General features: G+C 38.3%; 1 protein-coding gene across 1 annotated transcript; it reads right to left on the bottom strand.

Annotated features, from left to right (window-relative positions):
• Window positions 1-49,227: 49,227 nt before the first annotated feature.
• LOC131033659 (neutral ceramidase 2) lies at window positions 49,228-143,601 on the bottom strand. The gene is made up of 9 exons (XM_057964924.2): window positions 142,784-143,601; window positions 125,717-125,925; window positions 75,383-75,748; window positions 74,929-75,193; window positions 74,556-74,832; window positions 74,300-74,425; window positions 55,172-55,235; window positions 50,051-50,220; window positions 49,228-49,947 (listed from the first exon to the last, which is right to left on the bottom strand). The coding sequence occupies exons 1-9, from the start codon at window positions 143,110-143,112 to the stop codon at window positions 49,399-49,401; spliced, it is 2,355 nt and encodes a 784-aa protein (XP_057820907.2). The 5' UTR covers window positions 143,113-143,601; the 3' UTR covers window positions 49,228-49,398.
• Window positions 143,602-144,179: the final 578 nt, after the last annotated feature.

Below are 144,179 nucleotides of genomic sequence, written 5' to 3'. Positions count from 1 at the left end.
TCAATCCAAAGAAAAGGCCAATACAATCAAAGGGGTAAAGCCTATTCCTCGAAAGGATCCATAAACCAACTACCACTAGCCACCAAGGCAAAGAGGAATAGCCTCTACAAACCTCAACCAAAATATCCATCATCCAGGCAAATACTCTCCAACCAACTCTTCTAATCTTTGAGAGCAATTTGGAGGAAGATGCTCCCAATTGCTTATATTCCAACCAATAACCTACTTAGAGGCCCATTTAGCTAGACAATCAACCATACCATTCTATTCTTTTGAAATTTGGGTGAAGGAAACAAAATCCAATTAATTTTTCAACCTAAGAATCTGTAGGGCCATCGATGCCAATTGCCAATTAACATCCTCAACATTTTGCCCATTCAATAAAATGATCAAAATCTAGAAGTCAGACTCACAAATAACCTTAGGTCACCCCAAAGAGAATCATTTTTCAAAACCATGAAGAAGTGCAAGGGCCTCCATAAGATTGCTGGTATGCTCCTCTTTGTAGATGGAGAAGAAGAAAAACACAAATCCCAAGCAATCTCTTTGGATTCCTCTGATTCTCGCATGCCCAAGATTCCCTCTAGATGATCCAACAAAATTAATCTTGAAAATACTTTTAGGAGGTAGATTCCACCTTCTCTCTCTCTAGGTTATCTTACTGAGATCGCTCTTTTTTTTAATAGATTAAGGGCTCGAAGCATTGTCACCAAGGCCCAAAATCTTCATCATCTCTCATTGTCTTGGATATAAAGGAATCAACACCTCACATCTAGCTAGAACTATTTCTTAAATCATAATAGAAATCCTTATCAATAATTGCTAGTTTCCCATACTTCTTCCTTGAAAGATTTTACAATTTCTTTCAAGCCAAATTTGCTAGATTATGCAAGAGGATCCAATAGACCAAGCCACTTGCACAAATAAATCTTTAGCAAGAGTCCTTCCCAAACTTCTCTAGAAGTCACTAAGAGAAGAGGCATGGATATAAGATTGCTTCCACACACCTCGCCAAAAATGCCAAATAACCCTAAAATAGGAGCATTGAAAAAAAAATATGGGAAGAACATTCCTCATTGTTGCCATAGAGAAAACATCTTGATGGCCTCTAGAATCCCCACTTTTGAAGATTGCCCCAATGAGAAATCTATTGAAAGTAGATAACCACAAGAAGAAATTACATTTAGGCCAAGCAAAGTTATTCCAAACTTTTTTCCACCAAAGAACCTCAACTCCCTCATGCCTTTGATAGTTCAATTCTTGATATCCAAAGCACACTAAAAATATACCTCTCATATTAATGCTCCAAGAAAGGATATACTTATCCCTCAGAGAATTGCACACCCTGCCAAATAAGATCTAAGATAATTCCTTGTGATCCTCAACTGAACCACCCTACGACCATTCCTTAGCCTCCTTCCACATGTACACCTCATTTGGACTCAATCTTTGAACCACTTTAAAATCCTCCACTTTGGTCCATCCAACCTCTAATAAGCTAGAATAAAGATCTTGCAAATGTGGATAAGAATCCAAAATAGGGGGAAGCACATCCCAAGAGTCATTCCAAAAAAGAGCCTCAAAACCCCTATTGCAGACCCTAAACAAATCATATTTAATCAAATTGGCACTTTTCTCAAGAGTTCCCTACATCATAGAACCTTTACCCACCAGGCACAACCTTGGAACATCATCACTCCTCTCTCCTTTTAAATATTTGAGGTGAGGATCTTGGCCCATACTTGATCTTGATTAGTACACCAACACCAATAAAGTCTTGGTCAAGGGCAATTATGAGTCTAGTTAAGTGGGAGACTATATGTATGCCAAAGCAAGAGGGTGGTCTTAGTTTGCATCAAACATGACTTCTTCTCTTTTGTGTGATAGGTTTTTTGCTTGTAGATGATTCTTGGCTCCTATAGTTGTATCATCAACTTCTACATGGTATCAGACTGAAATGTTTGCTCCTACATGGTATCAGAGCTTCAGATCTATTAAGTTTATGTCCATATTCTTGAGGGATCAAACCTTGAGTGATTTTTTTGTGCACATTGGACTCAAATGAAGGTTGATTTCCTTTTTAAAAAAAAATTCTATTTTTTGGAGAGTTTCTATTTTAAGAAAGTTACAATTTTTGGAAAGTTTCCATTTGTAGAAACCTTTCAAGCCTTCCAAACCCTAATTGACATGTAGTTGGTTTTTTGGTCATACAAGGTTGAAATTGTGCAAATCATATATCGTTGGAAAACTAGTTTTGGTGTCAATTTGAATTTGCAGGTGTTTTTCTTAAATTCTGCACCAAATTTTCATACCAGGCTTCCAAAGTTTGCCCTTAGTTTTGCACTTCTATGGCCATATCTTGCACATTCAAACTCCATTTTTTAAAAACCATATATCATCATAATTATCTCAGAGTCCTCTATCCATATCTACTAGTATTTTTTCTAGATTGTGCTCTAGGTGCATTTTTATTTTATTTTTGTTTTTTCACTATTTGAGCAATTACTTAGATGTTTTGGCACTTGGGATGGATCTATTTGTTGGAGAGGGTTGTATTTGATGTAATTTATATGTTTTGAGATTATTGGGGTGTAATCATTTTATTTGAGGAGGTATCATGGGTTTTTCTATTCATCCTTTAGTTGTCCACTTGACAAAGGACAATTATGAGTCTTGGGGACATGTCATCTAGACACATCTCAAGTGGTTATATATGTTGCCTTATTTGTATGGACTCATACTTGAACCAATGACTTCAAGAGGTAAATCATCTTGGGGTAATATCATAGACCATTTTGTAGGTGTGATTTTTTCAGTGTTGAATATGACATTTTGTGCTATATCAAACCTCAAGTGTCCTTGGGCACTTTGGACCCAACATTGGGAGTGTAGCGTCCTAAAATTGCGACACTTGCAATTTCGACCGCATTTGGGTCTTCACGATGGCGACGCAACACTGAACCTGAATGGAGACCCCGACACTTGCTCATGACATCAAAAACTGCATTTTTCCAGCACCCTGGCCTGATCCTCCTTGCACCCTGCTGTCCCGGGAGGTGGGACCAGAGCGCCTAGCGCCCTGGTCCTTCAGGACCAGGGCGCCCAGCGCCCTGGTCCCCCAGGACCATGGCGCCCAGCGCCCTGGTCCCCCAGGACCATGGCGCCCAGCGCCCTGGTCCCTGGCCCTATTTTGGGCTCGGTCTCCTATGGGACTTTGGGCCTTTTTGTTTGCAAATTGGAAAATAATATTTCCTGGTCGGCCTAAGGTCGGGAAAATCAGTCTTTTAACCCTAATTGGCAAGTATATAAACTACTTTTCCTCTCTCATTTTGGAGGAGGATGGAAAAAGGTTAAAACGATATTCAAACATTCAAGCATTCAAGCATTCAAGCATTCCTTCAAGCAATTGATCATTCTAAGTCTCCATTCAAGGCTAAGTGTTGCATTCAAGACAAGGATTCAACCATTGAAGAGGAGATCACTTACAACACATTACATGCTACAACATACAACATACAACAAACAACAACATCTATACCTTCGCATATAAGGATACAAACATCCTTACAACAAGGTATTAGTACTTGTTTTACATTACATTTACAACATTTCTCATTTCTTGGTTAATTCCAGAAACCGGGGTTTGACCTAAGGGCAAACCCCTAATCCCTAACCCCCCAATCGTCTTCGCTTTTCTGTGTGTAGGTTGCAGGTACGCGGCTGAAATTGAAGATCTGGAATCCTTGTGCAGAGACGAACAGATCCCCCTTCGTTTCGCGGATTTTTCGGAGGACCGTGTGCACGCCGGGCGCCATCGTCCCGTCAACTTTTGCTCAAATTTGCAGGACAGCGCCGTCTCAACATTTTACTGCTAATTCCAGGTCCGCAGCTTCATCCTATATCCCTAACTCAGTTTATAAGCGAATCTTTCTCACTTTCTATGCATTCCTAGTTCAATCTTTCTATCTACATTCTTTACAAAAGAGGGTATCCTTGCTATCACAACCCTTGAAACTCATTTAGCATCCAATCTTGCATTGTGTGGGATTGGATCTTGTGGGTTTCAACCCCTCTTTTGAATGTAAAGTCTCCCAAGTGAAAACCATCAACCCTAGTGACTCTCCCTTCTCTCTCCTCGGAGTTGGGGAGGGGAGAACGACTAGGGTTCGATTATTTTCCGCTTTACAGGGAGATGCATGGAGACCCTCATATCTCCCCATTCCTAGAGGATCCTACAACATATTGTCTTCTTCCCCTTGCAAATGTAGATTTAAAACCCCTTGATGATGATACTATAGAGGAGCTTGAGTATATAACAGGTCTTGCATGTTCTAATGGATCAGAGGCCTATCTTCATATTCCTACTCCTTGCATTGGGATCCCATATCAATCATTTTCATCTTCTATTGTTCTTGATCAGATTGGCATTGGCTCATGCATAACCCCCATTGATTTAGTGCAACAAGACATTGTTCTTCCATAAACAACTACTTGGGATTCATATCTTACATATATATCATCCTTGTTTGTGGAGTCTCATATTACATGTTTGGAGAACTATTTTGAGGACATACATCTCATCTTTGTTAATAGCCACATCGAAATTGTTAGTTATCTTCATTGCCCATGGAGCTTTCTCTTCATCAGGTTTTGCAGAGTCCTATTTTTTCACCTTCTACATTGATTAGGCATGTACTTGATTGGTTTGTGGCATCATCATCTATCATCGACATAGCAACATTTGAGCAATTTCCAGAGGCACACAATTTGGATTTGATTCCTACATCTTATTGTTTATGGGAGTGGTTTTTCATATCTCCAATGGATTGGTTTCTTCGGAAAGGGAGAAATTTTGTTTGTAGGCAGTGGATCGTGTTCTATCTTTAGGAGTTCATCATTGGCACATGAACTAATTCTTCATTGGGGGGATTCCTATCCTCTTTTTCTCTTTGTTATGGGGGGATATCGATTATATTATTGTTACAAAAGAATTCCTTGGGGGGTCACCTTGAGTCCTCCTTTCCTTCTTTCTATAGTATAATTATTGTATTTTTCTCTCTTTTGGAGAGGAGTTTTGTCCCACTGGGTTTTATCCCTTTCTCTAGATGTAAGAGTTGCATCGGTTTTTACAATAGTACCTAATTAGACCCTAGTTGTTGGGACTCATTCATGCATGCATTTATCTTTATCTCTTTATATTATCCCTAAGTTAATCTTAAGGGGGGGGGGGGTTGGAGTATTTAGGACAATTATCAAATTATTTATTAATTAGGTCCTTTAATTATTTTATTCACTTAAGCCAAACTTAGGTTCTTTTTCCTTTTATTTAATAAGGCTAATAATAGACTAAGTTGTCTCATTCATTAAGATTGTGACACTTGGTGCATGCTAATTTAATCTAGCCTTTAGGGTTTTGCATCTAGAGTTTTCTTTTCTAGCTTTAGTTCAAGCTATAGTTGAGTTTAATTTAGCTCCTCATGCTTTTTCTTTAGTTCTCTTAATTTTAGGATCATGGTATCTCTTGCTCTCTATAAAAGCAAGTCATTTATTCATTATTTTTTTTTGATTTCATAGCAAGCTGATCTAATTATCATATTCCTCTTTGGATCAATTCTCTTTCAACATTGCATAGCATCAATCATGACTTCTTCTCTTTTGTGTAACATGCTTTTTTCTTGCAGATGATTCTTGGCTCTTGTGGTTGTATCATCATCTTCTACATCCATATCCCTAAAGAATCTTAAAGGAATGCTCCGTACCATACTCTTGTATATCTGCATCGCTTGAATCATAGACTTCAAAAGCAACACTCTACCAGCAACAGAAAGCCATTTGAGGGACCAGTGGTTGAATTTTCCTTGGAATTTATATAACACATTATGTTAGGTCTCTCTGGGAAAAGTGCCCACACAGAGAGGAATGCTCAAATAGACAAAAGAGAGAGATCTAACTTGAAACTAAAGGATTTGAACAATCATAGCTTGAATATGAGGACTATTGAAGAATAAAATAGAAGACTTGCCTTCGTTAATTTTTTTACCCAAAATGTCAAGGTAAATATCCAAGGTTCTTTTGAAATTAGTATCTTCACCAATCCTTTCCAAACCCAGCAAAATAGTGCCATCGACAAATTACAAATGAGATTGTAGGGGTAACATTGCATCCCATTTTCGCCCATGGATATGTCCTTTCCACACATGGGATCTCAAGAGCCTCCACAGACCCTCAACCATAATAATAAAGAGGTTTGGGGATAGGGGATCCCCTTGTCAAAGTCCTCTAGATGCAAAAAATAAGTCAGAAGGGTCACTATTAATTAATACAAAATAAGAAATAGTTGAAGCATAACTCATTACCCATTCAATCAATTCAACACCAAAGCCAAAGACCATGAGAACCTTGTGAATAAAAGACCACTTGGCCTTGTCATAAGCCTTGGCCATATCCGATTTTATGAATATTGCCTTCTCTCTAGAAATTTTTGTGGAATGAATAGCCTTAGAAGTGATGGCCACACCATCCAAAATCTACCTGCTAGACATAAAGCCTCCTTGCTCATAAAAAATTAAAGTATTGAGACACGGCTTAAGTCTCTCCACAATTATCTTGGAGATGATCTTGTAGATCACATTGTAGAGTGAAATTGGTCTAAAAGATACCATGAATTAGCCCCTTCCCTTTCGAGAATGAGCACAAGAAGAATATATTTCATTGCTCTCAACATCTGCCTAATCCTTTGGGATTCTTGCACCACCTCCAACAAATCATAATTGATAGTTTATGAGAATTTCTGAAAGAATTTTATCCAAAAGACATTGGGGCTAGGGGATTTCCCTATCTTCACCTGAAACACAATCCTTTCCAATTCAACAAATGATATGGGGCGAATAAGAACCTTGTTCATTTCATTAGAGACAATATCTGGAATACAATCCAAAATCTGATTCTCCTCATCCTTGGCAGGGGGTGCATCCTCCTTCAAAAAGGAAGAAAAATAGTTGATAGCCTCCTTAGAGATATCATGAAGGGAATAAAGTTGAACTCCCTCTTGAAGCCATATTTTTGTCCCCCTCTTAAAGCCAATCAATCTAAGACTTTTGTTTCCAAAATAATTCATCTCGGAATGCCCATTCAACTAGCTCTTTCGAAGCTTTTGATTCCTCTCTAAGGGACTCCTCTATGAAGCCGAAATATCTATTCTACCTTGAGATAGCATCAAACAAATTTTGAGCAATGGAGTTTTCTTGTAGAGGAATTTACAAAACATTGGCTATTCCACTTCTTAAGTTGAAATTTCACAAATTGAAGTCTCTTCACAAATGAATACATTGCAATTCCATAACTAGTACTTTCATTGCTCCACCAATCAATCATAAGGTCTTTCAGTGTAGGATCTCACAACCACATAAGTTGAAACTTAAAGGAATGATTCTTAGATGCACCAAACAAGTTAGCTATCAATTTGATAGGCTGGTGATCAAAGCCCCTCCAATCCAGAATCTCAGAGTTGGTGTTCCAATTGCTACCAATCCAAAATCTAGAGACTAAGAACCTATCTAATATCTCAGAGATCAAACCCTTTCCACATATCCTATTTGATCCAAGTGAACTATGACCATTGCAATGTAACATCAGTCAAGTTCAAGAGGGAAATATTATCCATAAAGACCTAAGAGGAGTCAAGCTTATGTACACTAATCCCTTCCTTTCATCTAGACTAGTAATGGGATTAAACTCCCCAACCATGATCCAAGGGCGTAAGGGAACTTGGGACAAAACATACCTAATATGATATCAAAGGAAATATTTTCCTAGAGGATTTGTCAGAGCATACACATTAGTGAAAAAACACAATTCTCCATAAACAATACTAGAGGCCACAATAGACATAGAATAGTTTCTAGAATTCCACTAGATACAACAAATCTTCCACGAGTCCCAATAATAGGCCAAACCGCTAGCACTAACTTGATCACCAATGCATTAACATTGCCTTCTCCACCACACTTTGGGGAAAATATTAAATAAACCTTCAACAAAGAACTTTATCTCTTGAATGAACCAAATATTGGGAGAATCCCCTTCAATCAAATCATGAGTAACCTTTTGTCTAGGGATGTTGTTGAACTCCCTTGCATTACATGAGAACTATCATTTTTGCACATTGGAGAAATGAGAATCAATCGACTTAATTGATCTCGACTCCACCAGATTCTCCCTTGTAAATTTTATTTTATCACAATCTTTCTTTGATCCCCTTTAGAAGGCTTCTCCAACCCTCCCTTTTTTAATTTCCTTTGTTGAAGCCCCAAATTGGGTCTAATTCAACTACTTTTAGCTAGGTTTCGACCCTCCATCTTCGACAAGGGATTGATACAAACCAAGGATAAGTGTCCTCTCAATTGTACAATCTCTGTTGTGTCCAAATCACTAGGAGCCTCCTATGCTTGATCAATATCCATTTGAGTAAAATGCAAAGCAACTTGAGAATCATCCTATATGGAGACCTCCTTAGGGGCCTCTTCAATCTTCTCCAAGAATTATTTTGTAGTTTGCATCTCAACAACTATCCCAACTAGTTGGTCTAAGTCCTCTAAGGCCTTGAAATGATTAAACAACCTCTCTTCTTGTTTTCCCTTCAAGGTAAACTTTTAGCCCCTACCCTTGTTGTGAGGCTTCACAGGAATAAAACCCTCCTTATGTATGCTCCCATCCACCATTGAGGCTTTCCCTTTATCTATCTGTTGATTGAAAATTTTGTACACTTGGGGAAATATACAAAATTGTGGTTTCAACCACAACACACGAGTAAAAACTCTCCTAATTAAGGGAAGGCTCCCCCTATCTAACTAAAACTGAAATAAAAACAGGATGGTACAACAGTCTTCCTTCTTTCTTCAAGGAAGACAATATCCTTTTCTCTTCACAGAAAAGGATAGCGATTGAATATGAACAACAATAACTACTTTCAAGTGAAATGAGAGAAAGGAAATGAAGTTTCCTGAAAGCGCAAAGACTTCCGTCACTTCCTTCGGGACGAGACAACAATATCAAGCTCAAAGACTTGACTATTGGAAGTCTATCTACCCTTTGCTATACTAAATTTTACAACGAATAAAAGATATCAGCTCAAAGGCTGAAATAATATATTCTTTCAACACAAAGACAAGAACTAATGCAAGTTCAAAGACTTGCTGCTATTTCTTATCAAACAGTAATTTTTCCTCAAAAATAGACGCAAGCTCAAAGACTTGCTGCTCCTTCTAGAGATTTTCCTATTTTAATTAATCTTCTCTACTTCCAGCTCAAAGACTTCAAATCAGATTAGACTAAGCTCCTTTAGAAACACTTTGCATGGAAGAAATAAAAAGATTCAAACTCAAACATGTAGCTCAAAGACTCAAAACTTGAGTAATCCTTCTTTATTATTCTTCAAAACTTTCAATTCACATACATAAGCTCAAAGGCTTCTTGCTGTAAATTTGGCAGAGTTTTTGCTTGCTTTCCAAAAGATGATAATTACAATGGACACCTCAAGTATTTATAGAAGAGGAGCCTTGAGAAAATTTGGGAGGATCCTAAGTAACTTGAGAGATTCTCTCAACCACCAAGACTCATTCAATAACTAACTGAGACTTCATTAACTAACTAAGAGTTACTCCAACTAACTAAGACTTATTCCAACTACAGTCCTAATCGGACACAACTTGTAGTTGCCTTACATGTAATTACAAAAGTGCAAGTAATGTGTAACTTGCATTTAAATAAAAATACTTTTACATGTAACTTGTAAAAAGTAAATTACAACTAAAGATTACAAAAGAGGGAAAATTCAACTAAGTATTGAAAAACACTTAAGTTGAATTTTGTGAAGACACAAATCCTTGAAATTTTCGGATGCTCCCTTGTAGTTCCTCGAGATTTGGTTCATGGGTGTTCTTGGCAACAACCATAGTCTTCACAATAGTGTCGTGACAACGGAGGAGCACAGAATTGTTTTTATCTAGGATAGACTGGATTTCATGCAGAAAGGCTTGGTGTTTCATCAATGCTTGAATCGAAGCTGTTGAGAATTGTTCACTCCTCCATTCATTATGAATCCTCATCTATAAATCAACAAGAACTTCTTCTTCTGGAATCAACTCACCATCCTGACTTACTATGTTGCAAGAGGCTCTTTCACAATGTGAGACAATATCTCGGTAAATATCGCCCCAAAATCTCTTTGCATCACCAATTTCCTTAATGAGAGATTTAAGAAAAAGAGTCTTGTTTTCCAGGAGTTCTTCAAATTCCAAGTACATGACCCTGGAAGAGATGATGGTGTGCTCCTGTAGAACACTCAGCTGTTATTGGGGCATGGTATGCCAATTTGTCAAACTTTCTTCAACACTTTCCAAATTCTTTTTGAAAGTATTAGAAGTTTGATCTAGTTTCTCCTCAACAGTTTCCAACTTAGACATTATTTGAAAAATGTCTTTCATTACCTGTACACATTGATCATGAAGTTGATCAACCCAGGAATCCAGTGCTTGTACTTTCTGAGCAGCCTTTTCTACTCCACGAATTGATTCTTGGGAACCAGAGGAACCTATGGAGTTACTCCCTTCAGCAGCAGGTTTTGTAATTTTATGAACAACCGCCATAAGTTGTTGGTTTTCCTCTTCTAGATTGTCTTTCTTTGCTAGAAGATCATCACACCTTTGCACCAGTGAAGCTACAGAAAACTAAGCATCATGTTTAATGATCTCATGCATTTGCTTGCCCAAATTTATCCTTGTAACTTTATAATCAGCAGCTGACATTTCTTCAAGTGGCTTATTTGCAATAGGTTCCACAATTTCAGACCTTCATCTTGTTGCTATCAACAGTTACCCTAGAGATAGTCTTGGCCTTCTTAGCAACTTTGGATCTAGACTGTTTTAGTTGCTAATAATCAAAGGCGTCAGGTGAGATTTATTGCTTCTTCCTTTTCAGGGTGAAAGATCTGAGCCATGGAGGCAAAGTCATCAACTCCCCTCCAGTCACAGCCGTAGGCAAAGGAGAAGCAGTTTCTGTTTGAATCACCATGGTCATCCTGGGAGGAATATCTGTTTGGACAGCGACCACAGTTTGCTTAGTTACCAATGGGCATGAAGATTGCCTCATGAATTCTTCAAAACCAGAAGTGGAAGTATCAATTTATGATAACTGAATGCAAGTAGGAATATTCTCAGGAACTTTCAACACACTCTTGTTGATGATTAGGAGATGGCTCATATGTTGAAATGGGAATTGCATTCTGAGGAGACTCATCCACAAGCAACTCAGGAGGAGAAAGAGGCATCTCAATGGAAACTGGAGGAATGACCTCATGAGGCGAGTCTGAAACTGGAGACTTAGGAGCATCATCAGATTGCTGCCCCTCTTCTGGATTATCCAGATCGATCACCTGAACATGAAATCATGATTTTTCCTTCCCACGAACAGTCGTCTCATTAGGAGGTAGCACCACTACATGACTGACTCGTAAATTGATCCTTGTGCCTGAAGATGAAGCACCCTCCTTGTTGTCAATCTGAATCTCAAATTTTCGTCCAAGAGGCCCCGTAGAATCATCTTCTTTACCAACCTTGATTTTTATAAGTCTAACATCATTACTTTTCAACCATGCGTTAGTGTTGGACAAGATAGGCTGAAATCTGTCAAGGATGGAGATGCACTCTTTGTGCGACCATTGGATCAAAGGAAGTGAAGCTTCCTCAACCTTCCGTGAAGTGTATTCAAGATCAAGTATACGCCCGCCATCAATCATCCCTTGTGGGATATCCACTAAGTTCAAATCAACAATTTGCTCAACAATGAGCCTGCAGTAATCCATCTTGAGGACTTCGGCTTCTGTGCGGAGATCTACCCAGATGTCTTCAATGCGATGAACATGCACAAAAGATTTCTTGATCTTCTCCTTCATACCTCTATAATCAAAATCAGCTCTAGGTTTAAACCTTTTGAGCTTGATTTCCTGCAATTCAGCCTCCATGGCCTTAGCCTTCACAGATGTGACAAGGGAGTACGGGCCAATTTTCAATTGGTTAGTGGTAGAGATCCCCATTCCAACCTTGTGCTTAGCAGATTGAAAAGTGTGAACAACCATGATCTATCTTCCCAACTCCATAAGAAGTATCTTATTGGTTGGGTATATCAGAAGCATGTATGGCTGACCATCATAGCATCCTATCCTCATATAGGTGAAGGTGGGAAATTGTAGAAACAAACACCCATATTCAGACACCTTGACCCATGCCTCATCTGATACTCTTTTGTTCCTGAGATTTATGTCAAACTAACACATGAAATATCCGAAGAATGCATCTTGGACCCTTCTGAAATGTAGTATGCTGCGTCTCAATGACAACTGGTCATAATATTCCGAAACTGGTATAAGCGAGCAATCACCCTTGGTAGAAAGACCTGGAAAGTGTCTAAGTGATGCTGCTAAATATACCAAATAAGAATTCATGAAGAAGGTCATGGTGGTAGGAATTGCTGCAAGTTGTTCGCACAAGGCATCGCTGATGACTTCCCCCCATGAAATGTGATGAGACTGCCGTATGAACATAATGAACTGATAAATTCATGGCTCAAAGACATTGGAATGCTCAAGGCCCATCATCTTGCTGAGAAGAGTGATGGCATCTCCTATCTCCCATTTGAAATCGCAGCGGTACAACTTCTCCCACCTTGAGAAGGAAGCTTGTGGCTCTTGGATCCACCTATTGATGTGTCGCTTACAATCTTTTTCCCTCTTCACATAATATTCTGCTGCACTTTCTTTGGTGATTTCCACATAAACAGGTGCAGGAGGTATTCTGAAGACCTTCTCGATCATATCTACATCGAGATGAATTATAGCTTCACCATCATCATTTTTTATGACTCTTGATTCCTTGTCAAAATGATGGGCGCATGCAAGAACGAACTCAGGTTCTAGGGCAGCCACCGGGAAGGAAGATGCATGATGGATATGGCTGTCCAACAATTGCTGCAAGTTATTATCTTGTGGATCTTCTACCTTGTTGATGAATTCTGCCATATCAGCGTGCCCTATCTCTGTGTCTCTGATGCGATCCAAAGGAGAAGAAACCTGGGAAGGTGCAACCTCATTCTGATATTTGTCATATTTGTATTTCATTTTCTTTGGAGTTGGAGATGCCGACAAATCTGACATTGATTGTGAACCTGGAATACTGTGATGAAGACTTAAAAGAGTTAAGGCAACATCATAGTCAACTGCAAATATCATTCTTCCTTCTCCAAATGGGTAAAACTTTGATTCTTGAATTTCACGATTTTGTGAGAGGAAGAGGGGAAATATGGGAAAATCTTGACTTTGACCAATTTCGGATCTTGGGAGAATTTTCGCAAGTATACAAGTTGGAAAGGACATACATGCAATCAAGGTTTTAAAACCCGAACACAAGTACACTTGTAAATTCGAAAATGAAGAAATAGACAAAAAATAAGATTTTGACTTGCGGAAAATGACGGAGATGGGAAGTACGAATATGGGGAACACGAATGGATAGAAATTGGAAAATCCGGGAAAGTCATTTGTGTGAAAATGGGAAGAACTCTTTGTAGCATCCTAAAATTGTGACACTTGCAATTTCGACTGCATTTGGGTCTTCACGATGGCGACGCAACGTTGAACCTGAATGGAGACCCCGAAACCTGTTTGCGACATCAAAAACTGCACCTTTCTGCACCTTGGCCTGATCCTCCTTGCACCCTGCTGTCCCGGGAGGTGGGACCATGGGGCCCAGCGCCCTGGTCCCTGGCCCTATTTTGGGCCCGGTCTCTTGTTGGGCATCGGGTCTTTAAGTTTGCAATTTGGAAAATAATGTTCCTAGGTCGGCCTAAGGTCGGAAAAATCAGTCTCCTAACCCTAATTGACAAGTATATAAACTACTTTTCCCCTCCTAGAAAGGGTGGTAAGTAAGTAAGCAAGGGCAAGACGTGGAAGCGATATTCAAACATTCAAACATTCAAGCATTCAAGCATTCCTTCAAGCAATTGAGCATTCTAAGTCTCCATTCAAGGCTAGGTGTTGCATTCAAGACAAGGATTCAACCATTTAAGAGGAGATCACTTATAACATACAACATACAACATCATTACACCTTTGCATGTAAGAATACAAACATTCTTACAACAAGGTATCAGTACTTGATTACATTACAAACACTTACATTTACAACATTCTCATTTTTTGGTTAATTCCAAAATCGGGGTTTGACCTAAAGGCAAACCCCTAATCCCTAACCCCCCAATCGTCCTCTCTTTTCTGTGTGTAGGTTGCAGGTACGCGGCTGTAATTGAAGATCTGGAATCCTTGTGCAGAGACGAACATATCCCCCTTCGTTTCGCAGATTTTTCGAAGGACCGTGTGCACTCTGGGCGCCATCGTCTTGTCAACTTTCGCTCAAATTTGCAGGACAGCGTCGTCTCGACATTTTACTGCTAATTTTAGGTCCGCAGCTTCATCCCGTGTCCCTATCTCCGTCTACAAGCGGATCTTTCTTACTTTACATGCATTCCTAGTTCAACCCTTCTATCTACATTCTTTACAAAAGAGGGTATCCTTGATGTCTTAACCCTTGAAACTCATTTAGAATCCAGTCTTGCATTGTGTGAGATTGGATCTTGTGGGTTTCAACCCCTCTTTTGAATGTAAAGTCTCTCCTAAGTGAAAACCGTCAATCCTAGTGACCTCCTTTCTCTCTCCTTGGAGTGGGGGGAACACCTAGGGTTCGATTTTCTTCTTTACACTCTTCAACATGTAATCCGGTTTTAAAAACCCGAATTTGCAAGGGAGGGATATTTCACACTTTTCAACTTGGAATTTCAACCAAAAATGATTAAATTCCTTAACCGTAGGGGAAGAACAAGAGTTTTCAGCGAACTTGTAATCGATATTAAAAATCCTGAATACAAGTAAAGAGGGAATTTTGGGAAGAACAATGCAATTCAAAAATTGCATACCAAGGCAAAAATTTCTCTCACAAAAACCAATTTTTGGGGGAAGAACAACACATGCCAAAAATGCAACTAAGAAAGAAAAATAAGAAAACAAGAAAATAATAAAATAAAGGAAAGAAAGGAAAGAAGCCATACCTTTCTTGAAAATGCAAAATGCTTCTCCAATAATGCAAGAATCCTTGGAATGAAGAAGCAAAATCAATCAATAAACCCAAACCGTAATGCACAAACCCTTGCCACGGTTTTGAAAAACGTCTTTAGTAGAAAATCGTGACACAAAATGCAAACTTGGAGGCACAAGAAGAGGTCAAATCTTCCTCAAACCCCAATGCCTTGGCATGGAAAGCAAAAATGATTCATCTTGTTAAAGATTCGTGGCATTAAAACCCTTCCAATTTGCAGCCAAAGGAATCACGTGAAAAAAAAACAAAAACGTGGCCATCATTTGCATCTCCAATGGCATCATTAAATAGCTCAACACTCCTCCTAAAATCCATGCCTAGATGAGAAAGGGCAAAACGATTTAGGAGAGTGAAGTTTGTTGAAGATTTAATCCCTCAAAAAGTGGCATTTATGAAAAGCGTGGTTGCTGATTTAGGGCAAAAAACTAGTCAATGCAACCTCCAAATGTCATGAAAGGTGTCCAAGAATGCATGAAAATAGGATGCAAACCAAAACACCTCCTTCCTCCAACAATCTCTCCACAAAATTTGCCTTGAAATGGTCAAAAACCATTTTTCCTTGCATTTCGGGTTTTTTGGAATGAAAGACAAGTTCAATTTTGCACAAGGGAATGAAAATCAGGTTTTTGGGAGAGAATAACAAGTTTTAATTTCACTTTTTCCACTTACAAGCCAAAAATGGGATTTTTAAGACAAATAGCAAGTTAAATATTTTACTTTTTCACTTACTAGGCCAAAATCGGGTTTTTTGGAGCAAACTGCAAGTTTAAAATTGTCAAAAATGCACTTGCAAGGCAAAATCGGGTTTTTTGGAGAGGAATACAAGTTTTAATTACTTGTAAAAGGGAAATAAAATCCCTACAACAAGTTAGAAATACTTGCATATATGTAATGGGGATTTAAAATCCCTATTACATGCAAAAACCATTATAGTAGGGGGTTTTTGACCAAACTGCAAGTTTACTTGTAATTGGGCGAAAAAATCCCTATTTTAACTAAACAAGACCAAAAAACAATAAAAAAGACAAAAACAAGAAAGGGAAATTTAAAACAAATTGCAAGTGACATTTTTTAATAAAAGTGCACATGTAATAAGCTAAAAATTTCCCTACAACAACGAAAACAATGAATATCATTAAAACTTGCAGTTTGAAGAAAATTCTCCACCTGCAGTCGAAATTTTAAAACCAGAAATTGAAGGAAAGACATAGCAAACGAACCCAGAATTTGATGAAATTTGAAACGCAGTTCGAGAATGGACTGAGGATTAAGCCAGTCCAAGTATTAGTTGAAATTCTGCCTCGGGAAGTGTGCCATAGAGTAAATTTTTTCATTTTTTCACAAAAATTTCATGTAGTGGTCCTTCATTTTTGGAAAAAAAAATGAGGACAACACTACCTTAATTGGATGGCGAGTGGGAACATGGATGAATGCCCTGCAAAGATAAATTTAGAGCACTTCTTTTGAATAATCCAACTTGACTATAAAAATAGGTCCCTCCCTCGAAGGCTTTGTTATGGTCTACCATTCATGAGAACACCACCATAAAAAAATTATTTGTTGCCATCGTAACTTCCATATCCCCTTCTTGGTTTCATGTCTTTTGAGCCCAAGCTTCCAAGGCCAAGAGAGGGACCCGAATGTCCATCAACTTACAAATCAGAACATGATTTGACAAATAGGAGATATCATATGTGACCGAGTCTAGATGAATAACTAGAATTGGTCTAACTTGAGCCCACACTAGACATCCATTGATCTTCAAAACTCAAGGCCCACTCAAAGGAGAAGAAGACACACCATTCAAGGCATCATGGAAAAAATCAACGACACTTGCATGCAAGGAGGACAGTTACAAGCTAGTAACTACATCCCAGAAAGAAACCCTTGGGTTACCTTCCAAGCTCCCTCCATAAGCCATCACAATCACCATAAAAAGAGATCTTGCAAAAAGTAAAAATAACATGCACCCTACACACCACAAGAAACTTGCAGAAAACCCCCAACACCACCGCTTCAAACACAACCCCCACACAAACACTTAGCACCCCACAAACACCCCCTAATGTAACTCAAATCGCATGCACTAAAGGAAATAGGCATGAAGAGTCCTAGTGCACTCAAGAAAAAGTTTGAATGCCACTCCACCATCCACAACTCCCCATACAAGCTCTATCCAATCAATAATCCTATATGTGTCATCATTAGTATCAAAATATAAGTTATTCTTGGAATGAAAAATTATATTCCCAAGGATAAACCTAAGTTTATTCTAGGATTAATTATTTTTTAATTTGATTATAGTTCAATATCTTTTGGGAAGGCCAGAATGAACAATCAAATTGCTCTGGAACTTGTGCAATGTGCTAGCAACTTTGTTTGGATAGGTAGTTAGGACTTAAGGGGGAAGATCCATTTGCCACAAAAGTTCAATGCTTAGGGAATTGTGGTCATTTAAGCAAATAAATCCTAGTTGTGGTTGCAATTGGTATTTTGTTTTTGTGCCTAGGCAATAAGGATGTGCAAAGCTATTTTGAAGCTACACTATCTATAAATAAGCTACAAAATTTATAAATAGGTAGTTCTTTCTTTGAAAAAGGGCTGGAAACCTATTGATAGAAATACAATACAATTTTGCTACTCCAATTTTGAGCTACTTCTCTTTTGTATGGTTTTCAATTCTAAGATATTTTATTTTGTTTCACACATTGATTTCATGAATACTTGATAAATCTTATGATTGTAAGTTGTGAATTTCATTGCTAATGGTTGCACGTATATGCTTAAATCTAAAAATACCTAACTTCAATTTTTTTTTTAGCAAAGGCACAAACCAACATAGGCCCCTTGATTTGAAACAATACTGCAAGCATGGCTAAGACCTAGTTTTATAAACATTACGGATAGTTAGTTCCTTTTGAAGATTGGTTTATTTTCAAGAGGTGAGGTGCACTCAACATTTCATTTAAGTGAATAGTGTGTCAAAACACCCATCAAGAAGTGGTCTCTTAAATCTCCCAATTTTACTTTGGCTAATTATTTTAAATAGAATGTAATTGTGAAGCCTAAAGTTGCCCATTTTGTGTGGTGTTTACATTACTCAAGCCTCCTTGTTGGCACTTGTTTGATACATCTTGACATCTCTAATCCAAGGTGTTTTTTCTTTGGGCAACTAGAAATTCTTCTACATCACTTATTGTTCAATTTTTGTGCCTAAAATGCTTGTCAATAGATCCATCCTTCTTTTGACCTTTCAAGCCTAGATCCTTCACTTGGCTAATATCCTTGTAAGTGATGGGGCCAATTTTTCCAAAGTCCTCTCCCAACTATAGCATGCTTTCAAACTAGAAATAAACTGGTGCGGCTCAAAACCAAAAGTTGTGGATTGATCCGCAAAAAATAAAAACAACCAGGAATAGAGTAAACAAGAGCAAACTCAGCTGCAACTATTCTCAAATTAAAAATAGATCTGTCATTTTATTTCTTCAATGATGAACGAAAAATACAACTCAACAAAAATAGGTCACACTCTAGACATCAATGTGAACCTGTGTTCTTTTATTTCTTTCCTTCCACTCCCATCCCTGATTTCCTCTAAACCTAGACCCCAACTTAAATATAAAGACACCTACCAAAAAAGGTAATTAGCCAACATTGCCTCTGCCAACCTGACCACTACACCAAACCAAAAATTTGATAAAGACAAAATAACGCTTACAAAATCATCATGCAACAGACAAAACTGAAACAATCAGTGAAAATATAGAAGCCAAAAAATAACACATTCCTGAACTCCATCTCAAAATGTGGCAAGAGAATCTAAGGGAGATGCACCGCATCATTCTCCCCTCCTTTGAAAGATTCGAAACCTGAATAGATTACTATTATCAAAAACTATTCTTTTGACTTCAAGAATCACACCACGATTTACCTTTCCACCAAATTAGATATTTTTGCAAATTATCACTTTTTTTTTCTTCCACCTCCAACCTCTCTTTAGAACAAAGATCCTCTATCAATTTTTTCCTTTTCTTGATTTCTAGCCCCTTGAAGACTTAGCAATCCCCCACTGAAAAACATCATTGCTATTTACATCATTCCTACTATCACCCATTACACTACACATAAATAATTAAAGACAAAAATAAAAAGGGAATAAATTTTTCCCATAAATGCTTTCTCCTTACCTGCATGATGCCATTTAGGCATGCTTTCCATTTCATATTTTGAGAGGTGAACTTCATTTCTTCGCTCAGTGTGAAGTGGTTCACAAGTCGAATCCTTTTGGACATTATCCTTTATGCCATAACTGAACATATCTCTACTCTCTTCCTCAATCATCCTTGTTCCCTCCTTACAGAAGTACTAATCTTCTACTCCATTTTCATCGCTAATGGGATTTTCTAAACATTCTTCTAGTTGTTTTTGACAGCTTGTGTTCTCTAAAAACATTAAATCTTCTCAGACATAGAGCTCCCAAAGACCTTTATCTCTGTTGCAGCTTCTTCTCCAACATGAACTGCTTCAACTACTACAACATTTTGGGCCGCCTCTTGTGATTGGTTGCATTCCTTCTCATTGTAGTCTTTCAACTCTTCTCTTTTTGCATTGTAATCTTCAATGCCTTCCCCTTCTCTGGGGAAACACAACTCAATAGCTCCATCAAAATCATCTATCTCATCATCTATATCTCATTCATCTATTTGTGCTCTTTGTAACTCTTAGAAGACCACATTTAAGGGTCTTCTATCCACTAATATTTTTGCCAACTCTTCAATAGATTTAATTTTTCCTCGTTCTAACAATTTTGTCCATTGGTTAATTCTTAATGACTTCTCTTTAAAAATGGCTCTTGGTCATCCTCACTACTCTTTTTCACCTTCTTATAACCCTTCAACACCTTTGTTGTAGATTTATTTTTCTTTACTTATTATTGCATAACTCATATTACTTCAACACACACACCATAACTATTCCAACTTAATCTCTAATTTTTGCAACTCTTTTCATTGGTCCTTTGTTAGCTTCTGCTTCTACCTTTGTCTTATCTTTTCTTCCACCTTGCTAATCCTTTTTCTTAGATTATAATTTAACTCCATATTTGACTTCACAACTAAGCTCAAACAAACAACTACCCCTCCTGTTTTAATAATGCTTCCATAGTGTAGGTTGCCCTAACCATTTGCAAGATAATAGAACTAAGTAAACCAAAATAGAGCTCTCATAGTTGTATCTTGTACACAAACTTCATGCCAAAATCCTCTCATGTGGATATATTTGCTATGATACCAAAACTGATGCAGCTTAAAACCAGAAGCGATGGATTGATCTGCGAAAAACTAAAAAAACCAAGAATGGAGTAAACAAGAGCAAACTCAGTTGTAGCTATTCTCAAATTGAAAATATATTTGTCATTTTATTTCTTTAGTGATGAACAAAAAATGCAACTTAGCAAAAATAGGGCATTGTTCTTTTATTTCTTTCCTTCTACACTCATCCCTAACTTTAAACCTAGACCCCAACTTAAATAAAAAGACACCTACCAAAAAAGAACCCAATCAAAGTGGCCTTTGCAACCTAATCACTACACCAAACCTAAAAACTAATCAAGACAAAAAAGTGGTTACAAAATCATCATGCAGAAGACAAATCATAAACAACAAGCCAAAACATAGAAGCCCAAAATAGCACATTCCTTAACTCCACCTCAAAACGCGCAAGAGAATCTAAGAGAGATGCTCCACATCATTTTTTGTACTTGGAAAGATAGAAAATCATATTTTTTCTCATTCCATTGATACTAATTTTTATATTCACTCCAAATTGTTGATAATTGTAATGTGCTGGTTTACATTCAAGTCCAAGCCCACAAAGTGACATTGGAGGTGTAGCATTTACAAAACCTATTAGGTTATTGGGGGAAATCCCCTTGCATTGAGGCTAAGGTTTTGCCTTTGGTAACTCATGTCATATAGCTTTGCCAAGGCTACAATGAGGCCATGGAGTCCTCTTAGTGCCCTCTCATAATTGTCAAAGAGGCTCCACTTCACCTCTACCACCACCAACTAAGCAATCTTCAAGTTAAAATCCACCTCTCAATTGCTACAGTAGGTGATCACCTCCTTATCACTCTCTTGCACCCTCTCAATGTCATGGATGACCCCTCGCCCTCCCCAAATAGGAGAAATTCCCTCATTTGTCTCTTCCATTGAGGATTGCACAAAATTAACTATAAGACAATCTTGAGGAGGGAAAATAAATTGCTCTCATTGATTGGGAGCCCATGGATGATGGAAAGGATTTGCCGTGTTTAGGGTGGGAGAATTGTGATGGGCAAGAACCCTCATTACCCTTATCATCCCTTGCCTCCCCTTCCCCACTTTCCCCCTCCATCTCCGTGCTATTGTGACCTAATCACACATCACCCCATCCCAGATGTGGACCCCCTACTTTTTAGGCCCTCCTGGTCATTTTTTTTTTTGGTAGTTTTTTGGTGGCAATCTTGTTAGTCTCTCTGCTTTTCAAATGTTCGGGAGTCAAATTGGTGAAGTCTAGGGCCTGTTTTGTATATTTTAGGGTTTTGCCTTTAGTCCTAGATTTTAGGGGTTTTGTTAGGGTTTTGGGAAAAATGAACATATAACTAGAATCATGACCCTTCAAGGAACCTCCCAGTAAAATTTGAGCCAAAATGGAGCAACTTTCTAGTTTTAGAAAGTTCCTATTTTTTAGGGATTTTACTGAGTCTGAGAATGTCGTCATTTTGCCAAAAATCAAACTTACTATTTTTAGTAAGTCATTCATGTGTCCTATTTAGGGGTCTAACATTGACGTTCTAAAAGTTTGTATTTTGGGAAGTTTATTTTTGACAGGACCATTAAGGCAAAATGATGAAGGCCAAACATTCATGGCTACTTCTAATTCCTGAAAGTTAGAAAGCAGACAGAGAGAGTAAAAAATGACTAAGTGTTTGAAATCTATTTTTGAAAGGGAAAGTTCAAAATTTCATCTAAGTCCATGAAGAATCCAAGACAAGTGAAATTCCTTCACCCATGCCAAATTGCGCCCATGAAGAATCCAAGGCGCCAATCTCAGATGGAGATGGAAAGGTGAGAAAAGAGTGAATTCCACGCCCAGTAGAGAATAGCGTCCAACATGGAAGAAGGGTGCCAGAACTCAAGAGTCATGGAAGGAGAAAAAAAATGTTGAATTCCCTCCTCAGTGAAATATAGCGCCCAAAAGTGAAGGAGGGCGCCAAAATGGTATGCTCATGAAAAATAGACAAAATGATGAATTCCTTCCTTAGGTGAAATTTTCGCCCTAAGACTTGGAAGGGCGTCAAAATGAAGTGGTCGAGGAAGGATACAAAAGTTATGAATTCCTTGGCTTAGGTGGATTTGCACCCTAGCACTGTGGAGGGCGCCAAATCGGGGGGTACTTGGAATACATGGAAATTTAAATGAATCCTTGACAATGATAGAAATCTGCCCAAGGCATGGTGAAGGCGCCAAATCCAAGGGATGATGGAAAATCCGAACGAAGTATGAATTCCTTCCACAGGGAGAATAGACATGAGGGAGGGAGCCAAAATGGAATGCTCAGGGAAGATGGACAAGGAATGGAATTCCTTCCATAAGTAGAAATAGCGCCTAGACATGAGGGAGGGTGCTAAAATGGATAACTCATGGAAAACTTTAAAAATCATGAATTCCTTGACTATGGTCAAATTCCACCCTAAGCCTAGGAAGGGCGCCAAAGTGGGGTAGTCAGGGAGAGAGAGAGAGAGAGAGAGAGAGAGAGAGAGAGAGAGAGAGAGAGAGAGAGAGAGAGAGAGAGAGAGAGAGAGAGAGAGAGAGATTGTGAATTCCTTCTCTTAGGTAAAATTCCGCCCTAGCTCTATGGAGGGTACCCAAAGTCAAGTAGAAAGGAAAATTTGGAGGTCATTGAATTCCTTGACCAAAGGAAAATTGCGCCCAAGGGAAGAATGTTGAAATGGCTAAGTCAAGGAGAATCGAGGAAATGATGATGAAATTCCAAGACATGGTGAATTCCATTCTTAAGCTTGAAAATTCGGAAAATTGTCTAAGGCATGAAAATCCAAGGGTCAAGGAGGAATGAAAGTAAAATCCCCTCGGGAATTTTTTTGAATTTTCCATTTTCAAACACCGGATCTTATCACAATCTAGAAATTTTTATAGATTTAGAATCATGAGAGATTTTAATCTCTAATGGACCCGGGTCCTAAATTTTAGGGAGATCCCTAAAAAATAGGAGAAGATGGCGAAGCATGAAAATTCCCTCTAGAGCATAAAAAGTCAAGCTAAGTCGACGAATTGGGCAAATCTTAAGGAATACTCCAATTTCCCTCCAAAATTTGAAAGAATGGAAAGTTAATGAGTTGGCATAGGGAATATTCTAAGTATGACACGTGACTTAGTGCATTAAGTGAAATTTCCAAATTTGAACTCAATTACAAGGGAAGTTCCATTGACGCAGTGATTGGGAAAGTATGATGCATATTAAATTCAATTGCTAAATTAATGCCTCCCAACTTAGCAGTACAATTTGAAGAATTCTATATAATCGTGGAGAAGCATTTCATTTCTCATGTGCAAGATTTAAGAAAGAAGAATTGGAGAAGTGAAGAAAGGTCATACTTAGTCGATTTTTCATCATTTCCATGGTGCTTTTCAGGATGGCAGAATCAAACAAGGCAGCTACTATCACTAGGCAAGCATTGATCAAGGCAGAGATGAAGGGTTTCCTTCCTATTTCTGAGATGAATTCTAGGTGGAAGGAAATCAACGATACAAATTTGGGCACATTCAACCTGGCTGCCTTCAAGATGAGAATGTTCGGAACAATAGGATATAATTCATCACCAATGACTGTCAAGTTTGTCAAGAGCAGAATTGTTGCAGTAGCTAGTTTTCCTCCTGCTATTCAGCATCCAAATTTGATTTTGGAATGTGCAAAGCATTATAATCTAGAGCGAAAGAAAATTTCAACGTCAGTTGGCATCCTATTGGCGACATTGATTCTAGAGTCAATTGGTGAAGCTTTCGGAATTCCTTCACATCATTCCATGATGTACAGGACTATCAGCGGAGCTCAAGCAGTGTATGACGTGGGTGCTGTGAGGTGTGCTGACATGATCAACAAACAATGGTTGCTGAAGCCTAGGCCACATATTTCCAAAATGCCAAAGACTCTCACTATCTTTAAGTTCAAACATGAATATGTGGACCTAATAAAGATGTTGAGTAGGGTAATGGGATGTTCACATACTGTGAATTTTGAAACATGGATGTTCTTCTACATTGGTGAGATCATGAATGCAAACGGGCTAATCGATTGGGCTAGATTGATTAATCATTACTTGCATGAACAATTGAGGAACTTGAAAGAAAGAAAGTCTCAATCCTTCTTCATGAGCTCCTACGTAATTTATATGCTTGCACGAAGGGGAGAATTCAATGGTCTACCAGCAAGTGGAATCATGGGTTGCGGACCAACACAACACAGCTGAAAGTGCATGAGTGTTATCTTCAGTTGCATCTTCACAATGTTAGTTCTTACAAGTAGGCGAACGACACCTTCACTATGTACTTGATGCAGCTTATGCAGAAATAGTTGCACGTAAGAGTGTCGCCACAAGCAAGGGCCCTAGTTCAGAAGTATGGTGCCACGTTCTTATAGTTTCCAAAATTCACCTACATCAGGATGTAGGGATAAGTCATATAAGTTGCCAAGGTATCCATCCAACAAATTTGTACTGCTGGAACTCATGAGGAAGTTAACAACCTATGATGAACTACATAAGAAGAAGAAGAAGAAGAAGAAGAAGCAGTCAATTGAATTCCCAATTTTCCTAGGTGATTTCATGGAAATATGCCCAAGTTTGGAGGTAGCTGAGAGTACAACGGAGGAGTTCGCATTCTATCGCTTGCCATTTTACACATCTGGAGCTCAGTATGATCCTTACCGCTAAATCAGAAAGGTTGTTGGTATGAAATTCATACACAAATTTCACTTAGAAAATTATTGGGCAAGTGCTGAGGACGACCTTGAGGTATGGAGGAAAATGTATTCTAGACTCCCCCTTGACACCATCAAGATAAGTGAAATTTACAAAGTGCTGGATTAGGTGAAAGAGGATTCAGACCTAACGCAACCTGAATTTAGAAAGTGAAAGATCAACCCATTTAGTTGCCAGACTGGTCGGAGCTCGAAATTGATGATTTGAATATCCTGGCTAGACCAATACTAAAATTCACTAAGCACTGGGTTGATCGACAGATAAGGAAGTTGACGGAAGGAAATTTTCATTTGACATATCAGTTGATGGGAAGTCTAGATTCCCATAGTGAAACAACTGAAGGATCTTCGCAGGCCTAGGCAGAAGAAGTCCAGATTGATAAAGGGAAAAGTGCTCCGAAGAGGCCAACGACGGCAAACAAGAAAGATATCCAACAAGAAGTTCATCATGAAGCCCAACATGAAATCCATCAAGAAGTTCCTCAGGAAGTTCAACAAGAAATGCAATAGGAAGAACCTCTGCAAAAGAGAGCAAGGGTAGAAAGGGTGTAGTCACCGACAAGTTCTTCCAGTGTATAGGAGGTAGGGATGTTCACACAGGAAAATCCAGTGGATCCACTTATAGGTAATACTCCAGCACCAGATATACTTAGCATTAGTGCTTCACATAGACCCAATCAGCCAAGAGGTCAAAGACAAGAAAGTCCTCCACAACAGGAAGAGGCTCATTAGGATAGTTTTGTGGAAGCCATCCTTGGCGAAATGGAGGAAGAATCACATGAGCAAGAGCACATGGAAATCCATAGTCACTCCATTCCCGCTCCCAATTGGCTGATAGAGATGCTGAGAAGGGAACCAGAAAAAGATATTGATCTAGCTCGGGAATTAGAAGAGTTGTTGAAAAGGATGGATCAGGCAGCAGAAAAGAAGGCTCCCCAAAAATTTTCCAAAATCATGAGGGATGAATCCGAATCCTGGACCCTGCACATAGCGGAGCCTGCAGTGGATAAGGACAGGGATGAAATTAGGCAAGAAGATTATGTTATCAGACAAGGTTGATCTTGGTCTCGCTTCCATGGGACAAGTAATTGGAGAGTTCGAAGGATCTTCCTTAGCCATGAAGGAAAAGATGTTGAAGACGAAGGCAAAATGTTAAAGGTTGAGGGAAGAAAATAGAGCTTTATACGAGTACATCAGAAGTTTTAAATGACCACTCAAGGAAGCAAGTCCTTCGTTCATTCCTTCCCTTCCTAAAGAAGTTGTTGATGATGTAGAGGTAATTAGAGCAATGACACAAAATTCCAGGGAGTGGATATAGGATGTCTACACTGAAGCAGGAAAATTCATCAAGGACTTGGCTCAGCTTCATTCAAGGTCTGTGGCCCTTCTGAACAGATTGGAGGTAGCGAAAGGATTGTGGGAGGATGTTCACATATATCAAGACTTAACCATTCCGCCACCTAGGGCTTTAACAGAGATTTCCAGGCAAACACTGATTGATGGGAAAGTAATTCAGGAGAACGAGTTTTATGACTTTCCCCAGTGGTTCTACGTTGTTTGCTCAAGAAAGAACACCTTTGACAAATTTAGTATGGAGTCTTTAACCTTGAAAGACTCAATTAGAATGGTGCAGTAAGAAGTCTTGAATGCAATTGAAGCATTGTTCGCAAAGAAGCTCAATGAGAATGGAGTAACAGTGAACTCCCTGAAATCTCAATTGCACGAGTTCTTCTTCATAGGTTCATTCACTAAGGAATATTTTGCAAATGTTTCTTCATTTTCTAGTACAATGAGGAGGACATAGGAAATCATGATGGAATGGGAAAGCTTCTGTTCCAAGAGCGAGGAAGAAATTACCTTGATGGAGTTTGATATTGAAAATGTGCCAAGTATCTCCATCAGAGAGCTAGAAGCCGTCATCAGTAAATTCATTGCATATGCAATAAATGAACGGGATAATGGTCGTCCATTCTTGGACGAGAATCTTTTGGCTGAATAGTGGTGACACATTTACTATTGGAATATTTTTGACTTAGTGGCGACGCATTTACTGTTCGAATATTTTTGACTTAGTGGCCGCCTGGTCAATGTATGAGGAATATTCTTGCATGCAGTCATCTTATTAATGGTTTTATGAAAGATTCTCTACACATATAGCCGTCGCATGGGGAATGATGGGCATTTATTTCTTGCATGGGAATATTTGTTATATTTTGGGCAAGTTTGATGTAATGGAGTGCATTTAATGATAACTCAATGATGAACCACTAGTACCGAACCGGTACTGAGAGGGGGGGAGTGAATCAGTGCAAACACAAATACAGTCCAAAACTGATTTGACAACAAATACTCCACACGACTAGCAAACGGGAATACCTATTCAACACAGACTGCAACCGGTAAAGCCAAGAGTGTTTAAAACAAGCATTGATCGATAGAACACTTAGCTTTTCATTTAACTCAAAACAACACTACCATTTCACCCTCATGCATGAACAGGTAGACTATCCTCTGATCGTCACAACAGTTAGTTCAGTATGCTTTATAGACAGGCATAAAACACAGAACCATCATATGCTCAACAGGTAGTAACAAAGCATCACAAGATAAAAGCATCACACATAAAACACATATTTTTCACGTAGAAACCCAACTGGGAAAAACCACGGTGGGGATGAATACCCACAAGTTGCTTTTGAACTCTTTTGAAGTCCGCTCTGTTAGGAGCCTTGTCCGGTTAAAGACATTACAATAGGTTCTGCTAGGAACCAATCCTGTTAGGGATCACCCGGTTAAGGGATAGCAATAATACCCGGTTAAGGGTTAAACCCGGTAGGGTCACCTTGTTAGAGGATAGCTAAAGGATCTCCAGATCTCTATAGCTTCTCAGAACTCATTAACCTCGAGTTACTCGGTTAAGGGATTTGAATCAAGCTTGTTAAGACCACCCTGTTAGGGGATTTTGCAACAAGCCAGTTAAGGCTACCCTGTTAGGGGATTTTACAACTGTTGAAGTGGTTAGAGATCAACAGGAATTACAATGATATGATAACAACACTTAATGCCAATGCAGATCCATTTAGGCTCCTCTTCTCCTTCTGCACATTTACTTTGCAGGTATCTCTTCTCTCCTTTGGTCTGGCAAGAATCACGTATCACTTCCCTTGGATACACATTCACAACTTTTGCCAACAACCCTAGAAAGAAATACAACATCAACCTTATAGGAAATAGACAGGTCAATAGCAAAAACCCTAAACCCTAAACCTGTAAGGTTAAGAAATTCAAGCGGTTCAATCCTAACCGTTGAATCATACTGCATTAAATGCAACAGTCTTGAATCGATCTCAAGACATTCTCCATCATCCATTATCCACCGATTTCATGGCAGTTGATAACCCATCACGCGTTATCACCGTTTGACAGACTTCGCACATTCCCGAGGTAGATAGGAATAGTCTTCTTTATGCAAGATCCTTCACGTGCACAGAGCTTACGTGGCAACACGATCTGTCCTCCATTATACTGCTAACTCATCACACGAAGATCACCGATTGAGTCACATAGACTTGAGGTACTCCAACCGAAAATCCTGAAGTGGAAGCTACCTACCAACCGGTAGTCATACAATGCTTCCATGTGTCAGTTCCCATAACTACATGCCGGTTCACCTTGAATAAATATACCGCTTCACTTTGGCATATAAACCGGTTCATACATATGCCGGTTCCTCTCTCTTTTCACCTATCACATGTGTCGGTTCACACCATGTCTCATATTGACATCAATGACAACATACAATATCATTATGTCTTCATGCCGGTTCACATAATGCCAACAATCTCCCCCTTTGACATTGATGGCAATATACAAAGATATCTTCTCCGCTTCACATCTTCTCCCATTTGCTGCAGATATCTTTTCGCTTCACTCCTTCTCCCCCTTTGACAACAATGCCAAAGTGGAGGTACAAGCATCTCTGTTTCATCAAGCTGCTCCCTCTGAGGAGTAGCATCCTTCAACACATCAATCAACCAAAAATTTGTCTTTCCAGTACCTGACTGATGTGGAACAATTACTTTTAGTTCACCTCCTGAAGGGGCAATACCCCTAATTCACCTCTCAAATGCACAAATGTTGTCTTTGGGAGAGGCTTGGTGAATATGTCTGCTAACTGCTCCTTACTGGACACATGCTCCAGTGCAATCTCTTTATTCTGAACCTTTTCCCTAAAGAAATGATACTTAAGCTCAAAATGTTTGGTTCTAGAATGTAAAACCGGATTCTTTGATATATTGATAGCACTTGTGTTATCACAGAATATACTTACCAGTTCAGACACAAGGATCTTGAAGCCTTCCAATACATGCTTCATCCGGATTGTCTGAGTGCAGTTCATGAAAGCTGCAACATACTCCGCTTCCGCTGTAGACTGAGAGATACAACTCTGCTTTTTACTCATCCATGAGCAACGATTACTTTAGTGGTGAATATTCGCCAATGGTGAATTTTTCACGTCGGCCCTGTCGGAAATGGCGAATATTTTGTACCGTATGGGGGTGGCCATGTCACCAGAACATTATCAATTTCTGTCAACGTCATGGCCCGATCGCCATATGTTTTATGCAATTAAATGTTCTATGCGATGATTTCGCCAATACAATATATGGTGGACACATGGTAAATTTAATTATTTCGCCTACACTCTCCGAGGTTGCTTTAATAGATGACCTTAATTCGCCTATAGGCATGTGAAGATTTGTTATCCGGGGGGACCCAATTCGCCTGACATCTTACCGACATGTGTCTCTAGTCACCCCAACTTTCACCAACTATATTGTATTCGCTATTCGCCTATTATTTGGACGACCTATAATCGCCTCGAAAATTACGTAAGTCGTATTTGGACGACCTATAATCACCTCGAAAATTACATAAGTCATATTATAATTACACGGGATTCGCCAAATATTTGCATACTGGTAAATTCCCGCGGAATTCGCCATATAAGGATTGGTATAAATACATGCAACGATAAGATCTATCTCAACACAATCTAGTGGGTTCTAGGCTCTAAATTCTGATCAATAGCGAAGTTTTAGACCAAGGAAAATCATTGTTGTTGACTGTATTGCCGATTGCTAGTTACCTAAAGCTTAAAGGTGAGCGATCATATTTTTGAACTGGTATATTATACATTATAGTCTATTATTGCTTCTTCAGCAAATTGATATTTTTTTGGCAGCCTTTATTTCGTTGGAGATGTCGAACAGGAAGAGGGGTAGGAAACCTGAATGTGGGGAAGGCCAGGAGAGGCCAACAAAAAGCAGAACATTGTCTTCGTACTTTGGCATTGGAAAAGATTGTGGTACTGGTGAAAATTAGGAAGGTACATCATCACAAGTACAAGTACAAAATTCGCCACCTGCACCACATGTTGAAGATGGCGGCGAACCTGATATCTCAGATCAGGATGATCTTGAAGAAGATTATCTGGTAGATACCCAAGTTAGCCGGAATGATATAATCGACTTGGGTGATAATTCCATTGATGATAATGCACGGAAGGGGAAAAGAAAAGCCATATCAAAAAACGATGAACCACAATCAAAAAAGGATTGGGAGTGGGATATGTCAGTCAAGAATTTTCAAATTAATTGGGCATTGAAGTATCCATTCATTGAACCAGTGGAGAATCCAATTGAAGGCGAGCCTCCAATAGAATGCAGGTGTAAGATTTGCACTTGGAAAAATAAAAAGGAAATTAGGTTGCAGCTAAAATTTGACACCATAGAAAAGCATATGGGTAAAGTTTATGAAAAACAAATGATAAACGGGGTTGAAAAATCAGTGATAAGATGGAAAAAAAAGAATGAATGTAAGCATGTGAGGAATGCCGAAGAGTATTATTTTCATGAGAAATTATAGACGAATCCTGCTGAAGTTAAAGGTTCTATTGAAGCTGTTTTTGGAAAAGCAATGCAAATAGAACAACTGGGAAAAGTTGTTCAGTTAAGCGTTGTTTTTCATATTTTGAGCAGAGGGCGTGCTATGACAGATTTCCCATCAACTAGTAGTTTGTTACACTTTTTGAAAGTTCCTAACTATCCTAATAAACATTGGTCAGTAAACAGTGGATGGGAATGGGCAAGTTGTCTTGCTGAGGTTGAAATAGAAGATGTACAGGAAAAAATAAGAGAGTCAAACTTCATTGCATTTTCTTTATACGAAGTTATGGTAGTAGACAATACTTCATGGGTATGCATGCATGTTTATACTGTAGAGAATAATACCCGCCAACCTCATCTACTATCTATTGCTAAAATGAAGGAGAGTGTGACAACGAAAAATTTATTTCAACTAGTAAAGAGAAGTTTAATTGAATATGGAGGTATGGATGACATGATGGTAGCCAAAAAATTGGTTTGTGTTGGAGCAGATGGAGCTTCAGTAATGCAAGGTCACAGGAATGGTCTTTGTACAAAGATTGAAACTTCATTTGCATTGTACATTACTGCAATTCACTGCATGGCTCACAGAATGAATCTAGCTTTTGGAATTGTGAGCAAGTTTGCTTCAGTTAAAAAAATTGAAATTTTAATCAGAGAGCTCTACTCACACTTCTGTCGAAGTCCCAAGCGATTTATGGAATTTCAACACTTTGCTGATGGATTAACTGATGGGAACAAGCTTCTCAAGGATAATGATACCAGATGGATCTCTTTGGATGGTCCAGTGCATCGAGTGTTTTCAGAATATCCATCCTTGATTGGACTATTTCACACAACTCGCGACGAATTAGATCAACCGAAATTTCCTGAACTTCTTGGCAGGTTAAGTAATTTAAAGACACTCTTAACTTTAGCAGCTCTTCTGCCCATGCTAGAGGAAATGAGGAATATTATGAAGGCTGCCCAAAAAAGAGCTCTATATATTGCAGAATATGCTACGCTGCGTAAGATGACATGCATGACCCTCGACAATCTCTATCAAAATGAACCAACACTATCTGATAAAAAAATTTGTTAAGTGGCGGACACTCACAGATTTGAACAATCCTGATAACTTTTTACAAATGGGTGCAGATGGGGAGGTATGTGCCAATGTATGGGGAGTTGAGATACCAATGCACTTCTATGCCACGGTTGACCTCGAGGAACCGGGAAAGTGCCCCAGGAAGAAACTAGCAATAGTTACAAAGGAAGATTTCGACAAGATTGTTGAGACTGTAACTACTTCTGTGAAGAAAATTGCATATGATCTTTCCTCAGAAATTAGAAGTAGATTCCCTCCTGACAACCTACTCGAAGCCATGTCTATTGTGTTTCCTCATTATTGGAGCCTCAACAGTGCATCTGATTTTCGAAGTAAGCTACTGACTTTGATAAAACAATTTTGCATATCCAGAGAATTGAATGGAGTAACTATAAATGGAGTATTAGACGAAACTCATATTCGAGAGCAATCATCTCGTTTTGCATACACTATGAAACAACAATATGCCAAAATGGAGAACCCCCGCGAAGAGGGATTAGTAACAAGGGTTTGGAAATATATAGCTGAGAACGCATCCTTGCGTGATTCAATGCCAGAATATGTGAAGCTTGTTGCTTTATGTCTTACCATGATATTGGGTTCGGTGGAAGATGAGAGAGTTTTCAGTGCTTTGGGGTTCCTAAAATCAAAGCTATGAAACAAACTAGACAAAAATTTGGAAAATTGTTTGAGGCTCTATACATCTAGGTATGATGTCCACACTTTTCCTTACGATAGGGCACTACAAATCTGGAGGTCCAAATGTGAAAGAAGAGGTTTGGGCAACACTTCAAACCAAAGTGCCAGTGGGACTAGTGGACCTACTGGTAGCATTGAGATGTAGTTCGACAAAGATATGCAGACTCAGTCTCAGAGTAAAGAAACCACAGACGAGAATCAAGAAAACACTGAATTTGATGAGGATGAATGGCAACTGTAAGAGATTGGTATTTATTAATCTTATTATTGTATCTCATCATTCATATTACAAAAGCATATTACTTTTTGCAATTAGAATTTAATATTGATTTGTAATTTTATTTTTCAACTTTCTATTTCCAGATTTAAAATAGTGTAATAAAAAAAAACCATAATGTGTTTATTGATACAAAGATGTTTATTGTTTATTTATACATGTTTGAGTCTCAAATCTGTGTGATATATTTCAGAACCATATGATAAATTTCATTCAATAGTAATACACATGTCGAGAACTTTGATTTTCATTAATTCTTTCAAAATATAGCCATATGATACATTTCATTCAATAGTAATACACCAATCTGTGTGATTCTACATGCCAATTGCAAAAGTGAATACAAAGTTTCAAAACCCTTTGCAAATGACCTTGAATTCCCTTTTATAGAAACAAGAGAGCAACAACAACTCCTGTGTGATTCTCCAATGTCCATGCAAAAGTGAATATAAAGTTTCAGAACCCTTTGCAAAATTGCAAATGACCCTGAATTCCCTTTTATAGAAACAAGGGAGCAACAACAGCTTCAGGTCGAATTGCAAGTTTGCAACATGTGAACACTGAACATCAAAATCACAAACTCAGCACATATTTATATGGCCATCACATGCCGTATTAGCAATTTAACATCTGCTACATGTTTGATGTCTCCTGTTCAAAAAATAGAGTTCAAAATTAAATATTAATTCACGCCATGAGTCATGACAAATTAAACATAGATAATAGCTATAGGAGTGCCTAAAACCTACTAATCAGAAATAGAGAAATGCATAAATGTTAAAGCAAGGGAGAATTTGAGAATACAAATTTACTGGCTGAAGTTTTGCAGTGTGCATCATAGATTCATAGGCTGGATTAGCAAAATAGCAATAGCGAGTGCTATTTTTTTCCTATTCATAAATTAGATTCATAGGCTGGATTAGCAAAATAGCAAACAGGAAAAAGAAAAACCTTGAAATTAAGAATAAAAGAAGAAAATTGTGCAATACATACTATGATTCTTAAGAATTCTGTGCCAGTTTTTGTAGGGTGCTCCACTCTTTGTCTGATGGAAGGTCAATATTATGTAAACTATGGAAAGTCAACTCCAACTTCGTCAACATTCCATATTTAGAAGATTTACTTGACATCACTGTTTCATCCAATAGCGAATTTAGAGTTGTAAATGGTTGGATGAATTCCAGAAAGCTTTTGGGAGTTGTGTCCTTTGGAAGCAAGTCTAAATCAGACTTATTTTTTTCTCCATGATTTCTTTGTAAGCTTCTTCTCCAATGAATTTATTTTCTGTGTCAACAGGCTTAGGCAAACCAAGTTTAATCAAATTATTTTTCTTTTTTTGCAGCTTTATTATCTTTTTTCTACAACTGTCCATAACTTCTGATGTTTCTTTTAGCTTCTGGCATTTTTGAATGATAGATGATGTCTTAACTGTGGCATCAATGTGGCTCTTAATTCCCTTAGATGCCAAGTAGCTGTCATTGGAACTGTAGACTACTTTCAGAATCTTTTTTGCCATTTCCTCTTTTGAATAAACATGTGTGCTCTTCTCATAGTGCCGTTTGATTTTAAAAAAAAATTGTCTCATACTTTCAGTCAATTGAAACCATTCACACAACTTCTCACTCCTCTGCATTATTTCCCGCCAAATGTTTTCTTGTATATACTTCGTTGTATTTTTCATATTATCTTTGAATCTATCATCCAAAGTTTTTATTTTATCATTTGCATTATGTAGGTCTTCTTTCATTTGTGCACATTTTTTTCTTTCTTCCTCTACTTCCTCTTGCAAATGTTTTTCTTTTTTCTTCCCATGATCCAATAGGTCCTGTAATTTTTTCATTTCGGCGGCAGTAGACTCATAACTTCTATATAATTTTTGAAAACTGGCTTTTTCCTCAACAATTTTTTTACTGCTTTTAGTCAGTTTTTCTGTCAGGTCCTTCAATTCTACATCCTTCTTGTCCTGCTCTGCAATTTCTACTGCAGAGCCTGAATTTTTTATCCTTTTATGTAATTCATTGCACTTGCTATTTGCTGCTTTCCTCCTTGATTTCTCGTTTTCCAGGTTTGCCTGTAACTTTTCTATTTGTTTCTCCAATTTATTTTTTTCTCTCTCCACCTTTAGCAGCGAAGTGTAGACCACTTCGTTAGTCCTTTTTGACACACTAATTTTGTCCACATTATGTACTTTGGAGAAATCCATTTGGAGGGTGATAACTTGAAATTGAGAGGGATCTATCTGACTGTGTGGTGGATTTTTATCTTTAGATGGGCCCGGGGGCATAACAACCATGAACTCCATCATATCTTTCTGTGGGTCATATGTTGAAATTACCCTATTCCTTGCAGGTTGTTCGTTTACAGCTTTAGACACGGAATTCCTATGAAATGCTTTCTTTTTTTCTTTATTTGCTTTTGTCGTGTGTTCAAATTTTTCATAGTAATCACGAAATTGGAAATCTGGGGTTGTTGAAACAATTGAATGTTTGAAAGGTGACATAGGAATACTATAGGCTCCAGTTCCACTTATTCCTGTGGTTTTAACTAATGCTTGACCAGGATTAGGATTACCAACAACAGTTCCTGATGTTGTCCCACTCCCACTGACACTTTCATGTGTAGTTTTCATAGTCTTTTGAGGTGTGTGATCTAAAGCTGCAAATGATTGATTTGTAGTGTCAGTGGCACTTGATATAGGATTCTCAATAGTATGAGATTGAGTATCTACCTCTAGTGGCCTCTTGCGAGAGATATTTTGTTGTTGCCCTTGTCCAACGCCAATCACAACGACACTTGACTGAACAATAATAGAAATACTATCCCCAGATTCCCCACCAGTGGCAGTGGCACTTAATTCACCACCAATGGGAATACCATGATGTGGTGGTGGTTGTGGATTTGAACCAGAAACAAATGTAGGTGGACCCTATATTTAATGAGTAGTACCTATCCCCGATGAATCTGAAGAATCAAGTCCAATGACTGGTTTATAAGGACTTTTTGATTTTGACTATGATGGAAGTTGTACCTGAAGTGGATACCAAATGCCCTCTCCTCTGGGACCTAGACCACCACCTTCAAAACCCATTTTTTCCACAAGGTTTGCCCCTTTGCTATATTTGTCTTTCATGGACTCACTGACTCCACCTAATATTTTAGGCACTGTAGTAGTTGTTGGAGGGGGCTCAACGACAACCCCATGCTCATCATCATCACCTTCAGTCCCACCATGCTCCATATCCCACAATTTGCTAAACTTTGCATCCTCGTCGATGCTCTCAAATTCTGCACTTGTTTTTGGTTCACCGAGATTCCTCCTCATAGTCCAAAAATCATTTATTTTGGTTTGAGTCCAGCAATTCTCTTTACATTCATGCAAAATTGATTTGGGAATAGTTTCTTAGATGGATTAGCAGATTTTATGTAGAAATTGTAGGACCTATTTTGGATGCCCTCATTGCCCTGACCCTCCATAATTTGTGATGAAATTTCTTTTGTTGAAATGTTATTGTCAGCTGCAATTTTCTCCATCTCTTTTTTAACCTCATCCTAGGAGTCCTTGTTTCTAAGCTTTTCTAGCAATGGTTTACTTTCATGTTGACATAACGCTGAAGAGTTCCCATTTTTCTTAAGCCTTGCTTGAACTACATCGATTGGATCATACTGCCAGAGACCCTCGTCACCAAAGTTAAAAACTGTCAAGAAATCATGTGCCACAATGAATGCTTTTCTCTCAAATGTGAACCCTCCACATGAGAAAGGCAAGGAAGGAAATATGCTCTTCTTTTGCTGACCATGAAAGTGCCTATCTGTGCTCTCCAACTGCCGTACATACTCTAATGCAAATACCCTCTTTGTCACATGTATTGGAAGTCTGTATGGTTTTACTGCCGATCCGTAAAACCTTAACACAGTGAATTCTTCCATGAAGAACCAGTCAGCCAATTCTATTTGACTTCCGAGTTGAATGCAATCTCTATAAGACATAGGCAACCTAGGCATTTGAGTGCTTGTAATTTCATTATACATTGGTGCCAAAAAGAAGTCTACAAAATGGTTGTAGTTCTTTCTGTTATCATGCATCCTTATCTTTGGGCTCCAATCATATATTGGACAGTCTGTTCTCTTCCTAGTCTTCTCATCAATCTTATAGCTCCCAATTTGAAGCTTGTTGGTCTCAAATATTGCACAATACTTGGATAGAAGGAGATAGTACAAGTAGGATGAGAACCTAAATGTCTTACAGGAACCTTTTTTGATCATAAGTAATTGTTTTTGCATGGATTTTACAATGTGATCAATAAAATTATATCTTACTGGCTGACTTGCACAATGGATATTATAAATCATTTCAAGAAGGCTTGCACCCACTTCCCTATCATTTTCCAATCCCAGGAGAAATGACAGCAAGGAAATAGTGTCCTCAACCCATGGAACAAAAAATTTAGAATCATAAGGAGGCTTATGATTCTGATCCAACACAATACCAGTACCAATCTTTATTAGACCTTTGATAAATGAATCTTTGCGACTTGGATCGAGACTCTCATAATTCCCTGCTAGCTTTTCAAGGTCAATTTGGACGTTTGAATTTTGGGCTTCAAATTCTAGGTTCAACAAACGAGCAAATTCTCCCTCGTTTATGGATAGAATTTCCTCTTTTGTATTTTTATTGACAATTGCTTTTTTATCTTGATCATAATTTTCGGCACAGACCATGACAAAATCAGGGCAAGGGAATACTTCAGGTAACACCATGCTTCCCAATCCAACATCCCATGATGCGATTTTATTTGTTATATTTTGTAACATTGGGTTGAAAACAATAAATTTTGCCGTGGATGCATCTGTCGCCTTACTAGACAATGTATATCTAATATCTATGATACGCTTTTCACCATGAATAGCAAGGTCATAAATATCATGGTATTCATCAGTGAAACCTAGTGTTTTAACCAGTTCGGTTAGGTTAAGGTACATTTTGTTTTTCACTTGACTTCTTGTTGAACTACTGCTTCCCGTTTTCCCCATCACTATTATTGTTAATAATTCAAAATAATGCTAGGCAGCTAGATAAAAACCTGAAAATGCTAACCCTCAAATTGGACCACGAGATTACCAAAAGCAAAAAAGGTGGGATGTAGGTGTTTTAGATTTTACCTGGAAATTGGAATTTCTATTTCACTAGATTGGCGCAGACAGTCTCTGTTGCAACTTGCATTCCTCAATCTAGTAGTTGTTTCTGAATCTCCCTCGATTTACAGGTTTATCCAAGAAATGAAAGACGATTATGATTTATAAGTCTCTTATTTTGAAAACTCTAAAAAGTAGAAAAGTAAAACCTAAAGGGCAAAATATCAAGAATCATGTTGTAATTTTATTAATTACTATTAATAACTATTCGATGCCGAAGGACAAAACATTCATTACTTCAGTATAAATTCCGAGGACATTAAGAATCATGTTGTAATTTTATTAATTATTATTAATTATTCGATGCCAAAGGACAAAACATTCAATACTTCAGTATAAATTCTGAATTTCTGAGGACATTAAATGTAATACGTTCAATTCCGGGCGAAGTTCTCCCAAATGTGTTCACTTTCCACATTCGGGCCGAAATCCACCCTAAGCCGTTGATCTTTGCTCATCCAACGGACGAGGGACCAAGGTACCTGTTGTGACTTTATGAGTGCGTTTTTTAAGTTTGTTTAATAATTTTAAACTTCTGTTCGAAAAAGTGCTTTACAGACCTACTTATATTTAATTAAATTTAAAACGTTTCAATTCCGGGCGACGTTCTCCCAAATGTGTTCACTTCCTACATTCGGGCCGAAATCCACCTTAAGCCGTTGATCTTTGCTCATCCAACGGACGATGGTACCTGTTGTCAGTTGTCATGGGTCCCATCACTTCTACCAGTTTTCAGGCACGTCACCATACTTGTGTCACTTTTCCGGTTTCATTTTTAGTCTATTTAATCATTTTAAACCTCCGCCCGAAAAAAAACTTTATAGACTTAATTGTATTTAATTACATTTAAAATGTCCAATTTTGGGCGAAGTTCTCCCAAATGTGTTCACTTCCCACATTCGGGCCGAAATCCACCCTAGCCGTTGATTTTTGTTCATCCAATGGTCACGGGCTGATGTTACCTGTTTTAAGATGTAGTGGGTCCCACGACTTCTGCCATTTTTCTGGCACGTCACCATACTCATGTCACTTTTCCGGTTTGATTTTTAGTCTATTTAATCATTTTAAAATTCCGCCTGAAAAATAGATTTTTAGATTTAATTATATTTAATTAAATTTAAAATGTCCAATTCCGGGCGAAGTTCTCAGTTTGCTTCCCACATTCAGGCCGAAATCCACCCTAGCCGTTGATCTTTGTTCGTCCAACTATCGATGGTACCTATTTTTTGATGAAGTGGGCTCCACGACTTCTGCCATTTTTTCTAGCACGTCACCATACTCGTGTTACTTTTCTGGTCTGTTTTTAAAGTCTACTAAATCATTTTAAAATTCCGCCCGAAAAAGAGATTTATAGTCTCTATAGTCATAGACTATAAGTATTAAATATAGACTTTCACTTAATTCTATTTAATTAAATTTAAAATGTTCAATTCCGGGTATTGGGCAATAGTTTGAGATAACCATTAAAAATAATGTTAATATTATTTGTAAAAATTTTAAATTCAAAAATAGTATTAAACATGAAACTTAGTTTCTAGAATAAAACAAATAACTAAATAAAAATATAAATTTTGATATACAATTTGAAAGGTAAAAGTTTAATATTAAAAAGAAAACATTTAATATTAAATCTAAAATATTAATTTAACGTTTAACAAAATTCTTTGAAAATATGTTTACGATATATCATTTTCAAAAAAGTTTAAAAATATATATAAAATTTCAATATAAATTTAGCGGCAAAAGGGAAAGCCAAAGCATCGACCTCTGAGGAGGGAAGGGACTGGGAGGACCAGGGGGATAGTGAGACTGAGTGAGCGGCCTATCGACAATGAACTAGTTTTTTTGTCTGCTTGCTATAAGCTGTGGACAAATTTTGTATCTTGAAACGTTTCAATTAATTGAATGAAAAAACCTTGACCGATAAACTTTTGTATCTTGCAACTTTTGAAATTTTGCATTTTGAATGACTATATAGTAATAGTATATATTTATAAAATTATAATCAACCATAATCAATATACAAATAATTAATGGAACGAATTGAATTTTTTTTTTTTATAGCATTACATAAAAAGATCACGGTATTAAATTTATTTCCATTGTTTAACAAATAATTGAAATAACGTAGCTCATATACAAAAAGCATTTGAAAGAAATTAATTAATAAAAATGAAATAGAATTATAGAAAGCATTTTTATATCCATAAGAATGTAAGAGGCAAAGTGAAACAAACTGGAATTTGAAAAATTATTATTAAATTATTTATGCTTTTGAAATTTACAATTTTTTCGTCAGAGACTTGAGTCCCCCCAAAACTTAAAAGCCAAAATGAGTGAGCCTCTGGCATTCAGCCTGTTAGGGTTCAAGGACATAGGAAAAAAAACTATAGGTAGTGAAATTGTTTACAATTTTTCCCTATGAATCTGACCCTCCTTCCATGTAGAATTCTTCAGACAGCATAAGCTGAGAGAATTCTTCAAGCTACATGTAGTTTGGAAAGTCGTCCAGGAGGAACCATTTCCGGAGGAAGTCCCTGCCAATCCGTGCCCATTTTCTGTGACGCGTCAGCTGCTCCACATTCAGGTTTAGGAGAAACGGTTGCCTGGCCACTGGCAGTGTTTGGTCAGGGAGGAGAAGCTTGGATAAATCATTCGCCCAAGGGATGCCCACCCCTACTTCTGCAAGAACGACAAGAGTAATGTCGTCTCTGAGGAAGTCTTCCTTAAAAACCTTCCTCAACAGCATCAACATATCCACCTTGTCTCCTCCCAAGTCCAGAAGAGACGCTAAGAAGCGGGATGTAAGGTTCGTGTTAACACGGTACCTATTTTCGTTTCGCAGAAATTCTCTGCCCAACACCATCCGCACAGCTTCATTGGTGAACGACCCAACCTCCTTGCAGACTGATTGGAGGGTTGGGTCTCTAACGGAGCCTAAAAAGGCCCTCTGGTCCTCTGCAGAAATGCTTCTCAAGCGGATGGGAGTGTCCATCTTGAGAAAACAGATTAACAAATTAAACAACCTGAGCAGTGAGCCTATAAACCTAGAATACCGTGAGCTCTGACGATTTATCTACTAAATGGCAAAGGCTAATTGAAGATGAAAGAAGCAGGGATCGTATATAAATTGTTGAAGCTCTTGATTGTAATAATTACTTCTTTAACAGTATTAACTGCTATAAATTTTTTTAAATCTTTCGTATCTCTGCAAATCTTTCCCATAAATGCACGAGTGTGCGAAATTGGAAACAGCTATGAACTAGTACCAAATTGGCAAGTATCACATTGGAAGTCATGGGGACAGAGTGGATTGCCGTAAGTGAAAAGATATATATTAAATGAACGAAATTATCGATCGTGATTCGTGACATTTGATACGTGTCTATTGAATCCAATTCCATTCCGGGCACTTTCTGGTGAGCTATGTTCTCTTTAGAAAATTGGGCCGAAATAAAACTTCAGCCATTGATATATGATCATCGAACGGTTTAAAATCATTGATAGATTTTAGGTATATGTCACCCTTTACGTGTCAAAGAGGCCGCGCTTATTGATACATCGTGCAGAGTCCCAACTCAATGTATTATGTGATGTGATGTGATGTGATGTACTGATGTGATGTGATGTGCCTTGTCTATTAATGGCAATGAATTTATGAAATCACCAATGAATTATATATTATACCATAAATAACAAAATATTCGCCAAAACATTTAAATAATTTTCAAGCCGTGGATAAAAATCGCCAATACATTTAAATAATTTTCAAGCGGTGAATAAAAATGGCCAATACAATTAAATAATTTTTCCTTCAGAGTAAAAATTTTCGCTCATACAATTATATATTTGTTCCTTTTAACAATAATTATTCGCCTCCCACAATAAATATTTTCCCCATAGAACAAGGTATTATTCGCCAGAAATTTATGGCATTTTCGCACACTAGAAAAAAATTCGCCAATACAAAATAATTTTTTCGTCATTTAAATTTTTTTTTTCGCCATTGATATGAAAATTTCCCCCCGAAAATAATGTCTGATTCGCTAGGATTTTACACAGTTGCCTGGGGTGGGGGGGGGTTTCTTAAAGTTATCCCTGTCCATGAGACCAGTCTACCACCGAGAAAGAATGCACCACCGGTTGTGCTTTTCCGGTCATCCACATTACCTACCCAATCAGCATCTGTGAACACTTTCAGATTGAAATCATTGTTGTATGGGTACCACAATCCATAGTCAACTGTTCCCTTCAGATACCTAAGAATCCGCTTGACTGCAATCAAGTGGGATTCTCTTGGACTCTTCTGGAACCTTGCAGTAATGCCAACTGCATGTGCAATATCCGGTCTGCTATGCACTACATAATGCAACTTGTCAATCATTGATCGGTATTCCTTCTCATCAACCAATGCGAAATCATTCTCTTTTGTCAATTTGCAACTGGTCACCATCGGTGTACCAACCAGTTTGCTATCTTCCATGCCAAAGGTCTTCAGTACCTCTTTGACATATTTGGACTGAGTGATAAAGATTTCATCTTCCATCTGCTGGATCTATAGTTCAATGAAGAACTTAATCTCCCCTATGAGTGACATCTCAAACTCTTTCTTCATCTCATCAGCAAACTCATGACTCATCTTGTCATCTCCTCCAAAGATAATGTCATCAACAAAAACCTCACAGATCAAGATCTGATCTCCTTCAGACTTCAAGTAGATATTGCTATCTTCACTTGTTCTCTCAAATCCAATCTTCATAAGATGGGAATGTAGGCACTCATACCATGCCCTAGGTGCTTGCTTTAAGACCATATAATGCTTTATGTAACCTGCACACCATAGCACTGTCTTCAGATAGGGAAAACCCATCTGGTTGCTCTATATATACCTCCTCTTCAAGTACACCATTTAGGAATACGGATTTTATATCCATATGATATACTTTGAACCTTTTAAAAGCTGCATATGCAAAAAGCATACGAACTCCTTCCAATCTGGCTACAGGAGCAAAGGTTTCTCCATAGTCTTCTCCTTCTTTTTGAGCATATCCTTTGCATACCAATCTGGCTTTATTCCTAATCACTGTGCCATCCTCATTCAACTTATTTCTGAACACCCATTTCGTGACAATGACATTTTTATGCTCACGTCTGGGTACCAAGGACCATGTACCATTTTTCTCTATCTGATCAAGATCCTCTTCCATTGCCTTGATCCATTCTTCATCTTTATGAGCCTCTTTAAATGATTTAGGCTCAAATTCAGAGATCATAAATGAGTTTTCTCTGATCTTTCTTCTTGTAAGGATTCCTGCATCCTTATCACCTATGATCTGCTTAGGATCATCATTCAACTTGACATACCGAGGAATGGTCTTAACTGGTTCTTCTTGCTTTTCTTCTTTATCCTCATCTTCATCAGTATCAACATTCATCGGTTCAGGGACACTGTTATTGGTACTTGGTTGGCTAACAACCGGTTCCCAGAAGGTTGCAACCGGTTCATTTACAGCTTGCTCACTGCCGGTTTCCTCAGTCTTCTCATAGGATTCATCAACTCTTACATTGATGATTTCCATAATTCTCCGAGTCCTATTGTTGTAGCACTTGAAAGCTTTACTCTTGGTGGAATATCCTAGAAATATTCCCTCATCACATTTAGCTTCAAATTTGCCCTAATGTTCACTCCTCTTGATGTAACATTTGCTACCAAATACCTTAAAGTAGCTAACCACGGGTGTCTTATCGATCCAATACTCATAAAGAGTTTTGTCCTTACCCTTTTTGATGAGTACCCGGTTCATAGTGTAGACTGTAGTGCTCACCGCTTCTCTCCAAAAGTTGTGAGCTACCTTTCCTTGAATCAACATGGTTCTAGCTGCTTCAACCACAGTCCGGTTATTCCTCTCTGCTAGGCCATTTTGTTGTGGGGTCCGGGGGGCAGACAGCTGTCTCTTGATGCCAAATTCTTCACAATACTTGTTGAATTCACTGGAAGTGAATTCCCCTCCTTGATCAGTTCTGAGACATTTGATCCTTTTACCGCTTTCCTTCTCCACTAATGCTCTGAAAGCTTTGAATTTCCCAAAAGCTTCAGACTTGTCTTTCAAGAATGTGACCCACATCATTCTTGAGCAGTCATCAGTGAGGATCATGAAGTACCTATCACCCTGCACACTTCTAGTTTTCATAGGACCACACAAATCAGTATGTACAAGATCAAGCAAGTTGTCAGCAGTGAAAGATTTACCTTTAAAAGTTGAGGAAGACATTTTCCCCAATTGACATTCTCTACACAAGGTATTATCCGATTTGTTTAGCACCGGCAACCCTCTAACTACCTTGATCTTACTAGCCTTTACAATGTTATCAAAGTTTATGTGACAGAGTCTCCTATGACATATCCAACTATCATCAAGATTAGCCATAAGACATGTACTTACATTTGCATTCAACTGAAATAAGTTACGTTTGGTCAGCATGTCGGTGGCCACCAATTTACCATCTTTTCCTTTGATTCTGCAAACTCCATTCTTGAATTGCAGAGTGAGGCCACTATCATTTAGCTGGGCAACACTTAGAAGGTTGTGTCTGAGACCATCAACCCTGTACACATTGTCAGCACTACTCTTTCCATTCAAAGAGATGGACCCTCTGCCTTTGACCATGCATGGTGCATCATTGCCAAAGAAAACCACACCACCATCATACTCCTCTAAGGATAGAAACTTGCTCCGGTCACCAGTCATATGGTGAGAATAGCCACTGTCAATGATCCACTCATTTGAATTATCAAACCGGGAGACAAGAGCCTTCTTGTTTGCCACATCTTCCTTTACAGCAACAAACATAATGTCTTCATTCTCTTCATCTTCTGATTCCTCATTTGTGACACCTTCATCAACTGCCACAAAACAGTTTCTCCGGTTTCCTCCTTTGAATTTCTTGAACCTTTCCGGTTTATCCTTGTTGTCGCTATTAAGACAGTTCATAGCAATATGTCCTATCTAGTTACAGGAAAAACATTTCAAAGGGAGCTTACCTTTGTATTTACCAGTTCTTTTTGGAAATTTCCTGGCAAGAAGAGCTTCAAATTCCATCAGAAACTCTTCCTCATTCATTTCTCTGTTTTGATTAGGTTCCCCACTAGTGCTAGCCTCTTTTCCTTTTCTGGATGGTATAGCAGAGGCTCTAAATGTTGATTCTGTTTTTTGAACACTGCCATCAAAACTATTCAGCTCATAGGCTGTCAACTTGGCTATGATGGAGTCCAAGGACACCTTAGACTTGTCTATTGATCTTAGCTCCTGAATAGCAGCGACCCTTATTGCTTAGACCGGCAACAGGGATTTGAGGACTTTACTTACCACAGTGGAATCTTCTATTTTGCCACTTGCACTCTTGATTTCTCCAACAACCGTTTTGATTCTTATTCCATACTATTGAATGGTCTCTCCTTCAACCATCCGCATGTCTTCAAACTTCCCTCTCAGGCTTTCTTCCTTAGCCTATTTAACATGCTCATCACCACCATAGATATTTTCAAGAGCATCCCATACCTGTTTGGGATTTGCCTTGTCCTGAACATCAATAAATTCAATGTCAGATAAACTACTGATGAGGGCTTCCATGACTTGCCCATTTTCTTGTATCTCTCTCTTTTGGTCATCGGTGAGAGTACCGGTAGGAACAACATATACATTTTCAACATAACTCCAGTGTTGAACACCCATGCTTTTGATGAATATCTTCATCCTATCTTTCCATATACCGAAGTTTTCCCTGTTAAACTTTGGACCTTCCCTCTTCATCATTTGACTAGGATCTTTTCCTCAAGCGGTTAAGCTTACAACACAGAGGACCTGGAGGAGCTCTGATACCAATTGATAACTCAATGATGCACCACTAGTACCAAACCGGTACTAAGAGGGGGGGTGAATCAGTACAAGCACAAATACAATCCAAAACCAGTTTGACAACAAATACTCCATACGACTTGCAAACGGGAATACCTATTTAACACAGACTGCAACCGGTAAAGCCAAGAGTGTCTAAAACAAGCATTGATCGGTTGAACACTTAGCTTTTCATTTAACTCAAAACAACACTACCATTTCGTCCTCATGCATGAATAGGTAGACTATCCTCTGATCGTCACAACAATTAGTTCAGTATGCTTTATAGACAGGCATAAAACACAGAACCATCATATGCTCAACAGGTAGTAACAAAGCATCACAAGATAAAAGCATTACACATAACACACATTTTTCACGTGGAAACCCAGCTGGGAAAAACCACGGCGAGGATGAATACCCACAAGTTGCTTTTGAACTCTTTTGAAGTCCGCTTTGTTAGGAGACTTGTCCGGTTAAAGACATTACAATAGGTTCTGCTAGGAACCGATCTTGTTAGGGATCACCCGGTTAAGGGATAGCAATAATACCCGGTTAAGGGTTAAACTTGGTAGGGTCACCTTGTTAGAGGATTTCAAGAACTCAATAGCTAAAGGATCTCCAAAGCTCTATAGCTTCTCAGAATTCATTAACCTCGAGTTACCCGATTAAGGGATTTGAATCAAGCCTGTTAAGACCACCCTGTTAGGGGATTTTGCAACAAGCCAGTTAAGGCTACCCTGTTAGGGGATTTTACAACTGTTGAAGTGGTTAGAGATCAACAGGAATTACAATGATCTGATAACAACACTTAATGCCAATGCAGATCCGTTTAGGCTCGTCTTCTCCTTCTACACATTTACTTTGCAGGTATCTCTTCTCTCCTTTGGTTTGGCAAGAATCACGTATCACTTCCCTTGGATACACATTCACAACTTTTGCCAACAACCCTAGAAAGAAACACAACATCGACCTTATAGGAAACAGACAGGTCGATAGCAAAAACCCTAAACCCTAAACTTGTAAGGTTAAGCAATTCAAGTGGTTCAATCCTGACCGTTGAATCATACTGCATTAAATGCAACAGTCTTCAATCGATCTCGAGACATTCTCCATCGTCCATTATCCACCGATTTCATGGCGGCTGATAACCCATCACATGCTATCACCGTTTGACAGACTTCGCACATTCCCGAGGTAGATAGGAATAGTCTTGCTTATGTAAGATCCTTCACGCGCACAGAGCTTACGTGTCAACACGATCTGTCCTCCATTATACTGCTAACTCATCACACGAAGATCACCGATTGAGTCACATAGACTTGAGGTACTCCAACTGGAAATCTTGAAGTGGAAGCTACCTACCAACCGGTAGTCATACAATGCTTCCCTGTGCCGGTTCCCATAACTACATGCCGGTTCACCTTGAATAAATATACCGCTTCACTTTGGCATATAAACCGGTTCATACATATACTGGTTCCTCTCTCTTTTCACCTATCACATGTGCCGGTTCACACCATGTCTCATATTGACATCAATGACAACATACAATATCATTATGTCTTCATGCCGATTCACATAATGCCAACATTTAATGCACAAATGGACGTCATTTTTGGGTTTTTTGAATTAATTGTATATGGGCTTAGTGGGCATTAATAGTTGATTCCCACCTTGTTGCATCTTGAGTGGAGAATATTTTGGGGGTAAAACCCTAATTAAGGTTTGCATGTGGTCAACGCTAGAGGCCTTTATAAAGGGGTGACCCCCCTCATTTGTAAGAGGAGAGATTATTATCTAAGATTGTTGCTAAGAGTTTTTGAAGCACACACTTAATACATTGTTCTATTGTTGGTGTGTTCTTGTGTTGTTTTGGAGCTCGCGTGGTCTCACTCTCTTCATAGATTAGATTTGCTTTCATGTTGTTAGATGAACTGAATTTGATAGGATTACTTGTTGTAAAGTTTGTGCTCATACTTTTGGTGCGTAGCTAATTGTTGCATACTGTGCAAAGTTAGCCCGAGCCTCCGTTATTTGTGTATGTTTAAATTTGATTATCAATAGAGATTGTTCGATTTGATGGTTTCTATTGGTGATTTGAAAATGTTTAACACGCTCTTTGAAGATTGCACCGCCTTCGTGTAGTTGTGCATTGCTGGCGAAGCGAAGCGTGGTTGGATTTTGCATAAAAAATCTCGTCTCCTTGCTTGTAGGATTAGTTTAGTTTTAGTCTATTTTTTGAAACCCTTTCCTCATTTACTTTTCCGCACATTTTAAATCCAAAAATCCAAAAAATAGAGCTTTCATTACAAATCATTCACCTAGAAATCTTTGAACTTGCATAAATTTGTTATTCTCTTCAAGTGAATACGTAAGGCCCCTTGGGTTAACAACAAACTCATCAACTGATTGAGTCACATCTGGAATTAAAAGAATCTTGGAGTTAGCCGTTTGAACTTTCTTGCAATCTTAACATACAGTATAACTTTGATCAAGAGAGAATAGAGTGACCGTTGGTAAACTTAATTTTGTGTTCGACGTAGTCCTAAAAAACACATCAACACGTGAAACATTAGAATTGGTTTTCTACTCAAATAGTTATGTTTACTTGTTTTTATTATTTGTTAAATCTTGACTTCACGGTTGTTTTTCTTGTGAAGAAGTGTTCTCATCATTGTTGTCATTGTTTCTATTTTTGGGGGCTGCAAGTGAAAAAAGGAGACTGTAAAAAAACATTAAAATCTTAAAAATACGTATACATTTTATTTCTCAAAAAAACCAAATGGAAAAAGGATCACATACAACTCTAATGGATCAACTTAAGTGTAAATGCAAATCAGGTCTTCTTGTGTGCCTCCATAATAAGCATTAGAAAGAAATAGCGTCAATCTTGAAATAAAAGGAGTGATAATTATAGTGAAATGGATTACGTATAGTTGAAACCAATCAATACAATGATCCAGCAAATCGAGAAGAATGCAAAAAAAACTTTAAAATGACTCAATTCATATGCTTAATGAATAATCGCATGTACAAGAGCTTAACTATTGATCGCCATCATCTAAATTACTACAAATGCACTGGATATACCAGTGAAATGCTCAAGGGAACCTGACAGAGTTTTGGCTGCATTAAAATGGCGAATCCGGTATACACCAGCAGTAGCTGCTTGTGGGATCTCCCACTGAATTGTTGCATAGCTATAAGGACTTAGAGAAGCAGGCCGAGACCACTTAAAACGAAGACAAAAATCATCATCATCATATGCAGGGCTCCAATCCCCATTGGGCTGTAAAAATTCTATAAGAGAGAAAGTTCCCTCTGTCATCAAATCATTGCGTGGGCAAGAAGACCAAAAGGTTACTTCCACAATTTCTTCCTTCTTATATGAAGCATTTTTAGGAACATCCTCTTTAATATCACCAAAATTTACACCAAGAGGTGTCATGTCAACCACTACTGGCGGAAGGAGGCCAATTTGTTGATCTAAAAGATCGGGTGGTGTGGGTCCTTCATCTACATTGTCTCCATTCACCATGGCAAGAGCAAGTTTTTTGAATTCCTGAATGTATGCACTTAATGTATGTGGCCCATACAAAGTTGAAGCTCCCTGAAGTGTTATGACAAAAATTATAGCCAATAATGAAGAAAAATGCTGTGAATGATGTCTGTCTAATTAAAAGGGAATTGGACTTGAGAGTAAGCATGGATACCTCATATCGTTGTATTTCATACTCCTCAAATGTGGTTATATACTGAGAATAAGTGTTGGTAAGTCCTGCAATTACTACATGAATGTTGCTTCCAGATCCTCCATTTTCACCTGTAAGAAATGTCTTCTTAACAGCTTCCCTGAGGCGTCTACCAGCCATTGTTGTGAATTCTGTAAAAGAAGAGATAACAAAGGCATGTGACAAATGAAAGTAACTCTGTAAAAGAATAGATAACAAAGGCATGTGACAAATGGAAGTCGTTACATCTCTATTGAAGCTTGAAAACCATGTTTCATCCCTACATTCTTATGTGAGGATAAAGCAACAAAGAAATTACAGCAAACTGTTAAAGAAAACCCATCCTTGTGGCATTTAGACAAGACGAAAAGGTAAGATGGTAAAATATTGCATGCCCGTGTCAAGCAAACTGAATTACTAGTTCAGTCTGCCTTCATATCCAAGTCAATCTACTAAATTACAGTAACAATACTCCAGGCAGGTCTGCAGATAAAGAATTAGAATTGTCGAGTTAGAACATCTTCATGGTTTTCTATACCATTCTAACTTCATCCTTAACCAGCCTCGCCGTGAAGTGCATACCCAAGCAACCTTGTCCAAAAGCTGATGTAATATCTTGCAAAATAAATTCTGCTATCAAGCTGCTCCATGTAAATGATAAATTTAAGTTGATTTCTGTGGGAAATTTGGTAACGATTTTCAGAATAATGAATATGGTTGGAAAAAACAAATGATGGTGAAAGAAGAGGATATGTTTTATAGTCTATGAACAATGCATTTCTTCTACGATTATTGGTAACAAATTCACAAATTTGATTCTGATAAGCATGTAATATGGTAAGAAAGTCTGCTCATCCTGTCTGGAGGAATAGTCAAATTCAGCAATATGATGGAGATACAAGCAAGAAAGAGAAAACACAAAGAAGTGTGTGTGTGTGTTCAATGATAAATTTAAGTTGATTGATGTGGGAAATTTGCTAATGATTTTCAGACTAATGAATATGGTTAGAAAAAACACATGATGGTGAAAGGTTCGGGATATGTTTTCACAGTTTATGAAAAAAGCATTTCTTCTATGATCATTGGTAACAAATTCACAAATTTGATTCTGATAAGCATGTAACATGGTAAGAAAGTCTACTCATCCTATCTGAAGGAATTGTCAAATTCAGCAATATGATGAAGATACAAGCAAGAGAAAAGTGAAAACACAAAGATGTGTGTTTGTGTGTAAATTTTATAAAGAATAATAAGCAATATTATTACATCATTATCCTAATACTCTTGTCAAAGTTTGATCCATCTTGCCAGGAAAACAGAGTTAACTTACATAGTAAATACTAGGTTAAAAATTTTGAGCTTTGGAAAAATTCAGCAATTACTAAACAAGTTCGGGAAACTGACACATTCGTCAAGTTTCTCAAAACTATACAAAATACCTGGAAAAAGTCTCATTTCACTAACCGTTTGAAGCAGAAGAACTTACAAGCATACAATTTGCTCAAAGAGACCAGTTTGATGCCAAAAGCACAAACGTTTGGAGCAATTTATTTTATCAAATTGAATTAATTATTAGACATCGTTTGATTTGAAGAGTTGAAATTCAAAAATTAATTAAGAAGGAAACTTTTGTGAGCTTTTATTGGAAGTAGAGCTTGAGACAGTGAACATGCACTTGCTCACAAGTTTTTTAAGGAGATTTAACGAAGGGCATTGTTTGGGAAAATATTCTTCTTTTTTCATAAAATCATATATCATTAAAACCCAAAGTAAAAGAAATGGTCAAGAGCAAGGCTGTATATAAAGTGTTTTCACAACCTTCAATGCACAAAGGGTTTCTTTTCTCTGATCAAATTGAAATTATTATTATTAATTAATATAATAATTACCAATGCATGATTATTTAAAATTCATTAATTAAATATTATTTATGAACATGACTAATCACAGAAGAGAGTGGAAGTTAATATAATTGACATCATTTTATATGATAAACACCGTGACACCTTGTATCATGTTGGAATTTATAAATCCATCTTATGGATTAAGCATCGATTAATGGTAAAAGAAGATAATCAAGTTTATCAAAGACATAAGTTCTGCCTACATTGGGGAAGGAATGTGAACTGCTAATATATCAACATAGATTTCAAAGGGATCGAGATTATTATCAAATAGCAATCCCTCAACGTAAAACATTACAATAGTGAAGTGGTCAAAAGGCCACGACAATGATAAACATATACAATTAGAGATTATCGTAATACGATATGTTGTGGTGGGAGAGTAATTAAGGTAAAATCCAATGTTTTGGTCAAAGACTATCAATTTAGGAAAGATCAATCACATTAGTCATAAAGAGAAAAACAAATGAAATATAAAATGTTTATCGATTGGTCAAAGGAACTGTATTAATCATTAAGGCAGTGATAAAAAAGAATTACAGAATGATGCAAGTATGAGAAGACATCGGACGTGTCCTTCACAAAGTGTCTTGTCATTCCACGGATAAAATATAAAAAGCATTTACTATTTCTCAAACATTCGGGATGGAATGGGCAAAAACTTCAGATTCTTCTAAAATCGAGCTATGGTAATATTATTGGGTTTCCTTATCACTGCGATCACTATTGAATATCAATACAAAGTCAAACAGATCATTAAAATCAATATTGAAGAGGCAGAATAATTACATGGCGAATGTATAATCTATCTGTATAAATCATGAAGTAATGCGATTAAGGGGATATATCTTAGCATAATGATCATCAGAATGATGAGTCGACAAGACTTAAAGAACAGCGAATTCATAAGTAGCAGCATGTGTAACAAATAACATTAATTGATAGTAAATTGAATCTCAGCAACTAGTTTGCAAAAGGACATGTCTCCTTTAAAGAGAGATGTCTATTTGCATAAGGATGTGGCTCTTCAATAAATATGAAGATATGAAAGGAAAAGAAGAAGGGAAGGAGAAGGGAGGAGGGACTGCCACGTGGTTGGAGATAAGTTCTGGGAACTACGGTAGCAGGTTACGCACAGGTAAGTAAAGAGTGAATATGGTATCATATACGGTAGCAGGTTACGCACAGGTAAGTAAAGAGTGAATATGGTATCATATACGGTAGCAGGTTACGCACAGGTAAGTAAAGAGTGAATATGGTATCATATATGTTAATGAATATGAATGATGAACATGTTATTACTTATATTAATGAATATAAAATAAATACTTTAATAAATATGATAGTGAATATAGTAATAAACAGTTTAACACATATGTTAATAAATATAGTAATGAACAGTTTAATACATATGTTAATGAATATAGAATAAATACTTTAATACATATGTTAGTGAATATAATAATGGACAGCTTAATACATATGTTAAGGAATGTAGTAATGAAGTGTGTTTATTTAATACATATGTAATGAATGATTTTTAGATGTTAACGAATATGTACAAACATATGTTAATAATTGTGAATGTTTTATAATGGACATTTTCTGAATATATGTTATGGAATATATGTGAAGTTAGGAATATGTAAATGTGGATTATGGGGTAGAAAGTAGTAATAAATTATAAAATGTAATATAAATGTGATTATATGATGGAGGCTATTGGGAGGAAACTCCCTTAGCTTCATGGAGGGATTACGATAATCCCTGGTAGGCAGTATATACTGAATATCTATATGCATATATATGGCTTGGTTGACAAAATTCATCCAAGAAGAGACGGATCTGGCCGGTCCCCTCTGATGGGCTTGTATGATGAGATCATCATCCAAGGTAAGGAATTGACATATGGTCTTCCTTGAATGGCTTGGGTGTAATAAATTACACCCAAGACAGGAATCGAATTAACCTTCGATTTCCTGGATGGCTTGGGTGAAAGAAGTTACATCCAAGACAGGAATCAAATTAACCTTTTGATTTCCTGGATGGCTTGGGTGTAAGAAATTACATCCAAGACATGAATTGAATTCACCTTCAATTTCTTGGAAGGCTTGGAACCAAGATGGGTTCCAAGAAGGCGAGCTTCATAGCCGCCTAAGGACATATCTCCGCATGGCATTCGTATCCTTTTTATTAGATAAGAATTGTGATTAGTGTTAATTAAGTATTTTAAAGTTTAATTGCAAGTTAGATTAGTTTTATATATATATGTTGTGTTCTAACAATATGTTTTGCAGAATAATGATCTCTAACTAGTAGGGACATTATACAAACCCACAAGGGCAACAATAAGGCTGTGGTAGTAAGGACATGAACTAAATCTCCTGTTAATTGAATACTGGAATTCTACTTTGATTCCCATTTGATATGATGAGCTTCTTTTTTTTTTAACTCTCCCCATACCTACGTAAGAGTTTCTCTCCTGCATCCTGCCTAGTCCGTACTAACCGCCGTAACAGCAGACCCGCTCGCCATAAGAAACTATAGGCCCTCCTACCCTCCCACCTGGAACAACTATAAGGGTGGTTCCCTCTCACTCACTAAAGGGATAAAGGTGAGTGTCGAACTACCCATAGACTCGGTCGGGGCCCACCCACCCTGCCTTGATAGGGATGGGGGGTTTATGTCTGAACTGTGCTAAAGGAAGTGAGACCCAAGATTACTGACCAATAGAGAGCAGATTCCAAAGAGATTTGAGCCAGCCACATAGAATACCCTACAGTCATAATCTCTAGCATGATAATACTAGAAAATTTAATGCTTCTCAATGTCTTTAGTATTTTTGGAGGGTGTCTGTGTATGCTAACACTTTAACCTATTTCTGTCCACTGCTACCTATGCCGAAAGGGTAAGGGCAGTCCACAATTAATGGAACTTGTAAATAATATTTGAATTAATATCAAGTAATACAATTACAGAATCAACTGATTTTATCATTGGAAGAAAATGAATGTGAATCAAGTAGTTTGAAGATGACCAAGTTACCCATCTTAGATTTTATTGACTAACAAGGACAAATATAACACATATATCCAAAACCTTTCAAAAACATAGATCTTTAATTTTTTTTGATATATCTTGATCAGAAATGGTTAGTTGCTTCCACACATATAATAAATATTCATGTCTTTATGGATACCTCCAGGTACGGACAAGATTGCAAGTTGCCCGATCCTTAGAATTTGGATTGGAAGAATAGCGGGCTGCATAAATCACAAAGAAAGTAAACATTATGTTTTGCCCTCATGGACATGCTTTATGCAAAGAAAACCAATGCCAATGCATATCAAAAATATTAAAAGAATTTCTAAAATCTACTATTTTTCATCCAATTCAAGTATATATCTTAAATAGAATTTGGATCGGAAGAACAACTAGCTGAATAAGTTACATGAAAGTGAACATTTAGTTTATATTTTGTAGATATGCTTTAAGTAAAAAATACCAATGCAATCGCATGTCAAAATAAATAATTTACAAAATCTACATTCTTTCAGTGTCTATTTTGTTATATTATTTACCTCGTCTGCAGGATCTCTTCCATTGTTTTATCCACAATTTTACTAGATATGTTTCATGTCACAGAAATCTAATCAAGGTTACTATGGCAAGGTCTTTACATTTAGCATGTAGATTGGCACATACATATTAAAAACCCTCATTCCAAGGTGTTTATTTATCACTCTTGATTTTAGCATACAATTATCTATATATTTTGTATGTCAAAAGGATGCTTGTTTTTAATCTCATGTGCAACTATGTCTAATCTTAACCAGGCAAAGAGTATCTGTAGCAAAGACATGAGTCTCAAGCCAAGCACTCAAAATCATTTAACCAAAAAGACTGGAGAGAAGGTTGCGTGCCATTATCTCTTTATAGATTTAATTTGTGGATTGTGAATCATGACAAGAAGCGACTGAAAATATTGTGCAATTATCAGCTTTGGCTGACATGGAGAGAGTCATAGCAGCTGATTTTTAATCTAGTTTTATATAAAGAAGTACCAAAGTGGTGTCAAAATCTTGCAATGCAATTGGGGTCCAATGAAAAAGTTGCAATAATTTGAAGTTTTGAAAATGGGTCATGTACACAAGCAATAAAGCTTTGACACACAAGCACTGTAACAGATCAATTTCTGGCTGGAAAACACAGCCACATGACTTCCTACAGATTTGTAAATTGATACCATAATAGCACTGATCAGAAGCAAATCTGAAACAGTGGAAAAATATTTTTATATTTTTTTTAGTTTTTCTATACGTTAGTAATTGTCATTTTTGAAGGCCTTCAGGGCATTTTTAGCCCTTGAAAGTTTGGCCTGTCCTTTAGAACGTTGCCCTAGGCAGGTTCTTGCAAGACTTTGCTCCTAACTCTTGGAGACCTTTCCAACAAGTTAAACGGCTCGTAATTTCGAGTCCCGAGCAAAAAGTTATGCCTAGTTAAAGTTAGGATAAAATTTCATATAGTTTTTTTGAAATTTTCGTAGTTTTTAGATTTTATTATGTAATAAACAAATGTGACTGTTGGGCTTCGATTCTCAAGGGGTTTGTGTGACCCTTGGAATCTCATAACTACTATATATTGGATTTTTGAATGGAATAGATCACTTTTTGGCTTGCTTCAATTCTATGCTTTCTTGTTCTTATAAACAAAATTTACAATACAGCAGGTTCTCACTCAGGTGTTGTCATCCAAATCCATAATTCAGATCAGTGGTATCAGAGCAAGTTCGCTCCTGTATGTCATATCACAAGCGATCAACATATCAAAGATTGGGGTTGGAAACAAGGAATCCTTCAGACTACCTTCCTTTGAGACGCACATGATCGTAGATGGCTAAGTTGTAGACCGACGATGACATTCAAGCATTAGTTGCGGATGCACTAACAAAGTGTTGTGCGAATCGCACACCCATCCCCGTCTTGGACAGGGACCCCCCGGTTTGTGCCTTTCTGTCTTTGCGGAAGAGGAAGGGGATATGAAGGGTCAAGTTGGTGAGTGATGGAGTCTGAAATGTCATCTTGATCTTCAAATGCCCTGAAATTTGGCTAAGTCTGGAATTTCCTGATCCTGAAATTTGGCTAAGTCTGGAATTTCCTGATCCTGAAATTTGACTAACTCTGAAAAACTGAGGAATCCTCCAAAAACTAGAATTTGCAATATAACTCTTGGAGGGCCGAAACCACTCTCAAACATCCTGAAAGTATATATGGAGTATAACTTAAAGTATAAGTGAAATGTCACTTATACTTAAATGTTATATTCCATGAAATGATCCTTCAACGAGATCTGGACAAACTTGCCCAAATGCCCAAGCTCGCACTTCTTGAGGAAAACGTTTAAAAACGCTTGAAATGCCCAATTTCGGACCCTGGGGCTAAAATGTGAAAACGTTCAAAAGTTGCAAAAATGCCCCAGAGGTCCGAATTTCACTTAAGTTGTCCAATTTCGGACCCTGGGCCAAAAAGTGAAAAAGTTGACAAAACTGGCTGGAGGTCCGAAATTCACTTAACTTGCCAAAAGTGCTTTTAGGTCTGAATTTCACTTAAATGCTCAATTTTGGACCTTGGCTCCGAAATTTGAAAGTTTGTTATAAATTTGCAAAAAGACCCTAGAGGTCCAAAAATCACTTAAAATCCTCAATTTCGGACCATGGGGCAAAAAGTTGAAAAGTAAAAAACTTGCCAAAAGGTATAGTTTAGGTCCGAAAATATTCCCAGTTCGCCCAAAACGCCTTCAAACCTCTGAAATTTGCAAACATGTTTATAGATCCGAAGTTTTACAAAGGGCATTTAGGTCCGAAATTTCTACAGGTTACAAAAACCGCTGGGAGCTCCGAAATTTGTTTAAGTCCACAAAATATGCTTCAAAATGCTGAAAGCTCCAGAAGGTTAAAATCACGAAAAATACCTTTGGGCACCAAAACGTTAAAACCTCCAGAAAATCCGAACTTCACTTTAAGATTCGCAAAAACGTTGAATGGTCCGAAATTCTTGACAAGTTGTCAAAACCGCCTTAAGCTTTGAATTTGGCATTAAAATCACGAAATTTCCAAACGCGTTTAGCTCCGAAAATACTCCCAGTCTGCCAAAAAACGCGTTTAGCTCCGAAATTTATAAAAATGCTGAATGGTCTAAAATTCTGGGCAAATTCCAAAAATGCCTTATGATCCGAAATTTTGGGCAAATTGCCAAAACCCCTCCAAGGTCCGAAATTTACCATAGTGCCCAGAATCGCGACGCATAGGCCCAAATATAAGGAATGCGAAATTGATAGATCCCCATTCATCTGAAGAACACAGCGCAAAAAGTTTATTAGACAAAACGCGAAAACGCAAAGTTCATAATTTGGAAGATGGAGACGTAAAGTTTAAAGTCTGCAAAAGTGCCCTCCATTCTCTGAAATTCACCAGAAAAGCATGAGTTAGAGTTTTAAAATTTGCAGAAGCTCTTCAAACCTCCAGAGTCGCACTATAAGAAGATTTCAAAACGCCCAAGACTCCAAAGGTAAAAACATGCGGAAGTAAATCACCCAAACACCATCAAGACCAAGGAGCAGATTTCACATTCGAAGAGAAAGGAGAAGGATTTTCAAGATACATCTCACAAAGAGCTTCTCAAGCCAGACGTCGTAATTAAATTTAATGTTTGTTAAATTAAATTATTTAATTTTTCAAATTGATTTAATGAAATGAAATTGGTTGATTGATCGCAGGACGTCATTAAAGAACCAGGAGAAGGCCTCAAACGCAAATCAAGGAAGGATCGCAATTCTTGGCCAGGTGCTGAAGACTGGAAAAGGAAAAGATGCAAGATCACGAAAGCAACCAAACATTGGGAACCGTGCCACTGAACAAGATGAAGTCCGCCACCGGGACCAAAGACCAAAGAACACTCTGAATGCTGCAAGTTTATGCATTATCAAGAAAGTGCACAGCTGGATTTAATTCAAGGAATTCAATTCCTAAAAAGCTGAAATTGCTTTATTGTAAACTGCCTATGGGTCCCGTGCAAGATATTTTTGTGGATAACTATTCCCAACCACCAAGAAGATTGGATAGACTTGAATTAAAGCCAAATAGTGGCAGGTAGTTGAGATAGTTGCTGGTTGGATAACTGAGAATTAATTCAGCATGGGTTAAAGCTGCCAGCTTCTGGAAGGCAGATCAGGACCCTTGGATGCAGTCCATCCTAGCCTTCGATTCATTATTGTAAAATCTATAAAAGGCAGAGGCCTTTCTTTTGTAAAGGGTTAGATAATTGGAGATTTTTGTCAGACAATTGGTTAGAATTTTGTAGTTAGATCTTAGAGGTTAGAATAGGTTAGATCTTAGCAGTAGCATAGAGATGCTGCAGAAATTGTTGTAAGAGGCAATTGAAATCAATATATAAACATTGATTTGGTGTTTATTGTCTTGTTTTCATCCTGTTTGCATGGTTTCTTTCAGCATTTTAGATAGATCTTTCTATTTTGGGTGTGCAGGTATTTGATAGATTCAGGCTCATACCACTGAGGATATACTGATTGTGTATCCTTTTGTGTGGTTAACCTGAGCCTTCGATTGTGCTTAGTTCAATTGCAGATGTCCGTCTGAGCTATGCCAAAATTGGGTGCTTAGCCGGGCGTCTCCAGTCTGAAAATCTTCCAAGTTCCTTTGAAGATTGCACCGTTCCTGCAAGGTTGTGAGCTATTCTGGCCAAGCAGAAATTGGTTATGTTGAATCCTTTTACCCGCATACCCGTGTTGTTAGTTTTAGATCTCCTAACCCTTTCCTTTTGCTCTTTATTGCGTAATTCGAGAATCACAGCAGACTAGCTTGTTGCAAATCGTAAGTCCCCTTGTGTTTCCAGCAAAAATACATCAAGCCACTAAGAGATCTCGCAGTCAAGACTTGACAATCAAAACCTTGAGGTCGTCCCCTTTGATCAAACCAAAAACAGCATTAGGGACTTCCTTATCTCAAGAGGATAGGATAATCAGTTGGCTATTCTATTCTGCGTTGGCCGTATGGAGTTTGCAGCAATGCGATTCCAGACACATCAACAGAATTGGCGCTAGAAGGAGGGCGTATGATGAATGTCTGAATAGCTAAATCCACATCATATCAGTCCACAGTTGTAAAGAATAACCCTGCAATTTTTTTTTACCATCCGCACGCAACAAAATTGGGGAGGGCGCCTTAACAATTCCTTGCAGCAAGTTGAGTCTAATCGACCTTTTAAATGCTATATTCGGGATATGCAAGATCCCTGTTAAACCAGAAAAGCCAAAAAAATTAGAAAACCAGAAAATACCAAAAATATTTCTGAGTCAGTATGTTGAGCCAGTCGCTTCATGAAGACTGTTTGCAGTCCGAAATTTTTCAAATCCAGCAAGAGCTAAGTTGGCAGTTCTATCCAAGGCAATTGTTCGAATTTGCATCTTCAGCTCATTGCAAAATTCATGACACCACAGCACATGATGAACTGAATTGCTTGACATTTTTGTCAAGGGTCGAGCTCGCATTACAGGGGCAGATATTCTTTTGGGATGTCCCCAAACCAAAGGCGACTGTACAACCGGATATCCCCAGTCCTCCGTCCAGCATCGAAGAATTTAAAAGGTTCAAGAATTTGATTGAGAATCACTTTGGTCTCGAAGAGGAGTTATGCTTGGAGAACGTGCTGTCACCTTGGTGGTGCAGAATTCACCGCACCCCACATTCAGAGTTCACTTGCTCACTATGCATAGAAGCAGTCAATCAAGTCAAAGCTCAATTTGGACTACCAGAAGAACCAGAGGAGAGCATCACCAACAAAGTGTGGAGTGCCTACCTTGCTGCAGACGAGTATAGAAGATAGCAAAATCAATACAACATCACACCTTCTGACAATGTTAAGTTGGGGCTATCAAGCGCTGAGCAAGATGAACCAGTCAAGCAGACCAAGGTAGCAGATGAATTTATCATCCCTACAACTGATGAGAACAGTGTTCAAGAGGACGATCAAGGGAGCTTTGTGGATCAGCCATAGGTTGAAGAGCAGTTTGCAGCAGCCCCACAGATGGACGATGCAGTCCAGGAGTCTATGGAGGACGTTTTTGAGGACCAATCAATCAAAGAGTCCCTCTTGTTTGAGGACGTACTGATAGAAGTACATAAGGCTGCATTGTTCACACGATATGAAGATGCACCAGCAGACGATGCACCCCTCTTTCCTAAGTTCAAGTTCGGTTTTGAGATCAACTATCAGCCTGCGCCACCCAATGAAAAATCTGATGCTGATTTACATACACTAGACGCTATCGAGATGCTGCACCACCAATGGCGACCTCCTGATATAGCTGCTGAAGCCTTCTCACCGTACAACCCACCGTGCAAAACTCTGCATGACTCGGAAACCTGCCAGGTTGTTTCTTTCCCTCCTGCTGTTAATTCTGAAAATTTTCCGTTTAATTTTGAATATTCTAGAAAAACAACCTGTAAATGGATTAACCACGGACCTAATGAACTCCCTCAGCTAATAATTTTGCCCGATGTCCTGGTTAAACCTGAGAGTGGCCAACTGAAAATTTTCTTTTCAGAGTATAAAGACAAACCAGCCAAACTGAGAACTGTTCCCACTGCCCTGTTACTGCTGCATATACTGAGAAATCATCATGGATCGGGAACGCATGTATATAACCCGCCTTTTGTGCAGTCGGTCTCTTCTTGTACATAGTTTAGGTTTTTGTTCATTTTCTGTTCTAGCTTAGATTTCCCTGTTTTCTGCTTTAGTTTAGGTTGCTATCCGTAGTGTAGGCGTCCTTTCAAAAGGGGTTGTCTCCCTGTCAGTTTTTGAAGGGGTTTGTTTGCTTTTCCCAGCTCTGGTGTACGAAATCAGGAAGTTTTTTCCAGCTCATTTCTTGGATGTCGACTTTGGTAGAGCACCTAATTGACGGTTGTCCCCGTAGTCAGTCCATTTTGGTTTAAGGCTTAGTCAGTCTAAAAATTTAGTTGCTTACTGCGTCTTGTCGCCAACGTTGTGATCACTGCACTTTTAAACGCTTAAAAGCGCTGAAGTTTGTCGTTTTATCAAAGGGAGGTCACTGCAAGTGAAAAAATATTCTAAAGCTCTGCTTCAGCGACCACTGTAACGCTCAATCCCACGTAGGCTTCACTGCTTACCAGCTGTTGTGACGTATTCACACATCGCCCCATTGCAAATGGGGACCCCTACTTTTTGCTTTCTAGGGTTTGTTTTCTAGGTCTTTTAGGGTTTTGTTTGTTAGCCTTTAGGTTTCGAGTATCGCCAAGGGGATCACCTGGATAGCAGGTTCTGCTTGAGTGAGGTCAAGTTGATGGGTGATGAAGTCTGGAATGTCCTGATCTTGAAATTTGGCTAAGTTTGGAATGTCCTGATCCTGAAATTTGGCTAAGTTTGGAATGTCCTGATCTTGAAATTTGACTAAGTCTGGAAAACTGAAAATCCTTATACTTTAAGTTATATTCCATATATACTTTCAGGATGTTTGAGAGTGGTTTCAGACCTCCAGGAGCTATATTGCAAAATCTAGTTTTTCGAGGATTTTCAGTTTTTCAAACTTAGTCAAATTTCAGGATCAGGACATTCCAAACTTAGCCAAATTTAAGAAACTTATACTTAAATGTTATATTCCATAAAATGATCCCGACAAAGAGTTCAAAAGTCAAATTTCGCTCCTGACCCTTCCAGAGGGTCCAAAGCGAATTCCGCTCCTGACCCTTCCAGAGGGTCCAGAGCGAAATCTCCATATGACATTCTAGTTTGACCCAAACTTAGAACCAACTCGTTCCCAGGCATCTTTGAGGGCAAAACACTTGTTTGGATGGAGAAATGTGAGAATGAAGTCAGGATTTTGGCCAAGATTAGGAATTTCAATCCTGACCCTTTCGAAGGGTCCAGAGCGAAAATCCTTATACACCTCAATTTATCACTTATCAAGACCAAGTTCCAAGTTTCCAAGGCATGTGTGGAGGTGTTTTTGAATGTTCTTGCCTTGAGAGGGAGTTGGATGATTTCCAAGATCAGGATTTTGCTTAAAAAGTGATTTTCGCTCCTGACCCTTCCAGAGGGTCCAGAGCGAAAATCAACCTAGGATTCATTTCTTGCCTTATTTGACCAAATTTTGATTTGCAAGGCATTTTGAAGGGAAAAGTGGACATGTTTGGACTTTGGAAATGTTTGAAAACCTTGAAAAATGATGGATTCTAGCCTGGAAGAGGAATTTCGCTCCTGACCCTTCCAAAGGGTCCAGAGTGAAATTCATCATAAACTTCATTTGCCACCTTGTTTGAGCTTGAAACCTTGTTCCTAACTTGGAAAATGATCTAACTTTGCCTTGTGAGATGGTTTTAAACTTGAAGACTGAGCAATTTGGCCTGGAATGAAGATTTCGCTCCTAACCCTTCCAGAGGGTCCAGAGCGAAAATCTTATTTGAGCTTATTTTTCACTAATTTTGGCTAACTTTTTATGTGCAGGGTCTCTTAGAATGAAGATTGGACATCATTTGATACATTTGAAGATTTGGAAGCATGCAAAATGAAGGATTTTGGTCAAAATAGTGAAAATCGCTCCTGACCCTTCCAGAGGGTCTAGGGCGAAAATCCTAAAATCTATCTTTTCCTCCAAAGTTTGAGCAAAGCTAAGCCTAGGCATGGGTTTAAAACGACATTTGGATTGCCTTAGAGTGGAAATGGATTGCCATGAATGCAAGTTTTGAAGCCAAGGAAGAAATTCGCTCCTGACCCTTCCAGAGGGTCCAGGGCGAAATTTCTAAATTCTCCCTCTTTCTTGCAAATTCAAGACAAAATCTTGCTATTCATGATTTGGATGGGAGAGAGGCATGATGTTCTTTGCCTTAGAAGTGATTTGAAGTTAAAAGCATGAAGGAATGTGCCTAAAACTCAAATTTTGCTCCTGACCCTTCAAGAGGGCCCAGGGCGAAAATTTGAAAAACCCCTATTTTACCTTGCAGGAACAAGCCAAACTTGGGTGGAGTGAATAAGGAAGAACATTGCCTAGCTAAGAGTGAAAGATTCAACAAAATTTGATAAAGGAGTAAGCCTAAGGAGGAAAAATCGCTCCTGACCCTTCCAGAGGGTCCAGGGTGAAAAACCCTAAAATCATCTTTTTTCTCCTAAGTTGAATGAAACTAAGCTTGGAATTCAGTGAAAGAACCTATTTTGGAATGCCTTGAAGAGGTTTTGAACTTTAGAAAATGAAAATTTTGAGCCCAATTATGAATTTCACTCCTGACCCTTCCAGAGGGTCCAGAGCGAAATTCCCTAAAATGCAATTTTTTCCTTCAAGTTTTGATGAGCTAACCCAGTGATGGAAGGAAATGGACCCTGGAGATTGCCTTGGAGGAGTTTAATGATTAAGCTAAGGTGAATTTTGGCCTAGAATGAGAAAATCGCTCCTAGCCCTTCTAGAGGGTCCAAGGCGAAATTTACATTTCCACCTAATTACTCATGGGAAATGATAAAAAATTGAAATGCGAGACCTTGATAAGCTTGCCTTCCGGGAGATTTTGGAGTGAAGGGAATGAGGTATTCAAGTCTTAAATTGAAAAATCGCTCCTGACCCTTCCAGAGGGTCCAGGGCGAAATCTTGAAGAAGCTTCACTAAGCCTCAATCAAACCTTGATATTCCCAAATTTCGCCAAATTTGCCAAATTCAAGACATTTGGGAGGTTGAATTAAATTCGCATTAATTAAGGCATTGGCAATTTAATAAATTAATTTTTAGGCCTTGAAATAATTTTAAAAAACCCACCTTGGAGGCATTAAAATTAATTTTAAAAATCAAAAAATACAAAATGAGCGCTCAAAATCATTATTATGCCTTTATAAGCAAGTCGGCCACCTTTTGAAGGAATTTTTATTTATTTTTACCCCTTATTTGCTAGGTCGGCCTTATGCTTAACTAGGGTGAGCGCCCTATATAAGAGAGGAGTGTTGTAGCATTTTCAAATCATTCATTCATTCCTTCTAAGTGCGATTTTGAGGAGCAGATTGAGGAGCGAAATCCAGCAGATTGGAGGCAAATTTTTGCAAAGTGTTGGAGACTAAAGAAGGTGAAGCTCTTTTGAAGGCTAATGGAGGCGTAATTCATCCAAAGGAAGACCACAATTCAACCCTTGTCCAGCAAAATCCGGTCTTCTTTCTTCATTTTCCAAGGTTTTATAGTTAAGCATTCAAGGGAAGGTATGAAGAATCAAATTGTTTGGAGTTCTAATTCAAGATTTGTTTTGATTTTCATAGGTCTAAGTCTTGAAAATCTAATTTCCATTCATAATTAATTTGAAAATGTATAATTCTTGATTTATCATGTCTTTTTCAAATTAATATCTTAAGTTATACCCTTGAAAGGTCTTAAATTTCATGCTTTAAGGTATGATGCTAAAAGACTAATTTTAAGTTTTTGTGTAGGTTTCAAATAACCACCCAAAGCCGGAGGATCTATTACTTAGCAGACTCTCAACAAAGAAGATCGGGCAAGGACAAGGGCGACCTCCTCCAGTCTAGCATCGACAAGGACGGCCTTCTTCGGTCAAGCATCATTAGGAATAACCTCTTCCAATCCATCATTCCAAGGCGAGGTACATCATCATCCTGCACATCAAAGACAAAAGAAGTCAGAGCAAGGGTTCGTTGGAGAAGCAGATAGTTTCAAATGAATTAATTAAAGCTAGCTTCTCAGCATCATCAAATTGGATATCTACCAAGTTGCAAGTGTCAGACAAGGTGGCATCCCCGTCATCACTCCTCTAGTCGGATTGGTCCACCTCAGCATGTCCAGATTCAATGTACCTGACTCATTAAAGGTGGCACAAACTTCGATGTACCTACCCCAGCTATCCATTGGTCGAATATTCTAGAGAAGACATGTGTCCAATTAATACAATTATTTCATTGGTCAGAATTGAGTTTGTTGTAACAAACCCTAATTAGGGTTTTCATTGTAGAATCTTGGCCATTGATCTCAAATTGATCTTAGCCATTGAATTGTATTAAGGGCACTATATAAGCCCCGACTCCTCATTTGTAAAGGCGAATAGAAAATAGTTAGTGAATAGTGAGTCGATAGCTAATAGTTAGTCAATAGTTAGAAATAGTGAATAGTCAGTTGATAGAATAGCAATTAGAGTAGAATAGAGAGAGAAGGCAAAGATTGTTGCCAAGACGTTGTAAAAGACTTGTAAAACTTCATTGAAGAAATGGTGAAATCTATGGGTCGATTCAACAATTTGCATGGTCTTTATACTTCTCAAATTTGATTTCATGTTATTAGATGAGTGGAAGAAATGTGTTTGATTGATGGTGAAATTCGTATATCCATACTACTAGCAGTTTGTTGATTGCAGACTTGCCTTGTGTAGTCAACTGGAATCATTCAGCTTAAGCTCAACTTCAATTGTCGCTTCTTCACTGATACGCATCAGCTTGATGGTGTCTATGCTTGTAGCGATGATCTGAACATCATAAAGCTTTCCTCTGAAGATCGCACTAACCTTGTGGAGATGGTCCTGCAATGTCAAAACAAGACTTAGTTAGAATTTCATCAAAAATCATTCATTGCTCTTACACTCTTAGTGTCAGAATTAGATCCTTTCCTCACCCTTGTCCTTTTTCTTTTTTTTCAAAATCTAAGCCAGTGAAATCCTGTGATTCCAGCAAAACAGATGTTTAGGTCGTCAAGTGTAAGTCCCCTTGTGATTCCAACAAAATCACATCATACCACAGAGAGCTTATCCACACGTAGAGATCCTACATAACAGAACCTTGGAGTTACTCCGACTGATCCTTCAGCAAGATCTTCAACAGTCGGGAACTTTGTTCAAGAGAGGATAAGATACTTCGGTATTTTATTCTGTGTTCGCATGTGCATAAAAAACACATCAACACTAACCAAGGTGAAAAAGTAAAAATAAAAGAGAAAAATCAAAAGAAAAGAAATTGAAAAGCAAAGAAATATCAAATTGCTTGGTTTTGGGAATGCAGACACCTCTGCCAATTTTTCAACAAGAAAATTTATCGGAAACAGAGCAATCTTTGTGAGCTTACAGGCAATAACTCCGTCGGGGCTATAGACGCTTGCTGGCAGCAGGGCTCTATCCAGGTTGCTTTTGGAGTTAGAGTCGCTCTACGTAACTTGCATTAACTAAACAATGATATCTCAACCTTCTTTAGGCTTGAATGAACTTCACTGCACACACTCAATTTCTCAAGGTTGGTGACTTGATTCAGTTTGCGACCTCATTTTTACTTTGAATCTGTCTTCTGTCATTTGGGTTGTTTTGTGGGGTATATACCAGAGATTCTCGAGTTCGATCCGGATAGTCATCCTTGAAATGTTCAGGAACATTTCCCAGCCGAGTCGCCATTTGTTGTGCGAATCGCACACCCATCCCCGTCTTGGACAGGGACCCCCTGGTTTGTGCCTTTCTGTCTTTGCGGAAGAGGAAGGGGATATGAAGGGTATAGTTGGTGACTGATGGAGTCTGAAATGTTATCTTGATCTTCAAATGCCCTGAAATTTGGCTGAGTCTGGAATTTCCTGATCCTGAAATTTGACTAACTCTGAAAAACTGAGGAATCCTCCAAAAACTAGAATTTGCAATATAACTCCTGGAAGGCCGAAACCACTCTCAAACATCTTGAAAGTATATATGGAATATAACTTAAAGTATAAGTGAAATGTCACTTATACTTAAATGTTATATTCCATGAAATGATCCTTCAGCGAGATCTGGACAAACTTGCCCAAGTGCCCAAGCTCGCACTTCTTGAGGAAAATGTTTAAAAACGCTTGAAATGCCCTATTTCGGACCATGGGGCTAAAATGTGAAAACGTTCAAAAGTTGCAAAAATGCCCCAGAGGTCCGAATTTCACTTAAGTTGTCCAATTTCGGACCCTGGGCCAAAAAGTGAAAAAGTTGACAAAACTGGCTGGAGGTCCGAAATTCACTTAACTTGCCAAAAGTGCTTTTAGGTCTGAATTTCACTTAAACGCCCAATTTTGGACCCTGGCTCCAAAATTTGAAAGTTTGTTATAAATTTGCAAAAAGACCCTAGAGGTCCGAAAATCACTTAAAATCCTCAATTTCGGACCATGGGGCAAAAAGTTGAAAAGTAAAAAACTTGCCAAAAGGTATAGTTTAGGTCCGAAAATATTCCCAGTTCGCCCAAAATGCCTTCAAACCTCTGAAATTTGCAAACATGTTTATAGATCCGAAGTTTTACAAAGGGCATTTAGGTCCGAAATTTCTACAGGTTACAAAAAACGCTGGGAGCTCCGAAATTTGTTTAAGTCCACAAAATATGCTTCAAAACGCTAAAAGCTCCAGAAGGTTAAAATTGCGAAAAATACCTTTGGGCACCAAAACGTTAAAACCTCCAGAAAATCCGAACTTCACTTTAAGATTCGCAAAAACGTTGAATGGTCCGAAATTCTGGACAAGTTGTAAAAATCGCCTTAAGCTCCGAATTTGGCATTAAAATCACGAAATTTCCAAACGTGTTTAGCTCCGAAAATACTCCCAGTCTGCCAAAAAACGCATTTAGCTCCGAAATTCTGGGCAAATCGCCAAAACCCCTCCAAGGTCCAAAATTTGCCATAGTGCCCAGAATCGCGACGCATAGGCCCAAATATAAGGAATGCAAAATTGATAGATCCCCATTCATCCGAAGAACACAGCGCAGAAAGTTTATTAGACAAAACGCGAAAACGCAGAGTTCATAATTTGGAAGATGGAGACGTAAAGTTTTAAGTCTGCAAAAGTGCCCTCCATTCTCCGAAATTCACCAGAAAAGCATGAGAGTTAGAGTTTTAAAATTTGGAGAAGCTCTTCAAACCTCCAGAGTCGCGCTATAAGAAGATTTCAAAACGCCCAAGACTCCAAAGGTAAAAACACGCGGAAGTAAATCACCCAAACACCATCAAGACCAAGGATCAGATTTCACATTCGAAGAGAAAGGAGAAGCATTTTCAAGATACATCTCACAAAGAGCTTCTCAAGCCAGACGTCGTAATTAAATTTAATGTTTGTTAAATTAAATTATTTAATTTTTCAAATTGATTTAATGAAATGAAATTGGTTGATTGATTGCAGGACGTCATTAAAGAACCAGGAGAAGGCCTCAAACGCAAATCAAGGAAGGATCGCAATTCAAGGCCAGGCGCTGAAGACTGGAAAAAGAAAAGATGCAAGAGCGCGAGAGCAACCAAACATTGGGAACCATGCCACTGAACAAGATGAAGTCTGCCACCGGGACCAAAGACCAAAGAACACTTTGAATGCTGCAAGTTTATGCATTATCAAGAAAGTGCACAGCTGGATTTAATTCAAGGAATTCAATTCCTAAAAAGCTGAAATTGCTTTATTGTAAACTGCCTATGGGTCTCGTGCAAGATATTTTTGTGGATAACTATTCCCAACCACCAAGAAGATTGGATAGACCTGAATTAAAGCCAAATAGTGGCAGGTAGTTGAGATAGTTGCTGGTTGGATAACTGAGAATTAATTCGGCATGGGTTAAAGCTGCCAGCTTCTGGAAGGCAGATCAGGACCCTTGGATGCAGTCCATCCTAGCCTTCGATTCATTATTGTAAAATCTATAAAAAGCAGAGGCCTTTCTTTTGTAAAGGGTTAGATAGTTGGAGATTTTTGTCAGACAGTTGGTTAGAATTTTGTAGTTAGATCTTAGAGGTTAGAATAGGTTAGATCTTAGCAGTAGCATAGAGATGCTGCAGAAATTGTTGTAAGAGGCAGTTGAAATCAATATATAAACATTGATTTGGTGTTTATTGTCTTGTTTTCATCCTGTTTGCATGGTTTCTTTCAGCATTTTAGATAGATCTTTCTATTTTGGGTGTGCAGGTATTTGATAGATTCAGGCTCATACCACTGAGGATATACTGATTGTGTATCCTTTTGTGTGGTTAACCTGAGCCTTCGATTGTGCTTAGTTCAATTGCAGATGTCCATCTGAGCTGCGCCAGAATTGGGTGCTTAGTCGGGCATCTCCAATCTAAAAATCTTCCAAGTTCCTTTGAAGATTGCACTGTTCCTGCAAGGTTGTGAGCTATTCTGGCCAAGCAGGACTTGGTTATGTTAAATCCGTCTACCCGCATACCCGTGTTGTTAGTTTTAGATCTCCTAACCCTTTCCTTTTGCTCTTTATTGCGTAATTCGAGAATCACAGCTGACTAGCTTGTTGCAAATCGTAAGTCCCCTTGTGTTTCCAGCAAAAATACATCAAGCCACTGAGAGATCCCGCAGTCAAGACCTGACAATCAAAACCTTGAGGTTGTCCCCTTTGATCAAACCAAAAACAGCATTAGGGACTTCCTTATCTCAAGAGAGGATAGGATAATCAGTTGGCTATTCTATTCTGCGTTGGCCGTATGGAGTTTGCAGCAATGCGATTCTAGACACGTCAACACAAAGCAACGTGAAGAAATGATGGAGTAGTTCAAGCAAATGCTGGAAAGTCGTGGGTCACAAGCAAACCCACCATTTACAGGGTATACGCCAATCAAGGTGCAAGTGAATTTCGATATACCCACATTTCAAGGAGAGATCGATGCAGATGTTGTTGATGATTGGGTTTCAAAGCTGGAAAGATATTTCTCTGTCAATCAGTTTTCAGATGAAGAGAAGATAACTTTCGCTCTCCTCAAAGTTGAAAATCATGTGAAACATTCGTGGGAAGCGAAGTTAGCATCCAAGGCAGCAGAAAGTGGCAGCACATTTATTTTTGATCGAAAACCCAAATGGGGAGAATTCATGGAGCACATAAAGGAAGAATATTTTCCTATTGATACATATGAACAAAAATATATGCAGTGGCAATTGCTTCGACAGAAGAAGGACCAAACTGTTCAAGAATATACTAATATGTTTCATGCCTTAGCAGCAAAGCTTGGCATCAAAGATTGTGAGAAGCACCGAGTTTTGAAATATCAGAGTGGACTCCACAGGTACATCCAAACCGAAATGGAATTCCTGAACATAGAGACTTTACCTAGTGCATATAAATTTGCTACCAAAATTGAGGAGAAATTCAAATAGAAAGGAAGGAGGGATAATTTCGCAAACAACAAATGGAAGAGTGAAGGTGGCAAAACTACATGGAAACAAACCTCTAAGGAACCCTCTCCCAATTCACCAACAAAAAAGACATGGAGTATGAAGAAGACAGAAGAGAACAGTATGTGGTGTGAATTCCATAAGAGCCCCTCTCATAATACAAAAGATTGCGGAACCATAAAAAGCTTAATGATGGAGACGCATGAAGACAAGGCAAAATCTAAGGTGGCAGAAACTTGCACAGAAGGAAGTCATGAACAGGTCATTGAGGCTGATCCATATGCTATGGTAGCTATTACAAGGATATTGCCCCAGGAGGATGAGGAGAGATTGTTCCATTCATAGATGTGGGTCGGAGGAAAAGCCCTGCACTTTATCGTTGATAGCGGAAGTCAAAAGAACCTAATATCAGCAGAGACTGAATCTGAAAACAACAACCCACCTGCAACCCTATTCAATGGGATGGGTTAGTCAAGGGAGAGATATCCAGGTTCACCAGCAGTGTCGCCTTTCATACTCCATAAAGCCTTTCATACATGAGGTAATCTGTGATGTGGCTCCCTTAGATGTTTGTGATGTTCTGTTGGGACAACCATATATGTACCAGCGACATGGTTTTTATGAGTCCAGGCCTCGCAGCGTGAGCATCAAATTAGGTGAGCAGAAATACCGAATACCAGAGGTAAGCCCTGCATACACTACCTCTTTGATTAGTGCCAAGCAATGTAAGAGGTTGGTTGCCAAAACAGGAACATTCATTTTATTGATGATTCGTTCTGAAGAAGAAAGGAAATCAGTTTATAATTCCCATACCATCACAAACACCACAACACTGCAGAAAATATCAATGGACCAAATTTTAATGAAATATGAGAATCTGTTTAAGTTACCAACTGGGGTACCTACACACTGCCAAGTGAGAAACACTATTGATTTGATACCAAGAACTCCATTACCTAATGAACCAGTCTACCGTAGGTCAGTATTAGAGAATAATGAGATTAAGAGGCAAATACAAGAATTGATTGAGAAGGGACATATTCGTCCAAGTGCATCACCCTGTGGCAGCCCCATTGTTCTAGCAAAGAAAAAGGATGGAACCTGGAGACTTTGTATTGACTATAGGGCCTTAAATAAAATTTCAGTCAAAAATAGGTATCCACTTCCCCGGATAGATGACCTATTGGACTAGCTTAAAGGGGCCCGTTTCTTCACCAAAATTGATTTGAAATCAGGGTACCATCAAGTACCAATTGAATCAGCCGATGTGTGGAAGACAACTTTCAAATCTAAAGAGGGATTGTTTGAATTGCTAGTGATGCCTTTCGGTCTAACAAATGCTCCAGCGACATTCATCTTCAACAAAACTTGGGAGGAACATTTGCAACATATGGAAAAAATTCTCTCAACCTTACAAGATCATGGGCTTTATGCAAACAAAGAAAAGTGCTTCTTTGGTATGCAGAGTATCAGATACTTAGGATATGTTATTGACAATGAGGGTGTCCATGTTGATCCAAAGAAGATACAAGTGATTAAGGACTGGCCGTCTCCTAGAAATCCCACAGAGTTACGAAGTTTCCTCGGGTTGGCAAACTTTTATCGCAGATTTGTGTTGGGATTTTCCCATTTGTCTTGGCCTCTAAATCAGTCATTGAGGGGGGGAGACACAAGAAAAGTTTAAATGGACAAGTGCTCAACAAGAAACATTCGAGGGGTTAAAACGAAGGTTATGTGCTGCACCAGTTTTATCTCTTCCTGACCTGCAACAGTCATTTGAAATACAAACAGATGCATCAGAATATGCTCTAGGGGCAGTCCTCATGCAGCATGGTCATCCAGTTGCATATCACAATCAGACTTTTTCTAATACAGTGCGTCGATATGCCACTTACGACAAGGAACTATATGCTATTGTTCAAGCCTGTAAGCAATGGAAACATTACATTTTGGGTAAGGAGACTGTCATCCACACAGATCACAAACCCTTTCAATTTTTGAAAACACAAGGGAAGTTGCAGAATGATCAACATCAACGATGGTCAGCATATCTTCAACAATTTCACCTCAATATTCGCCACAAGAAGGGAAGTACTAACAAAGTAGTGGACTGTTTGAGCAGGCCTCCAATTGCAGCCATAAGTATGGTTTTGAACTCATGTGGTCATCAAACTGAAGCCTGGGCTTGCTTGTATGAGAACGATGTTGAATTTGCCGATGTTTATAATCAATTGGTGAAGGGACATCAAGTGAATGACTTCTATTTGCAGGATGGAATGCTTTGTCACCTTGGCCAAATCTGTGTGCCCAATGCAGAACGCAAAAAGTTGATATGGGAAGCTCACTATAGTAAGGTTGCTGGTCACTTTGGTATAGGTAAGACTATTGCTATACTTCAGAAGTATTTCTATTGGCCAAAATTGCGAAATGATGTTATTTCATATATTCAAGCTTGTACCGCATGTGCTATTGCTAAGCCTGCCAATCGTAAACTTGGGATGTACTCACCACTTCCTGTTCCTGAAAAACCTTGGCACTCAGTTTCTATGGACTTTATGTCTGGTCTTCCTACCACCAAAAGAGGCCATGATTGTGTGTATGTTGTGGTAGATAGGTTCTCCAAAATGGCAGTAATAGTGGCATGTAAAAAAACAATTTCTGCAGAGGACACTGCAAAGCTATTTTTTGAATACATTTGGGTTCATTATAGTTTTTTGAAATTTTCGTAGTTTTTAGATTTTATTATGTAATAAACAAATGTGACTGTTGGGCTTCGATTCTCAAGGGGTTTGTGTGACCCTTGGAATCTCATGAACTACTATATGTTGGATTTTCGAATGGAATAGATCACTTTTTGGCTTGCTTCAATTCTATGCTTTCTTGTTCTTAAACAGAATTTACAATACCGCAGGTTCTCACTCAGGTGTTGTCATCCAAATTCATAAATCGGATCAAGCACTGCCACCATAAGAACATACTTGAGACATCCAGCACGTAACCCCATAATATCAATACAAAACCCAAATAATATAAATAGAGCTTGATATCTAAAATAGTTGAGAAGAAAATGGAGGTGCACATTTCTACAAAAATATTAACATATTATAAAATACCAAAAAACCTATTTTGATTTAAATGCACAAAGACCAACATTGAAATGCACTATTTGCTTACCGCCCATGGATATGGTAGAGACATTTCTCCTGTATCGAGCAAAATTGGCTTTGGTTTCTGACAATCTATTTGTTCCTTGGTTGGTGTTCTCAATACATCTCTCACTAACTTCCAAAATGGATTTCCCTACAAAAAAGACAAAAGATGAACATAATCAAGAGGCCTCTTAAGCACAGAAACAGTGTAATTGTAAATAACATAATAAACTGAGCAACAAACAATTTCAGTAGCAAGTTTTTCTCAAGGGAAGCCATACATTATTATCACCCTGCTTGAAGTCAAAAGCTCCAGGCCCATCAGTGGTTCCTGCAGCGAAAGCAAACCCCATTGCAGCAGGACATGTCTTAACTACAGACTCTGAATCTCCAGGTGCAGCTGGGGGAAGGTTGACCTCAAGTTTAGAAAAGTCAAGATATACATGGCGATAGTTTATTTTTCCTGATAATTGTTCAGATGCACTATTGAATAGGTCAATAGCCTTCTCAAATTGCCTTTCCCCAATAATGCGGGTACTTGCAAATTCATCAGGGTATCTGTCATACAAAATAGGATATAAGACACATTACTGTCAATCAATCTATGGAAGGCAACAGTTTCTAAAATGATGCTTTCGGTGGTTAAATACTTACCCTGGGCCACGCCCATAGCACATTTCATTTTTTCCATTACAAGTACTGTGGTTGAAGTCACAAGGCAATCCTGTATCTGTGCAAAAAGCGCCTAAAACATTGGGACTCACATCACCACAATTCGATTGACAAAATGCAGCCACAAATTGTGTTTTGCCTCCATTCCCAGTGGATCCCCGAACTCTACTTGAAACACTAATTAACCGTTCACTGAATTTCCCACCTGTGCTCTTATGTGATGCTGCAATTTTGTAAAGACTCTCCTCTGCAAGAATCAAATTAGATTATTTTTGAACCTTGCACCTAATCATTTCTTTCAATCATACACTTTAATGCTCACTGTATTAATAAGCATTTAAAACACTTCCAATTACACTACCATTGTCAATATAAAAATGGGAACGTGAGGATCAACGCCAAAATTTTTTAACTGTGATCTATAATCTTTACATACCTACACTTGGAGTCATGCTTGAGTTTATTTTGTATTGTTGACTCAATGAATTGGCATTATAATTAGTCCCAATTGATTTTGAACTCTCAGAAGTTGGTGAACCCCCACTTTTCTGTGAATACCAATCCTCCATAAAACGTGCTGCAGCCCCTTTATTGTCACCACTAATTAATGGATTTGTACGACTCATTGATGTCCCATGTGTAGCAAACCAGTTAAAACTTCCTACTGGGCCCCACTCAGCATCTACAAATTTCAGCAATGTCATATCTTTGTCAACATTATATTTGTACCGTGCTTGTTCATCTGGTGGATCATTCAAGTAAGCACTAGGGCTGCGATTAACACCAGCATCAAGAAGCTCCCCTGAAAGAATACCACAGTACAATTCTTAGATGTGAGTAGTATCAATCAACAACATCAGCCTAAAAATGCAGCAGAACACAACACAAAACAATAAGGAATCTGAAAGTAACTTTTACTATAATGAATGGTTAAATGATCATTTGGAGATTTTCCTGACTGAAAATTGCATATTCAAGTGCATAACCTTCTTAAGAGATGCTTTAGGAAGAATGCAAAGAAACCTGTTCTGAGACCCAGTAGGAGTGCAAACTAATGAAACATATAGCCATACCAGACCATATGTAAGTGCCATGTTTTTAATTCTGTGTTCCATAGAGTTTTGGGGGCAGGGATAGGGGGATGGTAGAGGATGCGTTTTGAGGACGAGAGTCAAAGGGCCATATTTGGGGGACGGCAATATATGATGCATATATGTATATGTATATGTATGCATGTATGTATGTATATTGTGTGCGTGTATTTTTCAAAATATATTATATATATATATAGAGAGAGAGAGAGAGAGATATGTGAATGACTTATAACAACAATATCAATATGTAAGTAATTCATGACAGCAGCATAATAGTTAATAAAATACAATAAAGTAGTATAAAAGCAGTACAACAATAGTATAACAGCACTATAAACTATAAACTATAAAACAACATTAAAATTAATCATGAGATCCATAACAGCAGTATTAACTATTAAGTATTTTGTTGTTCAACTTCAAATTTTAAAGTTAACTATTAAAGTAACTCAAAGTCTCAAACATCAAAATACCACAATCTATGAGACTAAACCTCATTCGGGCTATCAATATCTGAAGATTCAGAACAATCTATGTCACTATCACTCTCTGCCTGAAATGGATCATCCAATGGTAGCCCGACCATTCCTGGTTGCACCTCCTCCTCGTCAATCTGCCTAACATCTTCAGGATCAACATCTGAACACGCTGCTAGAGTGTATATACTTAGTAGTCAGTCAGTCTTAAGTCTCAAGGCACTATGAATTGCAACTAGTTTTTCAGCTTGTTTCGAGGTAAGCCTATTTTTCTTAATTGAGTGGTTGAAGCCATAGGTGGACCGACTTCTCTTTGCAATTGAGGAACTAGCAATTTGTGAGATTAAATGAAAAGCAAGTTGTTTCAACTCTGATGTGTCCTTCCCATGAAATTTCCACCATACAATGGGGTTTTTTGTGCAATACTAGCCCTATCCGTCCTAGCCTCTAGTTTGCTAAATGTAGGACCCTAAAGATTGGAAAACTGGAGCCACTGCTCTTCAAGTATGGTTGTCTCCTCCTTGCTATACATTTTACAAAGGGCTACCATAAGCCCCTTCATCACTTCATCATCCTCAGGAATGAAGCTATCACCTAGGTCTAGGTGCATACCACTTCGGATTAAGAGCATAAGCAGCCATGTAAAGAGGGGTGTTCATTGTGTTCCACCTCTTCGTGACAATAGGCCTAATATGCTCCTCATAGAATTGCAATCCAAGATCCTTGTTATGAATTGCTTGCTTCATTTGATCAAGCATGCTATCAAAAGGCTCATAGATCTCTCTAAGGCTAGGAGAGTCTATTTGCATACCTAATTACCCCTAGAATAGAAGATATGATAGAGAAAATATACCTGCAAGCAACATTTAAAACTTTTAAAACTAAAAATTATGGCATTAACACTATTAATAATGAAAATCTCAAAATTAAAATTTTAGAATAAAAAGTTAAGACCAAGTACAAACTCAAACAATTTTGCTTACCTGATATTGGACCAAGTGCCATTAAGCACTCTTCCTTTCAACACCTTCCCTTCTTCTATCTTTGATTGAGTCCACTTTTTCTAGTCTCCACAAACAACCATGGATTGTAGAACATCCTGCACCCCCAGCGTCCTCGCTAGCAAAATAAAATAGCTAGCATATCTAGCCTCAACTGGTTTGAGGAATTCTTTCTTTGTATAAGACCGGAATAATGCAAGTGAAATGTGATGGTTACATACAAACATTTGTGTCTCTAGCCTCTACCACTACTTCCTTCACCCAATCTATTTTGCCAATGTCTTTCAAAGCATGTACATAGAATGGAGTCCAAAAAATATGTTTGTAAACACTCTCAACCATCAAACCAGATAACTTAGAAACATGAGCTGAGTTTGTCACAACCTGCACAACATAAGAAGACCCAACCTCCTCTATGGCCTCCTTAAAAATGGCAAATTGGAAATCAGCATCCTTACATTTCCCAAAACAATCAATAACTCTAAGTATGAACCAACAAGACATGTAATAATAATATTAATGAGTGACCAATGTCAAATATCAATCCACCCATCCATGACAATGGAACAGCCAATCCTAATCCATGTTTGTCTAATCTCCTCCATCAACACGTTTACTTTTGAATATTGTTTATCAAAGAGGGAGGTACGTAATCTATGTTCTCCAAGGGGAGCATAAGAGGGTCCAACTGCCAATGCATCTCTCAACATAGCTTTAAATAAGGTGACCTTGCCAAATGAAATGGAATAGCATGGCCATAAAAAACTTTCGCCACTGAATCATTGGCTTGATCACATTTTTGCATATTCAATAACCCTACCACTATATTTTTCTCAATAGTAGCTTAAGTGGCCTTCCTCTTCCCTCTATCACAACTCTCTCCAACTGATACATTGGAATAGGCATGCAAATCACTAGATGACCATTTTCTCATTGTAGGTTGTAGCAATGATTTTATCCTTAGCCAATAGATGGGTTCTAACCCTAGTCTAGCTCCCATGGTAACAGTGTTGCAAACATTACATAGCCAATGCCTGCTGCCCCCTGTATTTTTACCCCTATTGACAGACAAATTCATGGCAAATTGAAGCAATGCTTTCTTGGGGTTGAGAGGGCCTTTTGCAAGTTTTTGAAGAGAGGAAGGGCATGCAAAACAGTCTTGTGGAATAGAAGCTGAGTTTAGATTTTCAAAATTAGAAGAAGCATCTATTGATATTCAATTGACTTTATTTTCACTTTCACTATCCTCATGACTGGTACTACTATTGTTGCTCATTTTGTGGTATTTATTTTATGATTGAAAGTCTAAAACCAAATTGAGGGACAATATTTTTCAATTTACAAACTTACTACAAGCTAAATATTTAGAAAACTGAAAAAAAATGACATTCCTTGGCTGTAGCTTCAAATTTGCAGCTGATATTTTGTTTCAAACTTGAAGCTTTTGCAAAATGTGACAAAATGTGTCCAATCTCACCTCTGAATCTCGCTTCCTCGTCCTTGCAATAGTGCTCAAGCAGCTAGACCCTGCTAAAAACCCTCACAGAAAGATGGAGCACACAGCAAACAGCAAAATTAAAATGAAATAAGTTTATGTTCTGCAGTTTTTTGGGTATTTTAGGGCTGTAAAGTGGCGTGGGAGGGATTGTGGGAGCCCCATGCCACTGCAGAACCAATGAGTTATTTTTAAAAAATTCTTTTTTTATTGAAAAAACGTGTTGCATCTTCAAGGGACACCTGGCTGTCCCCAAAATGGTTAAGTCCCAAAGATGCCTAGGCATCCTCTCCCATTTTCGCGTTGTTTCTCATGTTTCTTGTGATTTGGAAAGCCAAGGGGACAATAGGGGGACTGTCCCACCATCCCCAAAACGCCACGGGGGAGGAGGACGTGAACTCCAGGGGCAGGGATGCGTCCCCATGGAAGCTTTATGAATTACTCATAGAATGTGTTGGGTGTAAGTATCATATTGTTATTGTTGTTCAAATGGCTGTCATCGATAATTGATTGACATTCAAGAGTTTAAAGAAAAAGACATGATTTGAAATCCCACATTTTCTTACAGCTCAAGTTTTCCTAAAGAAGAATCACTAGAAAGTTAGAAACAAATGCAAGGCAACTCTATGATCCTTACATGATGATGAAGATATAAATGGAAACAAATATCAAAGTTGACCAGCAGATGGTGTAAAAATATAAGATGTAACAACAATGGGAAGAGAAATAAATCTGACTTTTTAGATTGAAATTTTCAAAGACATATTATCCAAGCTTTTTGTTACATCCCATTTGTTCCCTAGTTGTTTTTATGCTACTTTACGCCATGTTGTTGTGCCTTAGTTGTTTAACATGAAATTTACGCGATGTTAATCGTGCCCTACGTGTTTCATGTTATAATTGGGTGATGATGCCCTACATGTTTATGTTATAACTGAGTGATGATGTCCTAGATGGTATTTGTGCTCAGTACAATGAAATGATGACTCACAACTTTTAAATTGATGTTTTGCTATTTAACATGACATTTATGATGTTTTACTTTTGTTGATAATATTTTTGAAATGTCAGAGTTATGACAAGATTTCAGGCGAATTGTTTGAACTGACCAAGTGTGTGCAGGAGTTCGTCATCCTTCAAGAAGGGAGGGGAAGTATCATCAGGTCAAGAGGTAAGGAAAGATAACTCAAGTCATCTAGAAACCCTAATTGTAAGTTGAGTTAGGTCATCTCATGTTGACTATATCTTTCGTCAGCTTGTCACGTTAGGTAACCCTAAATTGGTCTGCATAGGAGTTTTTAGGGTTTCATGACTCTAAGTTGTAGATTGGATTCCAAGTTAATTTATTAATTATTTTATTTATGGAATTTAATCATTTTATCGCTCATGCATCAATATAATTAATACATGTTTATATTAATAAGTGTAAAAAAAAAATTAATTCACACCTTTTATCGCATAATATTAATATTAAATATTTTGGACCAATTTTTTGATTTGGTCTTTTTATAAAATTCATTGTCGGGTGCCGCCATTATGGAATAAGTCTAATATAATTTTTATTAGCACCATATATATAATCAAATTCAGTATTTGAACAGCTATGTCTCCGAAGAGGGGGCTTTTCTATTTAAATTAGATTAGTCTAAATAATTCTTGAGCACTACTAAAGTTTACATTGGCATTAAGCAATGTATCGAATGCTAAGTTTAATGTAACTTTAATCACCAAATAATACATCTTGGCTTAGATATGCAATGAAATATAAATGTTTTAATGCAAAATATTATCAGGCAAATTAGGAGTTTGTTGACCACCGTATGGGCAATAAAAAACACTACATTGTTTAAAAGAGATTTAATATTATAGTCGAAGGAAGCAAATGTTTTTTTCAGAAGCTGTTGGAGAACAAAGGCATTTGTTGTGATAATTTATATCTTTCCCATGAAGAAACATGCTTGGAATTGGTGTGGGAATTGGAATGAAATTCACGTGAAAGCAAAGGAGTTTAGGGCTAAATAGATAATCCGCCTCATGATGGGCATTATGGAAAGGGTTGAGAAATATTTTCAGCCCTGTATTTGCTAACGTTTTCCTTCATTAAGCGCTGCAACCTTATTGGGGTTAGTTCAGCTGGTAAAGGCTCAAGAGGTTTTCAGAAGCTAAGGAACAACACAGAGAACTCCCTTCAAGTCATATCTTCTCCACTTTAATCATGTCATGTAGCTTATACCCAAGCCTAGCAAGGCTTGTGCAAACATTCTTCTTCTTTCTAAGTTTGATTAAGGAAGGTTAAGCTTAAGAAAAACATATAAGGAATATACAATTTAGTTTGGAAATCATTTCTTATTTGGAAATGGGAAATGGCTGTGGTATAATCTCTTTGTGTGTAGGGAAATAGAAGAATACAAGGAAATATTCGTATAGCTGTGTTTTTCCTTCTTGTAGACAAAAACGAAATATTTTTATATGCACAAAAAGATAACACACAGCCATGGCTGTGTATACACAACACGACTGTGCATACACAACATGGTTGTGCACACCTAGAATGGCTGTGTATTTGCATTTCCAGTATGGTTGTGTTTTGACTGCTTAAATCCTTATAATACATGGGAAATGTATTCATATTATAAGTGTATTCAAGGAAATTTGGACAGTTGTCAAGACTGCAAATATAGTGCAGCATTCATAAGGTTTGTTTTTAAAAAAAAACAAAAAAAACCCTTGACAGCTGGAATTGTATGATGCACTATGTTTATAGAAAACTACTGAGAACAATTTTATTGACAGTAAATAAAATACTATATACTGTGTATTACAGTATGGCTGTGTATTATGTATCCAGCTGAGAGTAAACCTTTTGACAATAGATAAAATATTATAAACTGTGTATTACAGTATAGCTGTGTATTTCAGTGTGGCAGAATTTCATTCTTAATTGATACGGGAAAATATTTGCCTAAATTGTTTAATTGGTCATTTTAGTCTTGTGTTATGAAACCCCGGTTGGGATCTCAATTAAACACTTATGACCATTGAGGTGTTTTAATACTTAAATTTATCCAAGAAGAAAATGAATGAGCTATTTAGATGCCTTTTTGTTCTGACTTTATGAAATACAAGAAGTGGGAATTATCAATCAGCAGTGAAGCTGCTCCCACGTTAGGGATTAACCTTCCCTAGCAGGGGATTGAAAACTAAACTCTAGCTTAAGAAAGAAAAATGGGTAAGAGTAGAACAACAGTATCCGTAATGCAGTTAGCATTTCAATTATAAAAAAAAATACACTCAGACATTGCAATGATAGCAGAGACATGTCATGCATGTTGTTCATTCAAACTTAAGATTATATGGGCAGTTGGCGGCACTTAAGCCATTTTACCTTTCCTAATCTAGGGGTTAGTTGTATTTTTCTAATATTTTATACACTGATTTATGAGAAGGTTAAAACAAAAACCTCATATGATAATATTACTCAAAAAATAAATGAAGTTCGTGGAATATGACTGAGACATGTAAGTCAAATCCACAGAAGGGCCAAGAGTGAGACATAACACTGGTAACATCTCTAAAATTAATTCTGCTATTAGATTATTATTGAAAATTTATATCAGTTCTGAAGTTCACCGAGCTAGAGTTAACTAGTAAGCAATTTTCACTTATGGATAATGCTTAATCAATCCTTAGTATGGAAAGGGTTAGATAGACATAAGGAAACTCGGTGGTGTTCCTTAAAATACAAATGATTAATATTACGCTTTCTGGAAAGGAACATTAACAACTCTAATTCATATGTTGAATATAGAAATTTGGTATATACATGAGGGTTAGATACCCTATTGCTAATGTTCAAACTCAAAATATGTACTTTGTGATTGAAATACAAGTGGTTGACAAGTGGAGATCCACTAATTAAGTTCTTAGGAAAGAACTCATGTCCTAGAAGTTCAAGTTGCAGCCATGAAGGGTTAAAAACCCATATGCAATTCAATGGCTAATATCAGCTAATAAAAGTCAAGTATGGGCTACTCTTCATGAGTACACAGTATTGAAACTGTATGAAATATGAACACTATTAAACTGCTGTAATTTAAAGACTGATAAATTTGTACAAGGATTTGGCATATTAATAGAGGGGTAGTGAATTCTGCCTATCCATTAAGCATGTATTCATTCTTGTACTCGTGAGAGAGTGGGTTGCTAGCTCAATGGCACAAGGGTGAACTCCAAATTTAATTTAACTAGGGTTCTGTCAAAAAATAGGTTACACCCTAAGAGTATAAGTCACCTCAAGTTTGTTGACCAGCATGAGAAACTTGGATCCAAACATAAATGATAGCCAAGAGCCTCATAGAGTCAGAATGCAATCAACATAGAGACAAACATAATGACTTGAACACCTTTAGGAATTTAAATTCGACCGAGTAAGGTTATGAACAATAACTTCTTGAATTAGTGTCAACTAGTTTGTTAATCTAGATACACAACTCAGTCAAAGGTCATGCTAGTTAGGGGTAGCCTATGGTGTATGACTGACTAGGGATTTGTATAGGATTATCCACCAGTTCAGATGGCATGAGTTAGACTTTCCGTTACCTCCTTGCGAAGGGTCGGGACAATCCAGTTGGATATGGCACGGGGGACTAGTAAGTCTGTGGTTTGGCGGAAAAGCACCTTGATGATACTTTCCCTCATTGGCCTGATGGTAAAGTTATGAAAGTTTGGGATATTAGCATCTAGAAAAATGTATCTTCTAAACCTCTTTGTTTCATTTAATTTGAAATGTTAAAGTTTTCATTCGTACCTACTAATTTTCTCATAGCATAGATCTCTATTAAATTCAATTTTTTAGTTCAATATTGTTAATAGAAAAAAAAAAAAAGCTGCAAGTTTTCCCTTCTTTTCAGCTACAAAAATGTAAAAGTTGTTATTTCAAATTTGCATAGGATGTTGTTTGTACCACCTTTCTAGAGTATTTACATAAAAGCTACTTAGGCTTTTGTCCAACATTTCAAGTGTGCTAACTGTTGTGACGTTTTCACACATCACCCCATTGCAAATGGGGAGCCCAACTTTTTTGCTTTCTAGGTTAGTGGTCTGAGCTTAGTTGTTGGTTGTTGTTAAGTCTTTACTATTAGCCTTTTGTTTCTAATTGCTCAAAAGTTGGTCAAGTCTCTCGAAATCTCTTCGGCCTTCCAAAGCTTTTGATCTGCCTTTCCCAACACTACCAGTGGATGTCCAAACCCAATAGCTTCCCTTCCATTTCCACTTCTCCTCACTGCCTTCCATTTCACCCAATATCCTTTACCTACCTACCCTACTATCCACCATCTACCTTCCCATTCCCCTTTCATACCTTTACCTTTCCCCCACTACTACTTCCACCTCTTTTAACTTCCAGTTCCTTCCACGAAATCTACTTCCCTACATTTACACATACCTATACCGTCACCTACACATACCTTCACTTTCACCTACACCTACCTTTCCCACACCTACATCTTCCACCCTCCTACCTCTATACCCCTTAGTGTAATGTCCCTACTAGTTAGAGATCATTGTCCTACAAAACACTTTGTTAGAATACAACAGACATATATATATATATATATATATAACTAATCTAAATTGCAATCTAACTTTAAAATACTTAATTAACATAATCACAATTTTTATCTAATAAAAATGATATGAATGTCATACGAAAGTATGTCTTTAGGTGGCCATGAAGCTCGCCTTCTTGGAACCCATCTTGGTTCCAAGCCCTCCAGGAAGTCGAAGGTGAATTCAACCCCTGTCTTGAATGTAATTTCTTACATCCAAGCCATCTAGTAAATTGAAGGTTAATTCGATTTTTGTCTTGGGTGTAACCTCTTACACCCAAGCCATCCAAGGAAGACCCTATGTCTATTCCTTGCCTTGGGTGATGCATCCCATCATCCAAGTCCTGAGAGGAGACTGACCAAATCCGTCTCTTCTTGGTTGAACTTAATCAACCAAGCCATACATATGCATATCAATGTTCAGTATATATACTGCCCTAGGGATTATCGTAATCCCTCCCTTAGACTAAGGGAGTTTCCTCCCTATAGCCTCCATCATGTGATTACATTTACAATACATTTTTTGCATTTTTATTACTACTACTTTCCATTCCATAATTCACATTTACATATTCCTAATTTAGCATATATTTCATAACATATATTCAGAAAATGTCTATTATCAAATATTCACCTTAACGTATATTCCTAACTATTCATTGATATGTATTCATTAACATATGTTTATACCTATTCATTAACATCTAAAAATCATTCACTAACATATGTATTAAACTGTTCATTGCTTATATTCATTACATATGTATTAAAATATTCATTATTTATATTCATTAATATATATATTGTGATGTTCATTATTTATATATAATAAACTATTCATGCACTACCATTAATATAAATATTGAAATATTCATTATTTATATTTATTAACATATATAATAATCTATTCATGCATTACCATTAATATAAATATTGAAATATTCATTATTTATATTTATTGACATATACAATAATCTATTCATGCATTACCATTAATATAAATATTGAAATATTCATTATTTATATTTATTAACATATATAATAATCTATTCATGCAGTACTTACCTGTGCGTAACCTGCTGCCGTAGCTTCCAGACCTTCCTCTCTCACCCCCAGCAGTCCTCCTCCTCCCTCCCCTTTATATGTATTAATCATTTATGAAGTAAAGTGCCCCTTGGAAACAACTAAATGTGAACGGAAGGACAAATGGATGCAATATGTGATACAACCCTTAATAGATTGAAAGTTATATTCTCTGGATCTGCAATTTAAAAAAAAATACAGAGATACGAGCCCCTTTCGGATATTCCGATATGAGTACACAACAACTCTGTGGTAAGGCTGATAAACCTTCCTTTTTCTTCCAAATTGACGTAGAGTTTGATAAGTGTGATATCGATGTCCACTTAAGTCTTTACTATATCTGATACGTCAATGAATATGTAATTATAAATATGTTTATATCAGCCTGAATAATTGGCTGCTGTTTCGATCTGAAAGTATATATTTACAGCCACCGATGTTCTTTCTCTGGCCCAAGTTGTTCCCCCCAAATGTTTTTATTAAGGTTCATTTTATAATGCTCTTGCAATACCGAAGAGATTGCATTGCTTGATTGTTAAAGAGACAGGTCTCTTCCAAATCGCTACTCTTCATAATAATCGATTTAATGTTTATTTGTTATTTCTTAATTACTGCCACCCATAACTATCACATTCGAATATGCATCTTCATTCTTCTTCCTAATGTGACTGTCTATTGTGAGGGGACAAACTCTGACACCAGCAGTCTTCTTATATTTAATTTAATAATTTACTCTATCTATTGTTTAGGATGATTGTTATTCTATTATATATTATTATTTTTTTTTTGTTGAATAGTTGTTTTTCTGAATTTATTTATTATTATATTTGTTTTCTAATTACTTAGTTATTTTGTCAATAATATAATATGGTAAAATTTATATTATTATTTGATAAGTATGAAATTAATATTAATATTTAATAAATATAAACTATATATTAAATCTTGTTTATTATTATCATTTAGATTTTATTTAGTTCATTCTATTCATTTATTTGGTTATCTATATATATTTATATTTTAATTGTATTATTCTATTTATTATTGAATATATAAATTATGTTGATAATATATAATATTCAAGTCATGTTCATAAATAATATTTAATTAATGAATTTTAAATAATCATTCATTGATAGTTATTATATTAATTAATAATAATAATTTCTTCATTTAGGGTCTCTCTCTTTCTCTCTGTATATATATAACGATTTAGGAGGGGACATGACACTTAGCCTACCCCATCCTAACCTCCCTACCTACCTAATTATTCCCAATTCCACCTTTAATCCTAATTACCTTCTTCCTACCCACACCTTTCCACCCTATCACCTACCCTAATCCTAGCCTACCCCTATCCTATCCCTATCCTAAACCCCTACACCTTACACCCTTAGCTTTTTCATTACCCCTTATAACTCCCATTATAGCCTACACCCATTTAACCTTCCATTACCCCCTTTACCTCCCACTCCACTTTATTCCCCAACATATCCTAACTCATCCATACCCCTTATGTCTCCCTGTCCACAACATCCTCTTCTTCCCTTTCACCCGTGGCCTTTCCTCAACACCTCACATTTCTTCATCCATCCTGGCCTCATCACATCTTGGGCCCCACACACTCTAAAATGGAGATTTAAAAGGCTTGTTTTAAGGCATAGTATTTCCTTTGACTTCCTTTACCATGTAGCCTTGATTGGGCCCCACCAAACTCTTGTTAATGCATGATAGCCTCAGTAAGATAAATGATTGAATGAGAGATAAATGAAGTCTCTCATTCAAACATTTATTATCGTGAGGGGGCACGATCAAGTGATGTCTTGATCGGTCATGTCCAAAAGACATGGCCGGTCAAGGCATCGCTTGACCGTACCCAGCCCACTACATATACCAAATGAAATGTGTGAGAATGGACATTGAAATAAAAATGTTTCTCCTCTCCTGCAACATAAAAGAAAACAATCAGATTTATACAACAATTCAGTGATAGATAATACATAGAACAAGATAAATTTTAATTCTGATCCACAAAATTAACATGGTATCAGAGCAAGGTTTCCTTCTATAAAGCCTAACCGCCTGAAGGAAGATCCAATTAAGATCAGATTGATATCTCCTTGAAAGTCTCGAATATGGCCACATTGCAAGAACTTGTCCTCTCAAACTTAAACTACAAGCGTCCCTTGCTGAAGTCAGAAATTCAGACGTATGTTCAAAAAAATATGTTCTCTAGAAGAAACTCAAGATACCTTGTGATTGAGAGAGAGCTTACTCAAGATTGAGCACTTCTGAGGTAAAAATTGTAAATATTGATTATTATTATTAATACTAATAATTATTTTATGGGCCCTGTGTAAATCATAAGGAAGTGACGACTTCCAAATGATTTCCACTTGTATTTTTGAGGTTATTGGAAGGTGACGATCTTACAATAACTCATAGAATCGTCGACTGAGGCAATCCATGTAAAAGCTTGTGGATAGAATCGCCGCTTGAGGCAATCCACACAAGAGCTCATGGATAGAATCGCCGACTGAGGCAATCCACGTGAGAGCTCATGGATAGAATCGCCGGCTGAGGTAATCCACACAAGAGCTTGTGGATAGAATCGTCGATTGAGGCAATCCACACAAGAGCTTATGGATAGAATCGCCGACAAAGGCAATCCACTCAAGAGTTTGTGAATGGAATCGCCGACAGAGGCAATTCACATCTTGAAACTATGGTCCCAAGATAAGCATCATACGATTTATGAATATTGCTCCCAATACCTTTTACATTTATCTTACCTAGCTAAGAGGGAGTGTTAATGCATGATAGCCTCGGTAAGATAAATGATTGAATGAGAGATAAATGAAGTCTCTCATTCAAACATTTATTATCATGAGGGGGCACGATCAAGTGATGTCTTGATCGGTCATGTCCAAAAAACATGGCCGGTCAAGGCATCGCTTGACCGTACCCAATCCACTACATATACCAAATGAAATGTGTGAGAATGGACATTGAAATAAAAATGCTTCTCCTCTCCTGCAACATAAAAGAAGACAATCAGATTTATACAACAATTCAGTGATAGATAATACATAGAACAAAATAAATTTTAATTCTGATCCACAAAATTAACAACTCTAAGGTGAAGGAAAAAGTTTTTAAGGCATGTTTTATTTTTTTTAGAAAAAGAAAGCATCCACTTCACCATTTCCTTGCAAGGTGTAGCAACACAAAAGATAGGGAGCTAGCCTTTGAATAAGGATGTGTTACTTTAATGAGGATAGAGTAAAAAGACCCTTAACATCCAACGGCAATATAAAGGGAGTATTTCACGTCATTTTAACAGCATTCAGTAATAAATTCTGATCAGACATTAAGGAAGCAGTTTTGGTGATGAAGATCAGCGATTTTGGCAATAGAACTTTGATCATCACATTGATCAAATGCTACATCAGGATATTGTTTGATTTGAAAGGTCAAAGGTTTAACTTAAAGACATTGTTATCCAGTTTGTTGAAGGTAAAAGGGCAGATTTTGAAGGAATTCCATTGCATTATCAGACATTTTTATTTATTTTTTTGTTGCTTTTCAGGTTTGATAGAGGGATGGAAAGCTAGGAAGGGAGGATAGATCATTCATTTCAAACATCAAACAGTGCCGATTGAGAGACAACTTCAGCAATCAAGATCAAAGATCTGAACAAAACGAATGAGTGATCAAAATCTGATCAAGTTCATTTGCTTGTGCAAGTGAAGGCAAGCAAAATTTGATCGATCAAATCCTCAAATACAAATGAGGCTTTGATCACCTATCTGGGAGTGAAGATTTTATGCAAGGATAAGAATGCTTTGACTTTGTACAAATGAACACAAAAAGAAATACCGATCAGTCTTGGCATAGAATACAAATGGAGGGAAAAATTCCCAATCAGTCTTGGTGAAGAAAGGCAATCAACATTTGATCAGATGGAAGAGATTAATGCTCAGAATCAGAAGTAAGCATAGCAATCAGATCTTGAGGAGATACAAAATCAGACCTGCAATGCTAAAATCAGACCTACAAGCAGTCAAATCAGATCCAAGAAGACAAGTATAGAAAGTTGCAAAGATAGATAATTTAGCCGATCCAAGTTATGGTTTGCAAAGGTGGCTTAGGAATCTGCTTAACTGTTGAGTGCCAAAGGTCATTCAAAATGCCGCTCTCAACCTATGTTGCAAAGATCATGTAATGTCCCCTTCTCCGCAGTGATTAGTTATGTTGGCCATTAGACTAGTTCAGAGGCCCGTAGGCTAGTCGGGGGCAAAAATTAGGGTTTCCTATTTTCTAGGAGGATTCTTTGGTGTTTTCAGGGGCTATATGTGGGAGTTTGACAGTTTGGATTCTAGATTGCTTCTGGGTTTTCAGAGAGCTTCAAGATGATTCGACATGCATCTGCATCGGGTGACTTTTACAAGACTTACTATTTTTAGTAAGTGCAACGACTGCTCAGAATGTGGTTAAAACTTAAAATCACTTTGGAAACACTTACTATTTTTAGCAATATGCTATTTTTAGTAAGTACTATTTTTAGCAGTTCTATTTTTAGCAGGATGTCAGCAAGCTTGTTCAAATGGCTATTTCTAGTAGGCCAGTTGAGCAGTTGGTCTTCCCTCATTTTTTGGTGCTTTTCTTGGCAAGGGTTCCTCAGCTCAGTTCAATGACTATTTCTAACAGGGCAATTCTCTTGGCTTGTTTCCCCATATCCTTGGAGCTTGTTTTGGCAGGTTCAATATTTGATGAAAAATGGTGTTTTAAATTAAATTATAACTTAAGGCAAAGGTTGGACGATTTATTTAAAAGGGGTTGCTTAAGCTATATTGATATATAAGTCTTTTCCTTAATTATATATTGGGTGATTTATTGTTGAGGAAAAATAATTTATAAAGTGAAATATTAATACAGCAAGATGGACGCCTTATGGAGAAATAAGTTAATTTTATAATATATTTCACTTATCTACCTTGGATGCCACATTATGATTTTATTGTCATTTTTATAAAGAATATTTGCTCCTATGAGAAGGACGATTTGGAGAAAGGAGAGATGAAATGTAATTTCAAAATAATGTGAAGTGAACGTGAATTTGGATTTGGCGTTCATTTGGAGGGAATGTGAATTTGAATTTGAGCCCTCAAAATCTATAAATGAGAGTGTTGGGCTTCTCATTTGGTATCTCAGACAATTTACACTGTTATGTTGTCGGATTGACTCCAGACAATCTTCGAGGGTGAATACCTCCTAGGGCTCTTGCCAGACTTCGAGTGTGAGACATCACTCCTAGCTGTGATTGGATCTTCTGAATGTGTGGTTTGATTTTAATGTGCATTTTCAGATTTCCAGTGGTGTGGATTTCAGTGTTGCTGGTTTCTGGTGTGGCTGTAGCACGTTTTAGCTCATAACTCTTAGTTCGTGTGTCAGATCATTCTGGGTAGTGGCTCGTTCTCTTCCTATGCCATAGGCGATCAAGTTTGTAAGTTTATAGAGCTTAATGTTGAGTACTTATTTTTTAAATGCAAATCGTAGTTCTTTCCTAGTCGTACTATGATGGGCTTCCTGGGAATGAGTGCATAAATTCATTTGGGGGTTTTGGGTGCAGTTTGTTGGTTCTAATCTCATCGTCTGTCTTGTATCTCTCATTTGCATCCGTTTGGGGGTAATTTCGTCAAGTGTGAATAGAGTTATGAGCATTTTTTGTGAGTTTCTAAGCTGCTGATCTGCGTGTTTCCAGCGCATGGGTTGCATATCAAAATCTGAAAATTGTTAGTTTGGAGTGTTTCCTTGTGTGGAGTTGGCTTTAGAGTGTGTGGGTTCTTTGGAGTGTGTTTAGAGATAAGTTGAGTGTGTGGGGAGTGATTTAGAAGTGTTTGTGAGGATTTTAATGTTGCTGGTCTGTATTTCCAGCCTGCTGTTCATTCATATCTGTTGTGACCATTTCACACATCGCCCCATCGCAAATGGGGACCCCCTCTCTTTGCTTGTTTTTCGCTCGTTTTCGCTTTCGTTTTTAGGGTTTTGTTAGTCAGTTAGTTGTCTGGATTTAGGGCTAAGCCTTAGGGTTTTAAATTTTGCCTTTTCAAGCCAAAATCCAGTCGTTTTTTGAGAGCTTCTGAGCTTCTTTTCTAGAATGCAAATTTTGAATGCAATGATTTCGCCAAAATGGTCTAATTTTCAATTTGAATGTTCATGCAGAGCTTAAATTTGTCTAAGTGTTAAAGATGAAATGTGAATTTTTGTCTGGTTGAATATTTTGACCAAATTTTGACCTTTTTGAATTTTGATCCTGGGCATTGGAATTGATTTGTTTTCGCCTCGTGAAGTGTTAAAATGTGAAAAATCTTGTTATTTTGGCCTGTAGGAGCTAAATCGCTCCTGTCCCTCAGTGAAGGACGGGAGCTCAATCTCAAATATCTCATCATCCTTGCAGAGTCCAGACAAATTTTACGTTTGAAGTGATGGAGAACGGCGAGATCTTTCCATTGAATATAAATTGAAGATTTTCATGAGCACAGAAATGCCTCCAGGAGGAAAATCGCTCCTGTCCCTCAGTGAAGGACCGGAGCTACAATTCAAATTTCGTCTTGTCCCTGCAAGATTTTGAAAACTTAACAATTTGAGGACGTCCAAGGGAAGATACTTTGCCAAATGAATATAATTTGATATGCAAAAACGAAGGAAAATGACCTATATTGACTAAATCGCTCCTGTCCCTCTCCAAGGGACCAGGGCGAGGTACCTTGTAGCTCTCGTCCCTCTCCCAGGGACCAGAGCGATTTCACTCATTTTGCAAAATCCAGACAAGGGCCAAGGCAAGTTTACGTTCAAAAACAAAGGGGAACATGAGGTGAACGCATTGAATATAATTTGAAGATTTTTTGGACGTCCATACCAGTGTTAAATGCCTAGTTCGCTCCTGTCCCTCTCCAAGGGACCAGAGCGATTTTTGATATAATTGCTTTTCTTGCAAAGTTACAAATGATGTCAAGGCATGAACGAATAAAGGGAAGAAGGACGAGTCCGTTGAATATAAACTTGGAACCTGGCAAAGTGAGATAGTGGCCACAAGGGAAGGATCGCTCCTGTCCCTCTCCAAGGGACAAGGGCGATGATCCTTATAACATCGAAGGTACCTTGCAAAAGCAAATGGAATAAGCGCAAAGGACACAAACAATGATATTATTCGCCTTACAATGAAGGTTCGAAGGTCAAGGATACAAGATGAACGTGAAGACATGGAGATCGCTCCTGTCCCTCTCCAAGGGACAAGGGCGATGTTAGGCCAAATACATGATATTCTTTGAAAATCACGTTAAGACAAGGACGCACAAGGTTTTAAATAGCATTTGGAAGATAATACAAGGAAAGGATCGTACCAAAATGGAGAATTTCAAGCAAAAACCTTAGGATCGCTCCTGTCCCTCTCCAAGGGACCAGGGCGATAATGGTCATAAGATGCATTTGCTCGCACAAGAAAGAAATTCAAATTCGAAGGACCACCAGATGATCGATTTGGAACGTGGAAATGAAGGAGTTGAACGTTGAAAACGCAAGAATCAAGACCAAGATCATGGATCGCTCCTGTCCCTCTCCAAGGGACCAGAGCGATGAGGTACGTCCCTTTATTTTCATATTTTTGGCGCCAAATTAAGCAATTCAAATATCCTTAAATGCTAAATCGATTTAAAAAATTGAAAATCCATTTTTATTTGGCATTTAATATGGCGTTATCTCTTATTAATTATTTTTTTGCCTTTATTTAAAATCGAAATTCTCAATTAAAAAAAAACGCAAGGCATTAATAGTTAATTACTTAATTAAAAAAAAAAAATCGATTTCAAGCGCTCATTTAAGGAGGTCGGCCTTGTCATTTCATTACAAATCATTTAAAAATGGTTTTATTTTATCAAGTCGGCCTAAGGGATAAATCGATGAGAGCGCTATATAAAGGGGAGTGGAATTATCACTTTCTACATCATTATTTTACCTCTCTACATGCGAATTAAGGAAGACGAAGGAAAGTGTTAAGTGTGTTCGAATATAGTGCGAATATTATCCAAGGGTGGCGCGCTTAGTCATCAAAGGTGGTGCGAATTTGAAGATCACGCCTAAGGCGAATTTGCTAAAGACTTGGAGATTTATTTGTGCGAACTTGAAGATCCATTTGAGACCACGTCCAAGGCGATAATTGAAGATCACGTCCTGTCCAGAGGTGGCGAAGTCAATTTTGAGGAGATCATATTGAAGATTACTTTATACCTCAAATTTTGCCTAGGCGAATTTTGTTTTTGCATTCTAGAGTTAGCTCTCTATCGAGGTATGGCGATTTATTGTTATTGCTTTATTCATTCATCGTCATATTTCAAATTTTGAAATTTTGATCCTTGAATATCTCTTAGCTCAATCGTTGTATTTTAGGAAGTGATAACTCTAGAGACTTATCATGAGGTTTCCTAAAATTTATCTCTCTTATTTACGTTATTTATTGCAAAATCTAGTTCTTATAATGAAATGTTGTGTAGGTATGACGACCCCAAAGGCGGGAGCATCCACCAGTCGCTCGGCTCTCATGAAAGAAGATCAGAAGACCGAAGAAGTGGAGACCAAGATCGTATCCAAGTGGAGCAACATTGGAGATACAAACTTGGGGAACTTTAGCACGAAGAAGTTCCGAGAGGTCCCTTACATCGGCAAGCCATCACCTGTCGCCCGGAGAATAATAGAGAGTGGCATCATCAAGGCGGCCGGTTTTCCTCCAGCCATTCAGTGCCACGAGTTGATGATCGAGTGTGCCCGTCATTACAATCCGCAGTCCAGGACAATTGTGTCCAACGAAGGAAACACTTTGGCGTACCTTTCAGAGGAAGCCATAAGTGAAGCCTTCCATCTTCCAGAGCACAGGGACATGATATACAAGAGCATTGAAGGAGCCAGATCAGTGTATGATGATGATCCAGATGCTTGCCTAAGCATAATCAACAAGAACTGGCTACTTAAGAGTCGTCCCCGTCTGAGCAAAGTACCGAACACACCACACAGGATTGATTTCCAAGAGGAGTACAGAGATTTGATCACCATGCTCAACAGAGTCACAGGAGCACCTCATGCCTTCTATTTTGAGAAATGGATGTTTTACTTCATCCAGGTGATTGTTCAAGGAAAGGGTACAATACATTGGGCTAGGATAATTAGCCATTGCTTAGACGTACAGTTGAGAAGACTCAGGGCTACTAAGTCCTTCCACATGAGTTCATACGTCATCTATGCCTTAATCAGGAGCGTTGAGTACGCAGGACTACCTCACAGAGGAGTGATTGGAAGAGGACCCGGCGAGGTCAGAGTTTGTGAATCCTATACCTACTTGCATCATCCACCAGGGAAGAACTACAAGTTAATCAATGATACTTTCACGATGAACATCACAAGGACATTGCAAGGAGGAATTCACAACAGATTATCTCAGGATGCCCAGGAATTCATCAAGAGGTACGGTGCTTGGTTCATTCAATTTCCCAAGTTCACTTACATTAGAGTGTATGGATGTCCTTTACCTCCATACATGTTGCCGAGGTACCCGACAGACAGAATTGTGTTACTTGAAGTAACAAGGCAGTTGGCAGCATATGTGAAGGCATTCAGACACAGACATCAGAATGGAGTTCAGGTACCTATTATTTTGGGTAATTCAGTTGAGGTATGTCCTAACGTCTTAGCCATGGATGACGCAGAGAAGGAGTTAGCCTTGTATCCTTTTTCATCTTTTGCTTGGAGGAATAGTTTTGATCCACATGGACATTTAGAGGAGACGGTCGGTAGAAGATTTAGACATGAGCACCAGATTGAAGATTTTATGATGAATCTCCTAGACGATCTTGAAGTGAAACGAAAGATACATTCTAGATTGCCTTTGGATTTCATCAGGAAATGTAAGATTTACAGAGTAGCCGACCAAGCTCAGGACAACGGCAGGCACATCCAATCTTCATATGATAGAGAAAGCAAAACAATAAGTTTGAATTGGAATGAGCCCGAGGCCGTGGATTTAGATGATTTGATGGCACCAGTCTTGTCTTGTACTCGCAGATGGGTAGACGTTCAGCATCAGAAGTTGAGAGAACAAGGCATAGCTATGTCTTTTACTTTGGAAGAAAAGCCAGCCGAAGGTGGAGCCAGTGTTAGTGAAGGCAATCCTAATCCTAGGAATTTAGGTGAAGGTAACCTTCGATGTGCCAGTGAGGGCAATCTCCATTCGAGAGGTTCGAAGAGAAAGGAAAGATCAGAAAAGAAAGAGTCTTCCAAGAAAAAGCAAGGTGCCAACAAAGATCAAGCACCAGGTACTTCTTCCAGACCAGAGGATAGAACAATTCGAGTGGAAGAGTCCATGGAATCAATGGTATAGAATGACAGACAGGAAGAAGAACAGGCACAGCATGTTTCATCCGATGGATCTCTCCAAGACTATGATTTAGATAATGATAATGAAGTGACATCTCCTCCCAGACAAGAAGAAATGGTACATAAAGAAATTCAAGTTCAAGAGACAAGATCGAATATCCCAGATTGGTTGAAGGAAAGATTGACTAAGGTGATCGTAATAGAGGACGAGGACAGTGCAATTGATTTAGAGAGCCTCGTGGGACGTTCACATATGACAATAGAGAAGAAGAAGGCTACAAAGATGTCCAAGATGATTCGAGATGAGACTGGATCTAGAAAACTGCAGATAGCTACACCGGCAACAGACAAATATGAGGGTGAGATCCTAGCAGAGGACTATCATATACAGACTATTGAGTTAGGACCATCCACAGCAGAGCAGACTTTAGATGATGCCACCGACACATTTGAGGCATTGAAGGACAAGTTTAGAGAAGAAGTAGAAAAGAATAGAAAGCTTGAGAGAGAGGTTGGTGCATGGAGGACTTATTTCAGTCACATCAATGAACCTTTGGGACGTCAGGATCCAGTTAGATCACCATTGCAGGCATTACCCCTTCAATCAATCAATGAAGCAGAAAGATTCAGGAATATGGTCCAGCGTACATGTAGTTGGATGGATAGATCTCACACGGTGGCCATTGAGTTTGTTACAAGGATGTCGAAGATCACCCATCAGGCTATCCAAGTTCTTGAGATTATTCACAGATTGATGGCAACAGTAGCTGCATTTGCCCATACCAAGGACGTTGTCATCCCTGTCTTGAAAGTTATAAGACACACATCTAGAAGAATTTTAGCACAAGAGAGGATCTTAGAAGGTGATTCTCACAGTTTGTTTCAGTGGTCAACCTTACTCCATATAAAGAGTGTTCTCTTTGAGGACATCAGTGTTAGATGTGGTCAAGTTGAGGAGGTGATCAATCCGATCCAGGACAGAGTATTTGAGGTACTTCGTACCATTCTTGGCAGAAGGATCGAGGTCGAGACAGATGTGGATATACAAGAATTTGAGGATAGAATCAAGATCATCTTTTGCAAGGACGCAGATGTTACAGATGAGCAGTATGATCAGATGTATGCCACCATGCTCCTGATTGATAAAACAAAGGAACTTGAACCTACTTGGGACACGGCTCTTCTAGATGCATTTGATCAGGTTATCCACTTAGAAGAGAGTATCAAGAATCTTCCCGAGATTCCAAGCACAGAAATCGAAGGAATCGTGACAAAATTCATTGCATATGCTAAGAAAGAGAATTGGAAAGGGAATAAGATTCTAGATGAAAGGTTGTTACAGATGACATGACATCTTATTTCTCATTGGTTGATACCTCCAAGATTTTTGTGCCAAATTTAATATTTGGCTATGTATTTAATATTGTTCAGTAAAAAGGAGGTCATTTGTAACAAACCCTAATTAGGGTCTAGGTGTCATGATCTTGTCCATTGATTTGCTTTCAATCTGGACCTTTCATTGTAACTGGGGATGCTATTTATACCCCCATTTTTCATTTCATAAATATAGAAAAAAATAGTGAATAAGTGTGAGAGAAGCAATTTTTATTTTGTAGCAAGATTGAGTCTTGAAGAGAGAAATTCAAGCAATTGTTGTATATGATGACTTGGAAATCAATAAAATATTGAAGTTATGGTGTTTTGTTGCAAATTTCATAAGTTATCTTCATGGTTGTTGGATGTACTTGAATCACGCTCAATCAAAGTAGTTTGTTAATTTGAAAGACTAAGTGTGAGATTTGATATTTGGTAGGATTCGCAATCCAAACCACTAGCTTCTTGCTGATTGTAGGAACGCCTTGCGTGGTCGACTGGAAAACATTTTGAGTCCTTAACCTTCAAGCATTTTCGCATCTAGGATATGTACCTTCGTAGTAGTGTCCTTGGTCTTTGATGCATTGAACACCATTATTACCTTAGAAGATCGCACTAATTTCAATTGAGTTGTTATCTTATGGCAAAATTGAAGTTGGTTGAGTCTTGCCAAATCTCATTCATGCTAAGTCGTTCATAGGGTTAGGCTAGATTAGACTTCCTTAAACCCTGTCCTTTTTCCATTTTTCTTGAAAGTTCCTTTTAGATTAGTAAAATCTTCGAGCTTTTGAATCCGTAAGACGCCTTGGAGGAAACAGCAAATCACATCATACCACTAAAAAGCTTGTCCACACGTGGAGACCCCACTAAAAGAACCTTGGAGTCCATCTAACTGATCCTTTTTGCAGATCTTCAGCAGTTAGAGACTATTTTCTCAAGAGAGGATAAGATGCCTATTGGTATTTTATTCTGTGTATGATTGTGTACAAAATACACGTCAACAATATCAGATTTAGTTTTGGGGGGTTGAAGCTGGTTTTTAGGTGTGTGAGTCTATGGGTGTGGTGTGAAGAGTCTTGGTAATAAGTTGCATCTGTTAGTTTGGGTTTTGACATTTGAGTATCCATGATGAATCATATTGTAATGCTTGTTAGTAGTACTAACAACAATTTATTTGAACTCTCTTAGTCCCACTGCATAAGTGGAAGAGGTTGGCCTTGCCACCTAGTTTGGACAATGATTCTAGTAATTTTGTAATCCGTGTTTGCATTGTAAAGCTGATTAGTAGTACTAACAGCTATATACTTGGATTGTTGTTCTTTGGCCCATTGCATAAGTGGAAGAGGCTGGCTTGCCGCCTTCTTATCTATTGTAATTCAATCCTCCCACTGAATAAGCGGTTGAGTTGATTGTAATCTCATTTTCAGTCCTCATGCTGAATAAGCGATGGAGTAGATTGCTATTTCATTTCTAGTCCTCCCGCTGCATAAGCGGTAGAGTGATTGTTCTTCAGTTCTTGCATCATCCTTGGTTGGTTTACCGCCAAGTGATTTTTAATATTCTCCATATGCCGCTGAAAAGTGGAAGGGGCTGGTTTGCCACCCAAGCATTGTATTATTTCCAGTTATTTGAAGCTAACGATCCCCTCAACACCGTATGCTCTCACCTTCCCATATTGGGCACTTGGTTATCAAAAAGTGGAAGGGTTACAGTTTTAGCATTATTGTATCTTCATTTACTAACCTTAATAGGTTCTTGTTGCGATTGTAACTGGAAATAAATTGAAAAAAATTGTGGGGATACTACAGTGGTATCAGAGCTGGTTTTCCTGCCAGCCTGTGTGTTCCGAGTGATCAGAGTTCTCCTTGAGTGAGAGAAACCGTGGTTGATTCTATGGCAAAGAGAACAGGAGAACAAAATGAGGTCCCTTATGCTAGAGTGGAAAGAAAATTTGAAACCATGATGAACATGATGTCCCAGTTGCTGGCCAAACTTAATCAAAATTATGGTGGGACTCCTAATCAGCCCACTAATGGACTCCAAGCTAACAACAATGTAGGAACACTTGGAGGGTTTATAGCAAGGCCTTTGCAACCCGTCTTCTTACCCAAGGAAGTGCCTCAAGCTGAAACTGAGATATCAACAATGGATGAAATAAGGAATAGTTACATGGAGTATGCTTCTCTCCCTGCAGAGATCCGGAATATCCTCACCTTTGACCAGTTTATGAACCAAAAGATAAAAAGAGGTGGAAGATATGATAATCACCCTCATGCTCTACCAAATTATCAGCAAGCCCTTGGAAAGGTTACTCTAGCCAACTTTGACGGTAATGATAAGAGTTCTGCTAGATCGTGGGTTCAGAAGTTGGACAATTATTTGTCCTTGAGACCATTGCCAGAAGAAGATGAAAAACCAGTAATTGAGGTTGTGCATGATGAATCTCTTAATGTTTCTTATGGAGTTAGTGACAGTGTTGAATACACTCATGTGCTTGTAGACGAAGAGCAGATGAAAACTGAAGATGTTAAACAAGAGGAAAAGGTTAACAGATTGTTAGATGGAGATTCATGTTATGAAGCTGAAAATATTGCAGCTAATGATGAAGTTCCTAATGACCAAAAGGCTGTCCTATTTTGTGAGTTTAAAATATGCCAAAATGATGACATTCAAGGGGCAGATTTAGAGGACCAATCAGAAATTGCATTTCAGAACAATGGTGTTGAGACTCATAGTTTGAAGAATGAGCTTGACCAAATTTTGAAAGTCTTTGAGCAATGTCCTAAATTGGAATTTTCAGATTTAGGACAGCAGGATTGTTGGTCTAAGTTGGAAAAAGGAAATACTTTTCAGATTGTTGATAACCCATTGTTTGAGATAGGTAAAATGAAAACATATGACAATCCACTTTTTGAGAGGGAAGATGGAACATCATCTGGTTCTAGCCTTGCACTTGGTGAAAAGAACAATGTGTGGAAACCAAGAGAAGAATCAAGATCTAAGTTGGATGATACGTGGAGCTATGGTGAGCACTTTTTAACTAAACAAAGTAATCAGCCCTTTAGCACTTGGGATCCAGGTGTGATGGCACCTAGCGATGACAAGGAACCTGTGTGGGATGAATTTCCCTTTGACCCTGATGAGGCTCAAAAAAACGGATTGTGTTGTAGAGTTAGAGGACCATATGGTTCTTGATGATGGAAAGCTTAAAGAAGTTTTGAAATACAAATCTGATTTACCTATTCATGAAGTTGGTGGTAAGCAAAAACTTGAAGATCTAGTAGAATCTAATCCTCTTCATGATATTGAGCAATTGCAGCTAGTGGGTGGTGAAGAAAAGGAGTCTTGGAGCAGCTTTGTGGGCAACGAAGACAAGAAACAAAGTTCTGATTTTCAGTTACAGCCAATGACCAGTACACCACCATTAAATGTTCACGAGTGGAAGGATAAATTTATGAGGTCCTTTGAGAATGAGGTGTGAGTTCTATCTAGGTTTGACCATACACATAGTTTGATAGAAGAACTCTATTGGAATGCTCAAATTGAAGAGAGACGGAAGGGAGTTAAGGATGAAGTTGCTCTCCCTAATCTGCAACTCATCAAAGACTCTTTGGAGACATTGAAATCAGAGTGCATACAATTGATCATAGATCGTGATTATGCCATTGAATCAACAAAGAAGATCCTTAGTGATTTCCAAGGAAAAGAGACGAAAGTTGAAGAGCTAACTCTTGAGCTTGAGTCAACAAAGGACATGTTAGAAAATACTCAGTTGGTTCTAATGGAGGTAGAAGATCAGTTTGCTGATTTCAAACATTTAAGAGAGAAAGAGAATAGAGAAATGGCCAAGGAGATCAATCAGGTAATGGAGGAGCTTGATTGCATTCAGGAGGAGTATGATCTTGTTCTTTGTCCCCAAAGATCTGAAAAAGTGATTTTGGAGCAAAAGAATGTTTGGGTGGAACATGACTCTGATACTAATCAGCAGGTTGATAGTCCGTTGTTTGATACAAATGCTGATTGGACATTTATTAATCCACTTTTCAAGTTTGATGTGGGAATTCCTTTTGACTTCAGCGACGAGGGTGGATCACATTGCAGAGTCTGGGATCTAGGTGCAATTTGCAACCATGAGATATTGTTTCAAAATTGGAGCATTGATCAAATGCATACTCTTGGGCATCTTCTTTGGAAAAGAATGGATCAGATTTTCAGATTTGGGCTTGTTGATTGCTTGCAGATCAGCCACTTCACTTTATGGTTTGCTCTCATTCAGGGGAGTTGGTGCAATTTCTTTGGTCATGCAAGTAATGGTTTTCAATTGGAGATTGCTTGGACGTGTTTTCCAACCTTGGACATGAGTAGATGTGTTGTTTTGGACGACGATTTCCTATGTTGCAGCAGCTGTTCATCTTCTTGGATGCTGATTTTATTAAAATCAAACCTCAAGACAATCATTTCAGACTTGGTGGGCTACTGGTATACTCTTTTTCAGACTTTACAGTCTCCTAGCAGGACGGGTTTGTGGTCTCAAGTGAGAGGTATGGCGAGTTGGGGCAATCAGTATCCGTGTATGGGAAGTGTTCAAGCTCTAACTAGAGGTTATCCTTATGCCCTTTCTTCTTCTTATGGTTGGGACAACGAACCTTTACTTTCTTTGGTTTGCCTTTTTGAGGTGTTTGGAGTGGGAACTCTAAGAGTTTTCAGAAATCTCCATGGTTGTATCAGGATAATTCAATTGAGGCATAGTGGATTGATGTGAAGATATGAGTATGAGTTTGTTGAGCTCTTGCAAAGGAATGCTTTCCTCTTTGCAAGAAGATTTGGAGATGTCACATTGACAGTCGTGACTTTGTTAGATACCTGTTGACGTGTCTAAAATCGCTGAACTTGCGACTTCATCCGGCCAACGCAGAATAGAATGTACTCGCTGAGTATCCTATCCTCTCTTGAGATAAGGAAATCCCTAATGCTGTTTTTGTTTGATCAAAGGGGACAACCTCAAGGTTTTGATTGTCAGGTCTTGACTGCGGGATTACTCAATGGTCGATGTGTTTTGCTGGAAACACAAGGGGACTTACGATTTGCAACAAGCTAGTTTGTTGCGATTCTCGAATTACGTAATAAAGAGCAAAAGGAAAGGGTTAGGAGATCTAAAACTAACAACACGGGTCTGCGGGTAGACGGATTCAACATAACCAATTCCTGCTTGGCTAGAATAGCTCACAACCTTGCAGGAACGGTGCAATCTTCAAAGGGACTTGGAAGATTTTCAGACTGGAGACGCACGGCTAAGCGCCCAATTTTGGCACAGCTCAGACGGACACATGCAATTGAACTAAGCACAATTAAAGGCTCAGGTTAACCATACAAAAGGATACACAATCAGTATATCCTCAATGGTATGAGCCTGAATCTATCAAATACCTGCACACCCAAAATAGAAAGATCTATCTAAAATGCTGAAAGAAACCATGCAAACAGGATGAAAACAAGACAATAAACACCAAATCAATGTTTATATATTGATTTCAGCTGCCTATTACAACAATTTCTGCAACATCTCTATGCTACTGCTTAAAATCTAACTCTCTCACCAGAGTCTAACTATTTAACAAAAATCTCTAACTATCTAACCCTTTACAAAAAAAAGGCCTCTGCCTTTTATAGTTTTACAATACAAACCAAAGGCTAGGATTAACTGCATCCAAGGGTCCTGATCTGCCTTCCAGAAACTAGCAGCCCTAACCCATGCCCATTAAATTCTCACTCATCCATTCAACCACAATTTCAACTACCTACCACTATTTGACTTCAATTTGAGTCTATCCGGTAGTTGGACATAACTGTCCACAACTGACTTGTTTCCCCTTTCTTTCAAAATATTTGAGTGGGGCCTATAAGCAGTTTTACAATAAAACAATTTCATCTTTTTAGAAATTGACTTCCTGGAATTAAATCCAATTGTGTGCTTTTTCTCGAGAAGGCATAAACTTGCAACATTCAGAGTGTTCTTTGGTCCTTGGTCCCGGTGGTGGACTTCATCTTTGTTCAGCGGCACAGTTCCCAATGTTTGGTTGCTCTCACGCTCTTGCAGCGCGTTCCCACATCTTTTTTTCTTTTCCAGTCTTCAGCACCTGGCCTTGGTTGCGATCCTTCTTCGATTTGCGTTTTAGATCTTTCTCCTGATTCTCTAATGACGTCCTGCGACCTGCGAACGATCAATTTCATTTCAATAAATCAATTTGAAAAATTAATTAATTTAATTTAACAAATATTAAAATTTAACGTCTGGAGGGTCATTTGAAAATTTCCCAAGTTTTAAAGCTTTTACTCCTTCCGCGAATTTAGTTGTTCCTGGCAATTTCGGGCAAGAGGGGTGTTCCAAAAGTTTTAAAAACTTTGACATTTTCACTTAAAGGTCCAAATTCGGCCCTTTGGCACTTTTGCCAACTTTTCACTTTTTAACATTTTGGCTAAAAGGTCCGAATTTGGCCATTTGGTGCATTTTTGCCAACTTTTCACTTTTTCAGGTTTTCACTTAAAGGTCCAAATTCAGCACTTTTGCCAACTTTCACTTTTTAACATTTCAGCTAAAAGGTCTGAATTTGAGCATTTGGGGCATTTTTGCCAACTTTTCACTTTTCAGTTTTTCACTTGAAGGTCCAAATTCGGCCCTTTGGGCACTTTTACCAACTTTCACTTTTTAACATTTTGGCTAAAAGGTCCGAATTTGGCCATTTGGGCATTTTTGCCAACTTTTGATTTTTTAGATTTTCACTTAAAGGTTCAAATTCGGCCCTTTGGGCACTTTTGCCAACTTTCACTTTTTAACATTTTGGTTAAAAGGTCTGAATTTGGCCATTTGGGGCATTTTTGCCAACTTTTGATTTTTCAGATTTTCACCTAAAGGTCCAAATTCAGCCCTTTGGGCACTTTTGCCAACTTTTCACTTTTTAACAGTTTGGCTAAAAGGTCCGAATTTGGCCATTTGGGGTACTTTTGCCAACTTTTCACTTTTCAGATTTTCACTTAAAGGTCCAAATTCGGCCCTTTGGGCACTTTTACCAACTTTCACTTTTTAACATTTTAGCTAAAAGGTCCGAATTTGGCCATTTGGGGCATTTTTGCCAACTTTTCACTTTTCAGATTTTCACTTAAAGGTCCAAATTCGGCCCTTTGGGCACTTTTGCCAACTTTCACTTTTTAACATTTTGGCTAGAAGGTCTGAATTTGGCCATTTGGGGCATTTTTGCCAACTTTTGATTTTTCAAATTTTCACTTAAAGGTCCAAATTCGGCCCTTTGGGCACTTTTGCCAACTTTCACTTTTTAACATTTTGGCTAAAAGTTCCGAATTTGGCTATTTGGAGCATTTTTGCCAACTTTTGATTTTTTCAGATTTTCACTTAAAGGTCCAAATTCGGCCCTTTGGGCACTTTTGCCAACTTTCACTTTTTAACATTTTGGCTAAAAGGTCCGAATTTGGCCTTTTGAGGCATTTTTGCCAACTTTTCACTTTTCAGATTTTCACTTGAAGGTCCAAATTCGGCCCTTTGTGCACTTTTGCCAACTTTCACTTTTTAACATTATGGCTAAAAGGTTCGAATTTGGGCATTTGGGGCATTTTTGCCAACTTTTCACTTTTCAGATTTTCACTTAAAGGTCCAAATTCGGCCCTTTGGGCACTTTTGCCAACTTTCACTTTTTAACATTTTGGTTGAAGGTCCGAATTTTGGGCATTTGGGGCATTTTTGCCAACTTTTCACTTTTCAGATTTTCACTTAAAGGTCCAAATTCGGCCCTTTGGGCACTTTTGCCAACTTTCACTTTTTAACATTTTGGCTAAAAGGTCTGAATTTGGCCATTTGGGGCATTTTTGCCAACTTTTCACTTTTTTGATTTTCACTTTAAGGTCCAAATTCGGCCCTTTGGGCACTTTTGCCAACTTTTCACTTTTCACATTTTGGCTAAAAGGTCCAAATTTGGCCTTTTGAGGCATTTTTGCCAACTTTTCACTAAAAAGTGCGAGTTTTGGCACTTGGGCGAGTTTGTCAACCTTGGCAATTTGCAGTCTTTATCTCCTTTGTATCCCTTGGCAAAAATTGGCATTTCAACGTCATTGCAGACCTTAACTCTTTCTTCACATTTAGGCAATTTTGCGAGAATTGAGGAGTTTTAAGTTCGCAATATGGCCCTAGAGGCCGAATTTGGTTTTAGCGGCAATTGACCCTTCATATCCCCTTCCTCTTCCGCAAGGACAGAAAGACACAAACTGGGGGGTCCCTATCCAAGATGGGGATGGGTGTGCAATTCGCACAACAAATGGCGACTCGGCTGGGAAATGTTCCTGAACATTTCAAGGATGACTATTCGGATCGAACCCGAGAATCTCTGGTATATACCCCACAAAACAACCCAAATGACAGAAGACAGATTCTAAGTAAAAATGAGGTCGCAAACTGAATCAAGTCACTAACCTTGAGAAATCGATTGTGTGCAGTGAAGTTCATTCAAGCCTAAAGAAGGTTGAGATATCATTGTTTAGTTAATGCAAGTTACGTAGAGCAACTCTCACTCCAAAAGCAACCTGGATAGAGCCCCACTGCCAGCAAGCATCTATAGCCCCGGCGGAGTTATTGCCTGTAAGCTCACAGAGATTGCTCTGTTTCGGATAAATTTTCTTGTTGAAAATCGGCAGAGGTGTCTGCGTTCCCAAAGCCAAGCAACTTGATTTTTCTTTGCTTTTCAATTTCTTTTCTTTTGATTTTTCTCTTTTATTTTTACTTTTTCACCTTGGCTGGTAAGCAGTGAAGCCTACGTGGGATTGAGCGTTACAGTGATCGCTGAAGCAGAGCTTCAGAATTTTTTCACTTGCAATGACCTCCCTTTGATAAAACGACAGACTTAAGCCTTTTTAAGCGTTTAAAAGTGCAGTGATCACAACGTTGGCGACAAGATGCAGTAAGTAACTAAATTTTTAGACTGACTAAGCCTTGAACCAAAATGGACTGACTACGAGGGCAACCGTCAATTAGGTGCTCTACCAAAGTCGACATCCAAGAAATGGGCCGAAAAAAAAAAATTCCGACTTCGTACACCAGAGCTGGGAAAAGCAAACAAACCCCTTCAAAAACTGACAGGGAGACAGCCCCTTCCGAAAGGACACCTACACTACAGAAAGCAAACTAAACTAAAGCAGAAAACAAGAAATCTAAGCTAAAAAAAACATAAAATGAACAAAAACAGAAAACAAAAACCCAAACTATGTACAAGGAAAAACTAACTGTACAAAATGCGGGTTATATAAATGCGTTCCCGATCCATGATGATTTCTCAGTATATGCAGCAGTAACAGGGCAGTGGGAACGGTTCTTAGTTTGGCCTGTTTGTCTTTATATTCTGAAAATAAAATTTTCAGTTGGCCACTCTCAGGTTTAACCAGGACGTCGAGTAGAATTATTAATTGAGGGAGTTCATTAGGTCCGTGGTTAATCCATTTACAGGTTGTTTTTCCAAAATATTCAAAATTAAACAGAAAATTTTCAGAATTAACAGCAGGAGGGAAAGAAACAACCTGGCAAGTTTTTGAGTCATGTAGAGTTTTGCACGATGGGTTGTGCAGCGGGAAGGCTTCAATAGCTGTATCAAGAGGTCGCCATTGGTGGTGCAGCATCTCAATAGCGTCTGGTGTATGCAAATCAGCATCACATTCCACATTAGGTTGCGTAGGCTGAAAATTAGTCTTGAAACCGAACTTGAACTCTAGAAAGAGAGACCCATCATCTGTCAGTGAATCCTTGGGCTGTATGAACAATGCGGCCTTATGCACTTGTATCAGTATTTCTTCAAACAGCAAAGACTCTTTGATTGATTGGCTCTCAAAAACATCCTCGACGGACTCTTGGACTACATCGTCCATTTGTGGGGCTGCTGCAAACTGCTCTTCAACCTGTGGCTGATCCACAAAGCTCCCTTGATCGTCCTCCTGAACACTGTCCTCATCAGTTGTAGGGATAATAAATTCATCTGCTGCCTTGGTCTGATTGACCGGTTCATCTTGCTTAGCAATTGGCAACTCCATCTTTTCATCATCGGGGAGTGCGGCGCTGCATTGATTTTGCGTTTGTCTATACTCGTCTGTAGCAAGGCAGGCGCTCCACACTTTGCTGGTGATGCTCTCCCCTGGTTCTTCCGGCAGTCTAAACTGGGCTTTGACTTGACTAACTGCCTCCATGCATAGCGAGCAGGTGAACTCTGAATGTGGGGTGCGGTGAATTCTGCACTGCCAAGGTGACAGCACGCTCTCCAAGCATAATTCCTTTCTGAGACCAAATTGGTTCTCAATCAAATTCTTAAATCGTGTAAACTCCTCGCTGCTGGATGGAGGACTAGGGATATCCGGTTGTACGATCGCCTCTGGTTTGGGGACATCCCAAAAGAATATCTGCCCCTCCAATGCGAGCTCGACCCTTGACAAAAATGTCAAGCAATTCAGTTCATCGTGCGTTGTGGTGTCATGAATCCTGCAGTGAGCTGCAGATGCAAATTCAAACAACCGCTTGGGATATAGCTGCAGACTCGACCTCTGCTGGATCTGAAAAATTTCAGACTACAAATAGCCTTCATGAAGCGACTAACTCAACATACTGACTCAGAAATATTTTTGGTATTTTCAGGTTTTCTGATTTTTTGGCTTTTCTGGTTTAACAGGGATCTTGCATATCCCAAGTATAGCATTTAAAAGGTCTCAATAAACTCAACTTGCTGCCTGGATCCTGACAAAGGCCCTCCTTCTAGCACCAATTCTGTTGCGCGCGGAGGAGGTTAAAAAAGCTATAAGGTTACTCCTCACAAATATGGATTGATATGATCTTGAATTAGCTGTCTACACATTTCATTATACCAGCCCTCCTTCTAGCGCCAATTCTGTTGCGCACGGAGGAGGTTAAAAAAAAAGCTATAAAGTTACTCCTCACAAATATGCATTGATATGATCTTGAATTAGTTGTCTACACATTTCATCATATCGGCCCTCCTTCTAGTGCCAATTCTGTTGACATGTCTAAAATCGCTGAACTTGCGACTTCATCGGGCCAACGCAGAATAGAATGTACTCGCTGAGTATCCTATCCTCTCTTGAGATAAGGAAATCCCTAATGTTGTTTTTGTTTGATCAAAGGGGACGACCTCAAGGTTTTGATTGTCAAGTCTTGACTGCGGGATTACTTAGTGGTCGATGTGTTTTGCTGGAAACACAAGGGGACTTATGATTTGCAACAAGCTAGTCTGCTGCGATTTTCGAATTACGTAATAAAAAGCAAAAGGAAAGGGTTAGGAGATCTAAAACTAACAACACGGGTCTGCGGGTAGACGGATTCAACATAACCAATTCCTGCTTGGCCAGAATAGCTCACAACCTTGCAGGAACGGTGCAATCTTCAAAGGGACTTGGAAGATTTTCAGACTGGAGACGCACGGCTAAGCACCCAATTCTGGCGCAGCTCAGACGGACACCTGCAATTGAACTAACACAATTAAAGGCTCAGGTTAACCATACAAAAGGATACACAATCAATATATCCTCAATGGTATGAGCCTGAATCTATCAAATACTTGCACACCCAAAATAGAAAGATCTATCTAAAATGTTGAAAGAAACCATGCAAACAGGATGAAAACAAGACAATAAACACCAAATCAATGTTTATATATTGATTTCAGCTGCCTATTACAACAATTTCTGCAACATCTCTATGCTACTGCTTAAAATCTAACCTATTCTAACTTTAAAATCTAACTCTCTGACCAGAGTCTAACTATTTAACAAAAATCTCTAACTATCTAACCCTTTACAAAAGAAAGGCCTCTGCCTTTTATAGTTTTACAATACGAACCAAAGGCTAGGATTAACTGCATCCAAGGGTCTGGATCTGCCTTCCAGAAACTAGCAGCCCTAACCCATGCCCATTAGATTCTCACTCATCCATTCAACCACAATTTCAACTACCTGCCACTATTTGACTTCAATTTAAGTCTATCCGGTAGTTGGACATAACTGTCCACAATTGACTTGTTTCCCCTTTCTTTCAAAATATCTGAGTGGGGCCTACAAGCAGTTTTACAATAAAACAATTTCATCTTTTTAGAAATTGAATTCCTGGAATTAAATTCAGTTGTGTGCTTTTTCTCGAGAAGGCATAAACTTGCAGCATTCAGAGTGTTCTTTGGTCCTTGGTCCCGATGGTGGACTTCATCTTTGTTCAGCGGCACGGTTCCCAATGTTTGGTTGCTCTCGCGCTCCTGCAGCGTGTTCCCACATCTTTTTTTCTTTTCCAGTCTTCAGCGCTTGGCCTTGATTGTGATCCTTCTTCGATTTGCGTTTTAGGTCTTTCTCCTGGTTCTCTAATGACGTCCTGCAACCTGCGAATGATCAATTTCATTTCAATAAATCAATTTGAAAAATTAATTAATTTAATTTAACAAATATTAAAATTTAATGCCTGGAGGGTCATTTGAAAATTTCCCAAGTTTTAAAGCTTTTACTCCTTCCGCAAATTTAGTTGTTCCTGGCAATTTCGGGCAAGAGGGGTGTTCGAAAAGTTTTAAAAACTTTGACATTTTCACTCAAAGGTCCAAATTCGGCCCTTTGGGCACTTTTGCCAACTTTTCACTTCTTAACATTTTGGCTAAAAGGTCCGAATTTGGCCATTTGGGGCATTTTTGCCAACTTTTCACTTTTCAAATTTTCACTTAAAAGTCCAAATTCAGCCCTTTGGGCACTTTTGCCAACTTTCACTTTTTAACATTTTGGCTAAAAGGTCCGAATTTGGGCATTTGGGGCATTTTTGCCAACTTTTCACTTTTCAGATTTTCACTTAAAGGTCCAAATTCGGCCCTTTGGGCACTTTTGCCAACTTTCACTTTTTAACATTTTGGCTAAAAGGTCCGAATTTGGCCATTTGGGGCATTTTTGCCAACTTTTGATTTTTCATATTTTCACTTAAAGGTCCAAATTCGGCCCTTTGGGCACTTTTGCCAACTTTCACTTTTTAACATTTTGGCTAAAAGGTCCGAATTTGGCCATTTGGGGCATTTTTGCCAACTTTTCACTTTTCTGATTTTCACTTTAAGGTCCAAATTCGGCCCTTTGGGCACTTTTGCCTAACTTTTCACTTTTCACATTTTGGCTAAAAGGTCCGAATTTGGCCTTTTGAGGCATTTTTGCTAACTTTTCACTAAAAAGTGTGAGTTTTGGCACTTGGACAAGTTTGTCAACCTTGGCACTTTGCGTTCTTTACCTCCTTTGTATCCCTTGGCGAAAATCGGCATTTCAACATCATTGCAGGCCTTAACTCTTTCTTCACATTTAGGCGATTTTGCGAGAATTGGGGAGTTTTAAGTTCGCAATATGGCCCTAGAGGCTGAATTTGGTTTTAGCGGCACTTGACCCTTCATATCCCCTTCCTCTTCTGCAAGGACAAAAAGGCACAAACTGGGGGGTCCCTGTCCAAGACGGGGATGGGTGTGTGATTCGCACAACAATACCATATGGAGATGTGTTATGTAGTTTGATCGGGAGTTGAGTAGACCTTATTTTCTATTGCTCAAGCTTGTGATAGACAGTGGCACTGTTGATATTGATTACTTAGAGCCTTATGGGCACGAGATGTTGCATGATATTGATTTCAGTGCTTCAAGGATTTTCAGTTTGAGTCTCATGGATGGTAATATTTTGGAGTTACAAGGGGGGTTAGTGTAGTTTTGGCGTGATGTTTTCACTGATGTGATCAGAGTGGTGCAGCATCGACATGGTAGGTTCTTCTTGAGACAGAAATGGGACCCTAGGCTCATACTTGCTTGGGTGTGGATCAGTTTAAAATTTTCTGGAATTGTGGTGGCATTGCTTGAGGACAAGCAATTTTGGAAAGGGCGGATTGTAATGTCCCCTTTTCTGCAGTGATTAGTTATGTTGGCCGTTACCCTAGTTCGGAGGCCCCTAGTTTAGTTGGGGGCAAAAATTAGGGTTTCCTATTTTCTAGGAGAATTCTTTGATGTTTTCAGGGGCTATATGTGGGAGTTTGACAATTTGGATTCTAGATTGCTTCTGGGTTTTCAGAGATCTTCAGGATGGTTCGACATGCATCTGCATCGGGTGACTTTTACAAGACTTACTATTTTTAGTAAGTGCAACGACTACTCAAAATGTGGTTAAAATCACTTTGGAAACACTTACTATTTTTAGCAGTATGCTATTTTTAGTAAGTACTATTTTTAGCAGTTCTATTTTTAGCAGGCTTGTTCAGATGGCTATTTCCGGCTGGTCAGTTTGAGTAGTTGGTCTTCCCTCATTTTTTGGTACTTTTCTTGGCAAGGGTTACTCAGCTCAGTTCAGTGACTATTTCTGGCAGGGCAATTCTCTTAGCTTGTTTCCCCATATCCTTGGAGCTTGTTTTGGCAGGTTCAATATTTGATGAAAAATGGTGTTTTAAATTAAATTATAACTTAAGGCAAAGGTTGGACGATTTATTTAAAAGGGGTTGCTTAAGCTATATTGATATATAAGTCTTTTCCTTAATTATATATTGGGTGATTTATTGTTGAGGAAAAATACTTTATAAAGTGAAATATTAATACGGCAAGATGGACGCCTTATGGAGAAATAAGTTAATTTTATAATATATTTCACTTATCTACCTTGGATGCCACATTATGATTTTATTGTCATTTTTATAAAGAATATTTGCTCCTATGAGAAGGTCGATTTGGAGAAAGGAGAAATGAAATGTAATTTCAAAATAATGTGAAGTGAACGTGCATTTGGATTTGGTGTTCATTTGGAGGGAATGAGAATTTGAATTTGAGCCCTCAAAATCTATAAATGAGAGTGTTGGGCTTCTCATTTGGTATCTCAGACAATTTACACTGTTATGCTGTCGGATTGACTCCAGACAATCTTCGAGGGTGAATACCTCCTAGGGCTCTTGCCAGACTTCGAGTGTGAGACATCACTCCTAGCTGTGATTGGATCTTCTCAATGTGTGGTTTGATTTTAGTGTGCATTTTCAGATTTCCAGTGGTGTGGATTTCAGTGTTGCTGGTTTTTGGTGTGGATGTAGCACATTTTAGCTCATAACTCTCAGTTCGTGTGTTAGGTCATTCTGGGTAGTGGCTCGTTCTCTTCCTATGCCACAGGCGATCAAGTTTGTAAGTTTATAGAGCTTAATGTTGAGTACTTATTTTTTAAATGCAAATCGTAGTTCTTTCCTAGTCGTACTATGATGGGCTGCCTGGGAATGCGTGCATAAATTCATTTGAGGGTTTTGGGTGCAGTTTGTTGGTTCTAATCTCATCGCATGTCTTGTATCTCTCATTTGCATCCGTTTGGGGGTAATTTCGTTGAGTGTGAATAGAGTTACGAGCATTTTTGTGAGTTTCTAAGCTGCTGGCTTGTGTGTTTCCAACGCATGGGTTTCATATCAAAATCTGAAAAATTGTTAGTTTGGAGTGTTTCCTTGTGCGGAGTAGGTTTTAGAGTGTGTGGGTTCTTTGGAGTGTTTTTAGAGATAAGTTGAGTGTGTGGGGAGTGATTTAGAAGTGTTTGTGAGGATTTTAATGTTGCTGGTTTGTATTTCCAGCTTGTTGTTCATTCATATCAGATTTAATTTTGGGGGGTTGAAGCTGGTTTTCAGGTGTGTGAGTCTATGGGTGTGGTGTGAAGAGTCTTGGTAATAAGTTGCATCTATTAGTTTGGGTTTTGACATTTGAATATCCATGATGAATCATATTGTAATGCTTGTTAGTAGTACTAACAACAATTTATTTGAACTGTCTTAGTCCCACTGCATAAGTGGAAGAGGCTGGCCTTGCCGCCTAGTTTGGACAATGATTCTAGTAATTTTGTAATCCATGTTTGCATTGTAAAGCTGATTAGTAGTACTAACAGCTATATACTTGGATTGTTGTTCTTTGGCCCATTGCATAAGTGGAAGAGGTTGGCTTGCTGCCTTCTTATCTATTGTAATTCAGTCCTCCCGCTGAATAAGCGGTTGAGTTGATTGTAATCTCATTTTCAGTCCTCCTACTGAATAAGCGGTGGAGTAGATTGCTATTTCATTTCTAGTCCTCCCGCTACATAAGTGGTAGAGTGATTGTTATTCAATTCTTGCATCATCCTTGGCTGGTTTACCGCCAAGTGATTTTTAATATTCTTCATATCCTGCTCAAAAGTGGAAGGGGCTGGCTTGCCACCCAAGCATTGTATTATTTCCAGTTATTTGAAGCTAACGATCCTCTCAACACCGTATGCTCTCACCTTCCCATATTGGGCACTTGGCGATCAGAAAGTGGAAGGGTTACAGTTTCAGCATTATTGTATCTTCATTTACTAACCTTAATAGGTTCTTGTTGCGATTGTAACTAGAAAAAAATTTAAAAAAATTGTGGGGATACTACAGATCATTCAAAAAGCCACCTAGGTCTGCCTATGGCAAAGCTCCCTCCAAAATCCGATTAAGTGTTGAGTGGCAAAGCTCCCTTCAAAATCCACCACTAGCAGTTTGTTGATTGCAAATTCACCTTGTGTGGTCAACTGGAATACTTGAATGAGCCTAAGTTCAATTGTTATTTAGTCATTGATATGCATTCAATTATTGGTGTTTATGCTTGACTAATTTCCTTAGAAAATTGCACTAAGCTTTGTGGAGTTGTTGCTTTGCATGTCAAAACAAGGCTTAGTGGAGTTCCCAAAATATCATTCATTGTTTCTTGCATTCTTAGGAGTAGCGTAGTCTACCTAAACCCATGTCTTTTGCCATTTTTTTAATTCTCCAAGCAAGTAATTAGAGTCTAAGTTCCCGCAGTTCAAACATTCAATAATTCAACATAAGGCCCCTTGATGAAACAACAATCACAACGACCAACTGTGCTTATCCACACGTCGTGACCTGACATACAAAAACCTTGAAGTTGTCTCATTTGATCATGAAGCATAGCATTTGAAAGACTTTATTCAAGGGAGGATAAGATACTTTTTGGTATTTTATTCTGCGTTTGCATGTGCCTAAAAAACACATCAACACTAACTAACTAATCTTCACTCCCTCCATTTTTGTTAACCCGAAATAGTCACCCAAGTCGATTCAGGAGCATCCAGGCAAACCAGCAATCCACATTAACAAAAAAGAAAAGCTCGTTGGTTTGAATAATTCAGTTTTCAGCACTCTTAATGTGTGCCTTGAATTGGTCTGTTTGCAGTAGTTTAACATTCTCTAGATTCACCTATTTGCAATCCCTTAATTTGTGGCCTGAATTCACCCATCTGCAATCCCTAAACTTAGACAAGAATTGCTGCCAGATTTTTTCAAGAGCTGTTTTCTGGAGTAGCTCAATTTATGCCAAAATCACTTCCAGATTTATAAAAGAAAAATATAAAGCAGAAATCTATGTTTTTTTTGGAAAAGAAAAGGGTCTGAGCAATTTTTAGCGAGGAAAAAAAAGCCATATTCCAACATAGTGGAAGATCTAGAGTTGAGGATAGATATGATCTAGATTTTTTATTTTATTGAAGAACCCATCTTTGAATTTAGATCAGCAATCTATTTGGGGTAAGATTTTAGTCATCCAAATTGAGGATAACTGTTTGACAAAAAGCCTGAAGAATAGTTTAGTGTTATCTTGCTTTCTTGGGTAGTGGGATGTCTTCCAGTTAGATTAGTTTGGCATCTAATAGTCTGAAGAATTGTCATAATTATAATTTATCGTCATGATTTTTTTTCTTGGTTTTTAACTAAGTGCAAACTCTGTTTGAATATCTTTCAAAGACAAAAATTGCTAATTTTTTGTAAATTAATATCAGGCATCTCAATTTGACTCTAGTCATTATTGTTAGGTTGTTAAGCCGCAACATAATACTGCCATTAATTTGACATCACTACCTTGACTACACCACAAACAACCTTAATTCTTTCATCTGACTATGGCATTTTCACCATTTTAACCCTAAAATAACATATTTCTAACCCCACCAAGGTCTATGATTTCTTACAAAACTTCATTGCTTTGTAGATAAGTGAGGTAGGTAACTGTTGTCATTTTTATGACATCCTTGGTCCATCAGTGAGAACCGATCAGAGATATGCTCCATGGACCAGCGTTGTCCTAGTTGATCAAGGAAAGGGCCAATGGTCATGAAGTGTTAAGTGTTGTCTTGTCGGGAGCCAGGTTTCCCAATTCTTCCCCTTCATGACTTCGGAATCCTAGAATCCCAGGTTTCCCAATTCTTTCCCTTCATGACACTAGAATCCCAGGTTTCCCAAGTCTTTCCCTACATGACCCCGGAATCACGGAATCCCAGGTTTTGCAAGTTTTTCCCTTCATGACCTCAAAATCCCGGAATCTCAGGTTTTCGACTTCCGACAACTTGTGACACTTCCAAATGACGCGATCGACACTCAAGGATTTTAATGCTCCACCAACAATTGCGACTTGTCTACATTCATCCGTGGAGCTACAGGGGCGAATTTAATGTTTTTTGCAGGATGGCCATCATGTGGAGTACAGGGTCATGTCCATTTATGGTTACTCGATGATCTTCATGTCAGGACTGCATGCTCTGACTTTGGAATGTCAAGCAATCCACCTTCTAGAAGAACTTTTCTTCTTGGGATTGCCTTGTCAAGGTATGGCTAGGTTGCTTACACGCGCACCATGTCAGGTCTATGCATTTCCCTTCCTTCCCTAACTGACATTCCTCTGCACACAAAAGGGTCGAGGCTTCTCTTCCTTGACCAATGGTCTCTCCTCTACAACCAATTTGCTATATATAGGTTGTTAAGCCTCATTGTAAAGGGTTCTCTCCCTGTTGGCTTGGAGCTATTCTTTGCTCTTTCATTTCTCTTAAAGACTTGTATATTTCTTGCATTTCTGTAACTATACGTTTGGCCATTGGCCTTAGAATGAATTGAAATTACCATTCTTGCCTCCCTTTAAATTTTGCATGTTGTGTATGTTTCCTTATCTTCATAATAAGTGTATATTTTGTGGCTTTTCTCTCATATATATGTTGTGTTAACTTGTTTCTAAGTGTGACTTGTAAGAAACGTTCTCCCCTCTTGATATTCAACAAATTCTAACCTCCATACATGTGTTTGGGGTCATTCATGCAATTGAAGTTTGTGCATCTCCTGGGTATTTCGATTGATTCTTTGTGTCACTTCTAGGTGGGGAGAGAAACATCTCTTATCTTGGTGCATCACCTCCTTTCATTTTTGCATTTCCTTCTTCCCTTTTCCTTTGCAAGTTGTTAGAATAGGTTTAGAAATAGAATTTGGAGTGTTGAGTTGGTTCAACACCTACACTTGGATTGAGAAGGAAGTTGGCCTTCTCCGGAGATTCAACCCCCTTGTGCAAGGTCCCACACTTTGGGGTTGTCTCCATGTTTCACAGGGTTGCTGAGTTGATAGCTCAACAAAGGTGCAAACTTTTGTGACAACAGTTTTTGGCACGCCCGGCGGGACAGACTTTCAACATATGCTAAAGATTTAGTGATGTTCTTAGTATCTTAGCCTTTGGAGGCGGTCATCTTTCAAGCCCTTGGTGACTCTGCTCATAGATTCGGTCTCTTGTTCATGACCTGTTGTTGATTTCATGCCCAGAATTCATACAAGGGTGTCTTCTAGAGGAAGTTTCCAATTTTCAGAACTCTTATTTTCAAGTTCTAGAAGGCAGAGAGGTAGACATTCCTTGTGACCAGTCAGGGGTGTCAAGGTTGTAAGCATTCCATCACCCAGGTCACATTCTACCCCTCCACTTACAAGACCATTACAGTCTAGGACTCCCACCACCCATATCAATAGACCATTATTTCCTATGGTTGTCCCTAAAAGCTATACCCTTATTTATTGGTGAAACTTCTATTACCCCGGTTGAACATATCCAAGATGTTGCTAGCATTTGCACTGTGTTTAATGTAACTGAAGATAACGTAGAAGTAAGGCTTCTTGCATCATCATTTAAGGATAAGGCCCTACAATGGTATAGAGGGTTGCCCTCCAACTTCATTCACAATTGGGATGAGTTAGGAGAAAAACTCTGCAAACATTTTGAAGACAAAAGTGACCATTTATCACTTGTGGAGCAAATGACCACTATTAAGAGGGCACCTCATGAATTCATAGGAGACTTCAATTTCAAATTCCAAAAGACATGGGATAGAGTCCCTACTCCAGTGAATCCATCTCCCAATCACGCTTTCTTGTATCATCTAAGAGCTCTCAATAGTGATGTAATTGTCATGATACAATCAATGGGCAGAACTTCTCTACCAAATGCATATGAAATAGCCACAAAGGCAGAAAATTGTCTAATACAAGCAAGAAAGATAGCCCCAAGGCCGCCAATGCCCCTATTCCCAGAGGCTCCTACACAACAACCAATTTTGGCACCCCTCCCCGTGGCATCTATGAGTTAACAACTCACGCCTACACCTACTTCATCCAAAATAGAGATGCAAGAGCTCATAGCCATGGTCTAGGGTTTTGGCAATGAGTTGGTTACAATTAAGAGACATCAATCTCAAAATAGCAAGCCCTACCAAGCGCAAAATCAAAACTATCAACAGAATAGACCACCCTTCCAGGGGCAAAATTAGTGGAGTTACACAAAGCCTTTGAACGTTGTGTGCCCTACAGGTGCAGAAAACTCAAAGGCAATAGTTCCAATGCAAAACAATCTCGCCCAAGAGCAAGATTGGTGTCAACCATGCAATCAGCCACACAACCAAGGTGCATGCCAAAATGGAGAGTTTGTCCAATCTCTAGTAGTACAGAATGATCCAACCACCTCTGGCCAGCAATATGACCCAAATCAGCCATTGTTGGCAATCAGGCTCACATACAAGGAGATGTTATTTTTGTTAGTTGGCAAGAGGCAAAATTTTGTGGTATAAACCAAACAAATGGTGAGACCATGCTACAATACACAAGGTCAAAGAGGAGAGCGATGGAAGCCGCCTCACCTTCAACTTCAGCTCAAACGCCAACATCCAAGGTAGCCGTCCAGCATACAAGTCAAAATACCATTCAAGGGAGTAGGAGGCAAGAGGAGGCCCAAGCCACCCCAAGAACAAAGGTAGACCTTGTAGGTTCAAAGGGACCTTCAAAATCAACTAGTGTTTCTTTGAATACAGTTGACCAAATGAAGAAAGTTAATCTCAATGTCATGATGTGGGATTGGCTTAAGGAAGCATTGGAGGACATCAACCAATCAAGTGATGAGGTTGCGGTCAACAAGAAGATAATCTCCACTAGTTTGGTACAACCCAGGGAGGAAGAAGATTCAAGCAAAATAAGTAAACCACCCCCCTTCTATCTCTCTTTAATCATAGGAGATAACTTAGTTTCCAATTGCATGATAGATTCAAAAGCTAACAGCTCAATCATGCCTAAGAAGGTAGCTGATTTTCTTGGCATAGAATATGAACCAATGACTAAGGGGGTTGTCCAATTGGATGGCACTTCTATTAAGACAGTAGGGCTATTAAAAATTTGAAGTTAACCTTGCACGCATGCCCTGAGTGCACTGTCTTGCAAAAGATATCAGTCGTTGACCTCCCTGTCTTCTTTGTCATCTGTTTGTCTAGAGACTTCACTGCCAAGATAGGTGGAAACTTGTCTTCTAATTGGTCTCATATGTTATTTCGAACAAGGTATGGTACCAAGGTTACCATAAAGGAAGAACCCATTGCACAAAACCACATTGAGCCCTACACTCCCAGCCCTATTAACATGAATTGCACCTTGTGCGGAGAGGGGGAGGATTGTATTGTCCGTGAACCTGATTATCTTTTGGAGGAGGCCCTTGATTGTTTGCTAGACGAATGGGCCAATGCTTTTTAGTTTGACCCATTAGTTGAGACCGAAGAGACTGGTCTTGGTACTTATTTGTATTCATGAGGCTACTCCTATTCCTAACCTCGTCAAGACACAAGAAGAGTTGGAGGGGTTATGGAGCATGTTTTTTTATGGTTCAAGAAACAAAACTGGTGCAGGTGCTAGTGTGATGCTCATTTCTCCCGAGCAAGAGAAATATTTATTCTCTTTTAGGTTTCATTTTTGTTGCACCAACAATGTGGCCGAGTATGAAGCCTTGATCCAAGGCCTCCAACTTGCGCAAAAAAGAAAGATCAAGTCTTTGCAAGTATTTGGGGACAACGAGTTAGTTGTTAATCATATCAAAGATCAAAGCATAACAAAGAACAACTTACTCAAATCATACAAACAAAGGGTTTGGGACTTGATTGAAGGATTTGAAGCCTTCAATATCCAAATCGTTCCTAGGAGTAGAATAAGCATGCTAATAGGCTTGCAGTAGTTGGTGCTCAGTTTGACATACCAACACATGTTGCAAGCAAGAAAGAACAAGATATTAGGCTTGTTGTGAGGCCTGCTATCCCAGACAATCAAGTAAATTGGGAAGTATTTGAAAGTGATCAACATATTGTCAATTTCTTGCAAAATGAAGCTGAATTTTCTGCTAAAAATCAGTCTACGCTGCAAAACCAATATGGAGATCAAATCATGTAGCTCAACTCCAACAAGTTGCCTAAAGGTCTAGTTATCTTGGAGGGCATTTTCAACTCGGATGATCAACTAAAAAAGAGGATGAACCTGGCCACAAAGAAGGGTGATTATAAGCCAATTGTTGTTGTCGAGGGTAGGTCACTAAATTTTGGGAAAGGTATGTTCCTCAAACGAACAAGAAGCCTTTGTTAAGCTTTGTCAAATTTATGATGACGTAGTTGCTTGGACTTATGAATATTTGAAGGGTTTTGACCCTCGCCTAGCCCTGAATACTATAGAACTAAACCCAGATGCAAAACCAATTAGACAAAAGCAAAGGCCAATAGACCCCAAAATCAAGCCACTAATGAGAAAAGAGTTAACCAAACTTATAGAAGCCAATATCATCCTCCCTATCAAACACTCCTCTTGGGTAGCTAACCTTGTCCCTGTAAGCAAGAAGAATGTGGAGATCAGATGTAGACTTTAGGGACCTCAATAGAGCTTCCCTTAAGGAACATTATCCCCTTCCCTCCATGGAGAAAATTCCACAAAGGGTCAATGGCTCAAAAAGATTTTTCATTCTTGGATGGGTATTCAGGCTACAATCAAATTTTAGTCCAAGAGTTAGACCAATACAAGACCGCATTTACTACTAAGTGGGGTACCTATGCTTATTGTAAGATGCCTTTTGGGCTAACCAATGCAGGTGCCACGTTTCAAAGAGCAATGGATATGGCTTTCAAGGGTGTATTAGCAAAACTTGTGCTTATATACCTCGATAATATAACTGTTTATTCGAAGCATGCAGCTGATCATTTTGGTGATCTTGAGTAGGTGTTCATGAAATGCAGGGAATATGGTGTGTCCTTGAACCCAAGCAAATGTGTATTTTCTATTGACCAAGGAAGATTGCTAGGACACATCGTATCTAAACATGGCTTAGCCATTGATCCAAAGCAAGTGGAGGCTATTCTTTCTCTTCCACTCCACGGTCACAAAAAAAGGATTACAAAGTTTCCTTGGTAGGATCAACCTTGTGAGGAGGTTTATTCCCAACCTTGCCACCATGGTAAAAGCCCTCACCTCCATGTTGAAGAAAAATTTGGCTTTCAATTGGACCAAAGAAGGGAGGGCCGGTTTTGAAGCAATTAAACAAGCAATTGCTCAATTCCCTACCCTTGTCAATCTTAACTATGAAAAGGATTTTATCTTCTATACCTTCAAGGGAGAATCCAACATCTCAGCTGTCCTAACACGGTTGAGCAATGATAATTTGGAGCAACCTATTGCCTTCTTCAATGGGGGATTAAAGGATTATGAGCTTAGGTATAGCTATGTAGAGAAGCAGGTCCTCACTATTGTAAGAGCATTGAAAAAGTTTAGACACATGTCTAACAACAGGATCCAGCTCTTAGTTCCACATGCAAGTGTCAAGGATTTCTTTCTAAACAAGGACATCAATGAGAAGAGGGCGGGGTGGATAACCAAGGTCATGGAATATGACATCAACATCAAGATCACCAAGCTTGTAAGAGGCAAGGGCCTATGTGAACAACTCGTCTCATCTTCTGAGACTACTTCAGAGGTCGCCCTTGTCTTACAAGAGGATCAACCAACTAACAACGACACTCAAGTCAATTAGGTGAGTGACATGACCACCTTCTTAATGGAAGGTAGATACCCCCAAGGTTTAGACAAGACCAAAAGAAGACACTTCAGGTTGTAGTCCATCCCCTATGTCTTAGTGGATGGCACCCTTTTCCAAAGAGACTCTAATGGAGTCTTATTAAGATGTATTGAGCAAAATCAATTCAGCAGATTATTAGAAGAATTTCATGATGGCTCTTTAAGGGGCCACTTCTCTGCAAGGACTACAACTATCAAAATAATGAGGGCTGGTTATTATTGGCCAACCTTATTCAGTGACTAACATAGATGGGTAAAGAATTGCAAAAAATGTGCTTTCTTCTCTAGAAAGAAAAGGCTAGCTGCCCTACCTCTCCACCCTATTCAAGCAGATTAACCATTCGCACAATGGGGTTTAGAATTCATTGGCATGATAAATCCACCTTATAGTGCTGGCCACAGGTGGATCTTGGTCGCAACAGACTACTTCACTAGGTGGACAAAGGCAGTTGCATGAGGGATGCCACTGAAGCCTCAGTGTTGGAATTCCTTGATGGAATTGTGACAAGATTCGGTGTCCCCTCCACCATCATATCAGATAATGCCAAGGCATTCGTTGGAACCCAAATCAGTTTTTGAGCAATTAAGCATGGTGTATGCTTGAAAACTTCATCTAATTATTACCCTCAGGGGAATGGCTTAGTTGAATCTTCCAATAAGAACCTCATCAGGATAATCAAAAGGACGATTGAAGACAACCAGAGGTCTTGGCATACTAAGTTGAGGACAGCCTTATGGGCTAACAAGATCACACCCAAGATGGTGATCAGTAACTCCCCTTTCATGCTGGTGTATGGGAAAGAAGCAAGACTCCCATCTTCCCTAGAGTTACCCTCTCTTGAACTAGCACATCAGCTAGAATTGCCATGATAGTAAGGCTAGCTGAGCTAATGGAGTTGGAAGAGGTTAGAAGTCAGGCTATGCATACGCTTGAGGCTCATCAAGAACAAGTCAAGAGAGGTTTTGACAAAAAGGCTACTAATAAGGTCTTCAAAGAGGGAGATCTAGTTCTCAAGTGGGATGCAAACAGAACCAAAGTCGACACTCCAAATTTGATGCTATTTGGAGTGGTTTGTATGTCATCACCAGTTGCAACGAGGCCAATGCATTTCATCTCTCCAAGCTTGATGGTGAAGTTCTTCCAATCCGGTGAATGGGATTCATCTCAATCCTTGCTTCTAAAGAGGGTCTTGATGACAATGTAAATATATATTAGAGGTTGTTTTGCTTTCATAAGTGCTTTTGCACCTGTCGCATTCTCCTTAAGAGGGTGTGGTCTCTAGTTTCTAGTTTCCCTCCAAGTGATGGCACGCACATGTTTTGGGTCCTTCCAGTGACTCAATACCCAATGGATGCTTAAGGCTCTTGGATTTCATGCTTAGCTGGCAAGCATCCTGCAGAGGTCGCCAAAGTGTTGCCATTTTTATGAGATCCTTGGTCCATCAGTGAGAATCGATCAGAGATATGTTCCATGGACCAATGTTGTCCAAGTTGATCAAGGATAGGGCCAATGGTCATGAAGTGTTAAGTGTTGTCTTGTCAGGAGATAGGTTTCTCAATTCTTCACCTTCATGACCTCGGAATCCCAAAATCCCAAGTTTCCCAATTCTTTCCCTTCATGACCTTGGAATCCCAAAATCTAAGGTTTCCCAAGTCTTTCCCTTCAAGATCCCAGAATCCTGGAATCCCAGATTCCCAATTCTTTCCCTTCATGACCCTAGAATCCCAAGTTTCCCAAGTCTTTCCCTTCATGACCTCGGAATCTCAAAATCCCAGGTTTCCCAATTCTTTCCCTTCATGACCCTGGAATCCCAGGTTTCCCAGGTCTTTCCCTTCATGACCCCGGAATCCAAGAATCCCAGGTTTCCCAATTCTTTCCCTTCATGACCTCGAAATCCCGGAATCCCAGGTTTCCCAATTCTTTTCCTTCATGACCCCAGAATCCTGGAATCTCAGGTTTTCAACTTCCGACTTCCGACGACTTGAGACACTTCCAGATGACGTGATCAACACTCAAGGCTCTTAATGCTCCACCAACTCCTACGATTTGTCTACTTTCATCCGTGGAGCTACAGGAGCACATTTAATGTTTTTGCAGGATGGCCATCATGTGGAGTACAAGTCATGCCCATTTATGGTTACTCGATGATCTTATGTCAGGACTGCATGCTCTGACTTTAGAATGTCAAGCAATCCACCTCCTAGAAGGACTTTTCTTCTTGGGATTGCCTTGTCAGGGTATGGCTAGGTTGCTTGCACGCACACCATGTCAGGTCTGTGCACTTCCCTGCCTTCCCTGACTGACATTCCTTTGCACACAAAAGGGTTAAGGCTTCTCTTCCTTGACCAATGGTCTCTCCTCTACAACCAGTTTGCTATATATAGGCTATTAAGCCACATTGTAAAGGGTTCTCTCCCTGCTCGTTTGGAGCTATTATTTGCTCTTTCACTTCTCTTAAAGACTTGTATATTTCTTGCATTTTTGTAACTATAAGTTTGGTCATTGGCCTTAGAATGAATTGAAATTACAGTTCTTGCCTCCCTTCAACTTATGCATGTTGTGTATGTTTCCTTACCTTCATTATAAGTGTATGTTTTGTGGCTTTTCTCTCATATATATGTTGTGTGAACTTGTTTCTGAGTGTGACTTGTGGAAAACCCTCTCCCCTCTTGACATTCAACAAATTCTGACCTCCATACATGTGTTTGGGGTCATTCATGCAACTGAAGTAAGTGCATCTCCTGGGTATTTTGATTGATTCTTTGTCACTTCTGGGTGGAGAGAGAAACATCTCTTATCTTGGTGCATCACATCCTTTCATTTTTGCATTTCCTTCTTCCCTTTTCCTCTGCAAGTTGTTAGGATAGGTTTAGAAGTAGAATTTGGAGCATTGAGTTGGTTCAACACCTACACTTGGATTGAGAAGGAAACCGGCCATCTTCTGAGATTCAACCCCCTTGCGCAAGGTTCCACACTTGGGAGTTGTTTACATGTTTCACAAGGTTGTTGAGTTGACAGCTCAGCAAGGGTGCAAGCTTTTGTGACAACAGTAACTTGAAATATGGGTCAATGAGTTTGACTCAAAAATAGTACAATTGAATCCTGATATAAATATCATAAATTGAAATGTTGAAAAAAAACTTAAAAAGTTTAGTAACTCCTGTGTAGTTTATCCAAGAAAGCTTTGACTATTGAGCAGACTTCGATAAAAATTTAACATGGCAATAATCAAATACATAGGTATATACAAGTCAGCAGGTTTTATTTAAAATTCAATCCTTTTATGTGGCTAATTACCATAGAAAGAGTAAAAATTGAGGCTCTCGTAGCAATACACCAAATCTCAACTTCCATTAGTGCCTCTCTGATTCTTTAATTTTTGTGGGTGCTATGGCATCTCTTCAAAGTTCCAAACATGAGTTTAAGGAACTTTAAAAGAATGCCTCTTGGAGCCCATTCTCCATGAGCTTTGGTGACTTCTCAATCATTTCTCACTATTTGACATATACACAGGTTTGATATTATGCATAGAATCCCAAATGATATAGTGATTCCATACTGACATTCTCAACATATCTATGGTCTGGTAGCTGCTACAAGGAAAAGTTAGACATAGAACTTGTTTGATTTCATCAGAATTGTACCTTTTTTCAGCACACATGGTGCCCAAGTCCTACAAAGTAGAGTGCATTCATCCCCAGTCAAGTAGGTTTACCTATTAGAGATTATCTGCTTAAACTATATCTCCATCTTTTTTCCCGATTTCATAAGAAATTATATATAGTCAAGATTGTGTGAAATTCTTAGAAAAATACATCAGATTCATTGACAAATAATTTCAATTCCATATGTACACAATCAAATTCACACCAAACAAGTTTGTGCGAGGATGATGAACAAAGTTTCAAACTATATTACATCATTTCATTTCATTGCTTATGAATATCACACATGCTTTTTTCTCATACCTGTGTTTATATAAATGGACCCAGGGCGCAAATTATCATGGGCTTGTATGATGCTCTTTTCAATACCATCAACAATCACATCAAATGATTGTCGAACAAACCCAAGAGAGGTAACAATATAAATAATATACTGAAGGTAGCCTCCAGGACCAGCATGTGTGTGAATACCACTTATGGCTACATTTTTCTCATTGTACAGCCCCCCATACCTGTCAAAGAAAACACAAATCAACATCTTGATAATCAGAAGTTGCAAATATATAAAATTTCCAAATGCTTGAGTTTATTTCACTTGCAACAGAAGGAAGAAATATAGGAAACCACTATGAGACTTTAACAAGAATTCAAGTAATGCACATAAATATTTATAAATTTCTAGGGTGAATTGAGAAGTTCACTTGTCTACTTAAAAAATTGAAATTGAATACTCTTACCAAAAACAGCATTTGAGTTGAACAATGTAATCAAACTACTTACCAAATTTAAGAAAGAATCAAGAAAGGATAAATGTCTAAACAAAATAGTTCCAAGGTTAGGGTTTGTATGCAAGTTCCAAATCAATGTGGCCCATGCCACAATTAATTTATATTCCATCCCTATCTCATTCTCTTTCTCTATCTATTACTCATGCTTCATAACAATATCTACTCTCCTGCACTACATGATGATGATGTCTAATAGAGGTCAGATTATCTCTACCATTTTTGCAATGCTAGCATTTGAATTCACACCTCTTATTGTAACACAAAAACAAATGTCCATTAAAACTAAAACTATCCTAAAATTGGACAGTATATACATAGAATGTATAATCTTTACAATGACTTTTGAGGTGGTCCACATTCATGTTGAATATAGATGTAAATGTGTATCTTTTTGGTTTTGCCTAGGGTAAAAGGTTAATCTTTTAATACTAAACAAATGATTTATGCTTTTTGAGTAAAACCAAACCCTAGAACTAGACACTTATAATATTTAGTTAATGTAATGTCCCCTTCTCAAGCACAATCAGTTGATGGACAATTAGCTTACTTTCCAAGTTTCCAATAGGCTAATTGGTAAGTAAAGGGGAAATCCAAAGTTTGTGGAGAGAATAGGTTCAATTTAGCAAGGTTGTCATTTTTGGCAATGAGCTCAATTGGTGGTGTGGATCATCATGACACTTCCAAAATTCATTTTTGACCTTTTGGGAGCTCTCCAAACTTCTTGGAGGAGCAAGCTATTTTTAGTAAGTCACCCAATTGCCTCCAATCATTATCCCAAGTCTCCAGTGTCATGTTGGTAACAATGAATTCTATATCAAAATGTTCAAATTTGAATTCAGCAACCATAAAATTCAGATGAAGTCTAGCAAGGGTAAAAATTCGACATTAAATTTGTCATATATAATTTTTTTTAAATAATATAAGTAATATATCCATCATATTAATTATATTATTTAACATATATGTTTATATAAAATAATATAATTTAATAAAATAGCCTTTTAAGATAACAATATATACCTTATTAAATATAACATTTTAAAATTTATATAACTGTATTATAAAAAGTATAATATATCAATATTTTAAAATTTATATAGCTATATTATAAAAAAAATTAATATATCAATATTTAATATATTTGATTTATAGTTTATAAATTCTATTGAATATATTAATAAATATGGAGTCTAAACTATATTGAATCCCTAGGATGTCCGGTTCGCTAGTCCAAGCCCCTAGTCCTGGTCCGGTTCGACCTGGATCCTGATCCAAGGCCGGTTCTCCTGTGGGTCCAGACAGGGTCCATGACCACTAGGCCTGGTTTGAACTGGTTAGACCAAGTTCGAATCTGAGCGGACTAAGCCGAATTCCAGCGGACCACGAGAGAACCAAGCGGAAAAGTCCACCAAAAAGCACTTTAATTTTGCAAATTTAATAATTTTTTGACATCCAAAACCCTAAAAAGTGCTTTTATAATAACTTATGTTGGGTTTTATGTCTCATTTGGTGTGCAAATAGATCGTTTTCTCTTGAGCTGGAGAAAATAGGTGATTGAAGAAAAGTTTGGTTGAGTAAGAGGAAGTTGGAAGATCGATTGTGAAGCTTGATCAAGTGTTTGTGCTTCATTCCTACTCCTTTGCAAGCTTCTATTGGGTGAAAGAGGTAAGTGTTTTTTCATTTTATTTTGTCTTTGTTTAATTTCTTTAATTTTTTTCATTTCTCTTTGATTCATAATTGTCCAAAACTAAAAGTCTAAAAAATCTACCTATTTTTCTTTGCATTCTCTTGTTTTTATATTGAATTTGTATAAAATTTCTTCCCATAGGAATACAATGGCATCTACCTCTTCCTCCATAGGCAATGCTAGTAATGAACAACAACCAAATTCTGATTCTCCTTTGTGGAAGTATGTTGATATCATAAGACCCCTTCCAAGAGGTGGGGGAAATGTCGGGGTTGTGATAAAGAAAGGAATAGTTCATATTTTAGGGTGGCAAGCCATTTGTGTGGAATACCTGGTAGAGGAGTCAAGAAATGCCCTGGAAAAAAAAATGCTCCTATACCAAATGAGAGAGTATTAAAATATATCATGGAGCATGAAGAGGCAGAAGAGAGAGAAGCACGTAGACAAAACAAGCCCATTAAAAAAAATCAAAGGGAATGCTGCCCATCTTCAAATGTGATAGAAGACCACCCCTTTTTTTACTACCGCATCTAAGCCTGACATTGAAACTCAAGCACCCATTCCACGCAAAAGAAAGGGGCCTTTGGAAACTTATTTCAAAATGAGAATCGGGACATTGCTGACCAAGATGTAGCAAGATGTATATATGCAAATGGGCTGCCTTTCTGTGTTATTCACTCCCCATACTGGAAGAAGATGCTGAAAAGTGTCAATGAAGCTCCAAAAAGGTATAAGGGCCCCGAATATGAGAAGATACGCAAAACCTTGTTGGAAAGAGAGGTCAAGGGGGTTGAGGATGCATTGAAGCCCATAAGGGATTCATGGATTGAGACAGGGGTATCCATTGTTTAGATGGGTGGAAAGATTCAAGAAACCGTCCCTTGATCAATGTCATAGCGGTGTCCCCTAAAGGGGCAATGTTTTTTAAATCCGTTGATTGTGAAGGGCAAGTAAAAGATGGGCAATTTATTGTTGATATTCTCATCGCTGCCATTGAGTCAGTGGAACCTAAAAACGTTGTTCAAGTCATAATGGACAATGCAAAAAATTGTAGAGTAGTTGGTTTGTTGGTTGAAGAGCAATATCAGCATATCTTTTGGACACCTTGTGCGGTCCACTCGGTCAATCTTATGCTAAAAAAGATTGGGAATAAAATTGATTGGATAAAAGATGTGTATGCAGAGGCTGAAGACATCCACATGTTCATCACGAACCACCAAATGTCTCAAGTAATTTTCAGATTATTCTCAAATTTGGAGCCATTGAAGGTAAATGAACTTGAACTTGAAGTGGTAATTTAATTAAAAAAATTAAAATTAGTATTAGAAATTTTCTGATTTTCATAACATAATTGTGTAATGTGTATTCTTTGTACATGTTTGTCTCTATTTAATTCTATTTTTTTGCTTTAATTTCTATTACAGGTTGCTAAAACCCATTTTGCATCTAACTTAATCGTCTTGAGATGACTTGTAAAAGTGAAAGGGGCAATTTGCAATATGGTGATCAGTAATAATTGGACTATATGGAAGCAAAGCAACAGTGAGAGGGCAGCAAGAATTAGGGTAAGGATATTGAATGAGTTATGGTGGGAAAATGTGGAGTATCTCCTTCACTTCACCGAGCCCATTATGGACTTGCTTCGCTACACTGACATGGATAGGCCTTGCATAGGAGAGGTGTATGATGGCATTGACTCAATGCTTGAGAAGATGAAGAAAATCATAAATGAGAAAGAGAAAGACCCCCAGGAGACCTTCTTCAAACAATTGTTTTAGAACGATGGAACAAGATGACCACTCCTCTACATCTTCTTGCCTCTGCATTGACGCCAAAATATTATAGCAACCAATTTCTTGATATGTCGGGAAGGCTTCCACCATATAGAGATTTAGAAGTGTCAGATGGGTACAAGGAAGCATTCATGAGACTCTTTCCTGATAATGATTTGTGAGATTTGATTTCAAATGAGTTCATAGAGTTTGTGAATGCAAGAGGTCTAAGTATTGACGCTCTTTGTCATCGATTTAAGAAGGATGCCCATAGTTGTTGGTACCTCCATGGCCAAAAATTCCAATTGCTACAGCCCCTAGCAATCAAAATTATATCACAAGTAAGTTTTCTTTAATAATTTTAATTTACTTTGTCTTCATATGTTGCTAGAAATTTTATAACTTTAGGTCTTTAATAATTTAGTTTTAATTGTTTATTTTGCCCTGTCTTCATAGGTTGCCAGTTCATCTACATCAGAAAGAAATTGGAGCACATATTCTTTCATCCACTTAGTAAAGCGCAATAGGTTGCAATCAAAAAGAGCGGAGAACTTAGTATATGTGCATTCCAACTTGCGTCTCCTTTCACACAAGCAGAATGAATACAAACAAGGGGATTCAAAGAGATATGGGATATGAATGCAGAGCATACGGACTTGGATGCTTCCACTTCTCAGCTTGTAGTTGCTTCATTGGAGGACTTATAGCGAGAATGTTATTGGTGCAGCTGATCCCATTCGCCTTGGCAGTATCGGTGAAACAACTAATGTCGTTGAAGAAGAAGAAGAAGATTTAAACAATTTAAATTAAACTTAGTATAAAGTTCCAATTGTTGCAAATTGAATTTTGAAACAATGATACTTTAACTTGATATTATCATTTTAATATTTTGATGTTGAACTTGAAGTATATGATGCTATGATTATAAGTTTATACTTTATGGTGTTTTTGTTGTTTATATGATATTATGTGACATTTGTTGACGTGGCTAAAGTCGTGCTGCTACAACTCTTTCCAATCAACGCAGAATAGAATGCTAAGTATCATATCCTCTCTTGAGATAAGGAAATTCCTAATGTTGTTTTAGTTGATCAATGGGGACGACCTCAAGGTTTTGATTGTCAGGTCTTGACTGCAGGATAGCTCAACAGTTTGATATATTTTGCTAGAAACACAAAGGGCACTTACGGTTAGACAGAATTGGTTTTGTTCGCATAGGTTCCCTAAGATCCTACAGTTTTGATTTCATCCAATTTTTCTTTAATACGATGCTGTTCAGACTTCAACTCTAGTAAACAAAAGGGAAAAAGGAAGGGAAAAGAGGGAGAAAATGCCTAATTAATCTACCTAAAAATAACACCTTCAAGCTAATAGACAGAAATCTTGCAATAATCAAATTTTATTTCGCCAGCAATTTGCACAACTACATTAAATTGATGCAATCTCCAAAGGGGAAACAGATTTTCAAGTTTTTAAATATAAACACTGAATTTGAGAGATTCATACATTCCATGTTCAAAAACCAAACTAAGCATATTAATAAGTTCAGACTAACCATGCAGAGGAACTGGCAATCAGCCAATCCTAAATGGTATGAACGAAGATTTCTATTAGATATCAACTTGCACATATTATTTTGTAAAGCAAAATGCATACATAAATTTACAGAGTGAAGAAATAGACCATGCACTCACATGAAACAGCAACAGCTTTAATTTCCATTAAGTCTGAATATATTTCTGCAGAGCTTTTGCAACAATCCACAATTTCTTACTAAAATAAGAGAGGAACCAGCCTCCTTATATAGACCTTCAAAATGGATGAATGGTCAGGATTAGATTCTACAAATGGCCCAGATTCATCCAGTGAAACATAGCTGCCCATACCCATAAATGGAAAACAAAATATCACCACCAACCATAAAGTAACTAATAACTACCAACTACCAAACATAAAGCTGCTCCAAAAAGTGCACTTGCACTGAGCTCAAAAATTTACAATGACTTTGGTAGTTGGAAAGGAACTTTATGTTCAAAAAGTGCACTTAGAATTTGAAAAAAACAGATATTCTCAAGAAAGCACTTTTTCCTTCCCCGAGGTAGACTCTTTTTCCACAAATTCAACCTTGTTGCGCTAGTACTCTCCCTAGATATCCCGATCCGCTGCATGTTCTACCTGAACGTAGTCCTGGAATCTTAGGCACAACTCGAATAGTTCGGTTGTTGGAGGTATAGGAGGATTAAACATTTTATACTGAATACCCTCTAGGAGGCTACCTACATTCTCCAGCTCTTCTCTCTAATATAATTTATGATCTTCAAAACACAATATATCTGCCTGTAGCCCACTAGCAAATTCCAGGTCCTCCGTGGAGTAGGTGACTTTGGTTTTCAGCCTGTCCTCCCACTGTGGTTGTACCTCATTATCTATCATACTACTCTTCCATCCAGGGACCATTGATCTGAGGATCTTTTCACCAAGATCCTTCACGTTTGACAAAACATCATCGCACTTATCTTGCATTTTGTTGATATTATCCTTCATGTCATTCTTCATGTTGAGAATCCAATACCATTCTTTGAAGGTATTGACATCATAGGGATCTAGGATAATATGCAGTTGGGGATCAGAGTGTGGGTCCAAAATAGAGCCCATATGAGGGACAATGCCTTGGCAATCGCCTCATGAGCATTATAACATTCTTTCCTCAGCTTACACATTTTGATAAGAGTGCTTTCCCTATGGAGAGCCATTTCTCGCACATCTTTGTAGATTTGCTCTCCCTTTTCCTTAATGCCCTGAATCCATTCCCTGACGGCCTTGGCGGTATCACGCACTCCGTCAAATTCAGTTGTAGTCTTTTGTGCTAACGCCAATGGGGGAACATGGGATTTAGCGGCATGCTGCAGCGGTCTCAACAAGTGATCTATGTACCCTTCAATTTGCTCAGCACAAGCCTGGTACATATCTCTCTCAGTGGTCATTTCGTCCAACTATCTGAGCATATTTTGCACAGAATCCTTGAATTCTTCCCTCTCCTGCTCTTTGGCTGCTCGCCCTATTGGGATGGTCGTGACGTTGTAATTAGCCAATGCAATCTGATGTGTTGGTTTGTCTGCAGGTGGGGTAGCAATATGAATCGTGTGATTCCTTTGCTCATCTTTAGTGATCTTGGAGTAAGTCTTCGGCTTTTTCCTGCCTTTGGATTTTATTTTTCCTAATCGAGAGAAGATATCCTCCAAGTTAATTGGTGGTTTGACAGCCACTTTCCGCTGTGCATGAGCTATTAACCAGTCCTAAGAGATGGTTTGTCCAGATGTAATTGCTAGATTCTCACTCTGTTCTTTGGAGGCCTCAGCTGACTCACTGCTTATCCATAACTGACCAGATATAGGGGGAATGGGAGCAGTATCCAATCCTTTACTCACGGCTGAGCTCTCTCCCACTTCACTGAGCAAGTGTTGGGTATCCTGTAGTAATGGTTGCTCTTCAGTCCTGGTGGGTTCTTGAGTTCCATCTTCTTTCTATTCTCCCTCAACCATGGTGTCATCTTTGTTGCCGCTTTCCTGCTGCAACTCATGCCTGCTATCTTGCATGAGCTCTTGTTTACCAATCCCTTGATCAGGTGCAATCTCTCCCTCCTCGACTTGATTTCCAAGTCCATCCAAACCAATGATCCTCACCTTTGCTTCTTGCTCATTTTGTTTTTTAAGATCATTTGCCTTGAATGCAACAGGATCATTTTGTGAAGGTGGAGTGGGTATGTAATCAAGTTCAACCACATCATCCTCTGAATTGGGGTCCTTGGATGAGGAAGTAACCTCTGGCCTCCTAATTGGGATCTTTTCTCTTCTTGTTCTTTTCAATGTTCGAGTCCCCCTATTGGCCCTTTCTTTCTTTCTCTTCTTTTCGGGTTTCTCAACCTCTTCCTTTGGCGCGCTTGAGGTTCCTTCGTCCTTTGAAAACTAGGAATCGAGACTACCCATCAAATTGTATGTGAATTGGATTCCTTCATGGGTCAGCCTCTCAATTTGTTGGGATAACCAGTTATCTGTGTACCTTCTTGGACCTTCCATGATTGCTTCAAAATCTATGATTGGGTCCTAAGTCCAATCAATGGTTGGCGGGAGGTCCTTGACTGCTTCAAATTCCCGGACTTGCAAGCAATTTCCATAGTCCGTTACTTGATCTGGGACATGGTGGTACTCATAAAGCCACATTTGCTAAACACTCAACCTGGAATATTCCCGCCAACGGACCTCAAAGTCATCTGAACAATTGCTCCAATAGTCCTCTATCGATGCCTTGGCCCTATAATGCTTGTCATAGGCCTTCTTTCCCAATCCTCATGGTCAAAGCATTTCCTAGGGAAATGCTCCTGTAAGCAATAGGACGCCAATTCAGCAAATGATTCTTCAGCTTGCACCGAATTTTTGAAGTGCGCATCAAGATTACCCAAAATCATAGGGAAGGTGAACCCCGATTGCTTTTTTGTCTCTGAGTAAGCTACCTACTGGGTGTGCCTGCCTTGCTACCTCCATGAGGATTAATCTGTCTGATGGATAGTGCGGAAGCCAGTATGGTGTTCCCTCAAAACCTGCTATTCTAATGTAGGTGAATCTGGGGAACTGGATGAACCATCCACTGTATTTTCGGATCAGGGTGGTAGCCTATTTTGACAGCCTTATATGCAATCCTCCTTGCATTAATCTAACCAAGCGCATTTTAAAAGCGTCATTAACACACTCGTACTGACCAATTGTGTATGCAACGTTATTCTTATCTCTCTGGGCAATGTCATAGTAATGCAACTGAGGGTAGCAATCGTATACCTTCACTTGATTCAACCCGTTCCCAATCTCACCTTTCTTAATTAATCCCGTCAGCGACTGGTGTCGAGCAAACATGTAGACCAAGTAGGAAGTCATGAAAAAGTACTTTTTTTCTTCAAGCTCAACCAACTGTGTATGAATATTGTCGCTGATGATCTGAGCCCAGTCGAACTTAGACTTCCCAGCAAAGACTTGCTCAATGAAGTAGAACATCCATTCCTAGAAGAGATTGGATTGAGGAAGTCCCATGACCCGGTTGAGTAAGGTAACCATATCACCATACTCATTGTGAAAATCGCTTCTAGGGGTCTTTTTACTGATTCTAGCGCTTGGTGATCTTCTCTCACTGAACCATTCTTCGTTTATCAATGTTTTGCACTTAGTAGGATTCATGTCATAGACAACTTGAGCCTCATCGATAGTTGTGGCAATGGGATCATAAGGAAATAGGGATATCAAATGCTTCCCCAAGGGCTTCAAGCGTGAAGGCATGAAGTCAACTAGTACCATCCCCTTCAATACCACTAATCTGGTTTCTAGCTGATAATGTTTAGCAACCTCAACCACTAATTCATAATTTTGCACGGCCGGAGGGAAACCAGCTGCCTGAGCAATGCCACTCTCCATCATCTGTCTGGGCTTGCCATAGGCGTTAGGAGAGTACACTCTGTTCCTGAAATCCTAAATATCAATATGTCCTAGGTCCGTATCTCCTATGTTGTCCCACACACTCTGGACCTTTGACTCCTTGATTCCTCCTCCTTGGTACTAGTACTTCATTTTTTCAACCTTGCAGGGAATGTCAGCTTTGGAAATCCAGGATGTTCCAGTTGCGTCAGGTGCTTTTGAGGACTCTGTCACTGATTTAGGCACCTATCCTGCACAACCGGACACAGATTATGAGACAAGATTAAGGAAAAAAAACGGGTTAGCAAAGCCAGAAGACGGCGTTAGCATTAAAATTGACGATCAACAAGGTAATCGAAATTTGAAAACATTGCTAAAACGCGACATTTAAACAATTTAAATTTGATCATCCGGGAGCCAAATGCACTTTGAAGCTGAAAATCAGGTTGGCTTGGTTAATTGTTGTTCTTGGAGCGGATTTTCGAAATGTTACTCCTGATTGCTAATGGCGGAAAGTTGCAAACGTTTTGGCTTGTGACTCAACGATTGAATGTTTTGATAATTGTATGTTGATTGTTTCAAGAATGCACTTGGAAAAGAGTGTTTTGTGTTTTTAAGTTTAGACCTGAATTTTCCAGAATTTCTCTAAGTCCGAAATTTCAATCTAAAGGCCGATTTCGCCAGTTGGTTGTTGTTGCATGTTATGTTGATATTTTCTTAAATTATAACCTTCAAAGTTTTCACTCTTTCATTTACATTCTAACCCTAGGTTAACTATCATGACCATTTTGCACAAACAAAACCGATTTGGGGAGACTATTGACTTACCTGGCAATATTGAAAAGCTTATCTCGGATGCCCTTGGAAGGCAAAACTCGGCTTTGATCCTCTGATTTCAAAGTTTTCCTCCTTGTATGCACCACACTTTAGCAACTTTGGGCTTCTTTTGCAAAAAACATGTGATCTTTTTAGCAAGCGTTTTTGACTTCTATAAATTCAGCTCTCTGGAAGGAAATGCAAGTATTTTACCTTTTGTCAAACCAGTAAACTTCTTTACATGCCCCCTTGCTTGGCGAATTTCGGGATTTCTACTAAAAAGTGCACAATCTTCATTCTACTTATCTCTCTCTTTGCACGATTTGAAGTACAATGGGCGATGAAGCTCTTGGTTTTATTTTCGGCTCATTGGCAAATAACACGACTTTCTCTCTGAATGAGTTTCGCGATTTTCACTGCTCATGCAACTTTATGGCATAATTTGTAAACTTCGGCTTATTAGATCAATTCGCGAAGTTTTGAAGACCTGAAGTTTTCGGGTAAATGGGTGTTTTCACGCGATTTTCGGCCTTTGACCCGAAACTTTGCGACTTATATCTCTTTGATGATTTCTCACGACTTCAACATCTAACGCGATTTTCTTCATTTTCGGGTTGAATGCTCATTTTGCGTGATTTTCTAGCCATTGAAGTTTTAATGAGATTTTCGGGCAAAGGAAAAGTTTCGCGAGATTTAAAGTTAACACCTCTCCTACCTTTTTCGGCTTACTAGCCGATTTTGCAAATTCAAGTTGATTTTCGGGTTAGATTACATTTTTGCAAACTTTAACTCTTACTTCTTTTCGGCCAACAGAGACTTAATGCGCGATTCAGAAACTTTGATATGATTTTAGGGAAAAAATCCTAAAATGCGCGATTTTCTTTCTTCATGATTTTTTCGGGCAACTTAGCAATTTTGCGAACTTTAAGTTTTCGGCCTAGATCATGTTTTGCAAACTTTAGTGATTTTTGGCCCTTTTGGCTTATTTGTGTGATTTAAAACTTGTCTTTTCTCCATTTCGGCCTGAATGGGAATTTTGTGAGTTTTCTTTAAATGACCTCCCACTTCGGCTTTATGGCCCAAATTTTGAACTTATCCTTGCATTTTGGCCTAGGAGGCCAAATTTTGAGCTCTTCCTAGCATTTTGGGCTAGTAGGCTGAATTTTGAGCTTTATGAATTTCGGTTTAAGAGGCAATTTTGTGAGCCTTTTTACCTTTGCTTTGTTTCTCACATTTCGACCTACTAAGCCGATTTTCAAACTTTTGTATGCATTTTGGTTTACAAAGCCGATTCTGAACTTCAACGTTGTAACGTTTTGGGCCTTAGAGATTTTGAATTTGCATTTTGGCCTTAGGGGACGATTTTGGCTCTCAAGAGGTCTTAAAGACATTTTCAACTCGGCTTCAGGATCATTTCGCAAACTTTCAATTTTCAAAACCCCTTGGTGGCTTGCTCATCTGACTTAGATGCAAAATTTTGCTTCTCATTTCCAAGATGTAAACACCCCAATACCTAGAACTTAGGCTAGTCATCCTCTCATCATTCAAAAGTTTCTTAGCTGCTACATCTTCCCTCAGCGAATTATCAGGCCTCCTACTCAAGACCTGAGCAAGGACGAGATGGAAAACCAAAAAGAAGGGGGGACCCTGTCAACGACAAACGACAGGGAGTGTGTGCAAGGCACAACATTCCGATCTTAATTCATGCTTATAGGCTGCATAAATATATATATTATATATATTATAATATATATATTTTTACATGTTTTTGTACTAACGAACCCAAACCCCTTTCAAAATTTTGCCGTACCGGCGAACCGGTTCTTCAAACCCGAACCCAAATCGGCAACTTAAAAAAATAAAACCTAAAAAAACAAATAAAACATGACGGAGACAAAAGGAAAGAAGCGGCAGCAGGAGTTTGAGAATGGAATGGATTGTACACGGCGAAGGCAGCAGGGGTTCAAGAATGGTATGGAAGCCGTGGAGTTGCCTCTCCACAAAATGCTCTCACCTCGCCAGAATATGCACACCAGCCACATTCTGCTAGCCACAAAAGGTCGAGTGCTGCAAGAAAATGGCAGAAAAAGAAGTGTGCATAGGAGGGTTTTTCCGTACAAATAAATGATCAAAATTCAACGAATTTTTTATAAATATTTGAAATTCGGCAAAATTCGAATTTCAACCATGAAATTCGCCAAATGGTGTGACTTAGAATGAATGAATGTTTTTGATAACGTCCACGAGGCCAAACAACCTATGGCCTATGGGACCTACGGATAGCCAGAAAAGGAAGCATGCAAAGCCCAAACAAAATATTGTGATTGCTAAACCTCCTTTTCCTTTTGCATCTTGGATCTTCTACTATGTATCTTGATTAGGAAATCTGCAACTCTTGTTATCTTTTCTTTGTCGAATAGGTTACTCAAGGTGTTTACATTTAGTGTCTCAGCATAGTTGATCCCAATATCATTGTAGGCTGGACACTCCATGATGTAATGTCATTTTGTCTCCACCACCCCTCGAGTGCAATATCTAATCTTTTATCTTCCCATTCCTCTTTAGGTATCATCCATCTTCCTGTTTCGCATCTAAGTTGATGTGAGTTGGTTCTTACCTGAGCAATTACATTTTTGTCATCCATTTTATTTCCATTCCTATGTAGTTCTTTTGTGTATGGTCATGTGTGGGATTGAAATGTTTGATATAGCATTCCTTTTTCCTCCCTATTTGAACTATCCACATGTTTTCTTTGATTTTTTCTTGCATGTACTTTTTAATTTCTCCATTGTTATTTGGACAATCTTTTATGTTAATATCCCACTTCTTCATCCATTTACTGTTTTGTTTCATCCATGTGCTCTTCCTTCTATCTAGTTTCTCTCCCGCTGCCATTTTTGGCCAGAAATGTATCTCCATGTTTTCTAATCTTCTTAGATAACTTAGCAACCGGAACATAGCCGATGCCTCAATAAGAAAAGCCCCTACTTCTGCTAGAACAATCTCATATGGGATAGATGATTTAATATTGAGGCTAGTCATAATTAAATGTTTTTGTAATCTCTCTATTTGTCTCCATTTCCTTGTTGAAGTGTTGCTGCCCCATACCTCAGAACCGTATAGTACCACCAAAACCACAAGAAGCCCAAAAAGAGTTTTCTTAGTTTTCCAATCCCATAGTTCAGCTCTTCTACATCTATTTTGGAGTGAGTATAAGGCTTTCCATCTCCCTTGGATCCTTTATTCTCGATATGTTTCCCAGCTGAGTTTTTTTAATCAAAGTTTGATTTCTATGCCATTTCAATGCTTTCTGCAACTTGGATAAATTAATTCAATTATTCACTTAAGTTGTCCAAGTGTTAAAATAATTGACGGCTTAGTGTAATAATTCTTTATAAAGGTGATAAAGTGGTTTTCAAAGTTGGACTCCTAGGACATGGGAGGCCTTTTTTCTCATTGAAATATGTTGGTAAACAAATTTGTGATTGCGATTGTTTCTCTGAAACTAACACTATTTGCCCAAAGAGCAATGACAACTGTGCCAGAAGTTGGAGAGCTTGCAGCAAAACCAAAATCTTCCTCTGCGTTTAAGAGGGGCAGCTCCCTTGTATGATGGAAGTTTTTAGGATTTTTTGTGTACTTTTATCCTGAAAGTACAAAAAGGAAAGGAAACTAAACTAAAGAAAGATGATTAACAAAAACCCCAATAGTAGACATACGAATACTGACTGAGATTTCACAAGTGACGACAGATTACAAAGGGGGTTTTAGCACAAAATATGTTTGATACGCAATGCCAAAAGAAAGATAACTAATCTCAACATATGAGGAAATAGGTTATCTTATCAAATTCAAACCAACATACTAGGGTATGATTGTGTTTCATCATTTACATTGTCATTTGAGTTGAAGATCAATGGATTACACAAATGCACAAAGGGATTACCAGTTTAACATATGAGAAATCGATAATAATATTATAAACCAAAGAATCAATATTAAATAATTAAAAATAATCACATCAATTTGTGAATAGGACAACTATGTTTCAGCACCAAATGGACAATAATAATTCATCCAAATGAAAGACTTCTTTACTCTCACCATTGCATCTTAATTTTTAAATCCACAAGGCCTTGAAAAAATGTCTGCTACATGCCAGTCATTTCAGAATTACCAATCCAAACCAACAGAGAAGAAAGGTTGAAAACGCATCAAATCAATTCACATGGAATTCACAACAAGGTATAATTCCCTTGTCAAAATTTCGCCGCACTTCCCTATCTTTTCAATTTATGGCAAGCAAAAAACAAATTTCAGCAATGGAGCAAAGAAGTTTTTTTTTTCCATTCTATTGTGCAAAAATGAAATAGGCTTTACCTTTTTGCCATTTTAAGAGGTCAAATTAGGGTTGGGGGGTCAGATTTGCCTTTTTAGCAAAACAATTTTTTTTTGAAAGAGTAAAAAAAAAAAACATTGCTGTCAAATTCTTCATGGCTCCCTTCAAAATTGTCAAAATTCCTCATGGGTTCGCAGGGCCAAACCCACAAAGATCTAGATCCAGACCGGGACCCGAGGGATCACCTTGCAGAACCCAGTAACATAGTCGTGGATGGACAAAACTTTTTCCTCCTATTTCTTGGGAGACAATGTAGTGGTATTACCTGCAAATCCTCTTGATTTTCATGTCCTAGATTATAGTGTTAAGGCAACAGTGGACAAAATTGTTAGCTGATCACTTGTCTTCAAATGCTTGGGGAAGTGTCCCCTTGTTGAAGACTTTGAGTTCTAAGAAACATACCTTGTGCAACAGGCATGACCCTTGCTTTTTGGAAAAATTAGTTTATGCATGGTACCATGGGCTCCCTTATTTGATCCTGCAATTATTGTCATCTCCAAAATACCAATTTGGCTACACCTTTACAACCTTCCTCTAGTAATGAGAAACTCTAAAATTATTCAAATTTTGATTACTCAAGTTGGTGGTTTTGTGAAATTGGATGCAAATATGGAAGTTTCAAAGTGCATGCATGTGACGGTTTGTGCCATGACTGATATTGCAAAGCCCTTTACTATCAAATTCACTCTTCATAAGGTATCTAGACACCATTTTTGAACTTTGAAGGGTTTCCTTTGAGGTGCTTTCCCTGCAATATAATTGGCCCCAAAATCTTTGGCTGTTAAATCAAATTTTCTCCTAGCTCATGACCTATAAACTTCATGAAATGGGTGCAAAAACCGAGTAGCCTTAATGCAAATTTTATTTAGTGCAAGCATGGACATTTTTTTGAGTAGTATTCAACATCCGTCTCACAAACTAGGGATGAGGATGGGGATTTTGGTCTATGATTGTGCCTCCCATGGCTCCACCTAAGGAAACAACATCAATTCCCTCCATTCCCAAGAAAACTCTTCCCATGAGGCTCCTCGCATTGATCATTTTCATGAGTATGAGTAAGACTTTCGGCGTTGTATGGAGCAGGTTTTCGAAGATGAGGACCATTTCCTTTAAGTGCTTTCAAAAGAATAGGATTTAGAGATGATGGATTTCCTTGAGGATAGAGATAAATAGGACTTTATCTTTATACCACAACCATATCCCAAATTGCAAGTAAGGTCATCGAACCAAATTATGGAACTTTAGGAAAGCAAAAGGGAAGGAAAACATAAGTTGGAAAATTATAGATGAAAGCTGACAACTAAGTGGGTGGTGGCATGCAATGGAGCATGGATGCTCTCCTCACAAGGAATATTAGGAAGAATTCCATAAAATACGGGGCGATGGTATGCAATCGTAACCAATGGTATGTTGTTAGTCTTTGGTGGATTCTTAGGTAGAATAGCCTCTCTTGTATTTCTTATTGTTTCTTCTATGTAAAGGACTGCAATCTCTTAGCAAACTCTTATTTTTTGATAAATTATGGAAGAGGGCCGTAATCTTTCACTTTGCCAATAATTAAAAGAAAATTGATTTCAGTAAACTGAAACTTTTCCAATTCTAGAGTGATTCATGACCTACAAAAAGACAAACCAACAAAATTTACACGTTTGTATAGCCAGTTCCTATAGAGAAGAACTAGAGTAAGAGGACCCTGGATCATAACATAAAAACAAAAGACTTTAAGAGCAAAAGCATAGAAACAAAGCAAAGAGCTTAAAACTAAAAGTGATTAAATCTCCAGAACCATAACATCATCCAAGTGAGGGAAGGATCCCCAATAAAGCAACTGTTAAGTTGCAGAAGACCAAAACAGATTGTAAAGAATGAATAATAGATATCCACAGAGAGAAAGGGGAGGAACTTATTTCCTGGCCAAGGGTCCAGCAAGGTACTGCCAACCCATCTACGAACCTTTCCAATCTTATATACACAAGACATTCATGAATGGATGAGGGGTTTGGGACGATAGTCTCTCGCCAATTCATAATACAACATTATGCCATTCACTAGAATAACCTCCATATGCTATCACATTGCGTGAAAGGAAAATAACATAATGACCGAATTAAATGTATCTATTGAGTGTTAAAGTCTCTAAAGTGAATGGTATCCACTCGTGCTCCGATGCCCATTTACCTTTAGCTATAGAGCACCTTGCTGGTGTGGAAAACAAGTTAATCGAAAAGCTCAAGCAGCGAGAGAAGAAAACGCCACAAAATGAAATATTATACAATAAGTAAGAGATATTGTAGCATTGACAGTGTATGTCCGTATGAATTTTAAACATAAATAACTACACAAACATATAGATATACATTTATATATGTTCACACAAACATACATGTTTATATATACACTACATACATATGGGACAAAGGTGTAGACTACAATTAGCGTATAAACATACCTGGACTTGAGTCGTTCGAGTACTTTAATCGTGACAAGCTGAGAGGCCATACATGCATCCAAATTAACAAAAACAACTCTGCTGCCACTGTCATTGGGATCGCCCACAATGAAGGTTCTTGCCCTTAGCCTGAAATGGATGCCTGATGCAATCTGATCACTGTTTGCATAGCCCATCATATTCACATCAGCAGCAGGTCCTGTTATATCATATGATCCTGTTCCGATCAAATAATTGGCCTCTGACAAGCCGCCCAGAGGGCATACGAATAACAAGAAAAACAGCCACATTAGCAACATGGGTATCATGCAAGTGGCACCCATTTCCATTTGGATGCTTCTTCAGGCTGGTCCAAATACAGGAGCAGTTAGGAAGGTATGTATGCATAAATGATGTATATGAAATATATATTTTACATTTGTAAATGGTGTCTGTATTCTCTTTAAACATCATCTGGTTTAATTGTCGATTCATTGACTTTTTAATCCCCAGAATTGACCTTCACGATTGAGTATGAATGCGTGGATTTTCTCCACTTTGGTCATATGCGAGTGAACAATAACTTGACACCTGTTAACTGGGGATGAGAACAGAACTGTCCTGAGGTTGAATTTAAGGCTTCTACCTAATTTGATGGTAACAGTCTGTTGACAGAACAGAACAGAACAGAATGTTTTCATCGTTCCCGAGGTGCAAAACAGCATACGAGGAACGAAACTCCAAAGAAAAAGACTACTCTAGATTTTGAAACAATTGATTTTCTAATTAGCAAAACCATTTTTAAAAAGTTAACAAACACGTCTGGCTCCTTTCTCTGGAGTGGTTTATTCTGAACTCGATCTTCCACTTTAATCCCTTTCAATTGGTTTGCTCCAGTTACTATGTTCTTTTGGGGGTTAAAACACCCGTTTAGATGAAAATATTCAGGTTAATTAAATAAAGAAAGTATTTAGCGAATAATTAATTTTAAAATAAGTTGTATTCTAAAATAAGTTGAGATTGATAACTGAAATTATTAAAATTAAATAAATTGTATATATATAAGTTTAAAATATGATTATGAAAATATGTTGCAATGATTTAAAATTTTGTAAATTATTTATTTTTGTCTAGGTTCATTTTTGTGAGTATGGATCCTAATTTTGCAAGTGTGAACTTGAATTGTAACACACAAATCTAGTCAAACAAGTTGTGGATTATTGGAATTTGCTTGCCTTAATTTTTTTATGTTTAAATGCGTATAAGGATAGGTAGTGTTTTGGAACACCTTTGAGGAATCTATTAAATTGCAAGGCACCTCTTCACAATCAGATCGCTAACTAATCAGCTTTATGGCTCTATATGAAGGATCAAAGACAATAGCCCATACTAGTATGGTGTGATGGTTAAGTTGTAG

Source organism: Cryptomeria japonica, chromosome 5, assembly GCF_030272615.1.
Source record: "Cryptomeria japonica chromosome 5, Sugi_1.0, whole genome shotgun sequence".
Taxonomy (NCBI): Eukaryota; Viridiplantae; Streptophyta; class Pinopsida; order Cupressales; family Cupressaceae; genus Cryptomeria; species Cryptomeria japonica.
Note: the sequence above shows the minus strand (reverse complement) of the source record. Positions and strands in the feature narration are given on the sequence as shown.

Bases quoted from the DNA above. Each gene is read 5' to 3' on its own strand.
- LOC131033659 (XM_057964924.2), bottom strand. From the start codon at position 143,112: ATGGAAATGGGTGCCACTTGCATGATACCCATGTTGCTAATGTGGCTG. The intron at 74,833-74,928 runs GTAAGTATTTAA...TTTGTATGACAG, and splicing joins TGCTATGGGCGTGGCCCAGG to ATACCCTGATGAATTTGCAA. The intron at 74,426-74,555 runs GTATGGCTTCCC...TCTTTTTTGTAG, and splicing joins TCAAGCAGGGTGATAATAAT to GGAAATCCATTTTGGAAGTT.